The sequence below is a fragment of the Macaca nemestrina genome, chromosome 1 (assembly GCF_043159975.1).
Source record: "Macaca nemestrina isolate mMacNem1 chromosome 1, mMacNem.hap1, whole genome shotgun sequence".
NCBI lineage: Eukaryota > Metazoa > Chordata > Mammalia > Primates > Cercopithecidae > Macaca > Macaca nemestrina.
This window is the reverse complement of record NC_092125.1, coordinates 25284050-25416809: the sequence shown is the minus strand read 5'-3', so window position 1 is coordinate 25416809 and position 132760 is coordinate 25284050. Positions and strand designations below refer to the sequence as shown.

Below are 132760 nucleotides of genomic sequence, written 5' to 3'. Positions count from 1 at the left end.
TTTTTCTTAGATTCCCAGCAGTTGAATTCCCAAGCCAAAAGCTTTTGGAACATGTTATAAATTGCTTTTAAGAATGTATATTGATTATAATGTCTAGTATTTGCTTTAAAACATTCTAGCAAAGAAAAAAGTATAGAGGATTAGATGAGGAGAAATTGGCAAAATGGTAACAGTTGAAGCTAGGTGATGTGCCTGGAGATTCATTTTGCTATTATTGTCTTTTGTGTATGTCTGAAAAATATAAAGATTTCTAAATTGAGTTAAAAAAAAAAAAAAAAAAAAGAATTGGGGACCTGGAGAGGTTGACGTTCCCAAGCCCACCCAGTTCTGGTCTCCAGGCTCGAAGTCCTGGCCATTTCTTCTACTCGATACTAAATTGGCATGTGATTACACTGTTTGAGACACAGATTATGCCAGCACAAGGCTTCCTGACTCTTCTTTACCCCACAACACACCAAGGCAGGAATGCAGAGCTAATCTATGTTTGTGGGTGGGGAGGGAGTGTGAGTAGTGGGTGCTAGGGAGCTAGATAACAAGTTTGACTTGGTGATTCAGGAGTTCAGTAGAGATTTCTTGGAATGATGTTTTCAGTAAAATTTTGGAAAATATATAATAATGGGGGAAGGGAGAGAATTTACATCAATGAACAGCCCTGTAAGCAGTGTATGAAAGTGCTTACTCTGTGATGGGTTAAAATAGTGTGTTATTTTAATTGGCAGTTCTTAAGGATACTAATAACATTGAACATTAAAATTTCTTTTGGTTTATTTTTCCTCATTGGAAACTGTCAATTTATATTCTTTGTCCACTTATGTTTGGGGGATCATTTTAAAAAATTGATCTTGGTGAATTCTGTATATTAAGTCTATGAAATCATTTAGTAAATTTGTTGCTAATACTCAGTTTTCCTTTTAAGTTATTTTGTTTAAAACCTATAGATTTTCTATTTCTATAGAAAAAATTAACATATTTTCCCCTTGACTTCTTTAATTTCCTTTAAACTTGGTATGTTTGTTTCCTTTGAGAAATTTGATAAATGTCAATTCAGATTTTCTCATTCTTATGTTTAATTTTTATACTTTACTCTTTAATCCTTTAGAATGCATTTTGTGTATAATGTTCTTCACTTTTTTGGATGACAAACCCAAATTATACTTAGCTTTTTTAGTCTAGATGTGAACCCAAATCTAAGCATAGCTCTCTCAGCAGTGAGGATGAAAGTGAGTTAGGGCCATCGGCCTAGCCTGCTGGACAGTCTATCTGAGAGACACTCTGTATCCCTTAGCTTGAACTTGAGGGACTGGGATTGGCAAAGAAGCATGGTTCTGATAATATTCTCATAACCTTTGGAGGTTGTCTATCACATACACTCCTTAGCTAGATTCTCAAGTCCCACCACAATAAAACTTTAGCTGACTCTCCCAACATTATCTGCCATTCCTCAGTGTATCCTACGCCATGACCAGCCAATCTGATCTGGCATGCCCCAAACTTTTCCCTTTGGACTTTTCCACATGCTCCTCCCTTAGCCAGGCATCTCCTACCTCCTCACCTCCCTCACTTTTCAGGAGTAGGTAGTCCTTTGAAGGCCGAGTCTGCATCTGATTTATCACTGTAGCCCCAAAACACCAAGTGTCAATATTTCATTACATGGAGTAACTCCTCAATGAAATTTTAACAAATGTTTTGCTTGCAGACTTTCTGCTTTAGTGAATATAGTGGAAGATGGAGGTTGGGCCTCCAACTTGCTGTGTGACTTAGAATGAAGTGATTTATTTCAGTGAAGGCACATTTAATCCCAAGCGCTTGGCAAATCTCAAGGAGACTTTGCTTGGCACCTCAGACATCAGACTCCGTTAAGGAACAGCATTCCACATTACAGGCTTGGATGGAGACGTCTGTCTCAGGGGCACGCTTAGCAACTCTGCCACTAACATTCCATGAGGAAGCAAAGGATTTCGAAGTGAGTTCGTTATCGTGTCTTTGATTTTTCGGATTTGGGGGACTGTGCCTCATTGTTCTCTTCCCAAAACCTGATGTATAGACGCTGCTCAAATATGCTTGAGGAACGAGGGTAGAGCAGCTTAACCAAGAAACAGTCTCCCATCTCTCTACGACTGCTCTGAGAAGGAGAATTCAGCACGTTATATGCACGCCCAGAGTCGGTCAACACGAACTCTCCTATTTGGTTGCCAAGAGTCATCTGTGTCCCTGGGATTTATCTTTGTCTTAGTTTGCTCAGGCTGTCAGAACAAAATACCATAGACTGGGTGGCTTAAACTGCAGATATTTATTTCCCACAGTTCTAGAGGCTGGACATCTGCGATCAGGGTGTCGGCATGAGTGGGTTCTGGGGAGGGCTTTCTTCCAGGCTTGCAGACGGCCGCCTTCTTGCTGTTTCCTCATATGGCGGAGAGAGATCTCTTTCTCTCTTCCTCTTTCTCTTCCTCTTCTAAGACCACAGTCCTGTCAGATCAGGGCCCCAGTCTTCCAACCTCACCTAATCTTAATTAGCTCCTAAAGACTCTACCTCCTGATGCAGTCGTAGGGTGGGTTATGGCTTCAACATATGAATTTGGGGGAAAACAATTCAGCTTATAGTAATTGTGTTTGGAAGAGAATAAATGATAAGGCTTCTTTGTTCATCCCAAACCTTTCCTCCTTTGATAACTCCCAGGCCCACCCATGCAAGATTTATCCTCAGTGGTTTCTAGTCCATTCCTGCTTCGACTGTGGTTTTATGGGCATGTTTTGCAGGTTGTATCCTGCACAAAGGCCCCAGCTGAGGGGAAAGCAGGGGCTGAAACCCAGCCTGAGCTCATGCCCTTGTCGTGGTGTGAGCAGCATCACCCCAAAGGGCATCTTTCCTAAAATTTCAATGGCACTTTATGGGTTGGTGGTGCCTGGCTTTCGGGCCATTTCTTTCTTTAGGTGTGTTTGTTTCCTATGCATGGAATCTCAGAGAGGGCAAAAAAGAGTGTGAACAGAGCCCAAGGGAGTCCTGGGCTGTGGGGGGACCCTCTGGTGGATGGGTGGGGGGAGCAGCCAGGCAGGAGCAGCATAGCAGAGGTTAGGAGCGGTTCGGCTTTGAGAGCACTGGGTTCTGAGCCAGTCGTGCACTTGCTGCACGTGGCCCTGGGCAAATCATTCTACTTCTCGGAGCCTTAGACCCCATCTGTAAAGCAAGGGCAATACTTCACAGGTGGGAGTACAGGTTAGCAAAAATGTTCACAGATCACTTAACACAGTGCCTGACAAGGCAGTGATCCTTGTTAGGGGCAGTAAAAGAGGCATTCTCAAGCTCTGGTGGTCCTCATAGCATCCTCTCTGTGAGACCGGAATGGATCCTTGAAGAACAGCAGAGTGAGTGTCAAAATCAAGCACACTGGCTCTGCAGTGGGACTGCATAGGAGCAAATCCTCGTTCCATCACTATTTCATCACGGACAAGGTGCCTCCCCTGTGTGGGCTGCAGGGTTTTCATCAGTAAAATAGAAAATAAAAATAGAACTTGCCTCCCTGGTTTGTAGGAAAAAATTCGAGCTAATATGTAAGAAGTACACAGAACACTATCCTATGTAACAAACATTTTGATAAACACTGGTTGCATTTTTTTCTTTAACTTCAAATATCAGTTGGTAACTACAGGTTGTTTTCACAAAAATAAAAGTTATAATTGTCAACTTACTTAATTTTATAAAATATGCTCATACATGGCATTTCAGCAAACCCTTGCAACAAGCCCTAGAGATAAGCAGGACACTCTTTATTTTTCTTATTTCATGGAGGAGGTTGGATTCCCAAATGGTTACCTTGGGCAAATTTACACATGTCAGGCCCCTTCCTTCAACCTAGCTCTGTTTCCAAGAATCCAGTGACCCCCTCAACTGCTGGTGACACATGGGTCCTTTGAAGAAATGTCTTCTCACTTGTTTTAGAGGTGCATCATATAGAAATGGCCAGTGCCATGTGCTAGAAAACACCAGGTTTTCATGAGCACACTCACATCTTTGGGGGCAGGCAGTATGAACTCTGAAGTCAAGCGGCAGCGTTCCAATCCCTGCTCAACCACTTAGCCAGGTGGCCTTAGGCAAGTGCTCCTCGAGAGGTTCCCCTCTGTGAATCAGGAATGCTACCTAGGATAGATGGTGATTATTAGTATTACTTAGTATCCATCCAGGTGTGGAATGTCCTGAGGCTGGTAAGGCTGGAGACCGCAGTTTGACAAAACAGCCGCTAGAGGTCCCCATGGAGCCGCATTGAACATCCCACTGGAACGCTCTGCCCGGGACAGGAGAATTCTGTTTAATCCTGTCTTGGGCCAGACCAGCTGCCCTGCTGGAAATGGGGGCCCATCTTTGTCCTGATAAGCACTCTTCCTTCCCTTTAAGCTGGTGACCCTTCTACGGGGCTGTCAAGGGCTAATGCTGAGACTCACAGGTTCCTGACCTTCAGTCCCCAGAAGTGGGCCCTCAGGTTTAATCCTGAGGCGAGGGGATGCAGGCCTGTTCCAGTGGATTCCCAGGGGCCAGGCTGGGCTCTGTGAGGACTCCAGGTCAGGATGTCTCCACCCTGGGCAAACTCAGGCGACCTTTTCGTCTTTCCTTTTTAGAAAAGACAAAAATGTACTCTGCATGACGTCAGAGCATCTCCAGCACAGTTAGACTCCGCAGACCCTGCAGGCCAGGAGCCAGACCCTCATATGGAACCCTGGACATGGGCCATCACTGCCTGCCTGGGATGTGGCCCAGAGGCAGCACACAGCACAACCCTGTGGGGAGGTAACAGCTGGTGGAGCTGAGAGAGAAGCAGGAATCGTTATACGAAAATATAATTTCCAGCTGGAAGACATCTCGTGGAGACCATCTAGTTCAGCCCTTCATTGTATAGCTGAGGACACCCAGGCCCAGGGAGGGAAAGTGATTTGGTCACAGTCACACAGCAAGTAAAGGACAAAGGTGAGAGCAGATCCCAGGTTTCTGCATTCCCATAGCAGCTGCTTTCCACACACCCCACTGAGGGAAGACCATTTGGTCAAGTCAGAGCAGGGGGGTGGGGGTGTTTAAAAAGCAGAGCTGAGGAACATAGGAATACACACTGCTTAGCACATGCTTATTAGCTGGTCCTTCAGATGCCCCAGGGTCTCAGCGTTTGAAGCTTGCTCATTCCACAGGATAATTTTGTGTTTGCTCAGGTGCCTAGCAAATGCCTTTTTAAGATTTCTGAGAATCAACTCATCACCTTCAACAGTCCCAGGAATTGCAACAGTCTGTTCATAACGAATGAGAGGCAGGTGCATTAAATTCTGATCTAGTGCTCAAGAACTTTGGAGGAATAAAAAGAGGAAGCACATGGGTGCCTATTCTAGGGGTGTGGGGCCTCCTCCCCTCCCCGTAGGAGGGCTTGTCCACACCACCTCCTCTTTCCTTCTCTTCATCTCCCACCCTTTCCACCAAGACAGTGACCCCATCCCCCACGCTGGGTTCCAATCATTCCTGGAAGGATTTTTCCCGGAGCACTTGCCGGCAAACATTTTACAGTCCTCTCCTCTCCGTGATGTACCATTTCCCAACACCTTCTATATACTAGGCATATAACCTACACATCTTACTCATTCCTCCAACAGGACAGTACAGTGGGCATTGTTAGCCAATGTGGGACACAAGATTTCAGATATGTATTAACTTGTTCAAAACATACAGCCAGCTAGTAGATGGAATTTGGAATTTGAATCGAGGTCTAACCTGTTCTAAAGCTCATGTTCTTTCACTACTGTGAACCAGCACCCAGAAAACTTGAGCTTTAGTTTTGATTCTACTAGCTTTGTGACCTTAGAAAAATTACTTAATTTTAAGTTTCCTAAACTACAAAATGGAAACTGGCTGGGCGCGGTGGCTAACTCTGGTAATCCTAGCACTTTGGGAGGCTGAGGCAGGCAGACCACTTGAGGCCAGGAGTTCGAGACCAGCCTGGCCAACATGGTGAAACTCTGTCTCTACTAAAAATACAAAAAAATTAGCTGGGTGTGCTGTTGGGGGGGCCTGTAATCCCAGCTACTGGGGAGGCTGAGGTAGGAGAATCGCTTGGACCTGGGAAGCAGAGGTTGCAGTGAGCTGAGATTGCAGCATTGCACTCCAGCCTGGGCAACAAGAGCAAAACTCCATCTCGAAAAAAAATTTTTTTAAATTTAAATAAATAAATAAATAACATGGAAACTGCACACCAATATTGACAACCTTACTGAGTCATCAAGATTAAAAAGACAATATGGCTGGGCATGGTGGCTCATACCTGTAATCTCGGCACTTTGGAAGGCCGAGGTGGGAGGATCCGTTAAGGCCAGGAGTTCAAGACCAGCCTGGGCAACACAGTGAGACCCCATCTCTACTAAAAAATAATTAAAACGTTGGCCGGGCATTGTGGTGTGTGTACCCATAGTCCCAGCTACTCAAGTGGCTGAGAGAAGAGGGTAGTTTGACCCCAGGAATTTAAGGCTGCAGTGAGCTCTGACTGCACCACTGCACTCTAGCCTGAGTGACAGTAAAACCCTGTCTCAAAAATAAATTTTAAAAAATGCAATATATTAATATGTGAAAATGACACACAAATGTAAGACACCCCTATTAAAGCAAAAGAGGTTCTTTTTTCCAATGGAAGGGTCTTGGCTATCAATAGCAATATTTAGTAGGTTATATATAACTATAGTTGACCCTTGAACAACACGGGTCCACTTATGCATGGATTTTATTCTACCTGTGCTACCTCTGAGATGGCAAGAGCAACCCTCCTCATCCTTCTCCTCAGCCTACTCAATGTGAAGACAACCAGGATGAAGACTTTGTGATGGCCGAGCACAGTGGCTCATGCCTGTAATCTCAGCACTTTGGAAGGCTAAGGCGGGCGGATGACCTGAAGTCAGGAGTTTGAGACCAGCCTGGCCAACATGGTGAAACCCCGTCTCTACTGCAAATGCAAAAAATTAGCCAGACATGGTGGCGGGCACCTGTAATCCCAGCTACTCAGGAGGCTGCGGCAGGAGAATTGCTTGAACGTGGGAGGAGGAGGCTGCAGTGAACTGAGATCGCTCCACTGCACTGCACCACTGCACCCTGGGCAGAGTGCAGAGTGAGACTATGTCTCAAAAAAAAAAAAAAAAAAGAAAAAGAAAAAGAAAGAAAGACCTTTATGATGATCCACTTCCACTTAATAAATAGTAAATGCATTTTCTAATCCTTATGATATTCTCAATAACATTCTCCTTGCTTTAGCTTACTCTCCTGTTAGAACACAGTATACAATACACACAGTGTACAAAATAGGTGTTAATTTACTCTTTATGTTGTTGGTAAGGCTTCTGGTCAACAGTAGGCTATTAGTAGTTAAGTTTTCGGAGAATCAAAAGTTATACGCAGATTTTTTTTTTTTTTTTTGAGACAGTCTTGCTCTGTCTCCCGGGGCTGGAGTGCAGTGGCGCAATCTTGGCTCGCCGCAACCTCCGCCTCCCAGGTTCAAGCAATTCTTCTGCCTCAGCCTCCCAAGTAGCTGGGATTTCAGGTGCTTGCCTGGCTAATTTTTTGTTTTCAGTAGAGATGGGGTTTCACCATGTTGGCCAAGCTGGTCTTTGAACTTCTGACCTCATGATCCACCCACCTCGGCCTCCCAAAGTGCTGGGATTACAGGCTTGAGTCACTGAGCCCGGCTATACGCAGATTTTTTTTTACTGCGTGGGGTTCAGCAGCCCTAACCCTTGAGTCATTCAAGGGTCAACTGCAATTCATCTTATCCATTCATAGTATCTCTCTAATCTTGCCCATGTCCCCAGCTTATTTTTTGCCATCTTTCACAGTGGTTTTTGATATAAAATCTTTGTGCAGTCTTTTACTTTCCTTTTTTTTTTTTTTTTTTTTCTGGGGTGTTTGGACATTAGGTGTGTTTTTCCTCCTTAGTGTCTCATTGAAAAAAGGCCCCAAAATTGTGTGGTTAATTTTTTAAAGGGCAATTAGTTTTTTGAGGGGTATGGTACACTAGGTAAACCTCCCACCAAAGTGAACTTGTGCCAGCTGTGAAGTTTGCAAACATGTCTTTAATAGCCATGCAATTTCAGCATCTGCAGTACTCAAGACCATTTCAATTCCAAGTTGCAGAATCAAAGTCAAATAAGAAAAAAGTTATTGGCTCGTGAGATGGAAAAGTCCCTGGGGCAGGCAGCTAGGCATGGCACGATCCAGGTTCTCAACAATGCAGCAAATGCTCTGTCTTTCTTTATGTCTCTTGCTCAGCTCTTCTCTGTGTTGGCTTCATTCTCAGGCAAGCTTCTTCTGTCTGGTGAGAAAGATGGATACCAGGCGTGCCTGATCCTCCCAGAGGAAGAAGGGAGCATGTTTTCCAACAGCATTTCTGTGAGAGATGGGATACTAAGGTGGCCTCCAAGATTTACACACCGTGGTACAATCTCCGTGATCATAGGAAGAACCTGTGAATACGATGAGTTATCACTCCTGTGCTTATGTGGTTTTATATGGCAAAGGGAGAGTGTTCTGGGTGGACCTGACCTGATCAGGCAAATCCTCTAGAATCGGAGTTTTCTCCAGCTGGTTCTAGAAGACTAAGTCAGAGAGATACTCTCTGGTTGGCCCAGAAGAAAGCAAACATCCACATTGTGAACTGCCTATGGGGGCCACCTGGCAAGGAACTGCAGGTGTTTTCTAGGACCTGAGAGCATTCCCTGGCCAATCATTAGCAGGAAAACAGGAAGTCACTCCTATAATTGTGAGGAAATAAAATTTGCCAACAACCAATGAGCTTAGAAGAAGACCCTGAGCCTCAGATGAGAACTGTAGCCCCAGCCAGCACTGATTTCAGCCTTGTAAGTACCTGAGCAGAGAACTCAGCCATGCTGTATCAGGACTTTTGACCTAGGTTACTGTGAGATCATAAATGTGTTGTTTTAAGCCACTACATATTGATAGTTTGTTATGCAGCAATAGAAAGCTAAAACAATTTCCAAAAATTCTACTGTGTAAGTTAGTATCCTTTGGTTGCAAGCAACAGAAATCAGCTCTGGATAGCTTAAGCAAAAAGGAAATTTGCTGGAACAGTGTTTGTGTAGTCACAGAATATGAGCAACCCCTGGGATTGGACCCAAGAAGGAGAAACAAACAAGGGTTATGTCAAGGTCTTCTTTCATTCCATTAAGATTTAAATTCCAGGGGAGAAAGCAGCTGACTGACATTACCTGAGATTATAATCGGCAGGCACGGTGGCTCACACCTGTAATCCCAGCACTTTGGGAGGTCGAGGCAGGCTGATCACCTGATGTCAGGAGTTTGAGACCAGCCTGCCCAATATGATGAAACCCCGTCTCTACTAAAAATACAAAAATTAGCCAGGCGTGGTGGCAGGCACCTGTAATCCCAGCTACTCAGGTGGCTGAGGCAGAGAATTGCTTGAACCTGGGAGGTGGAGGTTGCAGTGAGCCGAGATTGCGCCAGTGTACTCCAGCCTGGACAACAGAGCGAGACTCCATTTAAAAAAAAAAATGAGATTATAGTCATGGAGGATAACTGACTCTTCAAAGCAAAATTGATACTATTGCTAGAAGATAGGGGTCTTAATGCCAGGCCTGCAAAAACATCCCTGCATTAATATGTTCTTCCCCTAATCGGTTACAATGGCCAGGGAGACAGAATACTCTAATGGAGCAGGTCTAGTCATGTGACCATCCCTGAGTGCAGAGAGGCTATGGGTTAGCTCCACTTGTGCTGCATGGGTTAATATGGGGGATCGGGGGAGGAAGGGATGCTGGGCGTAAATATATGTATATAATGTCTATTATGGCATCCCGTTTACTGAGAATCAGAGCACTTCAGTTGCAGTCTGGACTCTGAAACTAGCAATTCTGTATCTTCAGTAAGTCATGTTACCTTTCTGGGTCTTAATTCTCTCATTTACTAAATAAAGGTTAGACTAAATGATTTCCAGGCCCCATCTAACTGGGACAATGGTCTATGACTCAGTATTTAACACAAAGGTAGAAATAACTGATAAGGTTTTATATATCTCTCAAGGGCATGTGCTTCTGAGTGGAAGAAAAGCGTTCAATCAGTGGTGTGCTGGGGCATACAGAATGAACTTTTATATATAATGTCTGCCCCCACCGCAGCCAATTTCAAGTTACCAATGATTTAACAACCAACTGGAAAAACTGAAAATTTAACAGCTGGTTCTCACGTGCTGATATCAGCCAGCTCCCGCACACTAGCATTAGAATTTTAGCCAAAAGAGTGACTCTCTAAGCGTGTATTTTTGGGTGGATATCAGTGGGTGAGTGGAGAGGGTGTGTTTTAGGGATCAGAAATCCACTGAAATTACATTCTATATGCAATCATATCCTGGGCCACACTCAAAGTCAGCCAAATTCAGCTCAGATAAAGACTGGTGCTGGGTGTGGTGGCTCACGCCTGTAATCCCAGCACTTTGGGAGGCCGAGGCAGGCAGATCACTGGAGCTCAAGAGTTCAAGACCAGCCTGGGCAACACGGTAAAACCATGTTTTTACAAAAAATACAGAAAAACGTTAGCTGGGTGTGATGGTACACGCCTGTGATCCTCACTACTCGGGAAGCTGAGGTGGAAGGATCATTTGAGCCCAGGAGGTCGAGGCTGCAGTGAGCTGTGATCATGCCACTGCACTCCAGCCTGGGGTGACAGAGTAAGACCCTGTCTCAAAAAAAAAAAAAAAGGACCAGCAGTTACTGATATGTCAGTTTCCTCAGCCTCTACTCCCAGCCAGTGGGGGCTCCTTTAGGCTCTGCCCCCACCTCCAGCTTCGGTCAGACATGAAAGAGTCCTGGAACCCAAGGAGTCAATCAGAGCCATAAGATGTGGATCTGTGTGCAGGAGGTGACAGGAGAGGGCCTTGCTTGGCCCAAATTTAGTGTCTTAGAAGGCAGGTTCTACCTGGGATACCTTCACTAAAGGGATGCTTGACCCTTTCTGCAAACCCATTCCCCTCTCTCCCCTCTTGATAACAGTAGTTGGGGTCCCGCACCCTCATTCCTTCAGTAAATTTTGATGGAGCACTTTCTATGTGCCAAGCACTGCATTCAGTTCTGGCCATTCAAGTTGCCTAAGACATGGTCTCTGACCGTGGGGACTGAATTTCCCAGACAGCATTTAAATTTTGTTTCCTGCTGCTCTCTGTCCCATCTAGTTTTCGGGTCAGGAATGGTCCGGTCTCTCTCTCTCCCTTCCTTCCCTTCCTTCCTCCCTCCCTCCTTCCCTTCCTTCCTTCCTTCCTTCCTTCCTTCCTTCCTTCCTTTCTTCCTTCCTTCCTTCCTTCCTTCCTTCCTTCCTCGCTCTCTCATATTATCAATTATGTACTGGACACTATAGATTGCAAAATGAATAAGACCCTATCCATAAGACCCTCTTGAAGAGCTTGGATTATCATCCTGAGAACATCTATGTAAACAAATAACCAAGGCAAAAAAGTGACAAGTGTTTTTTAAGGGAGCACTAAACAGTATGCGATGGACATAGCTAATAGGCTTGGTAGGTGTGGGCCAGGCTTCACAGGGAAGGGATATTTACGCCCTGTCTAAGAGCAAGCTCCTCGGGTGGGGAAAGGAGAGAAGGGCCTTCACACAAAGGGATTCTTGTGAGCCAAGGCTTGTGGTCACAAAATGAAGGGCTGACACACAGGCTGTGACGGGAAACTTCAGGTTGAGGCTGAAGAGACGAGGCTCCACCAAGGTGTTTGGCTGGGATCCTGCCAGTGGAAACGCGCTTTGTGAGGGAATAGCCTGTGTGGGCCTCCAGGTGCTGGCCAGCCCTGGACCAGTCAGCTGAAGGGGGCACAGGGCCTGGGTCAACATGCGGGGGTCTCAAGGGCTCGGAAGTGCTTCCCCTCACGGGGGTCTTGGGAGAGGCTGCCTCTGGACACCCCAAGGGACAGAGACCAATCCTCTTTTTTGTGCTGCTTTCTCTGATGATCAGGAGCCAGGAAATTGGGAGGCTCAGTGCCGAGTCCCTGTTGCCTAGAAGGGGCTGTTGTAGAGAAAGAACCCCAGGGAAATCTGAAGCCTGGGAGGGCCCCTTGGGAGCAAGTGTTGTGAGAAGAGACCCAGCTCACCTGAAGCACGATGGTGCCTCAGAACAGCTTCTCCTCTAGGTGCAGGCAAAGCTTTCCCACTAAATTCTGATGAATCGACCCGAAGAGCAAAAAGGGGTCTTTATTGGCTCTTGTAATTGACAAGAGGACAATGGGCACCATCCTTCTCTTCCTGTCTCTGGGCTCTGCTTCGCTCTTGTTGGCCTCATCCCGTCAGGCTCTCTCCCGGTGGGAAATAGACGGCCTCCACTGCTGCAGGCCGCACTACCCCATGATCACCATTCTCCACGGGAAGATGGTGCCCCTTTCCCCGGAGTTCCAGCCAAAATCTTGAAAAGGGCTCTCCTGGGCCCTCCCCGAGCCAGTCTTTGTAGACAGCAGGATATGATGCCTGACTGGCTGTCACGGGGTCCCATGCCCATACCTGGAGCCAGCCAGCGGCGTACATCCCACTCCGTTGAGGGAATATGCGCTCCCCTCCAAGGGAAATGAGGTCGCTTCCAAAAAAGGGAGAGGAAGAGATGCTGGACAAGTTAAAATAATTACTTCACCAGAATTACTTATTTGAAAAATCATGATAATGTATTTAGCGCCAGCATCTCCTTCTTACCACACGGCTGCTTATGTTCTGCTTGGCCCTACACTTTGGATTGTTCCTGCCTGTAGCTGTAGCCATTTGGCTTCCATCAGTTCAGTCCCAGTCCTGAGCTCCAATCCCTTCCCCCATACCTTGTCTCTACATTTTCTTTATGCTACCCAATTTTCCAGTCAGTCGGTCACAGGGGCCTTTTTCTCTAATGACAATGACAACTTTTCCAGCTAAAAGCTCCATTCACCAGCTTCTGGGTTTCCCTTGCTATGCTCTTCCTGCGAGGAAGCTGGAGCATCCTCCTACTTATTATTGGACTTCCTGCCATCCTGAATGTTGCCATCCACCCTCCTACACATTCATCCGTCCAGCCACTCACTCACTGGGTCGCCCAACCATCCATCTATCCATGCATGCATGCATGCATGCATCCATCCATCTGTCCATCCACCCACCCATCAAAATATATCAGGAAGCAGGGATTCAGTCATGAGGAAGAGCCAGAACATCCCTCAAGAGACACTCACAGCTCCCAGTCATCACGTTCTATCCAGCTTCCTCTCAGCTCCAGCTCCTGGCCTTGCCTGTGTGCCCCTCTGCAAAGCTTGAGCCTCGTTCTAGTTGCCAACCCATCCTACTGCACACACCAGGGCAAGGCTGGCTGTTGCGGACAGTCATTGTTGTACGTATGCCCAGAATTCTTTCCCCTCATTTCTTCTATTACAAATGATTCTGTAAAGCTGTTAACTAGAGTTTACCAGCTCCAATTTCGTCTTGACCCCCTGGAAGCAATGGTCAGCCCAAAAAGTGGGCATATGGCCCAAGGTGGGCCCATTAGAGCAATTCCTGAGATTGATATGGGGATATTGAGTATTTTGGTTATCATTTGGTATGTCACAATCCTCCCAAACTCAGCGGCTTAGAACAAAAACCGTTTTAGTTTATTATTCTGTAGGCCAGCAATTTAGGCTGGACTCAGGCAGTGCTTTGTCTAGTCTCATCTGATGTCACTCACATGGCTGCAGTCCTCTGTTGGTTCAGTTGGGTCTGGATGATGTCAGAGAGCCTTCCTTGTCTGGAAGTCAGTGCTGGCTGTCAGCTGTGCCATGAGTTTCCAGCGGGTTAACACAGGCTTCTTAGTGTGGAGACTGGATTCCCAAAGCAATAAGAAATATGGCAAGTTCCAATGTGCAAATGCTATATAAGTCTTTGAGTTTTTTAAGGTGAGAGAAGTAACATGCTTGTATACTGATAGGAATGATCCAGTTTAGAGGAAAATACTGACATATAGGAGAGAAAAAAGAGAATTTCTGGGGCAATGTCCTTGGGAAGCAAAGGAAGACGGAACCCAGTGGAGAAGTTGATAGCAATCTGATATGTAAATAAGTGTATTCATTGTAGTTTTAATTTTGATTTTTACCTACTATGAGTGATTTTGGTAATTTTTCTTTCATTTGAAAGCTATGTGTTACTTTTTTTTTTTCCCACGAACTCTCTGTTCAAGTCCTTTTCTCATTTTTCTAACATTGTTTTAGACTCCTGTCAGCTTGAACATTTCACGAGGGCAAGGATTCTGTCTATTTAACTCTCAGTTATATCTTCAGTGTATAGTACCATGCTTGGCGCCTGGTGGACACTCAAAAATTATTTGCTAAAACTGAACGTTTGGGTGCTCTTTATGTATTAAGGAACTAAACCCTTCGTCACAGTGCTGCGAGTGCCTTTTCTTAGTTTATAGTTTGAAATCTGTTACAACAGATTAATTTAGATTTTGTAGAATTTCCTATAAGTAGACTCTTTCAACATGTACTCTTTTAGCCTGGTCTCTTTCACTCAGTATATTGATTTTGAGATTCAGCCATGTTGTGTGCACTAGTAGTTTATTTTTCTTTTATTGTTCAGTATTATTTCATTGAATGGATATACCATAATTAGTTTTTCCATTCATTTGTTGATAAATATTTGGGTAGTTTTCCAGTAGTTTATTGCAAATAAAGCTGCCATGAGTGTTGAGGTACAAATCTTTATATGGACATATATATATATTTTTTTCTCTTGGTTAGATACATGAGTGCAATGGCTGGATCATATGGTGAGTGTATGTTTAACTTTCTAAAGAAACTGCCAGATCTTTCAGAAATTGTTGTACCATTTTACATTCCCCCCATCAGCGTATGAGAGTTTCAGTTCTTTCATATCCTGGGCAACACTTGATAACAATCAGTTATTTAATTTTAGCCATACTAACAGGTATGTAGCAGTGTCTCATTGTGGTTTTAACTTGTTTTTCTTTAATTATTAATGATATTTAGCATCTTTTCACATGCTTATTGGCTGTTCATTTATCTTCTTTTGGGAATTGTCTATTCAAACTTTGTGCCCATTTTCTTATTGAGTTGATTACCTTACTATTGAGTTAAAATAGTTCTTTACATATTCTGGGTATAAGTATCTGATGTATGTGTTTGGAAATAATTTCTCCTAGTCTATGGCTTCTTTTTCATTTTCCTACTGGTGTCTTTCAATGAGCAAAAGCAAAACCTTTTAATTTTGTTGAAGTCCAGTTCACAAGTTTTTTCTTTGATGGTTGTTACTTTTTGTGTTCTATCACAAATATTTTTCTCCTATATTTAATTCCAGAAATTTTATAGTTTTGGGTTTTACATTTAGGTCTATGAACCATTTTAGATAATTTTTGTGTATGGTATGAACTGAGGGTCAATTTTTTTTCAGTGTAGATATCCAGTTGTTCTACCACCATTTGTTGAAAAGACTACCATTTCCTGCCGAATTTTTCTTGTACCTTTATTGAAAACCAATTGACCATATATGTTTAAGTCTACAGTACCCTAAGTACTGCATGATAATTACGCCCCTTTTAATATTTGATATCTGGCAGGGTTATTTCACTCTCTTTACTCTTCTTTGCAAGAATTTTCCTGACTATTCTTGTGTTTGTTTTAGCATTATTTTTGTATCAAGATATAATTAAAATAACATAAAATGTATCCTTTTAAAGTATATACTTAAATGGTTTTTAGTATATTCACTACGTTGCACGCCATCACCACTGTCCAATTCTAGAACATGTTCATCATCTCAAAGGAACCCTCATAGCTATTGGCAGTTAGAACCAATTCCCCACTCTCACCATCCCCTGGCAACTACTAACCTGCTTTCTATCTGTATGAATTTGCTTATTCTGGACATTTCATATAAATGGAATCATACAATATGTAACCTTTTGTGCCTGGCTTCTTCCACTTAGCATAATGTTTTCAAGGGTCATCCAAGTTGCAGCATGTAACAGTGCTTCATTCTTTTTGATGGCCGAGTCATATTTCATTGTTTGGATACAGCACATTTGCTTATCCATTCCTAGTTGTGGTCATTCGAATTGTTTCCAGTTTAGGGCCACTATGAATAATGCTGCTATGAACATTCTTTTACTAGTTTTTGTGTGAGCCTAGGTTTCTGATTCTCTTGGGTATGTACCTAGGAGTAGAATTGCTGGGTCACATGATACTATGTTTAACTTTTTGAGGAACTGCTAAATAGTTTTTCACAAGGGCTTCACCATTTATATAACCTACAAAAACTATATGAGAATTCCAGTTTCTCCACATCCTTATCAACACTTGTATTGTCTGTTTTCTTATTTTAGCTTTCCTAGTGGGTGAGAATTGCTATGTCACTATGGTTTTGATTCGTATTTCCCTAATGACTAATGATGTTGTACATCTTTTCATGTACAAACTGGCCATTTGTATGTCTTCTTTGGAAAAATGTCTATTTAAATCTTTGGCCAATTTTTCATTGGGTTATGTTTTTTATTGTTGAGTCATAGGGGTTATTTATATATTCTGAATCCTAGACCCTCATCAGTATATTTATAAGTGTTTTCTTTCATTCTGTGGGTTGGGTTGTCTTTTCACTTTCTTTGTTCTTTCTTTTGTCTTTCTTTGTCATTATACTTTATGATTTCTTGTGAACTAAATATTTTCTAGAGGACAAGCATTGTAAGTATTAACATCGGAATCAGTGAAAACGATCAGTATAGATCAAGTTTTTAAGTGATATTTTCTCAGAAATGTATGTGTACAGGCTATTGAAGATTATCTATAAGCAATTGGTCTTGGAAAAGCATAATTTTTGAAGAACTCTCTTGCCCTGTGAGAGTGATCTAATATGAATGAATAAAATATATTTCTGTAGTTGAACTGAAAATAGGTACATCTCTGTTGTTGAATTCTAATAATTTTATTGTCTTTAAAAATGTACATACAGTACAATTCCAGTGTTCTTTTGAACTTGCTATTTTCTCAAAATTCACATAGCTATCCCAATAACACTCTTAAAGCCTTAAGCATGGTAATGTTATAAAGCCTCTTCTTTTAATGTGTCTCCTAAAGTCCCCTTATAAAATGTCTTCTTTTAAAATAGCCATCTTTGGAATACTTTATGATGCAGAGTTTTATTTATGTATGTTAGTTGTTTCAAGCCACTTCACATCATGGTTGTTGTATGATCAATGTGGCAAGAGTGAATATAAGACAATGCAAGTATGGACCACTAGTTATGTTGAAACTCAGACCCTTTGAGGATGCAAAAGAGAACCAGCAAGTATGCATCCTTCAAGTTGAGTAAAAGCTAAACAAACATACATCGGATAGAAACAAACAACAACAAAATCCTTATGGCTTTGTTGATCACCGTGGTGTTTAACTGACTCTATTTTAAGACGTTTCTACACTTAGCCCTCTCTCCCTACTCAAGGTGCAGCAAATCACTTTCTTGTTAATAATGCATGTCTGTATCTTATCTTGGCTGTGTCTGTATTGCAGTCCACGGTTCAAGTCCTCAAGGCCACTGCCAGCACCCTGGCACACAGGGGCCTTCTGCTGTCTTTGTTGTCCTGTTGACTGCTAAAGAACTCAGACTAACAATGGTACTGCCCACATCCATGAGTTACTTTTTGCTTGTTGTCATCTGTTGCCTTTCAAGTCTTTTCTGGAATCTAATGGGGTTTTTTTGTTTGTTTTATTTTGTTCTGTTTGGTCTGGAACCCAGAAGACATTTATCTAGTAAAATATTAGGTGATAATTTCCTAAGAATTATTTCAACAGATTTAAACATTTTTTCTTTAACATAGGTGAGTCAAAGTCATTTACACTACACAAAAGTTAAGCATGTTTCCATCACCACTTTGCAGATAATAAAACGTTTTCATTTCCATGTCCATGGGGAACTATGCCCCCCAAGGACCTCCACACATGGGAGGGAAGAATCTGTTCAGGAACTCTCTGAAGTCAGTATTCATCAAGAAATGGGTATTTTGGATGATCACACCACATGAGCATTTCCACGAAGCGGACATTTTCACTCCAGGCTTCAATGTCCTTCATTCAGTGAGAGAAAAGCCAAAGGCCTGAAGGTTTTCCTTGATCTTTTCAGGATTAAAGCTTTTAGGAATGACAGCCACCCCTTACTGGATGTTGAAACGCAAAACAACTTGAGCTGTCATTTTATTGCACCTTTTTAGAAGTGCGCCCTTTAACGAAGGCGGAGAAGACATATTTGTCCAGGTGGGATTCCTAGTGGTCCCCAAAGGGCTATATGCAATCATGACAATGTCATGTTGTTGGCAAAATTTCAAAAGTTTTGGCTGGGTGTAATATGGGTGGCACACAATCTCGTTGCTGACTGGCTTGGGTTTGAATCCTGGGTTGTTCTGGATGAGCTCCAGCTGGCCTGCTGTTAAAACTGGATACTCCGAGGGATTTCACCAAGCCAGCATCTTTGCAAGCTTCCGAAGTCTCCCAAGTGGCACACAGATTTGACTTGTGATATAACCATTTGCCATTCTCACGTATAGGGTAGACTTCATCTCCTGGCTTACGGACCATGGGTATTTCAATGATGTAAAGATCCACACAATCTAGCTGGAGAACCTTGAGCATCCTCTGTAGGCTTGGGCAGACCAACTCTGGGTCATGATTTGTAGCCCACAGCTTTCCACAGTAGAAGATATCCTTCCTCTGTACCTTTCCTTCTGCTATTTCCCCCTGATAGCCTCCCCAACTTCATTTTGGTAGATGTAGGCTTCATCAGTGCGTCAGCACCCCAGGTCAATGACAACCTTCACTGATGAAGACTCAGACTAAATGTAGAGACAGACTACTTGGGCTTTAGTGACATCTCTACCTACCACCTATTTGCTGTGTGGCCTTGAGTAAGTCATTGGCTCCCTTAGGGGTCAATTTAGGCTCTGAGTAGGTACCAAGTCTGACGACAGGAATGCTGTTTCCATCACTTAGAGGTATGCAGTGATCTGTAGGACTCATTTTCTTCATAGTGTCCTTTGATGCACAAAAGCTTTTAATTTTGATGAAGTCCAATGTATTAATTTTATATTGAATTGCTGTGACTTTGGAGTCTTGGCTATTCTTGTACATTAATTTTTCATATCAATTTTGGAATCAGCTTATCTTGTCCTAAAATTTTTTGTTGGTATTTTCAATGAAATAGATTGATTAATTAAGGGAGAAGTGTGGTCTCCTTAAAAGAGAGCTTCCTATCAAAGAAGGGTATGCCTTTCCATTTACCCAAGTCCTCTTGGTGTTCTTCAGCCATGTTTTAACATTTGTTTTATATAGATATATTACAACTTTTAGACGAAGTTCATGTCTAGGTTATAATGTTTTATTATTGTAAATTACTCTGACGTTTAAATGTTGGCAACTAACACAAGTGTTTAAAATACTATGTGAGCTATAGTATTTCAAACTATTCTATGATCCAAATTCAGGCTAAGTTCAGATCTGCAACCTCAGATCTACTCCAGCTCTTTGCTTTATAGATAAGGAAGCTGAAGTCTAGAGATGTTGAGTGACTGACTCCAGGCCACACAGCAAGTAGGTGGTAGGTAGAGATGTCACTAAAGCCCCAGGAATCTATCTCTACATTTGTCCTGACTCTGAATCCAGGGCTGTCATTTTACCAGCCACCATAAAATATTTGAGAGTCTAGGAAAACGGCAAATGTTCTTATATCCATCAAGAACTTGTATTTGCCTGGAGGTGGACTTTACCAATCAAGATAGGAATTAGATAAGAATTATTTTTTAATTTTTTTTTTAATCTTTTTTTCTGAGACGGAGTTTTGCTCTGTCGCCCAGGCTGGAGTGCAGTGGCACGATCTTGGCTCACTGCAAACTCCACTTACCAGGTTCACGCCATTCTCCTGCCTCAGCCTCCCCAGTGGCTGGGACTACAGGTGCCCACCACCACGCCTGGCTAATTTTTTGTATTTTTAGTAGAGATGAGGTTTCACCGTGTTAGCCAGGATGGTCTCAATCTTATGACCTCGTGATCCACCCACCTCGGCCTCCCAAAGTGCTAGGATTACAGGCGTGAGCCACCGCGCTTGGCCAAGAATTATTTTTTTTAAAAAAAGAACATTAAAACAACGGTCAAATGAGAGAAAAAGCAAAATTCAGACAGACAGATACATACACACACCCCAAACCCTCAGACCTCCGGGGCTTCCTGCCTGTGAACCGAAAGGGGGAGTGTGAGTTTCTTGGCCTGTCGGCAGGTGCTTCTCAAAGGCCCTGCAGTCCTCCACTTCCTGGGGAGGTAGCAGCAGAATAAAACTAGCAGAGACTCCTTTTCTCCTCATCCTCCCGGCCACCGCTGCCTCAGCCTCTGCCTCCCAACCTCTTTCTGAGGGAAAGGACAAGATGAAGTGGAAGGAGCTTGTCACCGCAGCCATCCTGCAGGCACAGTTCCCAATTACAGGTAGGGCCGATGTGTCCACTGCAGGGAACTTCTAGAAACTCTTTGTGTATGTGGAGGGGGGCGGGGTGGGCATGGGTAGTGGAGGGTGGTGAGGGGCTGGGGTCCCCTTCGAATCCTGACCTCCTCAAATCAATGGGCAAGTGAGCAGTGAGGGGTTTGGCCCGGTGCTGGCATCAGCTCCGTCACAGCCGAGCTGGGCATCAGTTCAGAGCCAGCTGCTAGAAAACACAGCTCCTCCGGGTACAGATTTTTCCAGTGATAAGAGAGGAAGGAAGAAGGAAACAAGAGAGCAAACGAGGCAGGCCCAGGGTGGAGAAATGGAGAGCGAGTGTTTCACAGAACCTGGACAGGATCAGAAAATGTCAGCCAGGCCGTGTTTCGTGCTGCGACGTTCTAGTCTCTTCGGCTTCTTTCACCCTTTGGCTGGCTCCGTCACTCAGCCCCTTTTTTTCTTCCTTTGCCAACAAAGAAGATTTCATTGGTCAGTCAAGGCCATGGCCTCAAACACCCCAACGGGCCCGGGAGTAAGTGGGGGTAACTAAGGAGGAAAGGGGCACGGGCAGGAAGCACCGGGTGGCAGCCTCCACGGTGCCTTCGCCACCTCATGGCCAAGGGTCCGTGTCTAGGCTCAACCCTGTCATGGCTGTCCCCACACCCCACCGCCTGGGGCTGCCAGATGACTCACCATCCTGGGCTCCGTGACTCACCCCAACCCGCCCCTTAGGCGGCCATCTAGCCCAGCCAGAGGGCCAGGCATTGACAGAACATGGGGCAGATGAGAGGATGTGCCTGGTTAAGTCACCACCACGAGCAGGGCCCAGCCAACAAGAGCGCTCGCTCCTCACCTCATTCCCGTTCATGGGAGCTTTGCTGCAAGCCTTTAGCTTCCACCATGTTTTCTAGCCCAGGTAATGAGGAAGAAAACCAGTGAAAAGAGGACAAGACAAACTGCTCAGGGGGATTGGCCTTGTGGCATCTTCCTGAGAAGCGGGGCAGGCTGAATTTCAATCTAAAGAAACAGGGAAGGTGGAGCAAGCAAGTGTCCTCGGCCCACCTGACGGCTCCTGGCAGCTCACCTTGGTGTGGGAGTTTGTGTAGGGGCCCTGTTGGGAGGGCGGGAGAGGCCATGGGCACTTCTGCTCCCATCAGGGAGCAGGTCACAGCCCGGACCAGCGCCTGGGGGATTCTGAGGCCTGTGCAGCTGCAGGGGTTTCTGTCAGATCACAGCTGTTTTCTCAGAAGAGGCTTGTGGGGTCTGAGTCACACACACAGTGTGGCAGAGTGAACGTGCCTGAGCTTGCTCAGAGCAGCCCATCCTTATGTGCTGGGGACAAGGGGACGCAGAACAGCTGGAATTTAGTGACTGCAGAGGAGACAGCCAGAGGCAATAGCTCCAGCCTCTGAGCTTCAGGCTTGGGACACCCCACCAGGGAGATCATGTAACCTTTCAGGGTCTTTACCTGCAGTTTCCTTACTGGTCCATTTGTGTTCAGCTTGGAGAGACCAAGGTACAGGCAAAGTGAAGTTAGAAAAATGAAAGGCTGCTGGGTGGATGTGGCTGCCAAGCGTCGTAAACAGAACCCCACCCAGCAGACAAGATGGGGGCCGTGCCCCATTTCCACAAATAGGGGGCAGGAGGAGAAAACTGCACATTGGCTGGATTTTTTGCTTCTCAGTGCCACTTACTTTGCCTCTGTGGAGACTGACATTTTAGCTATTTTAGATGAGGCTAATAGACAAAAGTTTTTCAAAGTATAATAGCCCAGACAACAGGTACAGTAAGACAAGGCGTGACTCAGAGAGGCCTCAACACCGAGGGCTGCGGTGGTGCTTGTGCTGCCTGAGGGGACACCTCCACAGTCTTCTATAAGCGGAAAGGCTGCTTATAGCATTTCAGTCAGGTCTTCTCTCTCTTCTTGCTCAGTTATGTGACCCATTGCATACGTCCCTTTTAAAATGTCTACTAAGCTGTTGCATTTGCATTTCTTTGGAAATGACCAGATCATTAGGATCAAAGCAAATGATGACCTGGTCTGTCCACATGAGGAGGCCTCCCTAAGAGAGATTCTACCAAGATGGTCACCAGGGCTTGAGGCCAGAAGAACCTATGATGGCGTGCCTGCTGGCACGGGCACACTTGTGCCTGCAGAGCCCCTAGTGCCTCTAACTCCCTACTCTGCAGTAGCCAAGAATGCACCCGGCGGTCAGTGTGGTCTTTGTCTTTTATCAGTGAGGAGATGCAGCTCTGACATGCAGCCTTGGGAAACGCAAGGCTTCCAGGCTTGTGAGCAGCTCTGCTTTTAGGAAGGTGGCTGGACGTGGTGGAAAGAGCCAGGCTAATCTCAGGTGCTGTCCCAGCGCTGCCGCTTCCTAGCTGTGCAACCTTAGGCAAGTGACTTAACCTCTCTGGGCCTCAGTTTTCTCACCTCTAAAGAAAGAATTATAATACCTTCTTTGCAGAGATGTGACAATGAGAAGTAATGTAATTACTTAGTAGATACATGTAAATACATAGTAGACAGCCAATAAGTAAAAATTGTGTTTACTATTACTATTATTACATCTTGGACTGTCTTCTTGTTCTCAAAACCCAGAAACAGGCGATGGAAACCCACGGCTGGAATTCTTAATTTGCTTTCAATGTGTTGTAAAGCAACAGTGGGCATTTTCTCCATCTGTTGCAATCCAACTCATCCCTCTTCTGATTTCTGGGCACACCCATACCAGCACAGAAACATAACAATGATCCCAGGGGTAGGCCCGATGGTGAACAAGGAGCAAAGCTCTGGCTGGTCATTGGATGACTGTTACATCCACCATTTTCATTTTTTAAAGATACTTACTCTGTAGGGGAATATTCTCCCGAAGTAAAAACATGTCTGAAAAAATATATACAAGATGGGGGCCGTGCCTCATTTCCACAAATAAGGGGCAGGGGAATTGGCTGGATTTTTTTACTTCTCAGTGCCACTTACTTTGCCTCTGTGGAGACTGACATTTTAGCTATCTTAGATAAGGCTAATAGACAAAAGTTTTTCAAAGTATCACTTTGAAAGGAATTAGAAACAAAATCCACCCAGTCATCACTGGTCGGGGTAGCCACCTAGATTCTGAAGCCAAAGGGCTATTGCGGGTGCACAGCAAAACGAGTATCTAAATGCAAACTTCTTGAACACTAAATCTTTGCTGACATTGCTGGGAGGTCAATGTCAGGCAAGTTGTTAAGTGATACCAGTACACATTTTTCATCAATGGCATTTTCACCATCAGATTGTTTCACCCTCCAATTGCCTAGCTCTGCTCATCCAAATGAGCTATTTCATTTTTTGATTTTAGCGTTTCTCAGGCTTACTAGCCTAGAGATCACATCTGCTGCTGCTAAGCATCCCCCAGAAACAGTCCTGGGGAGCTCTGGCTTAGGTGAATAACCACTGCTCTACTTAATTTTAAATTCTTCGTATTTTTGCTTTTGTTCTTTAAAAAAATGCATTTAATTGTTATTGGATATACACTTTTCCAGTCAAAAGTGACCCAGCATTGTGTGTTTGCTTTGTTTGGAAGGGTCCAGATGCCCTGAGGGAAGTCTCTTAGATTAGAGTTGTCCAAACACGCACTTTGGGAATCCTTTCTCCCAAGCCTTATTTAACTAAGGCTTAGGACCTTACATGGGTCAGATAATTGATTTAATAAATACCGGAAATAGTTCAAAATAAATTTCTTAGCTCTGCTTTGGCCAAGGCTAATTTTAACACTGAAGCGATGGTGTTAGTCACTTTGAACAAACATTCAATTTGGTTAAAAAAAAAAAAAAAATTAAACCGGTCATTTGACCTGTTAAGCGAAACAAAATGATCACTTTAGTCAGTGCATGTACATAGTATGTCTTCCGGTCTAAAAAACAACTTTAAGTTCCCTGAAAACAAAGACGTCCCTGTGACACTCACAGCTCTACCCAGCACTTAGCATGGTACCTGGAGCGGAGTCAATGCGCGATAAGTGTCAATAAGAATTGTTGAATGCACATTGGGAGGCCGAGGCAGGTGGACCACCTGAGGTCAGGAATTTGAGACCAGCCTGGCCAACGTGGTGAAACCCTATCTCCACTAAAAAATGCAAAAAATTAACTGGGCTTGGTGGTGCATGCCTGTAGTCCCAACTACTTGGAAGGCTAAAGCAGCAGAATCGCTTGAACCTGGGAGGCGGAGGTTGCAGTGAGCCGAGATCGCACCACTGCACTCCAGCCCGGGCGACAAAGCAAGATTCCATCTCAAAAAAATAAATAAAATAAAATAAGAATTGTCAAACGAATTAAAAGGTGAGTGAATGAAGGAGATCTACATGCTTTCATATGATTAAATTAACTTTAATAGTTTATTTGGCAGGTATATTGAATTGGCATTATTTGGACCTTTCCTCTAGAGAATGTAGTATTAAACAATGTATTTTAAAAACAAAACAAAAACCAGAAATTAAACAGGTGGAGGGGACAGGGCAGTTTGAGTGATTAGAATTATTTGAGATGAGTTGCAAGGATGGTTTAAGATAAAACCCTGCCGTTATTAAAATTTTCTGGTTGGACCATATGAAATTTCCACTATTTGTTTATTTCAGATCTACAAAAAGGATAATTTCATATGATTCAACTAACATTATAACTAAAAATAAAGAAATATGCTCATTTTTTTCTGATTAGGTTTTAACACCAGAGAAAAGCAGAAAATAAACAAGGCTAACACTGTTGGAGATTGTTAACTAATGAACTAAGAATAAACTAATGAAAGGCATCAAGTAGAAAAAGACTGGATTAGAGTATAAATCGCAGTATCCAATCCAATCACCCAGTTTCCTCAAAATATAGAAAGAAAAAGCAAGATACTTACTATTAGTCTGGTTTGATCCAGGTTACTACATAAATATTTCAAGTAGCCAACATTTTTCTCTTCTCTTAGTTTGAGATATTTTAATAAAGATATAAAAATCACTGAAAGAAGTTAAATTTTTTTCAAAATTCCTAACAAGCCAGCCCAATAATATTGCATTCTCACTTCTTTATATTCAATCCAACATTTTTTACAAGTGCGTACATATCTTTTTATAGTTATCATAAAAAAGTTTCAAGTGCTTTTTTTCTTAATATTTTATTGTAAGCATTGTTTTCATATTTAGCCTTTGTGATTGTTTTTAATTGCTATGTAAGCTTCCATAACACCCATGCATCATATTTTCTTCACTATTTCCTTATTGTTGTACATTTGGACTATTTCTAATTTTTGTTATTTTAGCTAATCCTACAAGAAAATCTTTATATATGTAGCTTTTGTTACTTTCTTGGGCAAATCCAGGAATGACAATTGAAAGAATAGGTTAAAGTAAAACAGCATTTTGCGGGATACGCTAGACTTCTCTTGAAAACAATCCCATCAAGGAAAGAAAATGTGTCTCTAACTCTCTGTGACCATCTCCAAGCCTTTGTGTCTTCTCTGGAGCAGGCACTATGGTGGAGGGAGAGGAGGCTCTGGAGCCAGAAGTCCTGTGCAGCCTTCCCCTCCCCACCTCAGAACCCCGTTCTTCCTCTGTGAGATGGCGGCAATGGTGCCTCCTCACGCAGGGGACTGTGGAGCGGAGATCTGATTCGGAAGTGCCTAAACACTAAAGGCACTTGGAAAGCCAGAACCATTAGCATATGTGTCTCAGTTTCCCAATCTGCAAAATAGAATATCATTTTCCCAGTGCAGTAATGGGGAAACACTGGACTGACATGCTTTTTTTCTTCCTCTGTCATTACATTGCAGTGTGTAGCTGGGCAGAAATTTCTCTCTAGGCTTTAGTTTTAGCATCTGTGAGATAAGAAATGATGAGAGGGTTGAACATCCCTTTTAGCTACAAAATAAGTTGGGTGTGCGCTTGAAATTACAAAGTTTTAAAGAACGTTTAATGACTCAGCCCCCGATCCTTACCCCACCCCACAGATACTGGCTCTCAGAATTCAGAGCCTGAACTTCCTTCTTCCTTGCCTCTCCAAATACTTTTTAAATCTGGGCTCTCACCTTATCACAGTATTTTTAACGTTCTAAGTGGGAGCCTCTGCTGTGAAAAATCCAAGGACAAAGTCCATCCCTTCTGCTTGTGCATCGGCTGCAGATTTACTGGGGGCCATGCAAGGACTTCGGTTGGTGAGAAAGGACTTGAAGAGAAAGCAAATTACTGCCCGAAGCAGCCAAATTGCAGTGGTGAAAAAGTTAGGCGTTTGCACTGTCCACTTTGCTTGCCTGTTATGATTTGTGCTACTCAGCAACTAATTTTCAGGCTCAAGGAGAAAAAAATAAATAGAAAGCTTTAGAACAAAGACAAGCAGGACCCTTGCCAGTCCAGACCGCCGTTCTCTGAGTGCAGCCATCCCTTTATAGTTACAAAATGCGTTTCCATGCCTTTGTTTACTGGATCCTCATAGCCATCCTATGGCAAGTAGCAGAAAAAGTAGCAGGATTTATCTCTGCTCATAAATGAAGAAAGTGAGGCTCATAGGTCTGGGGCCTTGCCTATGAGTAGAACCAGGCCACAAGCATGGTTTCTCTGGGCCCTTGTACAGCGCCCACACCTTGAACAGTGTGCAGCTGCTCGCCCAGGTCCGTGCACCATCATATACCCAAAGACTGAATTCTGAAGCCTACTTTTAAAGGTATTCCCCTTACTAAGCACTTACTCTTTTCCTCTCAATTTTTATGGTAAAAAATAATTATTTTGGTGCTGAACATTCTCATTTGATACACATTTTCTGCTGAGTATGAATATTAGGTTGTTAATATAGAACTATGTTTTTCTAGAATATATTATTATGGTTCTAAATGGAGAACTTACATTTTCTCCAAATCTGATAACTCCATGGTTTCCATTTTACTCTCAGAAAATGTGTCTCTTTTGGAACTTCTTGAGAGGGATGGGCCTCAATTTGCAGTTCAACCCACTCCTGTGTGTGCAGGTGTGCACAGCTCACCACGCCACCTTATGCAGAGGTTATAAGTAAAATGTAAGTTAAATCATATTTGAGAGGTTTTGCCCTAAATGAATTGCCCATAATTAATCTGCTTGGTAAGAGTGGATCTCCATGTGGTGTGAAGGTTTTACATGTATGAGATTCTCTAAAAGAACAGCACACCGTCATGCACAGACTCTGAATTGAGATTTGCTTTTTTGCGAACTCCTCCAGGACTGGGAGAGTTATCTTTGAATGGCAAATGTCTATAATCTATTCACAATTATTTATGTCACATTTTAGCCTGGGGTTCACCTGCAGGCTCGGCGCAGGTAGTGCAAATCCTTGTGCTGTTGACTAGAGCAAAGCAAAAGATGGTTTTCTGGTGCTCAGAACAAACGCATAAAGCATTAAACAGCTGGAGATGTGAATATCTGAGACTCTTAGTGGGCTACCCCCAAAGCTGGCTGAGAGGAGGGCTGGGAAGAGGGGAAGTATTCAAGTGCTGCAGCAGGACGTCTGCGATGGGCTGTAGGTGCTGTTGCCTTTGCCAAGCCATGGCAGGTGGGGAGGAGGGCTCAGAATGGAAACCAACATCACCATTTAAGATGAACAAACCTCTACTCTCCTCTTTTGCTGTAGACACTAGAGTCTACTGTGTCTTCTTGTATTTTGCTAATTCCCCACCGTGCAAAATTGTACTGGCTCCAAGACAGAATGTGAATGACAGCCCTCAGTTAGACCTGCCCTTTCGTCATCTGGGTTGGGCATGATGGTGGAGAATGGGAGAGAAGTATGATAGGGGAAGAGAAGAAAAGACAGACTGGGGGAGGGGTGGAGGTTGCAACCTGTTCCCCTGGGTTGATTGGCCTGAGCAGCCTGCTGCAAGGAGAAGGCAGCTGAACCAGGTGACCCACTATGGGAAGAGCCTGAGCCCAAGCCCCAGGGTTGCAGGTCAGTGTGGGTGCTGGCAATGTGCACACCAGCATGTGTTTACCCATATGCTGTGGTGGTTGCAGGTGTCTGTGCCCCTGTGGGCATGTGCTGGCGCATGTGGTGCTGTGTGTTTGTAGATGTGTCCTGACATGCATGTGCAGGTGTGCATGCGTTGGTGTGTGTGGCGCATTGTATGCTCCCCTGTATGCTGATGGATGTGTGCCTGTGTCTGCAGGGAAGTGTTTTTATGTGCAGCAGTGAGTGATTTTGTATGTATGGTGTGTGTGTTTAGGAGGAGTTTAGTGGCAGCAGGACAGCTCCATAGAAGGAAGGGCAAACATTACTTGAGCTCAGGGCTGGCAGTCTGGGTTCTGGGTAGGTGAGCAGAGAGGTGGAGATGTCACAGATCATGTTCCAGGGATTCTGCAGAGAAGGGAGACAAGAAAATCTCTGTCGGATCATGAAGAGGTGTGAGTGGCTTCTTCACAGCTGCATAGACTTTTCAGGTTGGTCTGGCCTGACTCCCGTCAGAGCTCTCTCATCTTCCAAGTAAGCCTGGGGTCTTTCCTTTTTTGTAGCTTTCTTCCTCTCAATTCTCTGGACTTAGAATGCAGACCCCACCCCATCCCCCACCTGCAGAAACCCTATTCACCCCTTAATTCTAAGCCCAGATGTATGGGGATCCCCCAGACCCACTGTTGACATTGTTACCAGCGTTAAAGTGACACAAGCAGGTGGAAAATTGTTGTTCTCAGAATTCAGGGTTAAAAACCCAACAGAAATAGTTCCCTCGAGTGAGGCGTTCCCAGAGCAGAGACTCGGCACCCAGATAGTTTCAGGAACACTTATCTGTCAGCAGAAAATGTCACCAGCTCCCCAAATTCTCACCAGTTCTTCCCACAGCGACCATCCTACGTATTTTGGCTAAAATAGGCAAAAATGCATTTAATGTTTTTATTTTTTCACCCTCGGAATAGGTTGGCAAACAATCCAATAAGGTGGTTCCCAATGGCCTAATTTGCCCAGCAAGATAACCAGATGGATAATGAATTTTTTTTTTTTTTTTTTTTTTGAGACAGAGTTTCGCTCTTGTTGCCCAGGCTGGAGTGCAATGCTGCGATCTCGGCTCCCGCAACCCCATCCTGGGTTCAAGTGATTCTCCTGCCTCAGCCTCCCGAGTAGCTGGGATTACAGGCATGTGCCACCACGCCTGGCTAATTTTGTATTTTTAGTGGAGATGGGGTTTCTCCATGTTGGTCATGCTGATCTCGAACTCCCGACCTCATGTGATCCACCTGCCTCAGCCTCCCAAAGTGCTGGGATTATAGGCTTGAGCTGCCGTGCCCAGCCATGATTTTTAATATTTGATTATTTAAACCATCTGACAGGCCACTTGACTTACCAATTGAGTAAATATTTACCAAGCACCTCTCATGTGCCCCGAATCAAACAAACAGTCCTGCAGATGGTTGGCTCAACCAGCCCACTGACCAGGCCAGTGTCTTGAAGATGAAGGTTAAATGATTGAGAGCCCATAAGCAAAAGAAAGTATCCCTGGTCCCGGAAATCACGTTCTCGATTTTTACAAAAAAGTCTAAATTTGTCTTCAGGCTCACTTCTTTATGGTCTCATCTAATTTTCTTCATTGTGTGGGCCTGTGCTAATTTCCATGCTGAGTTTAGTAGCAAAGGAAGCGTATGTGGGGGATACCACCCAGGATTTTTGAGTCAGCTGAGAGAGCTTCAGAAATTCCTCCTTTGATTTCCTCAGAGTCTAGAGAAATCTTTGTCTTTTCTCCCACTTAACTATCAACGTTCAAAGCCCAGACCTACATAAAATACACAAATGCTTTCTGGACAAAATGAATCTTGTCCGTTTTCTTTGGGTTTCATTGGGAACAATAAAGATTGAGCTACAAAAGGTTGGCAAAGAGGATTATCCTTTTTCTTTCTATTAAACATAGAGGCTTCAAAAGAACAGCTCAGAAAGTCAAATAATTGTACCCACTATCGCTCACCTATCCATCTCCCTGCTGACCTGGCCTGTGAAATCCCCTTTAAAAACTTGGCCAGCTCTCACCTGCCCATTGCAAATGCCGTATTGTTAAATGTTCCCATCTATAATTCCATGAGGGAGGCTGCTATAAAGCAAACTCCTTCCATTTCAATGGAGCATCTCGTCAGGGAATAGCTCTTTGGGGTGGGAGTGGTGGGGTGCCTCTAATTTTCAAAGTGTTGTGATATCTTGTTGGAAAGGGAGCTACTTGGAAACCAGAAATGGGTTGTGAATAGAGTTATAGCCACAAGCTCTTGCGGTCCAGAGGGGCTGGTGGGAAGGACATGGAGGGTAAGATTTTGGAAGCCGTTTTTGATCTTCATGACAATTTCTTGATTTTGTCAGTTTGGAAGACACATCTGTTAGTTTTTAGGTATGGCTGTAAACACAAAGTCTCAGACTTGAAGCTGACCTAATTCTTCATTTGGTTTCAGACGACAGCTTCCTCAGAAAATTCCTGTCAGCCATTTTGAAGAGCACAAAATGGCTCCTATATGCCAAGGGATAGAGAGAATTTGCTATTTAGGGATTTTTTGTTTTGTTTTGTTTTTTGTTTTTTTAGATAGGGTCTCTCTTCTTCACTCAGACTGGAATGCAGTGGTGTGATTACAGTTCACTGCAGCCTCGAAATCCTGGGCTCAATCCTACCACTTCAGCCTCCTGAGCAGCTGGAACCATAGGGGCACACCATCGTGCCTGACTAATTTTTTCTTTTTTTGTAGATACAGGCTCTCACTATGTTGCCCTGGCTGGCTTTGGAAACTGCTGGGCTCAAATAATCCTCCAATCTTGGCCTCCCAAAGTACTGGAATTGCAGGCATAAGCCACCATGCTGGCCTATTTAGAGATTTTTAAATTTGGAGTTGAACATTTAATAGCAGCATTCAAGCCTGGAATAATATCAATTAAGAAAGAAAAGAATAGAAATCTAACCTTCCAATTGGCCAACCATCTAAAATTCAGTGTAGAATGATCAACACTGGGTCCTCTGTATGGAGTCAGAAAAGAGGCCTGGTTCACCTGGCTCTCCATGTTTTCCCTGTAGAGTCCTTCAAACCGATGGTCTTTCTCCACCAACTTTGACCCTGGGCCATCATCTCTCTCTCTAATCACCATTCCTTCTCTTTGAAGGTTAAAAAGAAAAAATTTCAGGCCAGGCATGGTGGCTTACACCTGTAATCCCAGAACTTTGGGAGGCCAAGGCAGGTGGATCACCTGGGGTCCAGAGTTTGAGATCAGCCTGGCCAACATGGCAAAACCACATCTCTACTAAAAATAAAAAATAAAATAAAATAAAATAAAAAATAAAAAAAGCCGGGTGTGGTGGCATGCTCCTGTAGTCCCAGCTACTCAGGAGACTGAGGCAGGAGAATCGCTTGAACCTGGGAGGCTGGGGTTGCCATGAGCCAAGATCGCGCCATTACACTCCAGCCTGGGCGACAGAGCGAGACTCCGTCTCAAAAAAAAAAAAAAAAAAAAATTCACAGGGAACATACAATAAGCCTTATTTAATGGAGTTCTGAATTATGTACATTTGAAAACATGCAATCTAAAAAATTCATAAAGTCTCACTATTTGTAATATTCAAGATAATGTAAGATTTTACATTTATTCCTATGAGAAACTAATCAGAATTTTGCAAAGTCTTTAGGAATGCATCTCTCATGTAAAGTGTAACTACTTTGTAGTCAGAAGTGGCTTGTGGCAATATCATGATTAGGCTGGGGTAGGGTTAGGGGCGGTACCGCTTAGTTCTACCTTTAGTGATAAGAAGAGTAGACAGCCAGCCTCAGCAACATAGCAAAAACCTGTCTCTTCTAAAATACAAAAAAAAAAAAAAAGAAGAGAGAGACAGAGAGAGAGAAAATATTCACTGGGCACGGTGGCACCTGCCTGTAGCTACTTGGAGGTTGAGGTGGGAGAATCGCTTGAACCCAGGAGGCAGAGGTTGCAGTGAGCCGTGATCACACTATTGCACTTCAGCCTGGGCAACAGAGTGAGAGAAGGAAGGAAGGAAGGGAAGGAAGGGAAGGAAGGGGAAGGGGAAGGGGAAGGGGAAGAAAGAAATGAAAGAAAGGAAAGAAAGAAAAGAAAGACGGCATCTCTCTGGGAAGATTTTCTGTGACCAGAGTGGGACTGGGCTGGTATGTCAGAATCTTGGAATATTTGAGCTGGAAAGTATTATAGTTACCTTCAAGTTCCACTTCTGGATTTTATCAGGGGAGAAATGATGGCCCTACAGAGAAAAATAATCCAGATCAAGAAACTGCCATGTCATAAGCAAATGGCAAATTCAGCCCTTAAACCCAGGACTTTTGATTCTTGCTCTAGCTGCCTGTCTTCTGGGCTGCCAAGCTGCCCTGTTATAAGTAAATGGTGCTTCTGGAGCCAGTCACTGGGTCTCAGGTGTGTGTGACGAGACCCCACACTAGAATGACAGCCACAAAGAGCTGCAGGTGGCTGGGCCACCTTAGCTCATCCTGTCCATGAAGGGGATGGCCTTCAACTGTATCCGGGGGTACAAAAAGGCATTGGGTCATCCCTACAGTGAGGAAACCCCTACCCCGTCCCCCTACCAGGTAGCTGTCAATGCTGCTGAGAAGCCTACCGTGGTCTCCCTCCACTCCAGCTTCTGCAGGCCAAGTGGCCATTGTTGCTAGATTTTTTTCGCCCTATAGTGCCATAGGCCCTGACCTGCCTACCTCCTGGGCAACAGGCTGCTGGAGGGTGAGGGGCAGCCCTTGTGCCTTGCCTCACATGAGCTGCACTCATGCCACCTTCCAGAGAAGATGAATTTAGCCTTCCACCTGAATCCTTTCAGGAATGAAGCAGGCAGGCAGGCAGGCAGCAAGAAAGCTATAGACACACACAAGTAAATGTAGCCAGAGTGCTTTTAGTCTATAAAGATGTTCAGTAAAAGTTTAAGGAGTGAAGAAATGACAAAAATACCACGTATTATTCGTATATTCTAGGCTCAGACAATGTCTTATGGTATGTAAACCATATCTTAACAACAACAAAAAAGCTACTCAGGAGGCCGAGGCAGGAGGATTGCTTGAGCCCAGGAGTTCCAGGCTACAGTGAGCTATGATCATACAGTCTAGACTGGGAGACAGAGCAAGACTCTGTCTCTAAAAAAGAAAAAGAAAAGAAAATGTCAGCTATGTGTAAGGGAAGCTTCACTCACCAGAGGAAGCCCTTGGAAAGTTTTGTGTAAGAGAATATTATAACAATACGTAAATATAGGTAGGATATTTAAAGAAAAGCTGTAGTGAATTATTTGCTACTATGAGGACTCTTCTAATCTACTTGTTTTCCTGAGTGTGAATTTTCATTTATTGAATTTTTGTAGAATCAACAGATATATTAACTTTTCAAAAATAGAGATGTGCCCAGATTTTCCTGTCAGTTGTTCACCAGTGGATGAGATCTCAAAAGGTAGGCAAGATTGATCGCTAGGTTTTAGAAGGGTTTCCTTTTAAGGGCTTTTTAATGAAGCCCATTCGAACTGAGATTCCCACTGCCCCACTGCCCTAGCATCCCATTAATGACAAGGAGGGGCAGATAAATGCCTCTTTGTGCCAATAAATCAATGGCATCTCTGATTCTCTGCTGAGACTGTCCAGGACCATGGTGATCATAAGGACAGTGACCCACTGATCTTAGGCCTTGGCAGGCAAACTAGCCTTTACTAGTGATGGTGTGTCCTGTTAGGCGATGCTAGCTGGGGAGAGGAGACTAGAAACAATGAGAGAAAAACAAGTAATTTTCCTATTAGTGAAGAGGGCATGTTTTAATCATGTATTTCATCATCAGAAATATTGTCAGAGGTAGAAATGAAATGCAGAGCATAGCTGCACATTAATTCATTTTAAATGTATTTTCTGAGCAAGCACGATTGTATGTCAGGGGCTGCATTACAGTTGCTGCTCTCAAAGAACTCACGTATTTCTAGAGGAGAGGGATATGCCTGGCTGGTAAAGTGATAGAGGGTGGTAACTGTGAACACTTATGGAGCCAGGGCTTGTTTTATATGCTGTTTGCATGCATTAGGTCACGAATCCTGTGGCACTTTTATTGATGTCCCCACTTGATAGGTGGGGAATTCAGCCTTGGGGGTCCATGGCTAGCAGGAGCACAGCCAGCCTTTGGCCCCAGGCAGCCTGCCCTCCCTACCCCCACCATGAACCGCATTGCCTATACACAACACCCCAGGAGCCCAGAGGTAGGAGTCTCCCTCATATTTGCTTGCCATGGACTTGGAGGCAGGAGTTGAGGTTTGTCTGCCACAGGGAGAAGGGAATTAGCAAAGGGAAGATCTGGTGGTAGGAATAGGATTTTCTGCCCCAGAAAACCAGGGAACACCAGCTGTGACTCTAGGTAACCCCTATTCCATCCCGGAACCTCGCTTCCCATCCTCAGGCTAGATGAAGAGGGGGTTGGGGGCATGGCCCTTGGCACTCTAACTGGTAGCCCACCCCTCCTCCAGGCCAAGTCCTCACCTGGCCCCATGGTTCCTGGTCCCAGGCAGACCCTGTTGCTACCTGCTTAGATGTGTCACCCTTCCTCGTCCCAAGGACCTAGCTCCTAAAGAATGTGTTCAGTGACGTTTATAACAAAGGCACTCTTCCCCAATCTGTGTTCAGCAAGATGTTAATACTATACTACAAAAAGAAGGAATGTACATTTTGGAAACATTAGTTTAAGTGCCCTGAAGAAGAGTTTTGTTTGCTGTTGTTTAAGTGCAGGACTTTTCCAAACCTTCTGTCGGCAAATGTGCATTACATGTTCCCAGGGGGAAGGGAGGAAGATATGGTTATGCAATATAATACAAATTAATTTCACCCCTCTTGGCATCTGGTTTTTCAGGGAACACCTATTAAATGACCTGCAGAATACAGAGTGAGGGCTCTAAGAGGAAGTTATAAGAAGGCTGGGCTAGAGGAGTAAAAGAAAGCATCCTGGGAGGTAGGATTTAAATGGGTAGGATTTAATGCAAAAAGGAGGAGGAGGAAACTTTGCAATTAAGGGCATGGCCTCAGCCTGATGACAAATGCCCCAGGGGGACCTCCTAAACTCTGTTCATTTTGAATACCTGTAGGAGCAGACACAAGCTGCCACCCCTCCTGTGTAAGGCTGAGGTGGTTCTTCCACAGTTTCCTGGGACTTGCCAGCAGGATGAAGTTCCAGTTGTTAACCGCAGTAGCTAGCCTCATAATGATTCCTTTCTTCACCTGCCTCACTTCCCATGTTCTTACTGTGTTCATTTCCTAGGGTTGCCTTAACAAAGTGCCACAAACTGAGTGGCTTAAGGAGCAAAATTTTATTGGCTCACAGTTCGGAAGGCTAGAAGTCCAAAGTCAAGGTGTCCGCGGGGTTGGTTCCTTCCGAGGGCTGTGTGGGAGAATCTGTCCCATGCCTCTCCCCAGCTTCTGGTGGTTGCTGGCAATCTTTGGTGTTCCTTTGCTTGTAGATGCATCACCCCAATCTCTGCCTTCATCTTCATGCTGCATTCTCCCTGTGTGTGCATAGCTGTCTCTGTGTCCAATTTTTCCCTTTTTATAAGGACACCAGTCATATTGGATTAGAGCCCACCCTAATGACCTCATCTTAACTTGATTATCTGAAAGCACTCTATTTCCAAATAAGGTGACATTCACAGGGGGTTAGGACTTCATTATCTTTTGAGGGGACACAGTTCAACCCATAACACCTACCAATGGTTTCTGGAATCATCTCTCAAAATAAACTATCTGTACTCTAATCTTTGTTTCAAGGTCAGCTTCTAGCAGAACTCATGTAAGACACCCTTTTAAAGATGGTACCTCGGAGGTACAGAGAGATTGTGAACCTTCCCTAGCACAATGTAACAAGTTCCTTGCAAAAATCCTGATTTGAGTCAACATTGTAATTTCTTACTTAAATCTAAGAATATGCCTCCCAGCTTCTTCCAAGACTATCTGGGGGAGTTGTTTCTAGGATGGCTCAATTTATTTGTTTTGAACGCTGATGGCGGTTCACCACATTGTGGCTCAATGAGTGTTGAGGATACGTTCACATGTAATAAATGCACAGGGCTTTGCCATTAGGCATCATTAGGGGAAGGACACTTCCAGCGTACTGCAGAGGCATTCTCTTCCAGCCTGGTTGCCTATCAAGCACCTGCTGAGATGACTGGCCCAGATGGAGATTGTGGGGTTGCTGAGCCAGCCCTGTCCCCTCCTTATCTCCGGAAGATGGAATAAATGCGTGTCAGAAGGGAGGGTGCCTCCCATCTCGGGAGCACCGGGGTTGCCCTTCAGAAAAACATTGCCTGCACATTTTGTAGTCTTGAAATGAATCTGAGTGGCAATTCAAGAGGCAGAGCTTGTTTTAGATTTTAGACAGTTCTACCTGCATCTTCCTCTTCTCTGCTCCAGCTCGGACATCTTGGCTCCACATACAGTGGTCTGAACTGGCAGACAGACCCTGAGAAGAGGAGAGGCCAAGGTGGCAGCTGTGGCTGGCCCCTCCTGCCTTCTGGTCTCCTAGGCTGGTGAAGGAAGTACAAACACCGTTGTGTTTCCAGGTCACAGCTGCCAGGGCTCCACCTGTGGGGTGGGTGGCTCCAGTTCTGTTCTGAGTTAAGAAATGTTGCAAATATGTTTCCTTGAGAGAGACACTAGGAATTGACCATTCCTTTCTGCTACTTTCTGTAGCCAATAAGCATTTGAGAAACTGGAGAAGGGTTTAGCCCTGACTTGCAAGGGAAGACTGTGTGAGTGTGTTTTAATTAAGAAAAAAGTTAGTTATAGTGAGACCTGCTTGTTTACAAAACAGATGTATAGTCCAGACAGATGTACAGGGATGACCTTGACTTTCTTTGTCATTGCAGGAAGGTGGGATATGTATGACCCCTGGTTAAGAACAATAGGAGGCTGGGCATGGTGGCTCATGCCTGTAATCCCACACTTTCAGAGGCCGAGGTGGGCGGATCACCTGAGGTTGGGTGTTCGAGACCAGCCTGACCAACATGGAGAAACCCCATCTCTACTAAAAAAAAAAATACAAAATTAGGCAGGCGTGGTGGCACATGCCTGTAATCCCAGCTACTCGGGAGGCTGAGGCAGGAGAATAGCTTGAACCTGGAAGGCGGAAGTTGCAGTGAGCCAAGATTGCGCCATTGCACATTGCACTCCAGCCTGGGCAACAAGAGCAAAACTCCATCTCAAAAAAAAAAAAGAACAATAGGATCAGAAGTCAGATGGCTGGGTCCATGTATACCTCCACCTCTCAGTTTTCCATCTCTGTGCTTGAAAAGAAGTCTGTCTATAAGCCTCTGCCTACCTCTGCCTGTTCCCATCCCATAGCACCAGGCTGACTTAGGCAGCCACAGAGCTGGGGTGGGAAGTTGGCCTCAGTGAGCAGATGGTACAGGGGCTGAGCTTAAAACAAAAATCACACACATTTCTTGGGGGGTATTCTCAAGGCCGATAACCCTCTTACTAGAGTGAAATGGAAAACCAAATGTGATTGAGCTGCCTGAGCGATAAAAGCATTTGTTGTTATTCTCTGATTCGCTCTGTTCATGGAGAGTTTAGTCATAGGAGTTTCTATTCTCAGAAACTCACAGCACATCGCAATACATAGCTCATTTGTCCTCAAAATAATTCTGTCCTGCATAAACGGCTGTGTATGTGTGGGGGGTGGCAATTATAAGAAACCATGTGTGTTGGAATTGCTGTCAGTTCTTTGAGATCATCAGATAAAAGCTAATAAATAACACGTACGTGTACAGGCCACCCCTCTAATTCATACCAGAAGTGCTGGTTGTAATCAAAGCATGGCATATTTTATTTTAAGCTATTTTGTAAATAACCTTTGAAACTGTGTTGATTGTGAAAGCAAAGATCCGACGTCCTGTTAAGGAAAGATGAAAACAGGCTAGAATTAAAGAGCAACATGAGTCTGGATAAAAGCAACAGGAATTACTGTAGTACAGTAAAGCATTGGGTCATGTCAAGTTTTCATCACATGGAGAATGGAAAGCTGCATCATAAATGCTCTCCACCTAATCATCCTGGGCATTCTCATTTTAGTGCGATGTATTGTCCTCTTGGAAGCAATAACCTCCTTTGGGTCGTGAGTAAAATAAGTTGGGTTCAGTGTTTTCGTTTCATGATCTAGAGAATATTTCTCCAGTGCAGCATAAGAAATAGAATATCACCCAGGAGAAGCTTTACATAGGCAGTGATAATGTGGAAAACTCTAATAAAGAGAACCCACATACCCCAGAGAGGAGAAGCCCTCTGTGTGTGTGATTGTTGTCAGGTGAGCAGTTATGGCACACTTTGTAGTTTTGCCAATGCTTTTATGTAAATGACTTTATGAAAAATCCACAGCCCTCTGCGATGTGTGGGTATAGCCTCTGTTACTGATGGAGGAACTAAAGCTTCAGGAAGGCAAGTGATTTGCTCAAGATTGGTTATCAGTAGAGTTGGGGTTTGAATTCCATTCTTCTGGGTTCAAATCCAAGCTCGCCCTCTGCACAGTTACATGTGGGCAGGCTGTGCATGCATATCTGTGGCCTGGAGGAGTGGGTGAGTAACCTTACAGGAAGGAATACCCTGCAATAAATTTGCACCTAAGCTTCCATTATTACACATACTTTTCATTTTCTGTTTGTTTTCCTCTTAGAGGTTAAATTTTCCATTCTTGATTTTAACCCAAAGAAAGGCTAAGTAAATTCCAGGGGCCACTCTCGAATAAGGGCAGCTGGAAAAAAATACACAGTGCCCACCATCTAGCTTCACAGGGGGTGGACACCTTCAGTCATGGCTAAATCTGTACAGTTTAACCCTAGGAACAATTTCCCAGAAATAAAACCGCTGCTCTTTCTGATATTTGGTTAGTCTCCGGTTGGGTCAAGTCCCTCTTGATCGAATGTTTGCAGCAGGGTTTCTCGAGCTCTGTACTAAAACATTTGGGGCCAGATAATTCTCTGTGGCCGTGGGTACCGGGGAGGCTGTTCTGTGCATTGTAGAATGTTTAGCAGAATTCCTGACCTCTACCCACTAGATGACAGTAGCACTTCCCAAGTTGTGACAACTCAAAATATCTTAAGACTTTGCCAAATGTTTCCTGGGGGCAAAATCTGCTCCTGGTTGAGAACCAGTGGATTGGAGTCATCATTTGAGTTGATCAGTCACTTCATGATGATTAGGCTATGATGGACAATTCAGGCTGACTTTATTTTGCTCATTAAGTTGACCAGAAGGCTGGCAATTGATCCATTGCTAAGCACTTTCCTGACACAGCTGAAATGATGTCCTTAGGGACCCCATGTGAGCATGGGTTTTGGGATGGTTCTTCCCAAGGAGGACAGCCATAAACCATGGAAAGCAACCACTTGACTCTGGGTGTCCCTGGTTTGCAAGTGCCTCTTGTGTCTGCCATCTGCATTTTTGTCTAGATGGTAAGGTTGAGGGAGGTCAGTTTCAGCAGAAAGTAAAAAGAGCATAGATTCATGAGGCAATCAGACCTAAATTAAAGTTTTGGCTTTATCACTACCCAGCAGTGTGATCTTGGGCAAGTTTCTTGTCCTCTCTGAAACTGTCTTCTTCTTTATAAAAAGATTACCTACCTTGCAGGGTCATTGGGAGATTTAGAGACAATGTGTGTTACGGGCCCAGATGGAGCTAGGCCCATAGCAGCACTGTAATAAATGTTTTCGATTACTATAAATTTTAAAAGAATGAATGCCTGAATGGAAAGGTAGAAAGGCCCAATAGAGTGCCTGAGGCATCTCCATGGAGGAGGGTGCCGGTGGCCATGTCTGTCAGTGGTTGACTGCAAGACTCTTTTGATGGTCCCTGAAGCCTATGCTCATCCTCAGCTCTCTTGAGGCCCTCTTCACCTGGCCTCACCCAGTGTCCCTGCTCCTCTGACTCCTGAGGGACCTGAGCATTCCAAAATAGATGTTAGGAAGATGTGGATTCATGTAGAAGTATGCCAAGGCATTGTTGGTTTAGCAGTTGATCTTACCTGGGATGTGAAAGACAACCGAAGTCTGTGAGCAGCAGTGATAGAAATGTGAGCACATGGGCAGGATAGGAAGGCAGTTCTAGACCTGAGCAGCAGCGGAAGCCACTGCTTTTGGCCAGGAGTGGAGGAGACACAACAGAACAGGACTGGCAGAAGACACCACAGTCCAGTGTCCCCAAGACCAAGTTATGGCACCATCACCCATCTACAGCAAGATCTGTAGCAGGCACCAGGGAGAAAGGTCTAGACCCTCAGTAAACTATATGGCCAGGACAGTCCGAGGTCAAGCCATAAAAGAGGCTTTTTTGGCATCTTTTTTCTTCTCCCTTGGGCATCATGGAATCCGTGCTTGGTAAAGAACCTTGGAGATCCCCTTTGCCTTGATTTCTTTGTTTCACTGGCCCTGAAAAAGGAGGTGGCAGAATCACAAAGCTGGTGGCTGAGCCAGAAAGTTTGTAGGTGGAATTCAGGTTATGGATTGGGTTGGGTTTCGCTTGAAGAGGGAGTACTGAGTTTGTTCCGTTGAGAATTTGTGGTTCTAGCTCTGTAACCCAGGACTGAGTCTCAGCCCAGTGCTCTTTCTGTTATGCCAGGATGCCTCCTCATCCTATATCTTATTTTAACTCATACTGTTTCCAAATCAAATACCAACAACATTTACAACCTTTACTTTCTTATTTATTTAATGCTGCCCCTGAAAGTAGTAATTTGCCACTAAGAAAGCCCGCCCTGCCTTAGAATACTAAAGAAAACGAGAATTTGGCTGGGCGCCATGGCTCATGCCTGTAATCCCAGCATTTTGGGAGGCCGAGGCGGGCGGATCACGAGGTCAGGAGATCGAGACCATCCTGGCTAACACGGTGAAACCCCGTCTCTACTAAAAATATAAAACAAAATTAGCCGAGCATGGTGGCAGGCGCTTGTAGTCCCAGCTACTCAGGAGGCTGAGGCAGGAGAATGGTGAGAACCCAGGAGGTGGAGCTTGCAGTGAGCAGAGATTGCACCACTGCACTCCAGCCTGGGTGACGGAGTGAGACTCGGTCTCAACAACAACAACAACAACAAAAAAAAAAAAAAAAAAAAAGAAAGAAAGAAAACGAGAACCAGGCAAAACAATTGCTGATTGTAGTCAGCAATTTCACTGTATCCTATTTAAACTGAAATGGACTTTATTTTCTGCTCTGAGAACCTAAAACACCACACTTTAAAAGATGATATTTATCATATCTTACAAGGTCAAAGCATACTTATTGTGTAAAACTTGGAAAAGGTAGAAAAGAACAAAGAGAAAATAAAAATCATTTTAAAAATTGTTACCCCCAAGTCTCATTAGCATGTTGGTGACTGTCCTTCTAGGCTTGGATATGTACATTTAATTTTGTAACTGTTCTTTTTACTTTAACAATAAATCATGGTCATCTCTCCCTGTCATGAAATATGTCTCTACATCAACTTTAGTGCCTGTAAAATGCCATAATTTATTTTACCACTGTCATTTGTCGGACATTTAGATGGCTTCACGTTTTGACGCGTTATGAATTGTGTCACTGTGGACATTCCTGTGCATACATCTGTGCTCATCTTTGCGGCTATTTCTTTGGAATGCACTCCTGGCAGTGGGGTTGCTAGGTCTCCCCTCACTGTCAGTGTCCCTGCTCTCCAGGGCCTGCCTTTTGCATCACCTGCCCCCCCACCGTAAAGATTCCTAAGTTCTAGGACTATCTCCTTCTGATGGAGATCTCCCCGGTGATGTGGTGCACATCACCCACACCCCTGCCACCAGCCTGCTGTCCAACAGATGGAGCTGATAACCGGTGAGGAACAATCCTCAAACTTCTAACCAACTCAGTCCCTGATTAGACTTCTTGTCTTGCCTTATTCCTGGTTATGTCCCTTCTCCCTCCCAACCCTTGCCCACTTCTCAGCCCCATGCAGGAGACCCAGTTTGTCAGCTGGCCTTGCTAATTTCTCTCTTGACCCGGCCAGTCAGAGATCGTCTAGGTTCTTTCTTCCTACTCTCTGCCTGCTCTGTAGAGTCAGACCCTCCACAGGATGGAGAGCTTCGAGGCCAGAGAGATGTAAAACCTTCTCACTTCAGGATCTGGGGACAAGCTGCGGCTTTTGAGCAGATCCCCTCTCACGCTGGTTCAAGTGCTGACCCAAAGAGCAGGGGGGTTGCAGGGCTCTAGTGGTTCTTGTGTGGCCCCAGCAGACGGGAGCTGGTGCAGCAGTCAGACATTTGGTGATATCTACAAAATCATCTAGTCCAACCTCTCTTCCAACAGAACTCACACTCAATAGCTTCTTTGATGAATGGAAATCCAGACTTCTGGGAACACTACTGTGATGAGCTACTCACTACCTTCCTTCCTTCCTTCCTTCCTTCCTTCCTTCCTTCCTTCCTTCCTTCCTTCCTTCCTTCCTTCCTTCCTTCTGCTTTATTTCACAATTCTTGCCATACAAAATAAACAAACACACAAAAACCACTACTGATGCTATTCATTCATTTATTTATTCAACCAATACTTACTATTTACTATGCAGCAGGAACAGTCTAGTTGCTTTGGAAACAATCATGAACAAACTGAACAACAACAACAACAAAATCCCAGATCCCATAGAACTAACAATTAAAGACGGAGACAGGGAATAAATGAGGTAAATTGAAAAATATATAGTTGTGATACATGCTGAGAAGAAAAATAACACAGAGAAGGTGCATAGGAAGTGTCAGGCTGGTGGCATGGGGATACAGTTTTGGGTAGGGTATGCAGGGATGTCCTTGCTAAGATGGTGGCATTCGAGTCAAGCCCAGAAGGAAGTGAGTGAGCAAGGCAGGTGGGAACCTGGAGAGGGTGGAGGTGGCAGTGCAGACCGGTGTGTTCCTGGAACTGCAAAGAAGTGGTATGAGCAAGGGAAAGGCCAGCAGGAGGTGAGGTCAGACCTACAGAGTTCTCGGGGGAGGGGGAGAGAATGACAGTTGCAAACAGCCTTGAAGGATATTTTGCTGTAAGGGAGGTGGAGGTCAAGGACTGGGAGCAGAAAAGATACATGATTGTATGTTTTGGCAGGATCATTCTAGCAGCTGGGCAAGGAACATGCTGAGGGGGAATAAGGGCAGAAGTAGGAATTACTTAGTGATGTTTGTTCAAGAAATATTTGTTGCGTTCCTATGTGCCAAACACTGCATACATGATAAGGATAAAACAGGAGCTCACTCTTCTTCCCTCCAGTAGGTCACTGCAACAACTACTCCCACTCTGTCATTAATGAGTACTTACCCGGTCCCAAGCTCTGGGCTGAGCACACCCATCCATTATTGCATTTATTCCTCTCAGCAAACTGTAAGGTAACAACCCCAGGATGTCCTCATTTTACAGATGAAGAAACTGAGGCTTAGAGAGATTATGTAACATATTGTAAACCACACAGATACTAAGCAGACAGCCAAGATTTAAACCCAGGACAGTCTCACTCCAAAGCCTGCAATACTAATGACAATGCTGTTGCTGGAAACTTTTTCTTACGCTGGCCGTTGAAAGTTTGCCTAAGACAGCATGAGAAGTGATCATATCTTCCAGGAAGCCACCTGGGCCGCCAGCCCTCCCCTTCTTGGGATCTGCCTTCCCACTGTATCTGAATTGAGGGTCCAACACTGCTCCTCAGACACAAGGTCCAGGCGGGGAGAGAACAGAGTCCAGCCCGACCAAGGCAAGTCACCTGGGCTCTCTGGAACCTAGACTGCTTTGCTGTAAAGCCCTGGAATAGGTCTCTACCCCTCTTTCCAGCTCTGAAATCCAAGGCGTATGTGATTTGAGGTAATCATTGTCTTGCCTCTCATGCTTGGTTTTCGATGAGACCTTCACATTCTTTAATAAACATTTATCTGTATCCAGGAGTTATAGGAGATACAAAATGCAAAGCAAAGCCCCTACCCTCTGAGGAACGCATGACTCATGATCTTTTTTGATCCTTTTAACAATCCAGAGACATGGGCTGTGTAAAGCCACAGTGCAAAATAAAACTAGGAAAACACAGCAACAAGACCGCTATAGCTTTGAACGGCGCTGTTCACTAATTATTACCTCCCCACCCATTTTCTAATCTGACCCTCACAGCAGCCCTGTGAGGTCGACAGGGTGAGGACATTATCCCCATATCACAGACGGGAAAACTGCAGCCCAGGGAGCTATGCAATTTCTCCCGTGGTCCTCCTCACAGTGGTGTAGTGGAGCCGCTATGTTTATTGACCCCAAATCCAAGTCAACCCAACAGTCTCTAGAACATTCCAATTACCTGGCCAGTCCTCATTTAGGAGAACATCTGACTCTTTCAGAAAAGATGAAACAAATCCCCAATTTATTGGCAGAGGTTTTCCTGAACTGGCCCTGGGGATCCAAATTGATCGTGGCCATCAACACAGGCAGCAAAGACCCTTCAGAAGTGTTTTATTGACGAGCCACCTCCATCCCCCAGCCCTCCATCATCTAAAGTCTCTCCTGACTCAGTTCTCTCCCCCTGCTTGTCCTCTTCTCCTGTTAGCTCTGGGGACCCAGTCCAGATCATAGCCCCAAGCTCTGTCATCCTTTTGCAGCCTCCAGCCTCCCCCACCCCACCCAGCAGAGGCCTGGGAAGAAAGTCCTGGGTCCCTGAGGCTGCACCTGCAGACACAACAGATTCTGCAGCAGTGAGAACATATAGGATATTGTTGGTCTCTGGGGGGTGTGGGGAGGGGGGGTTACTGATTCTGTGCCTGGCCAGGGCACATGCTTACTGGAATTAATATTCTAGATGGAGAAGCCTAGCAGATGCCCACCTATGGAAAACACTTCAAATAAGAAGAATCTCGGAATTAGGAGGCCAGCTTCTGGTTCTCAGCACTGCCCCTAACTAGCTGTGGGGCCTCGAACACGTCACTTGATGCCTCTGGTCCTGTTTTCTTCTGTACATTATGGAGGATTTGGACAGAGATGATCAGTAAGGTCCCTTCTAGCCAGACTGTCAAGGTTCAAATCCTAGCTCTGCCACATTCCAGCCATGTGATCTTGGACAAGTTACTTTATCTTTCCTAAGCCTCAGTATCCCCATCTATAAAATGGGCACAATAGCACCTATCTCATATGGCTGTTGTGAGGACCCAAAGATACAATGCATGTCAGCCCTCAGCACAGGGCCTGGCACAGAGACAGTGCTCAGCTAAGTAGCTGTTCCTAAGTTGTTTATGATTTGAAGCTGAGGATAGAGATGCTTATTCTGAGAAGCAGAAAGGAACAGATGGAGAAGGAAAAAGAAAGATGGGACAAAAGGAGAAAAACTGACTGGGTGCGGTGGCTCGCACCTGTAATCCCAGCACTTTGGGAGGCCGAGGCTGGCGGATTGCCTGAAGTCAGGAGTTCGAGACTAGCCTGGGTAACATGGTGAAACCCTGTCTCTACTAAAAATGCAAAAATTAGCTGGGCATAGTGGTAGGCACCTGTAATCCCAGCTACTCAGGAGGCTGAGGCAGGAGAATCGCTTGAACCCAGGCAGTGGATGTTGCAGTGAGCCGAGATTACACCACTGCACTCCAGCTTGGGCGACAGAGCAACATTCCGTCTCAAAAAAAAAAAAAAAAGGAAAAATATTAAGGAAAATAGGACAAAATTGGGGGTGGAAAAAGGCAGGAAAAATTTGAGGGTAGAAACAGCAATAACTTCAACAGAAAAGTAGAACGATAAGCATACACCCCCAAAATACTCAGCCCCTTTCCTGCCACCCCTTCCTCTCTGCCCCTGGCAGACTCCATGGTAGCTCCTGGAATGATGCCTTTTATAACTGTGGGACATGTTCTTCCAGGCTGACACCTTCTGGGGGGGTCCCTGAACACAGCACGATCTCAGCCTCCCTCCCACACACCCACCCCAGGAGGCATCCCTTTGAGATGGATCTGAGTGGTTTCCCACCTCCTTCTAGGGGTGAACTGTCAGTTCAAGAAGGAGGTTTAGGGGGATGGGATGTCCCCTACCTGGGGCTAATGGGGAGACTGGGAAGGTGGTTTATGAATTGAAGCCGAAGACAACAGCCTACGTGACCAGAAAGGAAAATTCCCCTCCCTGCTAGGTAAGAAGCTTCACAGAAGCTCACCAGACTGTTGTTTTCTTTCTTTCTTCTTTTTTTCCTTTGTGCACACATAAGCTTCTAAATTTTGCAAACTGTTGCCTACCTTTGTCTCTGAGAGCAGTGGAAAATGTTGGACTAACAAAAATAAGTAACAGCCAGTGGGAGAATAATAGAAAGGCCAGGTCTCCTGGTCTACTTGGCACCGCAGGGGTTAAGCCTTTCTGTTGGTGAGGCAGCCTAACAGCAACCCCTGAGCCTGCTGACCTCTTCCGGCTCTCCTGGCCCCTCACACATGCGAACCGTGAGCATGCTCCAACACTGCCAAGACAGTCTTCGCCTGAGATCATTTTCATAGCATAGGCTGCCGATTTTTCCTCCAGGTTGTTTGTTTTTTTGCCTGGTAAAATACACATAACGTAAAATTTACCCTCTTAGCCATGTTTAAGTGCACAGTTGAGTGGTATTAAGTACATTAATATTGTTGTGCAACCATCGCCACCATCCGTCTCTAGAATTCTTTTCATCTTGCGAAACTGAAACTCTGTACCCATTAAACCATAACTCCCATTTCCCCCTCCTCCTAGCCCCTGGCAACCACCATTCTACTTTTTGTCTCTATGATTTTAACTACTTTAAGTAACTCATATACGTGAAATCGTACCATATTTTTCTTTCTGTGTCTGGCTTATTTCACTTAGCCTAATGCCCTCAAGTTTCATCCATGTTGTAGCATGTGTCTGAATTTCCTTCCTTTTCAAGGCTAAATAGTATTCCACTGTATGTGTCTGCTGCATTTTGCTCATCCTTCCATCTGTCGATGAGTGCTTGGTGCTTCTACCTTTTAGTGATTGTGAACAGTGCTGCTATAAACATGGGTGCACAAATATCTCTTAAAGACCCTGCTTTCAATTCCTTTGGGTATATAACCAGAAGTAGAATTGCTAGATCATATGGTAGTTCTAGTTTTTTTTTTTTTTTGAGACGGAGTTTCACTCTTGTTGCCCAGGCTGGAGTGCAATGGCACGATCTTGGCTCACTGCAACCTCCCCCTCCCGGGTTCAAGCGATTCTCCTGCCTCAACCTCCCAAGTAGCTGGGATTACAGGCATGCGCCACCACACCCAGCTAATTTAGTATTTTTAGTAGAGACGGGGTTTCTCCATGTTGGTCAGGCTGGTCTCGAACTCTGGACCTCAGGTGACCCGCTTGCCTCGGCCTCCCAAAATGCCGGGATTACAGGTGTGAGCCACTGCGCTCAGCCAGTAGTTCTATTTTTAACTTTCTAAGGAACCACCAGACTGTTTTCCACAATGGCTATACCATTTTACCTTTCCACCCACAGTGCACGGATCCTTCTCCACATCCTCACCAACACCTGTGATTTTCTGTTTTTTTAACTAGTAGCCATTTCAATGAGTATGGGGTGATCTAAATTTTTTAAGAAGCAAAACATGCCAAAACTAGGATTTCAAAAATTGTAAATACAGAATAAAATAGACTATTTTAAATGTGACAAATTAACAAATTAATTTTAGACTGCTTATATAAGTTCTTTCAAAGATAATTTCTATTTATTTATTTATTTTGAGACGGAGCCTTGCTCTGTCAACCCAGGCTGGAGTGTAGTGGCACGATCTCAGCTCACTGCAACCTCGGCCTCCCACGTTCAAACGATTCTTCTGCCTCAGCCTCCCGAGTAGCTGGAATTATAGGCACCTGCCACCACAGCAGGCTAATTTTTATATTTTCAGTAGAGACAAAAGTTCACCATTTTGGCCATGCTGGTCTCGAACTCCTGACCTCAAGTGATCCACCCGCCTCAGCCTCCCAAAGGGCTGGGATTACAGGCGTGAGTCACCGTGCCTGGCCTTCAAGAATAATTTATTTTATTTTATTTTATTTTTATTTTTTGAGACGGAGTCTCACTCTTGTTGCCCAGGCTGAAGTGCAGTGGCGTGATCTTGCCTCACTGCAACCTCCACCTCCCAGGTTCAAGGAATTCTCCTGCCTCAGCTTCCTGAATAGCTGGGACTATAGGCATGCACCACCATGCCCAGCTATTTTTTGTATTTTTAGTACAGACCGGGTTTCACCATGTTGGCCAGGATGGTCTCGAACTCCTGACCTCATGATCCACCCGCCTCGGCCTCCCAAAGTGTTGGACATACAGGCGTGAGTCACCGCGCCTGACCTCAAAGATAAGGAAGAAAGGGAGATAGAGAGGGGAAGATAGAATGAGAGAAGAAAAATTAAGAAAGATGAGGTCAGATGGCAGGGAAGGTGGAGAAGCTTTGCAGGCAGCGTCTGGAATACTGTTTTTGGAAATGTGAGGCCAGGCCCCGCGCCTTCCTAATGCACCTGATCTTTCTGCTGCCGTAGGTCCGGATATATGGATTTGCTTGGGGACATTGCTTGCCTTCACAGGGAGCCTCTGTGCTAGGCAAGGACACAAAGATGAGTGCTCCACAGTTCCCTATTTGGGCCAGAAGGTCAAAAAAGGGGGTGGGGTGGGGGGCACAGGCAGCTAAACTGGGTCTGCCTCCTGGGGCCAAAAGGCCAGCTTCCTCCCTGGGCCTGGCTGCCCAGAAACCTTGGCGCGGGCACAGGTCAGAGGCCGAACTGGGTGGTATTCAATCTTGGGTTTAATGCATTTTAAAAATGGCTTTTGAAGGTGCAAATGCATCACAGTTCTTTCATTTCAGGGAAACCGCCTGTGAGAAAGGGGGAGGTGGGGAAAACGCTGAGCCCAGGAGGGGGCTGCCCTGGGCTTTTGTCTGACAAAGCCGCAGCTCCTCAGCAGCGGGGCTCTTGCCCTTTGAAAACCAATCGGGCAGGAACCCTTCAGCCTCCTTTCTGAGAGCCAGTCACATCACATTTTACAGGTCTCAGAAAAGAGAGCCAAGTCCCTGCGCTATGTCACTCTGGGTTTGCGTCCCACGTCTCTGACACCCTGTTTTTCTGAGCAAACAGCCTCTAGGTGAACAACAGTATTTTACTTCTCTCATCGCTGAATAGGGTCAAACTTCCCATGGAATTCCACTACCAAACCAGATGAATAGAAAGAAAACTAAGAGACTACTAAATAGACAGGGCATTGCTGCTGTCTCAATGAGAGTGTCACCTACCCACAGAGCAGGCAGGAAATCTTTAATTAACCCTGTTTCTAGACACAAAAGCCCTTAATAACATTTCATCCTATTTAAATAAATATTTTCAAAGAAGGTGATGTAGGAACACTTATTTTTGCTATTGGAGTGCTAATTTAATATCATATATAGTTTAAATTATCATATAAGAACCTATAAGCAGAGTTTGGGGTGGGAAAGGGGGGTTGGATCCTTCTAGGAACTCTCCTTTATCTCTTTCATTTTTATTCCACTGTGACACTTCCCCCTCGGGAAAATCCTGCCCCGGATTTTTATTAGTCTTTTGTCTGCTGTCGGGTATTAAAACCTCACAAATCCATTATGTGCTTCTCGGAGCTGCCTTTCAAGTTGCCTCGCCACGAGGTGTGGACTAATGAATCAAACGGCAAGGGAAGCAGCTGCCCTCAGCCCTCTCCGAAGAGGCTGGGCCCACAGCCATCCTTCAGAAAATCCTCTTGGCAGGCCCCCCCTGTGCTCAGCTCACCCTTGCTTCCTTGGGTTATTTATTCAGAGCTGTCTGAGCTACAAGAACATATTCACATACGTGGCATAAAAACACGCATGCACGTGCAGAAAGGGAAATACTTGTTTGGCTCCATCAGGGAGAATATTTTTTTCAAAAATATCTCAATATTGTCATTATATCAACTGCTAAAGATTCTCTGATTGACTAAGGCTTCCAAACTTTCTCCTAGGCCCATCCGTGTACTTTCTTGCGAAATCCAGGTTTAGCAAAGAACTCTGCCAAGTTAGTTGAGCACAACTCGCTCACGACCCTCAACCCTCAATATCTGGTCCCCCTCAGTGTCAGATCAGGGTCCTCATCCTCCTCCATCCCCCCAGTGAGGTCTGATCCCCCGGGCCTGTGTTCATCTAGAGTCTTGTTAAGTTGGTTTAGCCAGAATCCCTCTCACTCCTGATATTTCCTTTTGGTAATTTTCTATCCATTGACCCCCTACCCTGCTCCTTGGCATAAATGCCCACTTGCTGTACTTGGAGTTGAGCCCAATCTCTCCGTCCTGCTGCAAGACCCCATTGCAATCGTCCTTATACCTGTCATGACAGTTTTGAATGAAGTCTGCCTTACTGTGCTTTAACAGGTATCATTGAATTATTTTTCTTTAACACATCTTAGCAGTAAAATTATCTGTAAAATTTTCTTAGAATGTATGATCATCATCTCTTATCGCTGTACCCTGATTTCCACTTTACAAAGAGTACTCATATTATCATCTCATTTGTGCCTCTTAACAAACCTTTTGGGGTAGCAATTGTTATTTCCATTTGACAGCTGGAGAAACTGAGGTTGAATGAGTTCCTCAGGGGAACACAGCTAGAAAGTTGTATTGTGGGGCTGGCGCACAGTGGCTCATGCTTGCAGTCCCAGCCCTTTGGGGGCTGAGTGGGGAAGATTGCTTGAGGCCATGAGTTCGATACTGACCTGGGCAACAGAGTGAGACCCCCCCCATCTCTACACAAAAAAAATTTTTTTAAATAAATTAGTCAGATGTGGTGGTACATACTTGTAATCGCAGCTACTCAGGAGGCTGAGGCAGAGGGATTGATTGAGCCCAGGAATTTGAGGCCACAGTGCACAGTGGTCGTGTGCCACTGCACTCCAGCCTGGACAACACAGTGAGACCCTGTCTCAAAAAAAGCAAAGTTGGATGGTGGGACTAGGACCCACACTTCTCACTGCTAGCCTGGTGCTTATTCTTTTTGATCATGCTGGTGTGTCATGAAGTGGCACTCAAACAGTGTTGTTGGAATGGTGGGTTGTGCCTGCCTCATAGACTGAGATCGGAGCCCACTTTGGTCAGTGCCTCCAGTAAGGTTCTGCAGTTTAAGCATTGGATGGAGGTGCCAGGCTGAGGCTGCCAGTGGGTCCTGGGACCCACCTGTACTTGCTCCCTGGCAGTGTGGGTTCAGGGACGCCCACCTGGAGGAACGGGCATCAGCTGGCCTGAACCTGCCAGCCATGGAGCTGCCTCTTCTTCCTTTCTTTTTTTTTGAGATGGAGTCTTGCTCTGTCGCCCAGGCTGGAGTGCAGTGGCGTGATCTCAGCTCACTGCAAGCTCCACCTCCTGGGTTAAAGCAATTATTTGCCTCAGCCTCCCAAGTAGCTGGGATTACAGGCGCCTGCCACCAAGCCCTGCTAATTTTTGTATTTTTAGTAGAGACGGGGTTGCACCATCTTGGCCAGGCTGGTCTTGAACTCCTGACCCCGTGATCCACCCGCCTCAGCCTCCCAAAAGTGCTGGGATTATAGGTGTGAGCCACCGCACCCGGGCATTTTCTCATTTTCTTTCTTTCCCTTTCTTTCTTTCTTTCTTCTTTCTTTCTTTCTTTCTTTCTTTCTTTCTTTCTTTCTTTCTTTCTTCTTTCCTTCTTTCCTTCTTTCCTTCTTTCCTTCTTTCTTTCTTTCTTCTTTCTTTCTTTCCTTCTTTCTTTCCTTCTTTCTTTCTTTCTTTCTTTCTTCTTTCTCTTTCTCTCTCTCTCTCTCTCTCTCTCTCTCTCTCTCTCTCTCTCTTCTTCTTCTTTCTTTCTTTCTTTCTTTCTTTCTTTCTTTCTTTCTTTCTTTCTTTCTTTCTTTCTTTCTTTCTTTCTTTCTTTCTTTCTTTCTTTCTTTTCTTTCTTAGATGGAGTCTTGCTCTGTCACCCAGGCTGGAGTACAGTGGCATGATCTCGGCTGACTGCAACCTCCATCTCCGGGGTTCAAGTGATTCTCCTGCCTCAGCCTCCCAAGTAGCTGGGATTACAGGCGCCCACCACCACGCCTGGCTAATTTTTGTATTTTTAGCAGAGACAGGGTTGCACCATCTTGGCCAGGCTGGTCTTGAACTCCTGATCTAAGGTGATCCACCCGCCTTGGTCTCCCAAAGTGCTGGGATTACACAGGCATGAGCCACCATGCCTACCCAGAGCTGCCTTTTCCAACTCACACAGAGGTATCAGAGCAGCTTGCAGTGGCCTGCGTAAGTGGCCAGAGCTCTTTCCTGGGGGTTGCAAGGGGTTTCTGTGCTGACCCCTAAGCAGGCAGCAAGCCCCACAAGCCAGAGAGAAAGGATGTGGTAGCAGAAACTGGCCTCTGAAGCGTGGGAAACAGATCTGCTTGCCGTCGGTGGCATGCCTGCCAAATCATGCTATCCACAAACTCAAGGCGGGCGCTGGACCGGGGGCTGGGCCTGAGGTCATCTGGGCTCTAGTCCTAGTTCTGCTGCTGACACTCTTTGGTTTTATTTTTTTCAGTTTACAAAGTGTTTTCATATAAACAGTCTCAGCTGATTTTCACAACAACACTCCGAAGTTGTCCCATCCCTCGATTTTGCTCCAGTGCTCTGAGAGGTTAAGCGACCTGCTCACGTCCCGTAGCACTTCCTCGCCCTCCAAGGCCAGGGCACTTTCCCCACAGTTGCCTCTCTCTGGCTGTGGTGATTCAGGCAGGTCCTGTGTCCCTTCTGAATTTGACTTCTCATTTAACAACTGAGGGGGCTGGTGCAAGAACAAAACCAGTGTCTTGATCTTGCTGTGATGAAAACATGTTTTCTTTCCACTCACTTTTCCATGTTGCTAATTTCTTTGGCCTGACAATGCCTCTTCTCTTGCTGTCTTGAGAGCAGCAGAGCTGAGGCCACCTGCCCCTCAGAGCATGGTGGTGTGTCCTTGCAGGGGTCAGAGTGGTATGTGGATGGCAGTGGGGACTGTGGAAGGAGGCTTCTGGAAGGCGGCCCACAATGACTCTTAACCCTCCCCTCCCCAGCCTCCAGTCGTTTTCTTTCAGCTAATTACCTGGTTGTTCAACCTTCTGGGCAGCTCCATAGCTTCTTTCCCCACCCCCAACATCCACAGCCCTCCTGGTATCTTCAGAGCTCAGCCAGAAGGAGGCAGAGAGTAAAACTCATATTGTTTTGGTGGGAAATAGTTAAGATGAATTTTACCCACCATTCGTGGTGGGTTGGATGTGGGGCTGGTGACAGGACTGAAAGGAGGGATTCCTGAGCTTGTACCCCTTAATTTACCTCCCCTCTGCCCTGGCGTTAACCACCCAGTAAGCCATGCCGGGGTACCCTCCCCACGGGAGCCTAGCACAGCAGCCAGCATGCTGACAAAAGGAGGAGTAAGGCAGCTCCCTAATCTCAGGCAGCTCTCAGCCTTTCAGGAAAGGCAGGTATGTGAATGGGTTGTTTTCCTGGGTCTCCCTCAATCCACACCCTAGACTGGGGTTTTGCTGCTGCTTCCACCCCACTACAATCCAAGGTGGGAGCTTCCCCACCCAAAAACAAACCTCAGCCTCTTCACTTTGTCCTTCTCCTTCTGCAATGCCAAGTGGTCAGGCCATCCCATTCATTCATTCACTCAACAAATATTTACTGAGCTCCCCAGACGCAGTGCCAGGCCACAGTGGCACAGGGACAGAGCTGTGAGCAGGGCGTGCAGGGGTCTGTCTGCTCTTGGATGGGCTGAGTTGGCTGCTCTCCCTGCAAGCTCCCTTTTCACTTTCAAATGTCCCCTTTAGATCTTCTGATAGGTCCACAGAAGGCAGAAAAGATCCCAGGTGAGCGCGGGTTGTAACCAAGTGAAGGAGTCCGTGCCATCTGCATCCATAAGGGTGTGATGTGTCTGGTTGTCCCTCACAGGGGGGTGCTAAAGGATGGGGACTAAAGGATTCAGGAGAGGGCCGGCATTTGGCCTGACTGTTATTTCCTGGGTTCTCTAGATACCAAATACCTGGGTTCTGCCAATGTGAGGCCTTCACTTTTGAACAGTCTGACAGCAGAGCAGCAGGGAATGAGACCCTCCCTGGACAGCCAAGGACCAGGCAGTCCCTCCGCCTCAGTCCCAGCTGGAGAGTCATTCCGCCTCGGTTTTCTTCTGAGGTTGTGAGAGACAAGTGAACCTCCACAAGCCCTTCTTTTTGTTTTGTTTTGTTTTGTTTTGTTTTTGAGACAGAATCTCGCTCTGTTGCCAGGCTGGAGTGCAGTGGTGCAATCTCAGTTCACTGCCACCTCCGCCTCCCGGGTTCAAGTGATTCTCCTACCTCAGCCTCCTGAGTAGCTGGGACTACAGGCGCCCGCCACCACACTCGGCTAATTTTTGTATTTTTAGTAGAGATGGAGTTTCACCATGTTGGTCAGGATGGTCTCCGTCTCTTGACCTCGTGATTTGCCCACTTCGGCCTCCCAAAGTGCTGGGATTACAGGCATGAGCCACCATGCCTGGCCTTTAAGCTTTTCTTAAATTCTAAATCATCCGACAAGTGGTAGGGCTTCCATCCTGTCATGCAAGGTGGGGGATGGCAGGTAGGAAGGGGCAGGTGTCCCCAGCACCACCCTTGGGCCACTGACCACCACCTTGGGGTCATCTGCAGGTGGCCCAGAAGCTCAGGCAGAGACGTCTTCCCTTCAAGACCCAGACCTTTACTTATTTTCCTAGGGTGGTAAAGGTAGCAGGTCGGGGGATTAATAAAGAACGTGGCTTTTTTTTTTTTTTTTAAGACAAAGTCTCACTCTCATCCCCCAGGCTGGAGTGCAATGGCACAATCTCTGCTCACTGCAACCTCTGCCTCCTGGTTTCAAGCGATTCTCCTGCCTCAGCCTCCCGAGTAACTGGGATTACGGGCACACACCACCATGCCAGGCTAATTTTTGTATTTTTAGTAGAGACAGGGTTTCACCATGTTGGCCAGGCTGGTCTTGAACTCCTGACCTCAGGTGATCTGCCCTCCTTGGCCTCCCAAAGTGCTGGGATTATAGGCGTGAGCCACCGTGCCCAGTCGAACGTGGCTCTTAAAATGCTCCTGCCAGAGCACTCCAGACAGTGCCTCCTCCTCCAGGAACTTGACCTCGGCCTCTGGGTTCCCCGAGGGGAAGGGTGTACAGAGGGGACTTCAGGGAGCTGGAGAAGCTCCTGCTGTCCTTGTGACTGAGATGGAGGTTTAAGGAGCCCCCACAACACAGTCAGCTTGTGGGGAAGAGGAGGAAACAGAGGGAAGGAAGATGGGCAGGGAGCAGGTGGTGTCTGCTGATTGGGGGTAAAGGAAGTGGTCTCTAAAAGGCCAAATTACCCCCAGAGAAACAAGAAGGGAACAAAGGGAGGACTCAAGGCTCTGCCTGTGTGGGGCACAGGGAATGAGGCTTAGGAGAGCTGTGATCTCACCTGCGATTTTGTATTCTCCACTCTGCCTCTGAACCCCACAGGCCCCGGCCTGGCCCACCATTCAGGTTCCCCAGCCCTGACTCCCACAGGGCACCAGCGGTGGCAGAGCAGTGGGACACTTGCTGTGGGCAGTCTGGGCAGCCTCTGTTCAGGAAGCCTCCTGCTACCACTGCAGCCAGCCAAGTGGGCAAGCCATTTCTCCTGTTCCTCCGGAAGTGGCTAAGGTGATGTGTGCTGGGGAGGGAGTGGGGAGGGGCACCCCTTCTTGGACTCAGTGAGTGCCCTGGATTCAGAGCTGAGGGGCACTGCTGCAAAGTGCTGTGCAAATATAAAATCCTTTCATAGTCATTGTCATCACCATCACTGGGCATATTGTGCCACCTCCCAGAGCAGGTGCCGCCCTGCAGGTGATGTGGTCTTCCTGTCTTATGGAAGAGCTCCTCTACCAACTAACTGTGTGACCTCAGGCAAGTAAGTTAGTCTCTCTGAGCCTCTGACTCTTCTATGAGATAGGGAGAGTGTGGCCTATTTTCTGAGCCAGTTCTGAGGATTAAATGAAATAAACATTTATAACCAGTGTTAGGAACATAGGAGATGATAATAAATTCCAACTCCCTTGTGGGAAGAACTAGCATGAATCCAAAAAAAAAAATCAGAATCTTCAAGGTTGGTGGGAAAGCAGGGTAGGGAGGGGGAGGGAGTCTATTTTTAGGGTCTAGACACCACAACCCTGAGAAGAGCCCTGATTTTCTTCGCTGGACACTGTGATTGATCAAATGAAGTCATTAGAATATTGGTTAGCTTGCTGGGTGCGGTGGTTCACGCCTGTAATCCTAGCACTTTGGGAGGCCGAGGTGGGTGGATCACCTGAGGTCAGGAGTTCAAGACCAGCCTGACCAACATGGAGAAACCCCATCTCTACTAAAAATACAAAATTAGCCGGCTGTGGTGACACATGCCTGTAATTCCAGCTACTCGAGAGGCTGAGGCAGCAGAATCGCTTGAACCCAGGAGGTGGAGGTTGCTGTGAGCCGAGATCACACCATTGCACTCCAGCCTGGGCAACAAGAGCTAAACTCCATCTCAAAAAAAAAAAAAAAAAAAAAGAATATTGGTTAGCTCCTTTGCAGCCCAGTCTGTGTGGTTACTGGATCAGATTAGGTACCTCAGAGAGGGCCAAAACCATGAGCCAAACAAGGGCTTACCCAGGCCTTTTCCCTCCCCACATTTTAGTTTTTCACCCATCCTTGAATAGGCCTGGGCTCTGTCCTAATGGGCTGTGGTAGCTTGGGCCGGATAAACTACCCCCACCTCATCTTCCCTTCTCAGGGTACGGGCAGCCCAAAGCCTCTCCGTCAAGTGAAGAGGCACGCAGCCCTTTGGATACGTGTCCAGAAGGATTCCTTAAGATCACTCCATGGTCCTCCATGGTGCTGGAGGCCCGAGGTCCCAGCCTCCCTAGAAGTTGTTGCTTTCATAGCAGCTAGGTTTCCCCTGCTGTGGAGTCACAGTTCTCTACTCTTAGAAGTCAGCCCATGCCCGAGCCAGCAGGAGCTTTGCTTCTGGAGAGGCTGAGGAGAGAAAGGAAGGGAGTGGCAGCCCCGAGTGCAGAGCTGTGTTTGGAAGACACGCAGAGAGAAAAGACGTTTACTCCACCCACCCCCACACAGGCCAGGGCAGGTTCAAAACAAACCCAGGCGGAGCCCTGAACAAGCTGCCTTGACTGTCAAGCAGCCTCTTGGCTGTTGGTGGGGAAGACCCGCCTTCTTTCTTGATCATCAGAATCTTGTGAGCACCAGGGGGGAATTTATGGGCCTGGTAGCTTTAGGCTCAGAAAGGTCACTGAGAAAGGAGATGCCAGATTGATCCCTTCATTCCAGAGCACCCAGGGATGGCGTTGTCTGCAGTTGGGTGGTGTTGGGGGCTGAACCTGCTGTGGTTCATGGTCATCCTTAGGCCAGAGAACTGTTCACAGGACCTGGAAGACCTCTCATTCATGCTTAGACAGTTCAGAGGCTGAGCCTCCTTCTAAGAGTTGTCCAGAGGGTAAAAAGGAAGGTCCCCAGGAAGTCTTGGTTGAGAGGCAGAGGAGGGAGTGGGCAGGTTCTTAGGCAGGGATAACACACTGTAAAAGATACAGGCAGGTCCTACTGCAGAAGACCCCAGATCAACTTGGACAGAGGCCTAGAGTCCTACTCAGCACCCAACCTTGGGTTCCATCGCTGCCTGCCCTGGGCCTTAGTGTGTCCCCTTTGAAATGGGGCAAACAGGAGTCCCTGGCCACCCTCACAGAACTGAATGCAGTGACAGGTATGGTCCTGTGACCCCCCTACCACTGCTTTTCCCGGAGGAAATTGAGACAGTGGTGCCATTTTCAGTGTGGCTCCATCTGGAGTATCATGTGCACCAATCAATTCAATGAGCCCCTTGTGCTCACTGCTGGATCGTGTGATGAACTTACTGCATCTGTCCTCAAGACATGTATGGTTTAGAAAAGAAATAAGACATTTCACACAAAATGATCAGAGCAGTCATTCTGAGTTTTTCTTTCCGCCCCCACCCACATTATAGATGGCACCAAAATATATGTTTCTCATGAGCTTCTATGAACCCATCCTCCCCCTGCTCCCAACTCTCTCCCCTGCGTCATGAAATCTTTTGGAAAGCAAATGAGTGAAAATGATTTTAACATAGGTATAGGTTTGACTCTACCTGTTCTAATGAAAGTAAGTTATTTCCAGGTTTTAGTATTCTAACTACTATAAATGACAGTTTTCTTTCAGTGCCTCTTTTTGTTTGTTTTTGAGAGGGAGTCTCTCTCTGTTGCCCAGGCTGGAGTGCAGTGGTGTGATCTCAGCTCACTGCAACTTCTGCCTCTCAGGCTCAAGTGATCCTCCCACCTCAGCCTCGTGAGTAGCTGAGATCACATGAACATGCCACCACACCCAGGTAATTTCTGTATTTTTTGTAGAGATGGGGTTTCACCATGTTGCCCAGGCTAACCTCAAATTCCAAGACTCCAGCAATCTACCTACCTCAGCCTCCCAAAGTCCTGGGATCACAGGCATGAGCCACCACACCCACCTCAACACCTCTTAATGGATAATGGTTGAGAATCAATATATGTACTAGAAACCAAGTCTAAGACAATGTTATAATTGTGCTATACGTCAGTCTTGTTGTTTCACATGTAAATCTTACATGTGAAAACAAGCTGTAGGTTAGTTTTATCTCGTCACAAATGTTCCCAAGAATACACAATAAAAGCCAAGAAATTGTAGCTTGTCATGAATTAAACAAATTACTTGTAACCAAATAATTTCAAAAGCAAAATTATAAAAATGCTTTCAACTGTTTTTATAGGAAAATAAATATATATTTAATGTTTAATGAACATTTTTTGTCACATTTGATTTAATGCAAGGTGAGCTGAAGAGTTAAAAGGGTTTAAAAGGTCTTGCTTAAACCATCCTTCGAAATATGTCCCTATTTTCTTTAAAATCATCTGAGCAGGATATCCCACAGTCACTCTTGTTTACATGCTCCACAGCCTGAAGTTTCAGGTTTAAGAAGTTACAAAACAACCTTTCGGAGCTGGAAGAGATCTTGTTAGCTGGAAGGCTCCTGGGCTGGTTGAGCAGGAGGAGAGCTCTGGGGGTGTCAGGGGCAGGCCGGGGACAGGAGATGATCTTAAGAGCGGAAGTAGTACCAGTAGCATGCATGCTGCCTCAGTTTTTCTTGGCGTATTTAAGACTGGTGTGGCCTCATCTCCACTCCTTCTCCAACTAAATTAACCCTATTCTCTTTATTTTTATTCTACTTTCTAAATGGTTTCCCATTTTCGTGGCCCTGCCGAGACCTCTGCAGCTCTCTAAACCAAACGAAATGCTCAAAGTAAGAAAACTGTTTCTTTCTCTGCAGGGCAGGATTGTGTCTTAACTGTGGGGCTGCCATGACAAATCACCTTTGACTCACAGGTCTACTATCCTTCCAGATCTAAAGAATGTCGGCCCAATCGGTTCTTGGCCGATTTTGGAATGGGGCATCAGATCATATGCAGTGGTCATTGAGTAACAGTGATCCAGCCGGTGCTGCTTTGGGTTCTGAGTCTGCTCTCAGCAGCAAGCTAGATGTTTTGGTTTGGGGCATAAGAGGCAAAAGAGAAGTAGAAAATGTGGCTCTGCAGTCATGAAGCTCATGCCAAAGAGGAGACGCACGAAGCAGTAAAGAATGCAGTCGTGCTAAATTATTTGGTGCAGGCGAAGAGCTGGCATTTGCAGAAGCCCAGTGCCCCTGGAGCATCTTCAACCAATGGGTAGAATGTGGATTGGCAGGAGGAAGGGGCATCCCCAGTTAGGCGTCAGCGGCAGTCCAGACAGGGAGAGGGTAGGTGTTAGTGAGTTCCCAGAGGGGTGGACCTGGCTGGATGGAAGAGATGTGGACTGGGGACGCAGGTGGAAAGTGAGCTGACCAGAATATGAGGCCCTACAGCCACATGATGCTGGGGGGAGGTCTGTGATGTGATGCCAAAAACAAACCTGAACTCCTGGGGTGGTTTTTGAACAGGGGGAGGCATGACCACCACTGGGCCGTAGTGTGCAGCAGATGGAGGCGGATATGTCACATCATGCAATTGCCAACGCTGTGTGGTCACAGAATCATGGTCGTGCAACCTAGATTAGCAGGTCTATGGGGGCCTTCAAGCTCATCTGGACTGAACTCCTTTTTTAAAAATTTCTTTTTAGTTTAGTTTCCATTTCCAATTAATACCACTCCCCTCCATTTTCAAAGTAATACACATGTAATTTAGAAAATTCTGAAAGTCGAGAAAAGAATACAGAAACAAACAATTTCTCATCCACATCCCCAGAGTAACCATAACCAGTGTCACCTGTTGCCCTGCATTCTGCATTTTTACGTGCTACTTTCTTTATATGGTTGGGATTAAACAGTAAGAATAATCCAACTGTCCATTAGCTGTGTGAGTTTGAATACTTTTAGTAACAGGATGGTTTATCTTTTTTGGTAACTAGGATCTCACTACACTTTTAGGTATGCCATGCCTTTTTAAATAGATAGCAAAATAAAAATGTTTTTCCATTATGAAGTAATATATGCTTATCTAGAAAATATGCAATATTAAAAACTGTAACGCTTTATATCACCCATAATCCAACTGTTCAGAAATTACCACTGTGAATATTTTGGGGTATTTTCTTCGAGTATTCTTCTAAAATAATGTGCATTTTAAAAACAAAATTGGAATTACACCATATACAATTTGAATCTTGCTGACTTTATTTATGAAATCATGGACGTTTCCATTTCCACCTCACATTTATTGGGTACTTAGCATGAACCAAGCTATCCAAAGCATTTTACCCGTATTAACTTACTTAATCCTTACAACAACTTTTTGAGATAAGTGCAAATTTTTAATCTCGCTTTCACAGACAAGGTAAGAGGCACAGAAAGTAGGATTTGGAGACAAATAGTCTGACTCCAGACTCTGCATTCCTGTCCACAATACTGCCTCTCCAATTGGTTTTTAGTGAAGCTTCCTTCTACCAATCTGACCGGTGTTCCACTAGTCCTTGTTCAACCCCTCGAAGCCCCCCACCAAAAACACACACATACATAAGTCCAATCTCTTTTCCATGAGACAGCCTTTCAAATAGGAAAGCAGCTTTAAAGTCCTCAAGTCTTTTCTAGGCTTAACATTCTTATCTCTGCTGTTTTTCATGTCCCGAAGGCCCTTTGCCATGTTAGGTACTCAGGCAGGTCTGGTTCTTCTATGTCCCATTAACTGAGTAGCTAGAAACAAATGCACGGCTGTGGTGTAACCTGCCCAAGGAAGTCTGGGGCCAGCCTCTCCATCTGTGTGTGAGAGACATCAGACAGCCGTCAGTGTAGCCGGAGGTGCATTGGCTTTTCCATATAGCAGCTGTGCTGCAATGAACAGAGTGCTTCTCCACATTCTTCAGCCCCTCACAGCTCTATGGTCTGGCTCGTCTGGCCTGTTGATTCTTTGCCTGGTCTGCAGAGCGCAGCCCAGAAGAAAAGAAGAGTTGCCAAGGGCTTTAGCACAGTTGGACTAAGAACTTTCATGACATCCTGGTGGGGACCAAAATGGTCATCACGACAGAGGGGGAGACCAAGGCCCTGGCAGCAGGGCCAGCAGTTGCCCCCTCAGCACCAGCGTTTCTCCAGATGGCTTCCAAGTTTTGCACTAAGATATACCAAGAAATTATCAAGACTTCAGACCCAGGCCAGGTCCAGTGGCTCACGCCTGTCATCTCAGCACCTTGGGAGGCCAAGGTGGGGGAATTGCTTGAAGTCAGGAGTTTGAGACCAGCCTGGCCGACATAGCAAAACCCCATATATACAAAAAATAAAACATTAGCCAGAAGTGGTGGTGCACACCTGTAGTTCTAGCTACTTGGGAGGCTGAGGCGGGAGGATCACTTGAGCCCAGGAGGTTGAGGCTACAGTGAGCTATGATCTGCTGTGCTGGACCACCACTGTACTCCAGCTTCCTGGGTGACAGAGCAAGACCCTGTCTCAAGAAAAAAACCAAAAAAACACTTCACAGCCAGTGTGCCAGAGTCCAAGCCCACAGGAGGGATCAGTGAGGCAGGAAGCTCTGGACACTGGAACTGCACAGATGGCACGTTCAAGTCAGGGCCATCTTCCATCTCTGGGTCTGTTTGGAAAAAAGAAAAGCAGCTTTGCTTGTCTTTCTTCTGGCACTGACCACTGGAGGTTGGGCTCAAGGCAGGCTCCAGGTAAAATTGTCAAGGTCATGGACTTTGTTCTTAATGTCTTCTTCCCTTTTGCTTTCTCCTGGCCCAGCCACTCCTATTTTCTCTAAGGGTCCTGATAGAGGAGGGAGAGTAACCTGATAATTTCATATTAAGGCATTCCAGGAGGGCAGAGGTTTAATGTGTCACCCCTCTCAGAGTAATTTCCCTTTTAACAGTAATCTCTTGGATTCCAAAATGCTTCTAGCTAAAAATATTTTCAGCAGGAGGACAGCTTTCAGCTGTCCCTCAAATTACAACAGTGGGGCCAATAGCCTCTTCCATCTATGTATGATAAGGACAAATACTACATATTTGGCACTGTAACCTTTACATCTTTGCCCCCTAATTTCCACACTTGTGAGATGAGGCTAATCATCAAACATACTGCATAGGGTTTTATGAGAATCAAATGAGATAATGCATAGAAAGCCCTTAGAATGAACGTGAAACATAATAAACCTTCTATATGTGTTAGATATTATTATTATTATTATTATTATTATTTTGAGACAGGGTCTCACTCTTGCCCAGGCTGGAGTGCAGTGCACAATCATGACTCACTGCAGCTTTGACCTCTTGGCTCAACTGATCCTCCCACCTCAGCCTCCCGAGTAGCTGGGACTACAGGCACGTACCACCACGCCTGGCTAATTTTTCTATTTTTTGTAGAGATAGGGTTTCACTATGTTGCACAGGCTGGTCTCAAACTTCTCAGCTCAAGTGATCTGCCCGCCTAGGCCTCCCAAAGTGCTGGGATTAGAGGCGTGAGCCACCATGCCCGGCTGCTAGCTATTATTGTTACTCTGAATTGTTATTTTAATCACAGAGAAGATTCTCATATATTATACTATTTTATCTTTACAAAAATCCTGTGAATTAAGAATCATTGGTCCTATTTTATAGATAAAGAAAGAAAATGAAGAGATTAAGTATGCAGCTAAGTAAGACGCGACACAGTCAGGAGCTCTCTGAAAGGCTCATTCCATTTGCTCGGCAGGGCTTGGGGAGAGTGCACAGTGGGCCATCCCTGGGCCTGGTGTTCCAGAGGGTATAAGAGAAGCCAAGATTCAGAATCCACCCTCGAGAAGCTCAGCAGAATCTGAGAACGTGTCAGCAGCCCGAGAAAAGTGCCATTTCAACCCATAATGTTATAGTTGCCAGTGGCGCTTCACTTCTCACCAACTACTTTTCTTCTGAAGGGAGACCCCAGGATTACTTTCCAGGGCAACTCTTCCCTTTTCAAACATGTAGAAAAGTAGAGAAAATAATATAATAAACTACATATACATACTTTAGTATGTATTTCCAAAAGATAAGCACTCTTTAAAAAAAATACTATACTACCATTATCCCTCCTACAGAAAATTCAGTAATTCCTTAGTATCATCAAATATCAAGTTGGTGTTGAAATAATTCATCTTATTGCCTCATGTATTTCGTTTCTACTTCACAGTTCATTTTATCCAACAGAGACAGTTTCTCTGTCTCTTGCATATCTAGAATTCCTTCCCTCACAGCCCGACCCTTCTCTTTCTTTCTTTGAACTGTATTTGTTGAGGAAACTAGGTTATTTGTTCCCTAGAATCTCCCACAGTGTGAATTTTTGCTGATTGCATCCCTGTGGTGTCATTTAATGTATTTCTCTGCCTCCTGTGTTTTTTATAAACTGGCTGTTGAATCTGGAGGTTGATGTGATTCAGGTTTAATGTAGCAAGAACATTTTAAGGTGGTTATTGTACTTTCCTCAGGAGGCTTTGTGTCCTGCTCTTTCTTTTGGTGACACAAAAAGCCACTGATAATCATTGCCTAGAGCCTCTATTTCATTAGGGATTATCTTTTCTTTTTCATTTATTTGCTGGAATATTTCTATAGAGAGAAACTTACCCTTGTCAACTCTTTGGTTATCCTGATAAATGCCCAGGATAAGTGTTCCCTTTATTTTCTTCCCTTTATTTATAATGATTTATTATTTACAGATCAAATGACATGATGCCTGTGATGTGATAAATCCAGGGGAGAGGGGACCGGGTGGGGATATAGAAAAACAAGAAGAGCCATGAGCTGATAGTCGATGTTGTGCAGCAGGTGCACAGAGGCTCATTCTACGATTCCACTCTTACGTGTGTTCGATCATTTTATAATAAAAATGGTGGGTTTTTTTTTCCAGGAAAAAATTAAGTAATAATTTGGTTCCTTAGCATCCTCCAAGGGTGAGCAATAAATATGTTGGTTGATTGGTTTTAGGGTTGTGATGAATGTATGAACATAAAAATATTTGACAGTTTTGGCGGGCGTGGTGGCTCACATCTGTAATCCAGCACTTTGGGAGGCTGAGGCGGGTGGATCACCTGAGGTCAGGTGTTTGAAACCAGCCTGGCCAACTTGGTGAAATCCATCTCTACTATAAATACAAAACTTACCTGGGCATGGTGGTGGGCGCCTGTAACCCCAGCTACTCGGGAGGCCGAGGCAGGAGAATCGCTTGAACCCGGGAGACAGAGGTTGCAGTGAGTGGAGATCACACCACTGCACTCCAGCCTTGGTGACAGAGCAAGACTCCATCAAAAGAAAAAAAAAATTGACAGTTTTAACCCATGGTAGTCGTTTCTCTTATACGCTCAAGTTGTTCCATCTTTGGCCAGTGGGAGCCTCTTCAAGCTGGCTCCCAAATACTTTTTGAACTGAACCCAGTAGTCTTCGCTGGTGTCCGTGCTTTCAGTGGGCCAAGGTGTCCCATTTGTTGTGCATTTCCTCCCCAGACCCCGGGGCTCAGCCAGTTTTCTGAAGTAGAGCTCTTGTCTTTCACTAAAAGTCTTTTCTGTGGCATAACTCTCATCATTCCTGCCTGGCCACTGTTATCTAAAAAGATCTCTTTGAGCCTCCAGTTAGGTTCTGTGGCCAGAAGCAAAATTTTTCTCCCCACACCCCAAACAAGTGTGCCTCTGCCACCCCCTAACCCCACTACCGCCACCCTCCCACCCCTACCCAAGCAGGTGTCTCAGTGATGCGTTGACTGTGCTGGTGGGTGGGTGGAGGGGAAAGGAGATTAAGGAGATTAAAATCTCACTTTAAAGTCTCAGGCAGTAACTTTGCCTGAGGCTGGCTCCCCCTTCCCAGCCCCACCCCCAGACTCAGAGCCAGGGAGAAGAAAAGGAGGGCAGTGAGACTATACAGTATCTCTATCCATCTATAATTTGGCAGATTTCTCTTGCAAATGAAATCAGAGAGAAATATTTAGGGAGAAGGAAGTGGGGTACCTCTGGTTCACATGGCTTTATCTAGTCTTCCGGGGGTGGCAAAGGGAGAGGGTGAGCAGAGCAGGCAGAACCCTCCAGAGACAAGTGCAAGATGAAAACGGCATAGAAGACCAAAGGGGCACAGGCCAGGAGCAGCCATCAGATACGCAAGGTGCAACCAAGTAGAAGACAAGAGTGTAGTGGTTAATTTCCAGGGCCAGAGCTAGTAGATCCATGTGTCAGTGTGACAAGGAGGCTGGTGACCAGTAAAACTCCCCAGCAAAGAAGTGAGGGGCTGCAGTGTGCGGGAAGGAGTTCCCCTTCACAGTGAGAGCTCCTCAAAGTCTGGAAGGTCTCCAGTCAGGAATGCTTAGGAGAGGGGTTTTTATACCCTGACCGGACACACATCATCATCTTGCAGAACAGAGTGACCATTGGCTCAAAGAGAGAACGTGGGCTTGCCTGTGGCGGAGCAGAAAAGACTTAGGACTCCCAGTTCTGCATGAATTCACCAGCTGTGTGAACTTGGTCTGGGCTGTTCCTTCCCATCTTTCTTCTAATGGGAATAATAACAGCGCCTCATTCTCAAGCTGCAGTTGGGGTTGAAGGAGTTGGCGAGAAGCTCCGTGAATCACTGGCTGTAAGCGCGGCTAAATGACATTTCTCCTAGTATCCTGTGGGCGTGGGTGGTCTGCAGGTAGGCAGGAAGCAACCTTATTTTCGAAACAACATGCAGGTTGCAGCTGCCCTCAGATGGGCCTCGGAGGGGAGAAAGGCCCAGAGTGAAGGAGATGGCAAGCAGGGGGCAGGAGAAGCCACACTTGCCCCCTGGGCGGTGGAGGGCGGCTCGGGACAGCTGGCTATCTCAGGTCATAGAACCACCCAGAGGGTGTAAGAGGGAGTCTGAATATAGAACCACAGCTCTTCAGGAAAGGCCTCAGAATAGATCTCCCTGTAAGACTACAGAGGGGGGTGTGTGTGTGTGTCTGTGTCTGTGTAAAACTTGAAGAAGACACCTAAGGAGTAGACCTCTGATATCCTTCAAGGCCCCAGCAGTAGAATACTTGTGCGAACTGGAGGGCAAAGGTGGTCAGGCCAGAGGAGCAGGTGGGCAGGGCTGCCGGGAAGGCCAAGGAATTCCACATACTAGCAAATGTTCACTGATCCTTCATGCAGGCTGCACAGGGGTGGACACACAAAAAATCCTCTCTAGGCCATGGAGGTCACTAAGCCATGAGGACACCAAACCGAACAGGCCCTCACAGTGTGTGAGAGTGGCAGCATCAGACACAAGAGGGTCAGACACAAGATGAGTCATGTTGTGTTTCCCTCAAGAATATCTGCATATTTAGAGCACTTCTGACAGATGCCTTTGCCCACTTTGATTTTACTTCTTTAAAGAAAACTGCGATAAATACACAATCTGCAGGAGGACCTGATTTCAACAGCCAGCAGAATCCTACTAGATGTGCAGCAATACCCTCCCTAACACAGCTATGAAACAGAATTCCTGGCTTCGTTGTTACTGTCCCCTTGAAAAAAAAAATCTACATTTCGCTTTCTTAATTGTAACGCATTTAAATAGATAAAACAAATTTTGCTAGACTTGCCTTCCCCCACGTGCACACACTGTGTGTGAGTGCATACAAACACATTTGGCCATAGGCATAATTCTGCCAACCTGAACTGCAGTCTAAAACACTTCCTAATTTTTTATTGTGAGCATTTTATCAAGACATTGAAAATAGTACCCCCAAGAAAATATAAGTGAATGATCTTTGATCTCAAAATGAGGAAAGATTTTCTAAGCATATGAGTAAAAGCAAAAATTTGATGACTTAAATTTCAATTTCTATGTGTCAAAGACACCAAATAAAAGGTAGATGGTAAAGAGGGAAAATATTCACAATATATACCATAGGAAAAGGGTGAATCCTTAATATATAACATACTGTTAGAAATCATTTACGGCTGGGCACACTGGCTCATGCCTATAATCCCAGCACTTTCAGAGGCTGAGGCAGGCAGATCACCTGAGGTCAGGAGTTTGAGACCAGCCTGGCCAACTTGATGAAACCCCATCTGTACTAAACATACAAAAAATTAGTTGGGTGTGTTGGTGGTCACACTACTCGGGAGGCTGAGGCAGGAGAATCTCTTGAACCCAGGAGGCAGAGGTTGCAGTGAGCTGAGATCGCACCACTGTACTCCAGCCTGGGCGACAGCAAGACTCCGTCTCAAAAAAGAAAAACAGAAAAAAAAAAAGAAATCACTTTGTAAGAGGGTATATCAAAAGAAAAATAAAGCTGAGTGTGGTGACTCATTCCTGTAGTTCCAGCTACCCTGGAGGCTGAGGCTGGAGGATCGTTTGAGACCAGGAGTTCAAGGCTGTAGTAAGTTAGGATCATACCATTGGACTCCAGCCTGGGAGACAGAATGAGACCCTGTCTCTAAAACAGATAAACAAAAAATAAGCAAAAGTCATCACCACACAATTCATAAAATAGAAAATACACAGGGTGAAGAAAACACATGAAAAAAATGTTCAACATTACTACTATTCAAAAAAATGCAAATTTTAAAATTAGACTATTTTTGCTTACTGGGTAGGTTGAGTTGTTTCGTTTGCTGTGTATCTGTTTAATGATAATACCCAGTGTGGTGAGAACACAATGAATTAGAGTCTCTCGAAAACTGCTGAATGTAAATTGGTTTTGTCTTTCTGGAAAGTAAGTCAGCCCTAAGTTTAAATAGCCCAGAAAATTTAGAGCTGAATTACTTTCCAGAAAGATAGAGCCAATTTTCTTTAAATTTAGGGGTCAGTTACTTTCCAGAAAAATATATTTTTCTTTTTGGCTACATGTTTCCATGTGTCTTAATTTATTCTGAAGAAATAATCAGGCTGGGCACGGTGGCTCACGCCTATAATCCCAGCACTTTGGGAAGCCGAGGCAGGCAGATCAAGAGGTCAGAACATCAAGACCATCCTAGCTAGCACGGTGAAAACCCACCTCTACTAAAAATACTACAAAAAATTAGCCGGGCGTGGTGGCGGGTGCCTGTAGTTCCAGCTACTCGGGAGGCTGAGGCAGGAGAATGGCGTGAACCCGGGAGGTAGAGGTTGTAGTGAGCAGAGATTGTGCCACTGCACTCCAGCCTGGGTGACAGAGCGAGACTCCATCTCAAAAAAAAAAAAAAAGAAGGAATCAGTGGAATAAAATATTTATGTTCAAGGATGTTGACTGTAGCACTATAATACTAAAAATCAACAATAACCTGTATTTCTAACAATAAGGGCATGGCTGAGTAAATTATTATACATAACAATACCTCAAAATAGTAAAAAAATAGGTAATACTAAGAAAAATCAAATAAGCACAAACCTTAACATATGATCCTAATTTTGAAAAAAAGAAAGCATTAGAAAAAAACAGAAGAAAATATAGCAAAATGTTAAAGATTATGTTTGAGTGGTTGGTTTTTGGCTAATTTTTATTTTCTTTTCAACACTTTTCTGTGTTTTCCTTGTTTTTTTGTTTGTTTGTTTTGTTTTGTTTTGTTTTTACAATTAACATTTTTACTTCTGTAAGCCCAAAAGCCATATAGGAAATGAAAAAAATATCGTCCCCAGTTTTGGATTGAGAAATCAAATTCTTCCTCATGTTACCCAATGACCCCAGAAAGAGCAGGTTTGTTGGGGAAGAAATAAGGAGTTCCACTTAGGACAAGTAGAGCTGAGTTGTCCATTAGATATTGAATGAATGTTCAAGTCTGGATTTCAGGAGCGAACTGGGGCTGTAGATCTAAGTGGTGGGGTCAACAGTATATGGATGATATTTTAAAGTACCGAGAAAAGGCCAGGCATGGTGGCTCAGGCCTGTAATCCCACCACTTTGGGAAGCTGAGATGGGCGGTCACCTGAGGTCAGGAGTTCGAGACCAACCTGGCCAACATGGTGAAACCCCATCTCTACTAAAAATACAAAAATTAGCTGGGCATGATGGCATGCGCCTGTAATCCCAGCTACTCAGGAGAATGAGGGAGGAGAATCACTTGAGCCCAGGAGGCAGAGGTTGCAGTGAGCTGAGATCATACCATTGCACTCCAGCCTCGGTGACAAGAGTGAGACTCCATCTCAAAAAATAAATAAATAAATAAATAAAAATAAATAAAGTACTGAGAATGAATAGATGAAATCACAAAAGAAGTGTGTAAGAAGATTAGAGAAGAGGTCCAAGGCCTGACTCTTGATTCTCTCCAAGACATCTAGGAGAGGCAGAAATGTCATCCAAGGAGGCTATGCCCCAGTGACTGTAGGAGGCCGATCACAGGCTTTCAAACAGCTCTGTAATGGCTAGGACATATTTATTCTAGAACCTCAGATCACTTGTTTGAACACTTTCCTTTATCTCTCACTCTGCTTTCAGGCCTAATTATTGGAAGAAAAAAAAAGGGTGAGGAGGGGAGACATGCATTGTTCTTGAAAATAAAATTGCTTGAAAACAGAAAATGTCAGATTAAAAAATGCAGAGTCAATGTCTGTGACTGTCTTAATGAGTGTAGTAAGTGTCCCAACATCCACAAGAACCACTTAAGCATATTGGGAAGTAATCCAATGCCAGAGGACAGGGAAAGACTCGATTTCCTTCTCCAGTGAATTCCCTTGTTTAACTGGATCTTACAACTGAAAATCAAATACGTCTCCATCTTCCAACCCAACTCCTTAGCCCTGTGGGCTCTTGGTGTGGATCTGGACATTTGGACGATTTAAATGGACTCAGCGCCACAGATGTATAAATCCTGCTTGCCAAACTTCGGGAGGCTGCATTTTGGGAGCACTTTGGAAGGCCGAGGGGGGGCAGATCACTTGAGGTCAGGAGTTCGAGACCAGCCTGGCCAACATGGTAAAACCCTGTCTCTACTAAAAATACAAAAATTAGCCAGGCATTGTGGCACACACCTGTAGTGCCAGCTACTCAGGTGGCTGAGGCACGAGAATCACTTGAACCCAGGAGGTGGAGGTTGCAGAGAGCTGAGATTGTGCCACTGCACTCCAGGAAAAAGACAAAACAAAACAAAGCAAAACAGATCGTGTATTTTTTAGTGGTAGGAACTCCTGTTTTTTTTGTTGCAGTTTGCTCTTCTCTGTGTTTGGGAATGTAGCTTCCTTTCACTGCTTGGAAGGCAAGAGAGCACTTTACTTTTTGGTTCCCTTCATTCACAACAGGTCAGCCAGGAGAAGATCTCTATCTAGGAGCGACTGCCTAACTGGGAATTTTAGCCACTGTGGATTTGTTGGTTACAATGTAGCAGAAGGCAGGGCTAAGAACAAAGGTGGGAAAAGAAAAGTGAGGGTTCTTAGCCTTGGTTTCCCTTTACTGGGAGCAAAGTATCCAGGGTGGAAATACCAGCCCTTCCCAGGGGTCTGGTGAGTTCCTGAGATGAGCCTGGTGATCTGAGCTCTCTGTGTAAGTCACTGAGTGTAACTGAAGGAAGAAGCCTCTAAACCAGGTCCTGCTGGGCTACCAGGAGGCTGACTTTGAGGTGTCTTCGAATTAGACTGATTGATGGTCTCTCCGTGTCTGGAAGAGGTGTTTTGGCTTCATGTCAGAGCTCCCATCAGAGAGGCCTGAGCTATGACAGGTTTGAAAAATGATTCAGAAGAAAAAATTGACTCTGTTCAATAATAAATTATAACGATGCTTTGTATTTATAGAGCATCCTTCAACTGAGGGAGCTCTAAGTTCTTTATGGGCATTAACTTGCCTTTCTCACAATAGAGAAAAGATAATTTTGTCAATTCAATATTTGTGTATCTTTTTTCTTTCCTTTACTGGGGGAGGAGGATAGCTATTACAGGGACGTTTTCTTATATTAATTTGGAGGCAATAAATCTTCCCCTCATTTTTTTTTTTTTTACTGGAAATGTTTTCTCATTGGATATCACATAAGGAATTAAAAATAAATAGCTATGCCTAAAATGTATGTGTATGTGCATTTATATGTCAGTGTGAGTGTAGTATCTTCATAAATATTTAATTTTTATGGTCTAAGCCTTCTCCCTCAGTTTTCATGAGCTAGAATTTATTAGCCACTGAACACTGAAGCTATTATTATTTGCTTTTTCGCCTAAATGATTTAAAAGTCAATTATGAATTGGCTAAGGGGATTGGAGAACTCTGGCATGTAATATGCCTCTTATGCTTCTATTTGTTACCAAATGTCTAGAATGAGAGAGTGTCCATGATGGGAAATAGCCCACAGAAGTACCATACCGTTATTAAAGCGACCAGACGGAGGCCCTAGGTCACTGGCATATGAGCAACTGTGCTGGGGTTCGTGTGGGTGGGTTAGGAGGCTGGGGAGAGCATGACGGGGGATGTGCAGACAGACAAATAAATCCGATAATAAAGCAGAAGCTCAGAACTGTCCAAAATGATGAGTGAAAGCCAGCAGCCCAAGGAGAGGCTGCTCTTAACAGCCAGCTCCCAGCACTTAGGGCTGTGCTCTGCACCAACCTGCCCTAGTGTCCTGGGGAGGGAACATAAACATTTCAGCGCTTTCTATTTAACTGCAAAGTGCTCATCTTCTGAGTCACCGAAGCAAAGAAGCAGGCTGGAAGGTAGTAATAATCCAATCCAACAGAATTATCTGTTGAACAGAAAATCCCCTTTGGAATTTGTGTCCTTGGAACATTCCAAATGGTTTTCAGGTGGGAAAGCGAGGCACAGTGTCATGCGTCAGGGTGACTCTGCGTTTGCATGAGGGCGGCAGAAAAGCAGATTAACCTTGAAATTAGCCAGGAGCGAATGGCAAATCTTTGTTAACAAGCTTGGAGAACACGATAAATTTTAAAAGGGCACCGAAATGAGCATCTGTAATAAATCTTCTGTTGCCTCCTGGTTCAGGTCTGGGACTGAAAAGGATAAAGTACTTCTAGAACAGGAGCAGGGCCTCCTGAAGCCTTTGCACATTAACTAACTAATCAAGGGGCTCCAGCCTGTTGGGCTCACATTGCCTGGTATTTACTCACTTCACTCCTTACAGGCCCCACTCTTGAAAACTGAAATTGCTGCATGGTACTCATGACACACACGTATATATATATATATGTGCATATGAAAATACATTTGCATAGGTACTATCCATATGTATATACACACATACACACGTTTTTCCTCATAAGGGTTAAATTTTATTTTCAATATTCGGTTGACTCTTAAAACTGAGGGGAGCCGGGCGCGGTGGCTCAAGCCTGTAATCCCAGCACTTTGGGAGGCCGAAACGGGAGGATCACGAGGTCAGGAGATCGAGACCATCCTGGCTAACACGGTGAAACCCCGTTTCTACAAATAAATACAAAAAACTAGTCAGGCGAGGTGGCAGGCGCCTGTAGTCCCAGCTACTCAGGAGGCTGAGGCAGGAGAATGGCATAAACCCGGCAGGCAGAGCTTACAGTGAGCTGAGATCCGGCCACTGCACTCCAGCCTGGGCGACAGAGCCAGACTCGGTCTCCAAAAAAAAAAAAAAAAAAAAAAAAACTGAGGGGAAAAATTGGGGATAAAAAGCAGGACAAGGCAATAATTATTCTGTAGCTTATCTCAAAATGGAAATTTCCCCGATAACATTAGTTCTAAATTCTAATATTAAAAAAAAGGCTGGCCGGGCGCAGTGGCTCAAGCCTGTAATCCCAGCACTTTGGGAGGCCGAGACGGGCGGATCACGAGGTCAGGAGATCGAGACCAGCCTGGCTAACACGGTGAAACCCCGTCTCTACCAAAAAAATACAAAAAACTAGCCGGGCGAGGTGGCGGGCGCCTGTAGTCTCAGCTACTCGGGAGGCTGAGGCAGGAGAATGGCGTAGACCCCGGAGACGGAGTTTGCAGTGAGCTGAGATCCGGCCACTGCACTCCAGCCTGGGCGACAGAGCAAGACTCCGTCTCAAAAAAAAAAAAAAAAAAAAAAAAAAAAAAAAGGCTACCGTGGTATAATATTAAAATGGACTTAAATTTAATACACAAAACATCTAGCAGCTTGGATCAGTACAAACTGATTTTTTTCTAAAGGCTGTCAGAGTTAACTGGCAAATAGAAAACTGTGCAAGGGGGAGGAATTCTTCTGTTTGTGCATTTGTTTGATTTTAGGTACTTCTAAGTGCTGTGATTGGTAGGAATACTGAGATCTGTGCTGAGCCTCGAACTCCAAAGCTGCAACTCAAGTCCCTGATGAAGTTAATTAAGTCTGAGTCTTGGGCTCTGCAGCTAGTTGATGCCAGAATAAATCTAACGTATTGTCAGCAGACTGAACCAGAAGAGCAAAGCTCCAAAGAGGAATTTCTATGCAGTAAATATCACTTAAATTCCTCTCAAAGTTGGAGCTGGTGTCAAAGTCCAGAAAAGCAATATTCCCTGGCAACTGCTGTCAGGAGTATGTGCATGCGCCTGGCCATGCATCATCTGAACACTCAAATTAGCAGAGGAGAAAGATAGTGAGTTAATATCACCCAGTTGACTGCTCAAAGAACTGCTTTAACTGTAGCCAGAGAAATATGGAGAGGGCATGGCCAGTCATCAATGACCTCCAAATGACTAGATGCTCAGAAGTTTCTGGCAACCTAGGCTAGATAAATAATTCCTGCTGCTGTGAAATAAATACATTCCCCCAAATAATTCAGGGAAACAAATTTTTTCACTTCCCAGTCGCTGAGCTACAAGAAACTAGAGAAACACTACAGGTGAAGAAGAAAGGGGCTGGGTGCAGTGGTTCATGCCTGTAATCCCAGCACTTTGGGAGGCCTAGGCAGATGGATCACCTGAGGTCAGGAGTTCGAGACCAGCCTGGCCAACATGGTGAAACCCCGTCTCTACTAAAAATACAAAAAAAAATATTAGCCAGGCCTGATGGCGGGAGCCTGCAATCCAGCTACTTGGGAGCCTGAGGCAGGAGAATCACTTGAACCTGGGAGGCGGAGGTTGCAGTGAGCCGAGATCGCCACTGCACTCCAGCAGCCTGGGCAACAGAATGGGACTCCATCTCAAAAATAAAAAGGAAGGTGGAAGGCATCTATGAGCGACTTTGTATCTCACTGATCTCCGGTTTACAAGGGACTGGCCACTGGTGGCAGGTTGGCCTAGCAGGGTGGGGGGCGGGGGGCACCTTCTCCAACAACTCTGTGTGTGAGGCTTGTAAACACATGATTCTGTGTCTGGATAGGTCTTTGAAAGAGAAGAAAGGAGGTAGGGAAGGAAGGAAAGAAATAAACATATGGACAGGAAGATTGAGTATTGGAGGGAGAAGAGAAAAAGCAAGAGATAGTGAAACCAATAAAAAGGAAATAAATGTAAAATGGAGAGAGAGGGGAAGAAAGAGCTGGAATAACACTACATGGCTCTCTAAAGGGTGCTGTGGTTTTTGTTGTTGTTTTTGTTTTTTTACAGAGCACACACTGCAGATAAATAGTGCAATCTTGGGGCCTTTTCGGTAACTGTACTTCTATTCTTCTTTCCCTTTGCTTTTGTCTAATTAAAAGTGTTTGCCTTGAAAACAGAGACAATTGAAATTTCAAGTCAGTGTTGTCATCTTCCGTCCCCAGGCATTTCAAGTTAGAACAACTACAGGCAAAATTATCCTTTTTGTACCCCTCTTCTTCTACTCACTGCTGTTTCCCTAGCTTTCTAGCACAGTTCAGTTCAAGTTCCCAGTAAATTGGAGGCTGAAATGCAGGATCAAGAGAAAGGAGACGCAAGTTACAAACTAGCTTTCTAGTTTCAGAATAAGAGTGGGGGCTGAGAATGATAAAAATAGCTTTTGAGAGTTCAAAAGATACTGGCCCCTGTTTTAGGAGCCAGTATCCTCGTCCAAAGCAGGAAGCAGCCAGTCCTGAGTTTGAGGGAAGCTTCTCCCCACAGAGTTTCCTTAGGGGACGATTTCTGAGCCATTCTTGGAGGAAGCCACCCCCAGAGATGTTCCGAACTGGAACTAAATCCATCTTCCCCTGGAGAAAAACAGAGGTTTTTAGGAACCTGTCACTCAGCAGGGAGGCCTCTGTATTTGGAGCCAAGTGTTTGGGGAAACAAATAAGCCACCTTCAGTCAGCCCGAGTTGGAAACGCAGGAAAAGCGCATCCTCATGCTGGACTCCGTTGCAATCCCAAGCTGATTTTAGTTCAAGGAGAGTGGCATCTGCTTGGGGGAAATTGGAAATTTCTTATTTCCATTTATAAATTAGGCTTCACAAAGGAAGAGAACTTGAAAACAGTTTTATTGTTGTCCACTGAAAAGACAATTACTTCCAGCCACAACTGGCACATTCTGTGGTAAAACTAGCACGATCAAACACACAACACATCCACCACAGGGCCATCTTTCTGAGGCTGTTATTAAAGGCATGTGTCTTATTAGCCAGTGTCAGGATTTCTGGGATGTTTTATTGTCTCAAGAAATGAGAAGGCCATTTCCAGGGCTGTGTGCTTCTTAAGACAGCAAACAAAACATGAAAAACAAACAAACCTCCTTTTCTTTGTCACCGTTTCTCTGACCATCCCCTGTAAATGTGTAGGACATAGTACTCATAGAAAAAGGAAAATTCATTAGCCGAATGAATCGCTGATTTAAATTCAGGCAATAGGTTGACATTCTCCTTAATTTAATAGTTTTAGAGAATGAATCTATGTAGATCCAGCTCAAATTCTAACCAATCGTTGCAATGGGGTCTTTTTTCTTCAACGTTCAAAGTTAATTTTGCTCCACAAAACGATGACTCTTTGGTGCCCAACTAATAAATTAGCACGGTTCAGTTCAAGTTCCCAGTAAATTGGAGGCTGAAATGCAGGATCAAGAGAAAGGAGACGCAAGTTACAAATCTGGATTCTAAATATCCCAGCAGACTAACTCCATGAAACCATCTTTTATTTTTTGTGAATAAGTGTATGTGTGTTAGCCTCCCTCTCCCTTTCTCCTTTTAAAAAAAGAAATGATGACTTTTTCAGGTCTCCGCTTCCAGATATGAGGGGCTTTAGGTATTTGAAGTCAGAAGGGAGGCAGGAATGGGCACTACTAATTGGGTGCATCCTGGTGTGCTAATATAAAAGACAGCCAATGTAATCATGGGTTTGCTGTCTGTACCTGGCCTGCCTGGAGATTAAGAAAGGCTTGCTAGCCCCAGGCCATAGGTCACGTTGCAGACTTGACTGCAATTCCCTGGATGATTCCTGCACCAGAACAGATAGTGTGACTTGCTATGGTAAACAGCTGAGAGCAACCCATGCTAAGTGGCAATGCAGAAAAGCCACACACGGAACCCAGGAAGGGTTCCTGGGATGGCCCAGCGACTGTCCATCCTCCAGAGAGAGCTGGATCAAGCAAAAGAAGTAGTCCCCAAATTCTTAGGGCCAGGGCTGCCAGGTAACCTGGCACCCAAGGCTATCTGAGGAGACAGGCAGTAAGGCTATCAAGAGTAAAGATGGAAGAGCAAGCACAGATGAAGGAGACGAAAATAAGGCTAGTGGGAGGGATTTAGGGAGGGAAATGCAAGGAAGAGACAACTGAGAGAAAAACCAGAGGGAAGGAGTGTATCAGCCTGGAGACGGGATGACGCAGGAGAAGGGGGGGAGGAGGGCTGGAAGGGCTTCAGGCCTGCAGGGGGGGAGGGCAGGCTTCTCCAGGGGGTGGGAGAATCGCCCTGGCCCCCTTTTACTGCTCCCATTCTTTGGACATTGTAGAGAGAACTCAGGTGGGGGAAATGGCCCAGCGGGGGGAACCCTGGCACACCTCTCCGAGCAGGGAGCAGGGATAGGCCCCTAAAAGGAACAGTTCTCCTCCTTTTCTGGTTTAGACCAGGGCAGGCCGCCTATGCAGTTCTCTCCCTTGGGTTCTCGTGTATGTAGATACACTCGTTTACACACACAGGCTCCTACACAAGCACATGCAGAGACGCCTAGGTTCCCAACCTGGGTTGTGACTTCTGTGTCGAGGAGAGCCATAGGAGGCACAGCTTTGCCAGCATTCCTGCCCATTGCTGCGGCCTGTTCCGTAAACCACACTGGTCCGGCTTCATCGCTGGACTCACTGCATGGCCCACAAAGGCCTCTTCTATAGTCACAGGGCCCCGACGGCATTTTGGGAGGGGCTTCAGGGATGCTGGCTGGTAACCCAAGAGCAATCCTAAATCCCAACTTGGTCCACGTCCTAGAACATCAAAGGAGATTGTGAAACCCTGAGTGGGAAGAGGAGCCTCCTAAGCTTGAAGAGAGCCAGGTGGGGACAGGGCCTGGGCTCCATGCAGGTTGGGCACTAGCTAGCCTGTGATGGTGGCCAAGTCCCATGAGACTTACACCACACTAAATATTCAGCTTGCCTCCTGCAGGCATCCTATACTCTGTGAATTGGTCAGAACCAATCTTTAATCCAGCATCATATCAGGCATACCTCTCTCCTGCCGGTGTGTGCCCAAAGAATGCAAAGTGATTTAGATATTCATTGACCTAAAGTGCAACTAAGGTTTGGGGGTGGGGGTCACAGAAGGGAGGTTAATACAAGGCATCAAAAATGTACTTTGACTATTTTGTCTTTTTTCTTTTTATTATTATTATTTTTTGAGCCTGTCACCCAGGCTGGAGTGCAATGTCGTGATCTCGGCTCACTGCAACCTCTGCCTCCCGGGTTCAAGCGATTCTCCTGCCTCAGCCTCCTGAGTAGCTGGGACTACAGGCACCCACCACCACACCTGGCTAACTTTTGTATTTCTGGGATAGAGACAGGGTCTCACCATATTGGCCAGGGTGGTCTCGAACTCCTGACTTTGTGATCCACCCACCTGGGTCTCCTAAAGTGCTGGGATTACAGGCGTGAGCCACCACACCTGGTTGACTATTTTCTCTTATTTCAAAATTATATATTCTTATATACTATAAAACTTGGAAAACAAGAGAAAGCATAAAGAAAATTTAAATCACCCATAATTTCACAAACCAGATATGAAACCACTGCTAACAGTTGCTGTAATTTTTTTTTTTTTTTTTTTTTTTTTTGAGACGGAGTCTCGCTCTGCCGCCCAGGCTGGAGTGCAGTGGCCGGATCTCAGCTCACTGCAAGCTCCGCCTCCCGGGTTCACGCCATTCTTCTGCCTCAGCCTCCCGAGTAGCTGGGACTACAGGTGCCTGCCACCTCGCCCGGCTAAGTTTTTGTATTTTTAGTAGAGACGGGGTTTCACTGTGTTACCCAGGATGGTCTCGATCTCCTGACCTCGTGATCCGCCCGTCTCGGCCTCCCAAAGTGCTGTAATTTTTTTCAGTCTCTTTTCTACAGTGAAACCTGTATTTCTAGCTGTCTACACATAGTATAAATCTAGATTTAGAACAAGTAGAAATAGCTCCAGCGTGCTGCTGATGCTGCCCTTGGCTCTGATAGTGAATCTCATTTATCCCTGGGTCCAGGTGAGAGGTCCTGAGGACCCAAATTATGGGACAACAGAGAGAGAAAGAGAAGAGGTGGCATGCCTGGGGGCGGCCCAGGCTGAGTTTGGAAGCCGCAAGGTGAACTCCTTCCCATGGGAGAAAGCTGCCATGGGAGGCGGCAGCCCAGCAGTCTGGCTCTCAGCCCACGATCGCCCACGTCCCCAGCATGTCCCCAGCGTGGCAGCTGCAGGCGCGGCAGACTTTGTGGGGCCTTTGATCCACGCAAAGTACGTCATAGGCGAATGCTCACAGCGCGTGGGCTGGGCACACCGAGGGTTGCCAAACTGACAAACACACCTCCAGGAAAGCCTTTTGGCTCTGGCTGGGCTTCATTCTGGCTACCTGGACAGCATGGCCTGAATAGGAGACTTGCAAAGGTGTGTGCCCTGTCCCCCTGGTGTCTCCCAGCCCCGACTCAGGAGCTCAGAAATAACTCCCTGAGAGTTGAAAAATGAGAATACATGGACATAAGGCGGGGAACATCACACACCAGGGGCCTGTTGTGGGGTGGGGGTGCTGGAGGAGGGATAGCATTAGGAGAAATATCGAATGTAAATGACGAGCTGATGGGTGCAGCAAACCAACATGGCCCACGTATACCTATGTATCAAACCTGTACGTTGTGCACATGTACCCTAGAACTTAAAGTATAATTTAAAAAAAAAGAAGAAATAACTCCCTGAGTTCATGGGAGTAGTTAGTAGAGGGGCATGGGGCCAGCTGAGAAGCTGGCTCTCCTTTTTGCACCTTTCAGCACACGGGGCAGATTTTTCTGAAGCACAGGTATATTGCCCTTCAACATCTGAGACATACGGCTCTTGGTCATAATCTTATTTCTTTTTTTTATTTTTATTTTTTAAGACAGGGTCTCGCTCTGTCACTCAGGCTGGAGTGCAGTGATGTGATCTTGGCTCACTGCAGCCTGGACCTCTTCGGGCTCAGGTGATCCTCCCACCTCAGCTTCCCAAGTGGCTGGGACTACAGGTGTGCACCACCACACCCAGATAATTTTTCTATTTTTTGTAGAGATGGGATTTTGCCATGTTGCCCAGGCTAGTCTCAAACCCCTGGGTTCAAGCCATCCTCCCACCTCAGCCTTCCAAAGTGCTGGGATTACAGGTGTGAGTCACCACACCTGGCCCATAATCTTATTTTTGTCAAACTTTCAGAGGATTAGGGAGGCAGAGTAGAAAACACAGGAATGATGCCAGGAAGCCCACCATGGGTTCAGCCCCCAAAACAAGAATTCAGGGAGAACCGACCTGACTTGATCATTATTCATTCATTAAACCCTTATGATTGCTACTGCATGGTGATTAGCTGGGGAGTGAAGAGTCAAAGAAGGATAAAAGATATCCCAGACTTTGTGGAATTCTCAATTTTTAATGGAGACAGACCTGTCACCAAATAATTAGTGAAAAATGTGCCAAGAACTACAGAGGATCTAAAAAGTTAGAAATATTACCATAAACTTACTTTTAAATCGAACTTTAGCCACATTTTCCAATAATATGCTCATGTTTTTCTTCAACCTTCACACACCTTTTCAGGAAGTATCTCTAAATTTAAAGCGAGTCCAGTTGTTAATGTAAAAAAGGTACAAGAGGCCAGGGCACAGTGGCTCAAGCCTATAATCCCAGCACTTTGAGAGGCTAAGGCGGGCGGATGACCTGAAGTCAGGAGTTTGAGACCAACCTGGCCACCACGGCAAAATCCTGTCTCTACTAAAAATACAAAAATTAGCCGGGTGTGGTGACGTGCGCATGCAATCCCAGCTACTCAGGAGGCTGAGGCAGGAGAATAGCTTGAAACCGGGAGATGGAGGTTGCAGTGGGCTGTGATTGCGCCACTGCACTCCAGCCTGGGTGATAGAGCAAGACTTCGTCTCAAAAAAAAAAAAAAAAAAAAAAAAAAAGTACAAGAAAAAAGCCAGAGAAAGTAGTGTATTTCTTGAACTTTTAAAGAAAAATTAACAATTGGACCCATTTCTTTACATTTAGAGGTACTTCACCTGAAAAGGTATCTAAAGGTTATAGAAAAACATATTGACTATATTATTTGAAAATATAACTAATATACTGTTTAACAATAAATTCTCCCCATGATTTTTTTTTTTTTTTTTTTTTTTTGAGACACAGTTTCATCTTGTCACCAAGGCTGGAGTGCAGCAGCACGATCTCCGCTCACTGCAACCTCCCCCTCCCAGCTTCCAGCAATTCTTGTGCTTCAACCTCCTGAGTAGCTGGGATAACAGGCGCACACCACAACGCTCAGCTAACTAATTGTTTTTGTATTTTCAGTAGAGACAGGGTTTCACCATGTTGGCCAGGCTGGTCTCAAACTCCTGGCCTCAAGTGATCCGCCTGCTCAGCCTCCCAAAGTGCTGGGATTTACAGGCGTGAGCCACAGCTCCCAGCCAGTTTCTCCATGATTTTTGACTTTTAGGTCACTTTGTAGAACAGAAACAGATGCCCATCGTGAAGGTTCAGTGAGCCAAAACTGCACCACTGCACTGCAGCCTGGACAAGGGAGTGAGACTCTGTCTCAAAAAAAAAAAAAAAAAAAAAAAAAAGAAAGAAAAGAAAGAAACAGATGCCCATCCAAGGGAAATGAATTTTGCTGAAAGTAGTGCAGTTTTCCCAGAGAAAGTAACATTTGAGCCGAGCCTTGACAGATGAGTAAAAGTTTGTCAAGCTGAAAAATTTCATCGTAATATGAGTTGAACACAGGGTCATTATGAGCAGTTGGCTGGCCCCCAGAAGGCTGGCAGCCCCTTTCAGGTGAACCTTCAGTCTGTTCTTTATTCAGGCACCAGTAGGACGCTGTGCTGGGTGGCGTTCCTGCCCCAGCAGGGGCTAGGGCTGTGTCACATGCAGGGCAGGGGCCTGCTCACAGCCTGGGGCCTCACCTGAGAAAGACCTGTGAGAAAACATCCCAATCCCACTCATTCCTGCCCACACCAGGGCCAGCCACATCGGGACAGCAGGGACGGTGAAGAGCATGTTTGGGAATGTGACACTCTGTGGTGGCTGCTTGTTAGGAAATCCTAAGTAGCTTTCTCCTGATGACTAGCCTGAGCACTGGATCGCTGAGCGGGGCACAGCTGGAAGGAATCAGAAATTACTGTATTAACACCAGTATTTTGGAGGCACAGAAACGAGGGGTGAAGGAACTTCCCTAAGGTCACACACTTTAGGTGATAGCACTGGTGTAGGCTCCCATAAAAATGTTCTCTCAGGTCTCTTCCAACTCATAGGTTCTTGGAAATGTAAGGGGCAAAATTCATTCATTTTATGGCATTAATGACCACTAATCAATCAATCATTCTCTCAACTATCCGAGCAATTGTATAATTACTGAGTCCTAGTGATGCCTACAACCGGGCTTCTTACAGTCCTGCAGTGGTAGAAACAAAGGAACTAGAAATCATAGTGTTTACCTTGGAGCAACCTGCAATCTAGTTGCACAGGAAATAACCCATTTGACACAATGAGAGTAACAAAAACAACGAATGCAATTGACATTGGAATGGGCTGGAGCTCTGGGAGAAGGAATCCTTAGGGGAAGATGAAAGCTGAGAAAGGCTTGGAGACCATCAATGGAGAAGAAGGGAAAGGGCAGTATCTGGATGGAGGGCTCTGGGCAATATTTAGGAAAACTCAAGAGCGCCTGCCCATGAACAGACGGACAGACAAGCGTGTGCTCCCTCCTGAACTCACGGGCTTACTGGCTCAGCTCACGGCAGGGCTCCCCTTCCAGGCTTTGCCGGTGATATGGTTCCTTCTTCATCCAAGATAGCTCCAGTGAAGGATGGACACAGGCAAGATTCTAGCTCCATTCTGGCTTCAATGTGTCCTTGTTCTTTTCTCGTTTGCTAGTCATTCTGGTCTGTTTGGGAACTGGACTCATTGTCTTTGGCCAGCTAACCTCTAACCCTGCCAGGGGGACTAAGCATGCTACAGAGTGCCCAGGTTCCCCACCTCCCACTTCCATAGAGCCCTGAGCAAACCACTCAGTCTCTAAATGGCCCAGAGCAGCTTGTGGCTCCATTTCAGAAGCAAAAGCACCTCTGAGAACGCGCGCATGCAGCCTGAGACCCGCACAGTGCCAGCTCCTGGCCCTAAAGCAGGCTGGTACCTCACACTGCTTTCGGAATCTTCCAAGACACTGTGGGTGTGAGGTCTTCCAGGCAGACGCCAGCACCCACCAAGCTGGTCCTCAGAAAACGACTGGAGGTAGAGAAAGCAGCGCTGGAAAGAGACAAAGAAATTTCAGGACTGTCCTCATTAGCATATTCTAAACGAAGCAGATCTTCAGGCAGCCGTGTTAGGTAAGATGTCGCTGTAAGAGTACACATTAACACGGCAAAATTTGAGGAATGAACATTAGATGGCCATGCAGTGTCAGAGTCAGGGCTCGCTCGGGTGCTTCTCTGACAGAAGAGACAGAGTGTGGCACCAGTCGTCCCTGTTGGATTCTGTGTCTACAGCAGAGAGCTTTGGGGCTGCCCTCCCTCACAGAGCAGGCTTTCTGCAAATGCTCAGGTAGGGCTGGATATATTCGTAGAATCTTCCAGACCCATCCAGCCTAGAAGGTGGTAGTCCCCGAAGAGTGGTGGTGTACATGAGAAGCTGGGGGAACGTGTGACAAGGCAGACCCCTGGGCCGGCCTTCAGAGAGTCTCATTCACCTGCTCTGGAAACACCGCTAAGGACTTGGCCTCTGCTGTGAGTTAAGAGAAAAGAAACCCCTCTCACTCCAGAACTGCCTTTTTCTGTCTCAGCCACCTTTTTTCCCGTCTTTTAAAAATGTCCAAAAGTCTCTGCATCTGTAGTTTTCATAAGTACTTTGTCATGCAACCTGGTTAGCTCAAGCCAGAGACAGCCAGAAACAGCTCTATCAGTGGCTGACCACTAATCAATCAATCATTCTCTCACCACCCTATCTATCAGTGGCTGTCAACTCGGCCACTTCCCTCGGAGCCGTGGCCCCTCATTCCTGCGGTTGGGTGGGAGCCAACACAGCCCCAGGCACAGGCAGTGTGGGCATGGACTCCCGGAGCGCCACACAGGAATGTCCCACTCTAGAGGGGAAGGTAAACTTCGGTGCTCTCCATGCACTGGGTATGTGTGCCAGGAAAGCCCTGAAACTTTTGCTCACAGGGCTCAAAATGAAAGCAGCTGTTGATTCCGAGAGTGGCAGGTTTGACGACATTTGGAGTCCCCCTGTGTGAGAACAGAGAGACCCCTGGCGCTTCCTCCCTGCTCTCTGAGGAAGGGGGAGGCGGCTGGGGGTGGGGAGGCCCAGCCTCGCAGCGTTGCGTCTCTCCGGGGCTTCCAGAGGAGGCAGCGCCGGCCCTCCCAGCCTTGCCACCGTCGTCGTGCGCGTGTGTCGGGCCAACCGGAGCCAGGCCGGATCCTGGCCACTGTGCCTACCACCGAAGGCAGGCTTCAGGCCAGGTCCTCTCCTTGCCTCTCGGGGAGACGCTGGTGTCGGGCTCCTTTGATATCTAAAAACCAGACCCTCAGCCCCCAGCGCCCGAGCCCGGCGCAGATCCACGCCCCTGCCTCTCAGCGTGGGGGCCTGGGGGCGGGCGCGGTTCGGGGGCAAGGGACCGCAAGTGGGGGCGGGCGGCAGCGTGTGAGCAGCTCAGATGGGAGATCACGCGCGATAACCCGGGCCCTGGATGGCAGCGCTCAACAGGAAACCTCGAGCGAGGAGCCAGCTGGGGGCCGGCGGGGCGGGGCTGCTGCTCCCGTAACCGCACGAGAGCCGCGCCTGGCGGCGACATGGGGCTGGGAGCCCACCCTGGCTGCACGGGAGGAAGGGCCGGAGGTTCCTTCCCAGGCCCAGCCTCCTCTCTGTCTTGCGGAGGGCGTCCTTCACGGGTGTGGTTTGTGACTTTGGGACGGCGGTCCCGGCCGCCTGGGCTTTGGGCGTGGTGGGAGAGCTGCCCAGCCCGCAGCACCCCCGGCGTGGCTTTGACCCGGGAGGGACCCGACCCCGAGCCGGACGCGGGGAGGCCAGGGCGGAGGGGCGGCGTGAGCGTGGCTCGGCAGGCTCAGGCTCGTCTCTTTAAAATCCTAGTGAAATGTTCATCTATAGCGTATCGGTGACGGTTTTAAAATCCAAGTGGCATTTCCTCTCCCAGCCTCCGAAAAACTTGGTGCAGTGGGCAGCGGCTTGGCGGGGCGTCTTCCTGTGCCTTGTGCCCAGGCGGGCGACCCGCAGCGGGAGGGGCCCAGGCGCGGGCACCGAGGGGCAGAGGCCTGGCCCCGGCTCGGGGAGCTCCGGGCGGAGGCGGCTCGGGCTAGCGGATGGGTGCACGGGTTTCTGCTGGGGAAGCTGCGGGGGCCCCAGGGCCTCTGAGGAGGCGCCCTCAACAGCCTGGGGCCGGCGGGACGGCTTCCAGAGCCAGGGCGACCAGCGAGGGCGGCAGGTGCGGCCCTCCTGGCTCCCCCTCCGCCGCTGTCCTCCCTTGCGTTGCCCAGGCAGCCTGAGCTCCCGAGGCCCAGAGGGTCTGCAGCTTCCAGTTGCAGTGGGACTGATAGGATGGATCGGAAAACCGCTTTCATCTCACTGGTCTGCTGGTGAAAGCATCTCGTCCCTACAGCATTGGATAATAACAATAGTGATCATGCTATTTACCAGCAGTAGTTGGTTTTTTGTGTTCATATAGAAATGTAACCATATTCACCAAATACCATTATCGTGAAAGTTTCTGTATAGCTGAGGTCCTTCCAAACCCCGGCAGGTCATCACCAGAAATGTACTGAGCCAGGGCTGGGGGCAAAGCGCTTCGCTAAATGGGCCAGCCCCTGTGCCTCCACTTTCTGCCCTGCCGGAATCTTGCCGCACACACCTCCTTTGATTTAAGGGTTCATGTTATTTGTTTTTGTTTTGGTTGTTTAGTATTATAAATATTGTATACTGTCATAGTCAGAGTTTCAAACACCACAAAAGGGTGTAAGGTGGAAAATAAGTGAAATTCACCCAGCCTCCCCCTCCCCTGGCTCTTCTGCAGAGTCACCGCGGATGACACTTTTGTGTGTGTGGCCCTCCAGATATACATATATTTTTAACCTGTTTTTACTTGTTGTAAAATAATATAACATAAAATTTACCATTTTCATTTTTAAGTGTAATTCAGTGACATGAAGTACATTCACAATATTATACAATCATCACCACTATCCATTTCCAGAACATTTTCACCATCCCAAACAGAAACTCCATCTAGATGTATTTTTGTGTATATACGCAGCTTACATAGTGTTTTTTCATACACAAATATCTAGAGCTTGCTTTTTTTTTTTTTTTTTTTTTGAGACGGGGTCTCACTCTGTTGCCCAGGTTGGAGGGCAGTGACACCATCACAGCTCACAGCAGCCTCCACCTCTCGGGACAGGCAATCCTCCCACCTAAGCCTCCGGAGGAGCTGGGGCTGCAGGTGTGTGCCACCGCACCCAGCTAATTTTGTATTGTTATTATTTGCAGAGATGGGTATTGCTATGTCTCAAACTCCTGAGCTCAAGCGATCCTCCAGCTTCAGCCTAAAGTGCTAGGATTACAGGCGTGAGCCACTGCATCTGGCCACCTTTTTAAAAACTTGATTATCTTGAAGATCTTTCATGGTGGCACACATAGAATTATCTGTTGTGTGTGTGTTTTTTTAACGGTTATATATGAATACGCCAAAATTTATCAGGTTCCCCGTTGATGGACGTTTACATTATTTTCTCTGTATACTGTGAGAGTTTATCCTCAGAAAAAATTAAATTCTCAGAGAAATGGCAAAATCCTGCCTGGAATTTTGACATAAGGGGTTTGCTTGAAATGGTGCTAATTTTCAAGAGCAAAACTTGAGGGCAGTGTGCTGTGTGAGAAAGAACAAAGGCCCGGCAAGACCTGGCCTCTTGTCCAGGCTCTGACACATGAGCTGTGTGACTGCGGGAGAGTCACTTCACCTCCCTGACCTTCAGTCTCTTTATCTGCAAAGTGGAGCAAATAAGATCTGCCCAGCTTACCTCACTCAATTGTTGTTAGGATCAAATGAAATAAAAAATATAAAAGGATTTTGTAAACTGAAAGTGTGGAGCAAATGTTTCGTAAGACCATGATGTTACAGCATCAGTCCCTGGAGTCAGCCAGAGAAAGCTACATGTCCAAGCTGGCATCAAGAGGTAAGAGTAAGTGTCTTTCTCTCTGTATATCTATAATGCATATATATACACACACACACACATTACTCTCTATGTATATATATACACACACACACACATTACTCTCTATGTATATATACACACACACACATTACTCTCTATGTATATATATACACACACACATTACTCTCTATGTATATACACACACACACACACATTGCTCTCTATGTATATATACACACACACACACATTACTCTCTATGTATATATATACACATGCATACGTATATGTTTGTATTGTTCTATTTATGTGTGTGTATATACACATATGTACGCAAGTGTGTGTTTGTGTGTCTCTTATACTCTATGTGCCTGGCATATAGCAAGTGCTGTCTGCTAACCTGAGAGACTTGTCTGCTGGCCTTAGGGGGCTGTGGGTGGAATGAGCGGAGGGAACTGAAACATATAACCTGCTCACCAAAGGAGGTCACTTGCCTGTCATTGTTTACTCACAGAGTGTGACTGCAGGCATCGTCCCTCCCTCGTGTTTCCTTAGTGCCCTGTGCCCCTCTCTAGTGGGATGATCCGTTTCCTTGCCCACCTGTCTGCTTGACTGGGAGGTTACATCTGTGTCTGTCACCTCCACCCTCACTACCAGCACAGTGTGTGACATTTTCTCCTAGTAAGGATGGCCACCACATGACCTCTCGTGAGGCGTCTCTCCTTGGCTTGTAGGTGGCTGTCTCTCCATGTCTTTACATCATCTTCACGGTGTCTTCCCTCTTTACATGCCTGTGTCCTAATCTCATCTTTTTATTTATTTGTTCTTTTTAATAGAGTCTTGCTCTCTCGCCCAGGCTGGAGTGCAGTGGCACAATCTCGGCTCACTGCAGCCTCCGCCTCCTGGGTTCAAGGGATTCTCCCACCTCAGCCTCCTCAATAGCTGGGACTATAGGTGTGTACCACCATGCCTGGCTAATTTTTTATATTTTTAGTAGAGATGTCTGGTTTTTGTTTTGGTTTGGTTTGGTTTATTCTGAGATGGAGTTTCGCTCTTATTGCCCAGGCTGGAGTGCAATGGCGTGATCTCGGCTCGCTGCAACCTCTGCCTCCCAGGTTCAAGCAGTTCTCCTGCCTCAGCCTTCTAAGTAGCTGGGTTTACAAGTGCCTACCACCACACCTGGCTCATTCTTTTGTATTTTCAGTAGAGACGGGGCTTCACCATGTTGGCCAGGCTGGTCTCAAACTCCTGGCCTCAGGTGATCCGCCCACCTCAGCCTCCCAGAGTGCTGGGATTACAGGCATGAGCCACCGCTCCCAGCCGAGATGGGGTTTACCATGTTGGTCAGGCTGGTCTCGAACTCCTGACCTCAGGTGATCTACCCACCTCTGCTCCCAAAGTGCTGGGATTACAGGCATGAGCCGCCTCGCCCAACCTAATCTTGTCTTCTTATAAGGACACGAGTCATATTGGATCAGGGCCCACACTAATCACCTCATTTTAACTTAGTGACCTCTTTTTTTTTTTTTTTTTTTTTTTTTTTTTGAGACGGAGTCTGGCTCTGTCACCCAGGCTGGAGTGCAGTGGCTGGATCTCAGCTCACTGCAAGCTCCGCCTCCCGGGTTTACGCCATTCTCCTGCCTTAGCCTCCCGAGTAGCTGGGACTATAGGCGCCCGCCACCTCGCCCGGCTAGTTTTTTGTATTTTTTTTAATAGAGACGGGGTTTCACTGTGTTAGCCAGGATGGTCTCGATCTCCTGACCTAGTGATTCGCCTGTCTCGGCCTCCCAAAGTGCTGGGATTACAGGCTTGAGCCACCGCGCCCGGCCTTAGTGACCTCTTTCAAGACCTTTTCTCCAAATACAGTTACATTCTGAGGTATTGGGAGTTAGGATTTCAACATAAGAATTTCAGGGGACAAAATTCAGCCCGTAACAGAAACTGAGGTTTAGCGATTATTATGTGTTAATGGATGAGGAAGGAACAAAAGAGTGAATGGGTTTCACACCTTCAGGACAAACAACCACTTTCTGGGTGGTTTGTGGGGCAAGAGTAGGAAGAGCTTGGTTTTGGGGGCTAGGGGAAGAAGAGATGAAGATGACTACGTTTGGCTGAATGCAGACAGATAATGGAGGCTGGCAGTATAGCCTGGATTTTAGGGCTGATTTGAAGCCTGTCCTGGGGCTCGCCAGGGCATCTCCAGCTAGAGTAGGGGCCCAAGGCAGCTGTGAACCTTGCCTTGTTCCAACTGGCTTTAATTTTTTTCTTTGAAATGTTATTACCATATTTTAAATAAAAAGATAATATGTTCTTGTCAAAAGAGAAAACCCTGCAACTGTTGCCTATCTCATTCAGAGGAAAAGCCACTGGTCAAGGAAGTTCTACCTAACACCCCCACCCGCTTGTCGCCCTCTTTCCTGGTCTCCTAGAACTTCCCCTCATTCATGCTACCCTGGCCACACCCCTCCTTGCCTCTGACCACCTGTGAAAACCAGGAGCCATCTCTTTGTCACTTCATACTTTCATTTCTGGGCTAGCATTAAGACTGAATGTCTTTTTTTTTTTTTTTTTTTTTTTGAGACACATGCTCGCTGTGTCACCCAGGCAGGATTGCAGTGGCTCGATCTCAGCTCACTGCAACCTCTGCCTCCTGGGTTTAAGCGATTCTCCTGCCTCAACCTCATGAGCAGCTGGGACTATGGGCGCATGCTACCATGCCTTACTAATTTTTGTATTTTTAGTAGAGATGGGGTTTCACCATATTGGCTAGACTGGTCTCGAACTCCTGACCTAGTGATCTGCTCACCTCGGCCTCCCAAAGTGCTGCGATATCTGACATGAGCCACTGTGCCTAGTGTGTCTTTTTATATGTTTGTAAGTAATCTGTTTTTCTGTCTTTGAGAATTGCCTATTTATGTCTTTCGCTGATGTATCTCTTGGACTATTAGTCTTAGCTTTCATTTTCAAAGTATTATTATTTATTCACTTATTTTTTTTTTGGAGACAGGGTCTCACTCTGTAACCCAGGCTGGAGTGCAGTGACGCGGTCCGGACTCACTGAGTTTTGACCTCCTTGGGCTCAAGTGATCCTCGCACCTCAGCCTCTGAGTAGCTGGGACTAAGGCATGCACCATCATGCCCAGCTAATTTTTTATTTTTTGTAGAGGTTGGGTCTTGCCATGTTGCCCAGGCTGGTCTCTAACTTCTTGGCTCAAGCAGTCCTGCTAGCTCGGCCTCCTCACATGTTGGGATTACAGGCCTGAGCCACTGCATCTGGCCCATTTTTCAAGCTATTATTGACTGAATTCCAAACCTGTAAAAAGCTTTAGGAATGAAGCTATTCATCTCAGAATTATTTACAATGGCGAAAAATTGGAAACAAATGACCACCAATGGGGAATGATTATGTAGACAGTGGAAAGCTTATTAGGCAACCATTAAAAAGGATATTTATTAATAGTAAAATGACAAAGTAACATGAAATACAAATATATGAAATAACATGAAGTCTTAGATTATAACATAATACTAAATGAAAAAAATGATTCTTCAGGAAATTTTTTTTTTTTGAGACGGAATCTCGCTTTGTCACCCAGGCTGGCATGTAATGATGCGATCTTGGCTCACTGCAGCCTCCGCCTCCCAAGTTGAAGTGGTTCTCCTGCCTCAGCCTCCCAAGTAGCTGGGATAACAGGCATGTGCCACCATGCCTGGCTAATTTTCATACTTTTAGTAGAGATAGGGTTTCACCATGTTGGCCAGGCTGGTCTCAAACTCCTGACCTCAGGCGATCCGCCCACCTCGGCCTCCCAAAGTACTGGGATTACAGGCGTGAGCCACTGCACCTGGCCGGGAAAAAATTTTATGTAAAATGATTACAGTTTATAAATAAAGACTTTGGACGGCCATCTGCCATCATATTAATAATGGCTGTGTTTGAAAGTGGTATTATGGGCAACTTTGATTTTTTCCAACTTTTCTGCACTTTTATATTAAGTTGATTTACTTGAAAATAGAAAGCAAAATGATCACAAGGGCTTGGCTCAGTGGCTCACGCCTGTAATCCCAGCATTTTGGGAGGCCAAGGCGGGTGGATTACCTGAGGTCAGGAGTTTGAGAACAGCCTGGCCAACATGATGAAACCCCATCTCTACTAAAAATACAAAAAATTAGCCAGGCATGGTGTCGGGTCCCTGTAATCATAGCTGCCTGGGAGGCTGAGGCAGGAGAATCGCTTGAACCTGGGAGGTGGAGGTTGTAGTGAGCCAAGATCATGCCATTGCACTCCAGCCTGGGGAACAAAGTGAGACTCTGTTTCAATTAAAAAACAAAACAAAAAGAAAAGAAAAGAAAAATAATCACAAAGTATCACTCAAAACATAACAACTTTAATGGAAATAAAAATACAAGAAGGGAAACATTTGCTCATAATGTGCTACCCCTAAGAAACCACACAGCCCTGTTCTTCCCTCTTCCCTGGGAACCCTTGTCTATAGGAATACATAATTTGTAGGTAGTTTTGAACAAACGATCCAATTTTACAATGAAACATGAATATTTGAAATCTAACACTGAGGAGAGAATTTAGGAGGCTGTGGCGATTTTTAAAAATTTATTTATTTATTTATTTATTTAGACAGAGTCTCACTCTATCACCCAGGCTGGAGTGCAGTGGCGCAATCTCAGCTCACTGCAACTTCCGCCTCCTGGGTTCAAGTGATTCTCTTGCCTCAGCATCACCAGTAGCTGCTGTTATAGGCGCCCACCACCACACCTGGCTAATTTTTTTGTATTTTTAGTAGAGACATGGTTTCACCATGTTGGCCAGGCTGGTAGCAAATTAAACAGAGTAGTAAAACATTATATGGTGCCACTAAATTATCTGGAGTTGTTCCACAGGTCAGGGTGATTGAGGTATCTCTAGTGGGTCATTGCTACGAGCACTGGGCAGTGTGAGTCCTGGCCTCACATTTGGTAGCAGGCCATCTGTATCTATCAGCCCCCCAGGCCCCTCAGCCCTCAATGAAAGAAAGCTAATTGTAGAGTCAAGAATATGACCTGCTATAATGGTTCGATCCTCGGAGAAGGAAGGACTCCACAGCCTGGTGAGGACCCCTCTCCCCAGCTCTGAGGATCAGCAAGTCATTCAAGGGCAGTACCAGGTGGTGGTTAAGACCTGGACTATGGATCCAGAGGTACCTGGGTTCAACCCTGGCTCTAGACATTAGGCATGTTACTAACCTCTCTGAGCCTCAGTTTCCCTAGCTGTGAAATCAGAGTCACTGTGAAGACTGAATGAGGAAACTCATACATGTGGTTCCTGGACCAGAACAAATCTTCAACCAGTGGTTATAATTATTACTCTGTGTGTCTATCCTGTATCTTTTCTGCTGCAGTGAAAGTTAGTTATTCAATGAAAGGGAGTAACCTGCTGATGGGGGTGGTCTGGGTGCCTCAATGCTGTGGTCAGTGGGTTGGCATCACACTCAGCACCCTGCCCAACACAGGCACCACCCCCGCGCCCCCATAGCTGCTGCCACTGCCTTCCTAAGAACAGTGACTTCCTGTTTTCTAAGTTCTTACCCTGCAATGTCATCACCAGTTGTGCCTGAGCCTGGGGGTGGAGCTGGGCAGCAGCAGGACTCAGGACTCAAAGTTGAGGGGGTCAAAGGAAGGAAGGTGGGGGAGTAGAAAGCTGGCCACTCCTACCTGGATCGTGAGATACTGTGATTCATATTGATTCCATTAGTACCTACCAACTGAGCGCTTAGCAGGTACCAAGCCCTTCCCATTTGAGTGTCACACACCCTGGGAGGTCGCTGTGATTACTCAGGGATCGCACAGTAGCAACGCCAGGACTTGGATTGCAGTTGTCTCCTTCGTAGGATTTATTCTTACCTGTCGGGCTTCCTACCAAAGTGGAAACAAGCTGGATGGGGGTGAGGTTTGAAAGACTGCCCAATAGAAATGGGAGGATCTGTGTGATTTGTGCTTCTGAAGGCAGAACTAGGTTCAAAGTTTTTTTTAACTCTGAAAATTAGAGCTCTCCACCAGTGATTGCTGGGTGCTGAGCTTCCTGTCACCAGAGATATTCAAGCGGAGGCCAGAAGTGCTACCAAAGAAGCTCCTGGAAGACGTGGGAGGTCCTCTGTATGAGAGGAACCCCCAGAGGCACTGGGATAAGAGAAGGGACTTTGCATCAGATGCGCTCAGAAAATCTCTAGCTGTGTGACCTATTTGAGCCGCAATGTCATTGTCTGCACAATAGAATTGGTAATAATTCTGCCCGTATTGTGCAAGGTTGGTCTGAGGATTAAGCCGGATCATGCAAGTGCGAAGAGCTCTCTAACCTGTATGCTTGGTGCATGCGTTACATCATTATCTTTTTGTGAAGTGAGGAGTTCTCAGAAAGTCTACACACTACTGAGCTCCTACTGTGTGCCAGGCACTTTGTACATACCCATTATCTGTTTTGTTTTGTTTTTTTGTTTTTTTTGAGACGGAGTCTCACTCTGTTGCCCAGGCTGGAGTGTAGAGGTGGGATCTCCGCTCACTGCAAGCTCCACCTCCTGGGTTCACGCCATTCTCCTGCCTCAGCCTCCCAAGTCGCTGGGACTACAGGCACCCGCCATCACGCCCGGCTAATTTTTTTTTTTTTTTGTATTTTTAGTAGAGACGGGGTTTCACCGTGTTAGCCAGGATGGTCTCCTGACCTCATGATCCGCCTGCCTTGGCCTTCCAAAGTGCTGGGATTACAGGCATGAGCCACTACGCCTGGTCCCCATTATCTGTTTTTATCTTCACACACTCCTGAAGAGTGGGTATCCCCATCCTGAGCTGGGAAACCTGGCCAGGTTCTGTCCCTAACTCTGGCATTATGGGATGGGAGGTCGGAGGGCCGTCCCCTGCTGCCACTGCTTGTATCTGCAGAGCCTCTCAGCATGCGCCACTGTGCAGGGCACCCCAAAAACTGTACCTCATTGCTCCGCGCCCATGAAGTCGGTCTTATCAAAGCCCTTTTGCAGATAGGAGAACTGAAGCTCAGAGAGGTTAAGAAAGCTGTTCCAAAACAAGCCAATAATGGGGCAGATTCCACATTTGAGTCTTAGAGTCTTTCTGACTCGAAGGCTTATGTTCTTTGCCCTTCTCTAAGCCTGTGCTGGTGAGGAGGGGAAACGAGCAAATGAAACTATATGGCACCATCTGCGCTTGCCAGAGCCAGTGGTGGGGGGAGGACTTGAAGTGAAACGTTTACAAGCCGTTGTGACTAAGTGTCAAAAATGGGCAAAATGGCAAGGGCTGTGAATTCAGAGGTAGGTGGAATCTCTGGGTCCTGTGCCACAGGTCAGGTGCATCGAAGGCATAAGGCTAAGACAAGTACCTGGAGTCCGGAGACCCAGGAATTCCCTTCCAGCTTTGCCACTAACCTGCAGGTGTCCTTGGTGAAGTTGCTTCATTTCTCTGATCTCAGTTTATCCACCTGTGAATTGGGCCCAATAATAGCCCCCTGTTTGTCTCCTGGCACTCATAAGAATCAAACTCCATCAGACACAGGAAGTCAGTTTAAAAGTAGAAATTAGGGTTCGAATGAGAAGAATCCTTATTAGTTGGATGTGAGGGAGTCCTGCAGATGCCCAGCTCCGAAACAGGATTTGCTGGAGAAGGAGGATGACTGGAGGGGAAGAGGGCACCAGTGTGTATTTGCAGCCTCAGGGTATGGCAGGACCAGGTTGATTAAGGCCTGATCCCTGTTAGCAGAAGTTCACAGTCTGGCTCAGAGACAACACAGTTCAAGTAAATCTCACCTAGAGAAACCAGATTCTGTAAGGATAGGTGTGTCTCCCCCAGGGTGCACTCTGGGGCCCCAGAATCTTCCTGTTAATGGTCAGTGCCATGAGACTTCCTGAACTCAGGGCTTTTATGAAGATGACAAAAGGCTATAAAGGGATGGTGAGGCTCACTGTCACTAATTAGACTCACAACACTTAGATACAATGACCCATATGCCTAGATACTCTGTGATCCTCTTTGGCTGCCCCCAGCCTCCTCTGAGCATCTCACATGGCCTATTCCTGGTATCTTGCTACAGGGCAAGAAGGTTCCAGCTTCTTGTGCATGGGCTTAAAGTAGAAATCATGGCAATAACAATAGGTGGCATAATGGAATACATACTCTTATGGGGTCCTTCGCCCCATAAGAATTATTTTATTTGATCTTCACTCCATAAGAAGTATCGTATTTGGCCAGGCACGGTGGCTCATGCCTGTAATCCCAGCACTTTGGGAGGCCGAGGGGGGTGGATCACTTGAGTTCAGGAGTTTGAGACCAGCCTGGCCAACATGGCGAAACCCTGTCTCTGCTAAAATTATAAAAATTAGCAGGGTGTGGTGGTGCATGCCTGTAATCCCAGCCACTTGGGAGGCTGAGGCAGGAGAATCACTTGAAACCGGGAGGCAGTGGTTGCAGTGAGCTGAGGTCATGCCATTGCACTCCAGCCTGGGCAACAGAGTGAGACTACATCTCAAAAAAAAAAAAAGTATCATAATTAACCCTCACCACCATCTAACGAGACAGGTTGTATTGTTATCCCCATTTTACAGATGAGAAAACCAAGGCTTAGAGAAGTTCCATAATACACAGTTCGGAAGTACAGTGTATAAGAAAGACCAAAGCTTTAATTTTGTTCCTTCTATCTGTTTAACAGAAATTTACGTTTGTTGTAGGGTGTAGCTGCATTTCTATGGAAGGCCGGGCTTCCCTCTCACATGCTCTGGCCGCTGTAATGATGCAGGTCTGAATCTCAATCCATTCATGGCCATGCAATGAAGTCCCCATGCTCAGGTTCCACTCCAGGCCACTTAAGTCAGAGCCTCAGGGGAGAGGGCAGTGGATTGAGAGTCTGTGTGAGAACTCTCTGTCAGTCTCTGGGGCTCCTTGCAAATGCTGAGGTTCTCCTGGGTGCTGTAAATCTTGGGTAGGGATCAGGAACATGAAATAAAACAGCTTCTCCACTTGTACAGAAAAGTAGCTACCATGTAAAACCCAAAACCTCCTAGGAAGCAGCTGCTGGTCCCTTTGGGATGGAATTGGTAGAAAGATGAGGAAGCCGCAGGAGGGCGTGCAGGGAAGAAGCCAGGACCAAGAATAGAGTGGCGATGCGGTACCTTTGAGCTGGCATCCTGCAAAACTGTCTGCTGTCCAGGGAAGCCCCTGCACCTCGTATGTGGCCTCAAGAGCTAAGCCTTAAGCCCCATGAAGGTAGGGACTCAGAAGACTCGACCCAAATATCAGACATCATTGTCTTTTGATTCTCATCACAACCCTTAAGGTAGATATGATTACCCTCCATTTAACAGATGAGGTAACTGAGGCCCAGAGAGGGGAGTTACTTGTCCAAGACCACACAGTTAGTAAGTGGCAGAGGAAGTACTCGAACCCACCTGCACGCAATCCAGAGTTCATTCCATTTCAATAGTTCCCCACACGAGCAGATGCCCAATGAATATTTAATTAATCGCATTACTGAATCAGGTCCTGCATCCCTGCATGGAGCTTTCTGGGCCATGACTGTCTTCCTCAGGCCCATCTCTCCCAGCACAGGCATAGTGGGACTGACGAGAGGAGGATCCAACACAGGGAATTATATTGGGGTTGATATCCCCTCCTCCACCCAACCACACACAGCACACTTGTCATCAGTCATAAAACTATGCAGAAAAGAAGGAAGGAAGGAAGGAAGGAAGGAAGGAAGGAAGGAAGGAAGGAAGGAACGAAGGAAGGAACGAGGGAAGGAACGAAGGAATGAACGAAGGAAGGAACGAAGGAAGGAAGGAAGAAAACTTGTTCATATTACTTATCTCAGGGAGGTGCCCAATCCTCCTGCCCCTCTACAGTGCTGAGTCTGCACAACACAAAGAAATATTTCTTATTTGTGCTAAATTTACTGTCCAGTAATTTTTCTGTTCTCATTTTCTGTGACAAGCAGCTGAGTGATTTTCTCCTGGCTTTTCTTCTGAGTCTCAACCAGTCCCATAAATCGCCACAGTTATCTCCTCTGCAGTCCTAACAGCAAAAAGTCACCCCAGCTTTGGTGGCCTTCATGGGGGCTGGCTTGTCCCCCAGAGGCCTTTAGATCCTCCCTAGGTCAGTGAGGACTTCCAGCAATACCTTGGGGGTCAGAGGGCAGGCACACCTGGGGCTGGGCCCGGCATCTTCCTCATCACTGAAGCTCAGCCCTGAAACATTCCATGATATCGAGTGATTGTCTACCCTGTGCCCTGCACTCTGATGCCGGGGCTGGAGGAAGAGGCAACAATGAAGATGCAGCCATTGGTCTCTGGTGCTGGCAGCCTAGATGGAGGGGCATCTGAGTCCTGAGGAGTTGGGTCTGTAGAGCACTTTGGGAGATATCGGCTCTTGAACTGACATCCTCTCACTTTTTCCTCAGGGGTTCAGGTGGTAGGATAGTCTGATTTTAACAGGTGTTGAGTGGAGGGGTATAACACAGGCCTGGAAGAGGATCTAGCTCAACAGGCAAGGGGGTAGAAAAATATGGGTGTGTTCAAGGAAGAATGGGGTATAAAAGACAGGAGCAGAGGGACAGGGTGGCATAAAGCTGTAATCTTTTCAGGCCTGGACTTGTTATGGCAGAGCCCTAACATGGCTGGACAAAGAGCCTGGACTCTCATCCGAGTGGCTGGGTCTCTGGGCAGGGTCTGTGGGAAGTTTGCAGAGATCAGCTGCCTGGGGGCAAGAGGGGTCCTGAATTAGGAGTCAAAAGCTTGGGGACAGAGGGATTCAGGGTGGTGGGGGTGGGAACACTGGCGGTTGCCTTTGAATCATCTGCTTCCATAGTTCGTCGGGAGGCCAAAATGTTGCTGGTATGGAGGGGCAGGCAGGACTGGCCCAGGGGCAGGAAGGGGGAGAGAGCTGCTAGGGGTCAGTCCTGGGCTGCCTGTCACTGTGTGCTCTGAACCGGAATCCTCGGTGCATCTGTCAGAGGGTGGGTGGCAGGAGGATCTGACGATGATTACATTTAAGGCAGTGTCTGCAGAAATGTTAGTTTCCACCTGTTCAACTAAGAGGCAGCTGACAGAGCATACATAACCTGCCCCAAATCACACAGCCAGAAAGAATGACAGTACTCCCACATATGGCCTCCACTCCCTCCGCCCGCATCTGGGTCCAAAGGCCACCAGAGGGCGCCCAGGCCTTGGGAGACAGACACTGGCTGGGCTGGCCTGGGACCTCTGCTCTAGTTAGGAGGCACCGGTGGAGTGAGATGGATACCATGCCCTGTTTTACAGATTGAGTTGCTGCACATTTACCTAGTAGGAAGTATGGTCAGACTAAAATCCAAGTTTCCTCATTCACAGGGCTGTGATGTTTCTAATAAAACCGCTAACTTTTTTTTTCTTTCTTTTTCTTTTTTCTTTTTTTTTTTTTTTTTTGAGACGGAGCCTCACTCTGTGTGCTAGGCTGAAGTGCAGTGGCATGATCTCGGCTCACTGCAACCTCCGCCTCCCAGGTTCCAGTAATTCTCCTGCCTCAGCCTCCAGAGTGGCTGTGATTACAGGTGCCTGCCACCACACCCAGCTAATTTTTGTATTTTTAGTAGAGACAGGGTTTCACCACGTTGACCATGCTGGACTTGAACTCCTGACCTCAAGTGATCCACCCGTGTTGGCTTCCCAAAGTGCTTGGATTACAGGCGTGAGCCACCGCACCTGGCCCAAAAATGCAAACTTTTAGTTAACCAAGAGTGTATACTGTATCTGCATTCTTCAGCCCATTGTACTCCAGTGGCAGTGCCAACTAAAAGTGCATTAACTATAGCTTGACAAAGGTTAATATGGCACTAGGAGTTAGGGGCCCCTGGGAAATTTGCAGTGGGAGAGGCTAACACAGAAGAGACCTTTGAGCGGCATTTTGTAGGATGCATCAAATGTTACCGAATAGTAGGGTTTCAGGGAGAGAAATGGAGGGCACATCAAGAGGGAACAGTGCATGCAAGGCACAGGGCAAATAGTTCGGAAGAGCAAGGCATGTCCTGGGAATGTGGTGTGTGTAGTGGGAGGAGGGGAGACAGGGAAGGCTGAGGCCATGGAGCTGGGACTGGGGGGCAGGGAGATGCTGGGCCTAGGTGGGGAGGGGCACCAAAGGTACCTCTGTCTGTTGCCCGTGAAACCCTTCAGGGCACAGGGAAGGGAAGCTGAGCACCAGATCCCACTGTCCTGGGTGGGAGAGTGCCTGGTACTGAGGAGGTAGGGAGTGTGGGGAGAGTTAACCCAGATTCTTGCTGTCCTAGTTAACTGTTAGATATTGAAATGATCTCATTTGACCATCATTTGACCTGTTGTCTCCCATGGGTAGGCCTCAGAGCCACACACCTCAGGCCAGGAGTACCATTCATCCAGATGTGAACACCTTCCAGAGGCTTCCAGAGGCTTCCAGAGTTCTTGGTTCACACAGGCGCTAACATGGCTGGGCTTCTGCCGCTGAGGCAGGAGCTCTGTGCACAGAGAACAGCCTCATCTGCCTGCCTTGTTTCCACCTCCCCTCCCCCATATTGCTCCAGGCTATTTGGCCCCACAGGGGCCACATCTACCATTGGTGACAATAGGTTTTCCAGGAACTGATTGAGGTGGGAGGGAGGGAGGGGGTTGTGATCAGGCTGAAGCATGGGGATTGGATATAGTCTCCGTGTCATGATTTCGTTGGTCACAGTCAGTCCTAGTGCCACCCTGGGATGATGGGGATGTGTTCTGGTCACCTTGGGCCTGGCTGACCAGCTTTCTCTCTTGGCACAGAGGCACAGAGCTTCGGCCTGCTGGATCCCAAACTCTGCTACCTGCTGGATGGAATCCTCTTCCTCTATGGCGTCATTCTCACTGCCCTGTTCCTGAGAGTGAAGGTGGGCACCACTGGGCTTTGGGAGGAGGGCACAGGGTCCTCCGCTTGACGGATGTTCAGAAGGGCCTTGGTCTTGCAAAGTCTCAAGCTTGGGTGGTGCCTGGGGCTTGGTATCCAGGAGCAAAGCAGGGACCAGCCAAGTGTGTGCCTTGAGTGGGCTGAGGAAGAGGTGGCAGTGGCTGGCTGAGATGGACAGGGTGGGAGGGAGAGCCTGGTGCTAGGCGCCTCCATGACAAGCTGTACAAATGTGCGCACATCAGAGTATCCCAGGGAAGGCGATGCTGCTGGCGACAAAGGGGCTTACACTTAGGCAGAGGTCCTGCTGTCCAAGTGTGAATGAAGGCCATGTTAGCCTTTCTCTTGAAAAGGCTCTTTCCTCACCTGTAGTGGGAGAGCGGACAGAGCCTGGGTTTTCACTTGGTGCCTTGCAGACCCTGGATTTCTTTGTGGGGCTGGTCATGGTGTGGGCAGAGGGCGGAAGAATTTAGGAGTAAAGGGGTGGATCCAGTCCCAGTCATCACTTCGGTGCTCCCCAACCCATTTCTTGTTTGAATTTTGGACTTTGGCATAGTATTTTATTTGAAAAACCAAATCTTACTGAGTTTCTTGTTTTAAGTTTGAAAATGCTGCCCTAGATGATTTCTAAGGTTGTTTCCAATGCTCTAGATCTGTAAGACATTGCAGTTTCTCCCGCCTGAAGCGGCATGAAGTGAAGCAAGAGTGAGCCTATGTCAGCTTCCAACAGATGCTCAGGACACTAAGCGAACGCTAGGCTTCCTGGACACCAGTGCAGCCGGGCGATGGCTGAGGGCTGGGCGAGTGATGCACGTACAGCACCCTGCCCCCGGGGTCAAGATAGGAGGCGGGACCTTGACCAGCCACCATCCACCCTGGATTGTCCTCAGAGTCCCCGGAGGAAGGGACCCTAGAGAATACTCATGTGCCTGGGGATGCAGACCAAGACCCTTACACCTCTGCGCGCGCACGCGCGAGGGCGCTAGCCCAGGAAGAATAAACGCCAGCGGGTCCTGGGCCAGCGTGATGGATGCACGTGTCACAGGCGGGAGGAAAGACAGTTGGGCTCAGAAAAAGGGGCTGCCACGCCCCAGCCCCTGCAAGGGCTCAGCCCCAGGAGGCAGGGCACGCATTGTTAGTTGCCAAGGAGCGGAGTAGGGCTGTCCCTCAGGTCACCGCGCGCCCTGGCACCCCGGCAGTCCTGCGCGCCCTCGCGGAGCAGTAACGCGCTTTGCTCTGTGTGTTGCAGTTCAGCAGGAGCGCAGACGCCCCCGCGTACCAGCAGGGCCAGAACCAGCTCTATAACGTAAGTCAGTCTCGCCGCAGACCCTCTGGAAAGGAAGGGCAGTCCCCTCCTCGGACCTAGGGAACATGCCCGCTAGAGTCTCGGGTTTAAGTCTGGTCCCCAGCTATCACCTCTGCGACCCCGGCTGCAACTTGTTTAACCTCAGTTGTCTAACCCGTAAATCAGGTGTAGTAATTGTACCTGTCTCAAAGGGCGCCATAAAGATTACATGCTTTAATGGCTTGATGCGTGGAAAGAGCTTAGTATAGTGCCTGCCATTAGTGAGCCCCCAAGCCATCAGCAATTTGCAAAGGCTAGAGACGGGGAAGAGAAGGCGTGTATTAGAATCTTCCCAGAGGAGGGGAAAGCGATTTCACACTCCCTGTGCAATGGGACTGTGGTGGAATTGATTACCACCTCTGAGCCCCAGCTTCTCTATTTGCTCATGAGAATGTTGTTCCTTATCCCGTTGGACTGATCGGCATATAGTTCTTGGTGACCTTTGGGGATCCCATCCACCGTCATCTTAATGCGTGTTCTCTGAGAGGTCCTCTGGGATGATGGTCTCCAGATAGACCAGTTACCATCCCCTCCCCAGCCCCTGCCCCTCTTTTTGTGAGCCACCCCAGAGAGGGAAACCATACTCTCCAGACCAGCTGGCCCCATCCTTCTGAGGTTCCTCTGTCCTGTGTCTGACACTTTCTTGTCTGTTGTAGGAGCTCAATCTAGGACGAAGAGAGGAGTACGATGTTTTGGACAAGAGACGCGGCCGGGACCCTGAGATGGGGGGAAAGCCGGTAGGGGTTCCTCTATCTTCCTGTGTGTTCCTGCATGTGTGGTGGGGTTCAGCCCAGGCTACAGGGGAGGGTTCCTCAGCTCACTCTGCAACCAGACTCGACCCTCACGTGTGGGCCCGGGACAAGAGAAGAGATGGAGACCCATTCGCTGCCGCAACCTGTTCCTTCCTCCTTGGCTCCATTCTGCATCTCAAGGGGCCGCATCCCCGGAAGTGGTACCCACTGCTCATGTCTAAGCTCTACCCACTTCCCCTCAAACTGTTCCTTGGCCATCTTGAGATGCACACATGGTGGCACCATCTGCCCCAAGAGGACAGACCTGGTGAAGAGGTCCATACAGGAAGGGCCCAAGACCACTGGATAACCCACGTATAGTTGGGGTATGGTCCCTGGGGGGCTCTGATCTTTTGGCTTTGTAGACACTATACCCTGTGGGTAGGGGAGCAGCTGGATGAGACCACAGTAAGGTAGGGTCCTCTTTGTTTTTTCTCCTTCATTCTGATTTCCTTCCTTCCTTATTTCCTTCCTTCCTTCCTTCGTTTCTTCCTTCCTTCCTTCCTTCCTTCCTTCCTTCCTTCCTTCCTTCCTTCCTTCCTCTTTCTCTATTTGTTTTATATTGACAAATTATAGTTCTACATATTTATGGGGTACGAAGTATTGTTATGATTTTTGAATATCATGTGAAATGATTAAATTAAGCTAATTAACATATTTATCACTTCAAATATTTAACTTTTTTGTGATGAGAACATTAGCAATTTACTCTTAGAGATATTAAAATGTATAATACTCACGTATTAGCTATATTCAGCATGTTGTGCTGCTGATCTAAAAATAAATTACTCTTCCTATCTAATTGAGGCTTTGTACGCTGTGACTATCATCTCCCCATTCCCCATCCCCCCATTCCCCAGCTTCTGGTAAACATCATGCTACTTATCCATGCTTCTGTGAGTTAAACTGTTTTAGATTGCACATATAGGTGAGAACATGCAGTGTTTGTCTTTCTGTGCCTGGCTGATTTCACTTAGCATAATGGTCTCTAGATCCATCCATGTTAGAGTGAATGACAGAATTTCTTCCTTTTTAAAAGCTGAATAGTATTCTATTGTGTGTATGTTCCACAGTCTCTTTATCTGTTCATTCTTTGATGGACACTTAGGTTGATTCTGTAACTTGGTTGTTTTGTTTGTTTGGTTTTTGTTTTTTTTGACGGCGTTTCACTTTTGTTGCCCAGGCTGTAGTGCAATGGCGCAATCTTAGTTCACCACAACCTCCACCTCCTGGGTTCAAGCAATTCTGCCTCAGCCTCCCGAGTAGCTGGGATTACAGGCATGCACCACCACGCTTGACTAATTTTGTAGTTTTTTAGTAGAGATGGGTTTCTCCATGTTGGTCAGGCTGGTATTGAACTTTCGACCTCAAGTGATCCACCCGCCTCAGCCAACCAAAGTGCTGGGATTCCAGGCGTGAGCCACCACACCTGGCCTTGTTTATTGTTAATAGTGCTACAATCAACATGGGAGTATAGACATTTCTTCAACAAACAGACTTCAAATCTTTTGGGTCAATACTCAGAAGTGTGATTGTTGGGTCATATGGTAGTTCTATTTTTAGATTTTGAGGAGCCTCAATGCTGTTTTCCATAATGGTTGTATTAATTTACATTTCCATCAAGAGTGTTCAAGGGTTTCCTTTTCTCTCTATCATCATCAACTATTGTTGTCTTTTGTCTTTTTGGTAATACCCATCATAACAGGTATGAGGTGATCTCATTGTGGTTTTACCTTTTATCTCCCTAATGGTTAGTGATGTTAAGCATTTTTTCATGGATCTCTTACCCATTTTTATGTCTTCTTTTGAGAAATGTCTATTCACCTATGATTTATTATTAATACGAAGTTTTACAGTTTCAGGTCTTGTGTTTAAGTCTTTAATCCATTTTGAGTTGATTTTTGTATATGGTGTGAGGTAAGGTCCAATTTCATTCTTTTGCATGTGGATATCCAGTTTTTCCCATACCATTTATTGAAGAGACCATTCATTTCCCATTGTATATTCTTGGCATCTTTTGCTAATTGCTCGGCTGGGACCTATGTTACTATATTGAATAGAAGTAGTGAGTGTGAGCATCTTTGTCTTGTTTCAGATCTTAGAAGAAAGAGAGGAAAGGCTTCAGCTTTTCCCTGCTGAGTGTGGTGTTAGCTGTGGATTTATGTATGTGGCCTTTATTGTGTGGAGGCGCATTCCTTCTATATCTAATTTGTTGAGAGTTTTTAGCATGAAAGGAAGTTAAATTTTGTCAAATGCTTTTCCTGCATCTAGTGAGATGATCATGATTTTTGTTCTTCATTCTGTTAATGTGGTGTATCGTGTTTATTGATTTCATTTGTTGAACCATCCTTGCATCCCAGGGATAAATCCCACTTGACTACAGTGAATGATCCTTTTAATGTGTTGTTAAATTTGGATTGTTAGGGTCCTCTTAAGAGCAGGGCTCAGGACAAAGGCCAGGACTGTCTTGGTGGAAGGGCAGTGCTGCCAGATGCTGACAGTGATCACACCTGTCCATCTAGCCCCTGTCCAGGCTGAGCCCTGTGCTGGTTGTGTTGTTGCTAGAGTGAATGGGCAGTAGAGAGGCTGTTGATTTCATTGACCACTCCTCACCCCAACTATCCAAGCTTATCTTGCTTCCTCTCCTCTTATCTGGACTAGGAGGGTGTAGGGAGGGCACCTCTCAGTAGGACCTCACTACCAGTGGCTGGCCCTGCTCCAAATGATGGTATGTGACACCTTTTGTCTTCAGTCAAAAGTCCCACTTGTCAGCTTGTGATGTGTGTGGTGTTCTGTCTGCAAAAGGACAATCTGCAGGCGTCCCCATGGCCTGCCCTGGGCAATGCTAGGGTTGGGTGGGCCCCTCTGGGAGAGCAAAGTGTATATCCAACTGCGGGTAACCAAGTATGAGCCATGAGGCCCCCAGCAGTGGCCTAGGCAAGGCTTGGGTAGCATAGGGAGGAGAGAGGCAGAGGGCAGAGCCCCAGGGAGCTGCGGTCAGGGGGCAGGATGGAGTTTGCTGTAATTTCATGGCTTGGGTTTGTGTTTCTCTCCCTCTAACGTCTTCCCTTTGTCTTTCCTAGCAGAGAAGGAAGAACCCTCAGGAAGGCCTGTACAATGTGAGTAGAGGAGACCTCACATTTGACTTTGGAAAGTTGGAGGAAGGACTGGAGGAGGGCTCCAGAGGAAGGGCTGGAGGAAGGGCTGGAGGAGGGCTCCAGAGGAAGGGCTGGAGGAAGGGCTGGAGGAGGGCTCTGGAGGAAGGCAGTTGCTCCACACTCTGTGGTCTTTGTCCAGACCTTCCCTTCTTGGGTCGAGTAATGTCTCACCTGCTTGTGGCCTGCAGGAGCACCTGCTTCTAGGAAGCCTCCTTAGCTAAAAAGTGCCGAGTAATCTCCCTTCCCTCCCTCCCTGACCGCTTCTGCTGGATTTCCCAGGTCGATCAGCCTGGGGTGTAGGGAGACACAGCAAGGTCAAGCTAGGCAAGGACAAGGTGGCTGGCCCCTTCGAGGGGCTCCTGTTCTGAGTGCTGAAGTCTTCTGAGTGTCTGCCCTTATAGGAAAGTCAACCTCACACTCCTGGGTGTGACCCTGAACCCTGATTGTCGATCTGGTTTGCCATGCAGGACACCCTTGCTGGTGGCAGCCTCCTGTTAGGGAGATGCCTGCCCACTCCTCCCGCGGGGAGGGAGGGTTGATCCACAGCCCGTTTGTCTGTGTAAAGAGACAACTTGCTCAGATAAATGATTCTGGGGCTCCAGGTGAGCCTTTGTTTTGCCCAGTCTCCATGTCTTTGTCTAGAGCTCCACATCCTATCTTTTTGAGCCTAACTTAGCTCCTCAGCTCAGTGCAGAGAGCTGACAGCTCAGAGGAGACTCCAAAGGGCTGAGGACAAGGTGGGTAGGCTGGAGCTGGTTGTGGGCAGAGAAGTTTGTGTGCATAAAGTTTGGAGCCTTGATTGTGGGAGCCCTCCCTCCCTGCTACTGCTGCCAACTTGGGGATCAAGAATCTTCCTCTTGTAGGGGAGCCTGCTGCTTTCTGCATTAGTTGGTAAAAATCAGTGTTCCATGCCCTGTTCTACAGGCACTGCAGAAAGATAAGATGGCGGAGGCCTACAGTGAGATTGGGATGAAAGGCGAGGTGAGTGTTGCTGTTTCTTAATTCCCAAGGGAGTTCCTCGTGGCCCTCCAGACATGCCTGCTGCAGGCCCCCTTTCCCATCCACTTCTCATCCCAGCGGCAAACGCCCATGTGGTGGCCATCAGAGGTGAAGGCGAACCTGGCAGTCACCCAGTCGGGCACAACATAAGAACTAAGGAAGGGCTGATGCTCTTTCAGGACTGAAAACCAAATCTAGATTCTATGACAGCCTAAGCTTTGCAAGAGCAGGTCCATTTTAATAATAGAAAGCATCGAGTGCTTAATATGTGCTGCCATATTCAGTGCGCAGGACCACAGGTCCCAGGGCAACATGAAAATGTGGGACCCTCTTGTTCATCAACAATTAAGGATTTCAAAATGGTGAGAGTGAAGCATTGACCCCTTCCAAGCAGGGGTTCTCTGTAGTTTTATTTAATTCCCACAACAACCCAATGAGAAACATGTGCCCTGCGAGGCACAAGGAGGCAGAAGACCTTACCCAAGGTCTTCTCGCTGTTAAAGGGGGGCGTGTGAGTGAACTGACTATGCCAGAGCTCATAACTGCTCAAAACAGCTGGTTGTCAGTGAGCAAAAACGACTAGCCAAGAACTTTAAGAGCTGAAGGGAAGCCCATTTATCCAAGCAGTGGGCAGCACAGGTCCTGTGGGCCCCGGACCTCAGGAATCTGATGTCTGTGAGGACCCGACTGGGGTGGAGCAAACCCAAGCCCCATCGTGGCCAGGCCTCACCTTACTCTGCAGAGATGAAGGTCTGAGGATCCTTCTGTCTCAGGGACAGGGGTGCTGCTGGGAGACAGTTACCTCTGACTTCCTGGGTACCTTGGAAGGGGCCCTTGAGCAGAAATGCCACTACTGACTGCCTGACTTTCTAATCCTTTTCTCATTTCACTCCCAAAGAACCAGCGCCGGAGGGGCAAGGGGCACGATGGCCTTTACCAGGTAGGAGCTGCTGGCGTCCCTTCTGCGGAAGGGGCACCACCTGACAAGGGGCAAGATCAAGGCCCCCACATTTTGTCTGCTGGTGGGCAACAGCTGGGCAGGGCAAGCCCAGGGCACCCATTTAGGCCAGCGGCAATGCCACTGCCAATAAGTCCCTAGAGCACAGCTGGGACTCAGCCATTCAAGCGAATTACTTGGCTCCAACCATGCCTTGCTTGGCCATGGCAGATAGAGCAGCAGCTGTTCAGAGGGTATGCGGCCTCCCCGCAGGTGCAGATGGAGGCAAAGGACCACACGAGTGATTATCCTGCCTCTTTGGGTTCTTGCAGAACCCTCACTCTGTGTCATTTCCTTAGGCCTTGTAAGATGAGAGGTTGGATGGGAAGACTGAAGGAAAAAAAAGCTAAGAAAAATGGCAGCTTCAAAAAGAAAATGTTATGTAGTTAGGTGCCTGGTTTTTGCAAATCAGTGCAGGCAATTATGTAAACTAAGCACGGTCTACTTCTCTCAAATACGATCCCCAGCAGGTTGTCATTTCTCTCCTTCTGGCTCCCATGGGCTGTTCACAGCTCACTCTTCTGACTCCAGTGTCAGCCCAGCTTGCCTGAGTTGAGTGATATCAAAATGGCCCCAGAAACTTACCTGTGTGTGGCTGCTGTTGATCCGTCTCCTTCCTGGCCCCCGGACCAGGGGGACACGCATTCCAGCAGGTTTGGGGCCAGCCTTGTGGGCCTGTTCCTGACCAAGAAAATACTAGAATCACTGGGCCTGGGAGGGAGGCTCGCAGAGGGCTGAGGCCAAGGAGTCCCTCTTCTCCCTGTGACAAGTCCAGGGAGACAAGTCCTTTGGGCCCAGGTATTAGGGACAGCAGATTCTCTGGAGCAGGCCTGGGCCCTTCCCCCTGATTCCTGTCCAGTATGGGAGGTGGGAGACTCCTTTCTCTTAGGTCCAACAGGAAGTTGGCGGCGCCCAAGCACTGTAAGGGACAGCATTTGAGGAGCTGAGAAGAGGGGTGAGAATTTAGCTGGAAAGGAGTTGCTGCAGGGACGTTCCCAGCAGGGCACAGAACCCATCTACCAACGAAGCTGTTGCAGCCAAGGCTCCCGCCCGTGGGGTCAGGGGGATTTTTCCTGGGCCTCTGGAGGCTGCGTGGGTGGTCACGGGGCTGTGCTGCAGAGGCACCTGTTGGCCTCCGGATTGGCTCCTGCCCACACAGGTTACTGACCCACTTTTGTTTTCTGATTTGCTTTCACCAGGGGCTCAGTACAGCCACCAAGGACACCTACGACGCCCTTCACATGCAGACCCTGCCCCCTCGCTAACAGCCAGGGGATTTCACCACTCAAAGGCCAGACCTGCAGACGCCCAGATTATGAGACACAGGATAAAGCATTTACAACCCGGTTCACTCATCTTCTCAGCCACTGAAGTATTCCCTTTTATGTACAGGATGCTTTGGTTATATTTAGCTCCAAACCGTCACACACAGACTGTTGTCCCTGCACTTTTTAAGGGAGTGCGCCCCCAGGGCTTACGGCCCTGGCCTTGGGCCCTCTGGTTTGCCAGTGGTGTAGGTAGACCTGTCTCCTGGCAGTTCCTCATTCTCCCTGGGAGGCTGGCACGCTGCCTCTCACAGCTGAGTTGTTGAGTCTGTTTTGTAAAGTCCCCAGAGAAAGCGCAGATGCTAGCACATGCCCTAATGTCTGTATCATTCTGTCAGTGTCTGAGTGGCTTCACTCCTGCTGTAAATTTGGCTTCTGTTGTCACCTTCACCTCCTTTCAAGGTAACTGTACTGGGCCATGTTGCGCCTCCCTGGTGAGAGGGCCGGGCAGAGGGGCAGATAGAAAGGAGCCTAGGCCAGGTGCACCCAGGGAGCTGCATGGGCATGGGAAGGTGGGCGGGCAGGGCAGGGTCCGCCAGGGCCTGCGAGGGTAGCGGGAGCCTCCCTGCCTTGGGCCTCTGTGCCGCATCATTGAACTGTACCACGTGCTACGGGGGTCAGAAGATGAACAGACTGACCTTGATGAGCTGTGCACAAAGTGGCATAAAAAACAGTGTGGTTACACGTGTGAATAAAGTGCCAGGGAGCAAGAGGAGGCCCTTGATTCACCTCACACTTCCAGTGAATGACAAAATCATCATTGTGAAGGCCTCGCAGGAAGACCCAACACATGGGACCTGTAACTGCCCAGCGGACAGTGGCAGGACAGGAAAAACCCCAGTCAATGTACGAGGACACTGCTGTGTCATTACAGGCCACAGGCCATGGATGGAAAGCGCTCTCTGCTCTGCTTTTTTTCTACTGTTTTAATTTATACTGGCATGCTAAAGCCTTCCTATTTTGCATAATAAATGCTTCAGTGAAAATGCAGCTTTATTCTAAGCTTTATTTCAGCAGTCAGGCTTCTAATGGCAATTCAGCCATCAGTAAATCAGCAGGTTGCCTTTGTGGGAGGAGGGGAGCAGAACTGCTGACTCTCAGGAGAGAACAGGACAGTTCCTGGGAACCAGCACATGAGCGCAGGTGCATCCTGTGGCCCGGAATGCCGCCATGTGGGTGGTGTCACACAGGGCAAGTGGGCCGGGCGTCCAGGCTGGGTGGCTGTGCCTTAGAGAGAGTGGGTCTCGGTGCAATAAGATGTGCCAGGATGGCCCCAGAACCAGAGAGGGCTATGGGAAAGGAGCCCTGCAGCACGGCACCAGCTTGTCGGGTGCAGGAAAACAAGCGCGAGAGACCGGCCTGGCACTCAGGCATTGGAATAGGCAGTGTGTGAGCAGAAGGTGACCGGAAGTTATGCACAGCAGCTGACACCACAGTGCAGAATGTCTCAGTGCAAAGGGTTTGAGGGAGGGATGGAGGACAAGTCTTTTAGGTGTTTCCGTCAACAAAAGGTGGCCCCGTTCCTAGCAGTATTTCCTCTAACTGCAGTGGCTGTATCTAAGGCCCCAATTCAACAAGCCCACCAACTAATATTGTGTGAAGACTGAAATCTGTACCTTGACTTTTTCAAAAAAGAAATCCAAGACCATGACTGTTAAACGTCCCTGAAAATTTGGGATTCCAACAGGAGCCAAGCGTATCATCGCTAGGCATATTTAACAATTCACAGGCAACTCATAAAGAGAAGCCATTGGATTTGTAACAGCCTCAGGGGAATTCTGCTACTCATTGGGCTTTTAAAACTGAAGTCTGGTTCATCTATTAGTGAAAGAGAGTGCCACTCATACCGAGGGCTTGTGCTACACCAAGTTTCAAGGTCAGCTGACTTATACATACAGGCTGTGTGACCTGGATGGCTAGTTTGAAAAAAGTGAGTTGACCCAATTCTGTCAAGAATATGTCTCAGTCTAGGCATGGTGGCTCATGCCTGTAATCCCAGCACTTTGTGAGGCTGAGGAAGGAGGAACCTTTGAGCCCGGGAGTTTGAGACCAGCCTCAGCAACACAGGAGAACCCTGTCTCTAGAAAAAAATACAGTCGGGCGTGGTGGCATGTGCATGTGTTCCTCACTACTCAGGATGCTGAAGCTACAGGATCGCTTGAGCCCAGGAGGTCAAGGCTGCAGTGAGCCGAAATCCAGCCTGGGTAACAGAGGGAGACCCTATCTCAAAAAAAAAAATATATATATATATATATATTTTTATATATATATATACACACACACACATATATATATACACACACACATATACACACACACACATATATACACACACATATATATACACACACACATATATACACACACACATATATACACACACACATATACACACACATATATACACATATATATACACACACATATATATACACACACATATATATATATACACACACACACATATATATACACGCACACATATATATACACACACACACATAGATATATACACACACACACACACACATATAAATATTTTTAATAACATATGTCTAAAGAGGCAAGGAGAAAAGCTTGCACTGGGCAGTGAGCTATGGTGCTACAACGAACCTGGGGTGGGGGCCATGAGGCTACATGCAAGGTAACCACACAGACAGCAAGCTGGGGGAGAACTGAGATGTGCTCACAGAAGCAGGGCTGAGAAACCAGTTTCTGAGAGAGGAAAGCCCTGAATCCGAAGGGAGAGTGGCTAGCCCTGGAACTGCCAGGCTTCCTGCCTTTCCTGAGGTCTGGCAATGCCTTCTCCACAGCACAACTGCACTCCCTCCATCCAAAAACACTGTTGGTTATTGATGTATCAACTTATTTCAAGAGGAAAATCCCTAAATATCCATCGTAAGATGTAGATCTGTTTCATGGGTTAAAATGTGAAGATGTGCTTAGAATCAACGAAATACGGAATTTTCCTTATATTGAGGAAACACATATATATATAAAGATGGAAGCTTTCAATATTTTTCAGACTTTTATTCAAATGTCACTAAACTCAGAGATAAGATATGAATATTTCTGATTGCTTTTCTTCCTAGGGTTTAATTCGAGGTCATTCTTGGAATAAGATCCAAGGTTACTAGTTTACAAGGTTCCTATAAACAGAGAAATACTCAAAGCTGCAAAGCCTGGCTTGGCAGAGAAAAAAGGGCAGATGACCAATTTAGGCTAAGAGGACAACTTCCGGGGTGATTTAAAGCCTTGCCATCTGGCCAGCTGTTAAGCCACAGGCCTCAATCTGTCCAGGAATAACCTGTGATGTGTTTTGGTTGCTTGGTGCTGGACATTTCAGTTGTTGATCAACAACTACTTTTGTGAACTCATGACTAAGTCCTAACACTGGATTTCCTGTTAACTTCAACCTGGGTCTTGGGGAGAGATATAAGTCCCTCCAAAAAGAAAAGAGTAAGGGCAGATATTATTCACATCCTGCCATAGATAATTCAGCTTTGTATACAAACCTGGAAATGGGTTAGAATTTAACCACTTCTTCAAAAAGAACGACAGGGTAACAGAATCTCATCAGTGGTTTATCCTCATGCCTTAGGAGATGACAAATGAGTTGTGCTTGCTAAGTCTTTGTTAGTGAGCACGACACTATCTCAAAAACAAGATTTCTGTTAAAAACTGGACATTATTTTAAGAAAATAACTCTACAAGCTGAAATGTAAGCCATATATCTAAGGAATGGAATGGAAAAATATAAATTCTATGATAAAGGAGCAGGGAGAAAAGGACCCATCATTTGTCTTCCCATTTTGATCATTTTCCAGGAGAGTGAGCACATCTTGCGACAACAGCTCTCCACATCATCTAATTCAAGAACGCCCGTCAGATGGCCAGCACGTGATAGACAACTTTCCCAGGTTCTTCAGTAAGCTGAAGAACTGTGGGGAATTCATTTTAAAATTCAAACTTTCCTTTTCATGAAATGAACTGTAGTAAGACACTAAATGTTAAGTAGTATTTGTAAGTCTGAAGAAGCTAAGTTGTGCAACCTCCAACAGGAGGAGGACCAGATGCCAAGTTCAGGGTTACCTTCCTTCGGAGGACCCCCCTCCCGCCGCCGCCACCCACCCAATGAATGTTCAGGACTTGGCAAGAAATGCTAGAGGGGCAGTGCAGTTTCAACAATAAATTTGGAAAAAGTTGAGTTTGGTCCCAGTTCTGCAGTCAAATACACAGTGAGATGGAGCTTCAAAGAGCTCCCTTGCAAGATCAATCACGGGCCTGCATGTTTGATCACACAAAGTACTTGGGCCTGAAGGAGACTACTGCTACTCAGGGTCCCACGAAACCACACTGAGGTTCTGGCAGGGAGAAATGCAGTGGCCACAGCTCCCCCTGGAGTGCAGGAGGAAGGGTGGAGCGGGGCAGGAACCACGGTGCTTGTGGTGATTCTGGGGTTCCTGAGAGCACTTGGAAAAAATAATTTGGAAGCTGAATTACGCAGAGTCTGAGAATGTGTATGTGAAGCATCCAGAATACCAACACAGCAATTTCAAAGAAACTCCAACAATGTGAAAACACTTGGAAAATGGTTTAATGATGTTTTACAACAGAAATGAACTGTACAGTTACAGTAAGTTTAATATATATATAAAAAATTACAGCAGACAAATGCATCTACACAAAATCTACCATTTCATTCTGATTCACTGTCACCTACACAATCTCTCCCGAGCCTACAGCCCCTGCAGGCAGCCCTAGGAGGGGGAATCATCTAAAGGGCACTTTGAGAGAGACAGCACCGCTCATATTCCCCACCACCTCCTCAGGCCTCAGGAGGCATCAGCTAATTCCCCAAAATGTAAAGTTGCCTGTGTTTCAGGTTTTCAAAACCAAGAAAACGTGTGTCTCCCAGGGGCACAGATAACAAGGTCCAGCACGCAAGTTATCAGCTGATTCTTAGAAAATATTCCTATCAGAGGGGAAATATTTGGCTAACAGGCGCTCTGGGGCAGTAAGGCTACACAATAGCCACCCAGAGTGCAGAGTTATCTAAGAGAAATGTAGAAGGACTCTAATAAACCACCTCAGAATTGTCACTGCCTCATTAAAGCTGCTGGACAATTTTGGAAAGAATCATTTACACCACATCTTAAGTTTCCACAAAGAAGAACTCAAACTCACATTTTAAAGTACATAAAACAAAAAGTTCTAGGAGGCCAAGGGGCCAATTCCCCTTGTGCCCCTCCCTTGACAACAGTGGACAAACACCCCTGAATTAATAATTAAGACAAAAAAGGAAGAAAAGGAAAAGTGAGTTAAGATATTGAAAGAGAGAAAGAAAACATCTTTAGAAAAACACGATCACTGTCTCTTTAAAAGAAAACAAAATCCCAGTCGGGAACAGCAATGAGGAATATGCAATCTAAATTGACACCAGGTGGGAGATTATTATTGAATATTATGTACACTCAGAACTTTTTTCATTTTCTTTTTTATTATGAACACCTAGGCAGTGAAAACTGTTATGTTAATACATACATAGACACACCCAAAACATACAAAAATACTATTATTTCAAACTACTAAGAATAGGACAGTTCAATTATTTTCATGCTATGACTTTAAGAGCATTACACTGAAACAAACAAGAAGTTAAACGACATTTTTTTTTTTTTAATATCCCAGAAATATACCAAAATATACATCTAAGCTTTGGAATTACTGAGGTTAGACTAATGCAAGTGCTGGGTAATCGTACTTAATACACGAGTCTAAGGTTCTGCAGGAAAGAAATTATCTTTGGTATCTGCATCAGGCTAATATTATTAACATTTGGATTTTGCTTTGGGATAGAGCTTGTATGACCCAAGAACCAAGTACCCCCCTCCCCCAATCAACTGAGATTAAAAAGATCCATGTAAAAAGTTCCTTCATTTGCAATCCCCCCACCCCCCAAGTTAAAAAGTCACAGGCATCTACCTAGCACAAAAGGTTGTGAAGTACAATGCATAGTTGCACAGTGGTGCTGCAAAAAGGAAACAAAACTACAATAAAGAGAAATGAAAAGCTTGATAATCTTTCTGCATGTTTTCTCACAAACAGGACAGCCACTTCCAAGCAGTTCCAGTACAGGAAAAGAGAAAAAAGGCTCAGAAGGGCACCTTGGCGTGCATTCGCCCAGCCCCAGAGGTTAAAGCACCCAGCAGAGCAGCCAATCGTGCGCCAGTGTCTTCAACGTCCCCCACTCTGTGGAGTCCTCGGGCCAGTCCAGCAGCAGCTCCCACCCTCCCTAGGCCCTGTGCTAAGTCCCCATAGTGACCCTGGTTGGTGTAGGGTGGCTGATGGTGGTGATGGGGTTTTTTGACTTTTGTTTTGGAAAATCTGAAATGCCAATTTGTTTCAGGGCATGCTCACAAGTTTGTGAGGGCCAAAGCCACGGGCACGTACCTGTGCTGGACCCTGGAAGGTGGAAAACAGCTTGCCTGCCCTTTCTGATCTGGTCAGAGGGTCCTCCCGCCCCGCCTTCCCTGGCCTCACTCTTCTAAGTGCCAGGACACCACAGACTGGACTGATGCTGAAGACTTCCCTTTTCTTTGGTTCTTTTGTTTGTTTTGAGTTTATACAATCATTAAGAAATCTTTGGTTTTGGCTGGAAATTTAAAAAACAAAACAAAACAAAACAAAACAAAGAAACCACCCTCCCCTGGCTTATAGCAGCAGTATCATGACCTGGCTAAGCTTTTTGTCAGCATTAGGGGTGGGAATTGAAGGTTGGGAACTACATTCAAAGAAAAGGTGAAAGGGCTGGGGATGCAGCTTCTAGAGAGCCCATTGGATATAAGATTGTCAAATAATAATAATATTAATAATAATAATAAACTTAAATATTTGGATATTTTTGGTCATGTCAAAGGAAAAAAAGTGAAATGTGTATGCAGCAGTCAGCTTAAAGGAGCCTTTGGTGTCTTCCCTTCTACCCAAAGTCCTGAAGAGAAACAGAACCCTGAGGCCTCGGAGGAGAAGGGGTTGGCCTCTACCCCACCAAGGAAAAGGCAAGTACAGAAGTTGATGTGTGGCCAGCTGTCAGAAACACAGGGTGGGTTAGGGGTGTGGATAGCTGGCCAGCCCCTAAAGGCAGGGTGGCAGGGAAAGTAGATGTTAAGAGACCTGTGAAGACCCCTTGCAACAAAAAGGAATAGAAGATTGCAATTTGCCCTCAGTTTGCAGTAGCTTTTAAGCAGCAACATTCAGAGGCTTTAGGGGGTCCCACCCTAGGCTACAGGTCCCATGATGCTATAGGCCAGAGTTTAACATGACTGAGAGGAGGGAGGGCAGACTTGGCAACTCTGTAGGGTTTCGAGAAAGTTAAAGCAAGTCACTCGGTCACGAGTTAGAAATGAGGTATACAACAGCTCCTGGACTTCTGGTGGGTAGAACAGCCCACGCTTACTCACCTAGCCTTCACTACTACCACAGATGAGGGGATGGAAGTACAGACTAATGTGGGAGGAGAGCGTTTCCTGCGGAGTGAGAGCTCCCGCGGACTGAGCAATGCACACGTGGCCACGCGTGCAGAGGTAAGCAGCTGGAAGTCTTTCTTTCCCGACCTGACTTTAGGGAAGATACACTATTTGTGTTGTCAAAAGCCAATGTTATAATATGATTGCAAAATCTTAGGCTCCCTGCACCAGCCTGTTCCATGTTCTCCAACTGTTTGCAGTTTTAAACTTATTCAGGCTGGCACTAGTCCATTCTGCTCTTACAAAGTGTGTGCCTTCTGCAGACTCACGCAGAAATGGAACCAAGGACATGGCATCCCCGACTGCCTACAACTACAGTCTTTTGTAGCAGACACTGTCATTTTAGCTTCTGAAAGTGCATTTCATTTCTTCCTATGCTTTTAGACCATGAGACTCATTAAGGCTGGGTGGGAGCACCAAGTATTTTCTCTACTTGGCTCTGTCCTTTTTCATTTGAAAGAGATCCCAATCTTAAGAAACTCAAGTGTGTGGACGTCTCATTTTATACACAGCGCTGTATCCAGCTTCTGCCTGCAGATTTTGGGATATAATGTTTGAGAACTCAATGCCACAGTCAATTTATGAAAGAAGCCTTAAGCCGCTCTTGTGAGGAGGCTGTGGCTAACTTATACAAAGATGAACAAGTACACAAAGAAAATGGGAAAACTTTGCAGCAGTCCTCAATGTTTGTTTTTTACAGTAAATTAGTTTCGGGGTCTTAACTTTTTGACAGTGTCCTGGGTTTAAACCAGGTGGCCCTGGGTGGTGGAGCCCTGTGCAGGGTGGGCAGATACAGGGACACAGAAACAATCATAAATCACATCTTCTCTCCCAGGCCCAACAGACCTTTGTTTCTGTGCTCAAAGCGGTATTCCATTACACACACCTTATTTTCCCAGAACTTCTGTTTCAAGTGCTCTAATCTTCAACATCCCTATTACCTACTTATAAACCTATCTAGCACTTTGAAAAGTCATACAATATTAATACCACCTTTACATAATGTCAGAACAATAAGATTATTAGCAAAGCTTTCATGAAGTTCTGCAACCTGATCATTTTTGATGCAATATTCAGACAGCGATATATTTCTTTACCCTCTCTCCCTTTCTGTGTCCTACCAATAGTACACCGAAACAATGAACTACTTGGCTCCCTAGAGCCCGTATATAAAAACATTTTGGAACAAAACATTTACAGGAGAGTAAGGGAAGATCTTTTGGTTTTCTACATAATCCTGTTTTGAAAATTCTTATCTTTTACAGGAGACAGATGGAGATACCACATTTAAATATTGTCTGAACTCATATAGGCTATACTGGTTCTATTTAAAAGTATTAGATAAAGGGAAATAATGAAAAAATTCTACCCCTATCTTTTGCCCTCCCCAAATTTCTCAGCAATTCCAAGAACATCACTGCTACACTGAGCAATGATCCATCTTTACAGAGCCAGCAGAGCAAAACAAAATAAATCTCTTTTCCAAAGCCAGGACAACCAAGAAGACTTCCTTCAAAAAGCAGGGGACTGGGAAAAGGGGAAAAGGGAAGGAAAGAGATAAAGTAAAGCTTTTCCAAATTTTGGCTTTTTGCTCCTATTCCCTCTGCCTGTTTTGAAAACCTAAGGATAAGCAATGACATTAGCAGTGTCTTTGGTATCTAAACCAAATCCCACTTAAGTTCTGTGAGATCATTTATTTAAAAAAATAGCCTTTCTGGAGATACAGTCTATATTGAAACTCAGGGAGCCAAGAAAGTTTGTCCCAGAGTATGGGCAGAAAGGCCTTGTAATTTTTTCTAAGCCAGCATCATTTCTCATTCACGTTCCCACCAAGAATAATTCTCTCCTCAATCCCACCAACCAATCCTTAAGGGTCACACTTTATATCACAGGGGTGAGGTGGGCAGGTTAGCTTTCAACTTCTTGGTTTGCTTTTTATCCTGTTTGTGTTTTTAGTCTAGACAGAGCTAGCCTTGGTATGAGAAAAGTAAGGTTTTAAAATGTTGTGTTATTAGCACAACATTCAGTAACATGACAGAGGGCAACACAAATAACCTGTTTCACTTTAACCTTCCTAGATTTAAGACACATCAATCACTCACCTCTTGTCTCCAAATTAATTGGTGCATGTCTATTTCTGCCTCTATTTCTCAACTGCACATCCAGGCATTCACACATTCATCCTTTGCCTATGCTTTTGCTATGTACAGAGGTAATGAATCATTAAGAGAGGATGGCAGGGTCTGGGGGGCATGGGCAACCATAGGAAGGGATGTAAATGCACCCTCAGGGTCCCTGAACCTACTGGACACCCCATATGTTATCTGCATGCCACCACACACCGCTGCAGATCAGACCACAGAGAGGCCAAAGCCAATCACAGGGAAAATCAAGTTTCCTTTGGCAAGACAGATATAAGAAAACACACACACACACACGAGCAACGTTTTCCTTCTAACATAATCAACTTCTCCTCTTCCCCCACCCAACCCTCCCTAACCCTATAAATTGTAACCTATAAACAGGATCCCAAATACATACAGCATCAATCATGTTTATCGATCATAATAAACATTAGTTTGACTAAATGCTACAGCTAGAATTATTTCCACTATTTATAAAGTTTTTTCTTTTATTTGTTTGGTTTTTAGTTTAAAACCAGTTTTGCAACAATGCTAAGCTATTCTGAGGTATTTTATGAAGGTGCCAGAAGCTAGCTGTTACCCAAATTAAGGTACCACCATTCAACGAGAAAAAGAAGGGAAGGAAAGGAGATCCAGATGACATAATCAACATAAAATTCACTCACATTTACTGCTTTTAGCTAAGGCCAAGAGTAGAAGGGCCAAAACAAGGAACGACTTAATGAATAAGGTTAGAAGAAAACTACAAAAAAAAATTATTATTTTTTTAAAGCTACAGTTCACAAACCATATAGAAAACCGGGTACAAACTAGACGACTCTGAGAAAAAATATATTCCCTGCCCTCCCAGTGGAATCCTTTCAAATACCTTACTGGAAATCTCAGGGGTGTCCTATTTATATTTAATCTCTTTGGAATAAGAAATGGATGATTGGCCTTTATGATGAAAGCAATTTATTTATCCTATTCCTATCCAAGTTTACATTTGTATTGTGTACACCATCCATGCAAACCTATATAATAGCTGATCTTAGTTATTCTTCTTACAGAAATAGCAAAGAAGGATTTTTCCCTTCACTTCTTGAAAGTGAAGTTTGTAAACGCTCAGAAAGATTTACCATTTTGTCATCCTCAAAATGTTGTAAAACTGAAAATGATATCAAATAGCCAGGACTATGAACAGCATCACACATTAAATGCTTTCCACACACACATAAAAGCAAACTCATATCAGTTATGAGCAAATTAACCCATCAATTCTTGTCTACTTTGGAAAATTTTAAATTTTGCGTCCTTAGTATTTTTCTACCATTAGTATTAATCATCTTTTAATGTTTTAAACTCTAATAAACAAACTTTAAGCTCATCAAGTTTAGATGCTGATTAATGAGAAAATATTTGGCCAAGCTCTCTAAATGAATTGCTGGGACCCTTCCTCAAACTGCAGACTGGTCTTCGGAAGAGCCCCCAAGAGCCAGGCCAGAGTCACCTGTCAGCGTGAATTCTCTGCCTCCTCCTTGCTACCACACCCTACACTCAGTGATAGGGGGAGTCAGTGATACTAGTGACTTCTCCCTGGCAGGGCTTCTCCTTTCTTGGGAAGAAACAAAAACAAGAGGCTTTTCCTCTGTCTTCCTGTCTCAATGACCTTATCTTTTTTCTTGGTCAAGAATGTTCCGTGAGGATGACCTGGTTTGGGAACAGCTTTAGACTAAGAACAGAGAGTTCTATAAGCCAAGCGTTTCTTCTACACTAATTGCAATGTATAATATCAGGATTTATCACTTTAAAAATTGACATGAGGATGGGCGCGGTGGCTCACGCCTGTTATCCCAGCACTTTGGGAGGCCGAGGCGGGCGGATCACCTGAGGTCAGGAGTTCAAAACCAGCCTGGCCAACATGGTGAAACCCTGTCTCTACTAAAAATACAAAAATTAGCCAGGTGCGGTGGTGGGTGCCTGTAATCCCAGCTACTTGGGAGGCTGAGGCAGCAGAATCGCTTGAACCCAGGAGGCAGAGGCTGCAGTGAGCCAAGATTGTGCCATTGCATTCCAGCCTAGGCAACAAAGACCTCCCCCCGCAAAAAAAAAATTGACATGAATTCCCTATATTTGCCAATGTATCGGATTTTTCCAGCAAGTTAAAAAGAAAATTTTTTAATGTTAAAGATTCGGCTGAATTTAAATATTGTGTCAAGCAAATATCTGTGCTTCTGAATAATACAGACAAGGTTTCCCTTATCTTCCCAAATAAATGAGGGATAATGGAAGAAAATAACATTAAAGAGGTATAGTTGTGCTTTTTTTCCCCCAACAATGAATGAGAGATGTACAACAAATTGGCAAGATGATCTCACTAAGAATCTTTAATCTTATCTTCCCTTTTTTAAACAAAAAAGATTTATTTCTTACAGTGCTAGCATTAAGTATAAATAGGTATGATTCTGCACAAAATGAAAGTTGGATTCCTTTGGTTCCATTTCTTGGGTAACAAGTTGAATAAATTGGGATAGTATTGATCTTTCTGATAACAAAGAAAAGGACATGTGAATTATATCAGTTAATGGATATACACAATGTTTTTCTTAATTCTAAAATGCTGCCTATAGAACTTCAGAAACACTTAAATACAGCACTCATTTTTTCTTAGAACAACATAGTAATATTGTTCCTGTGAGAAGCCCTTTTTTAGGTCTTTCTGCTCTGTTATTCAGATGTATACAGGGTATAAATAAAATTTATGACCAAATTGCACCACTTGTGATAAGCAGGATTCACACAATTACATTCACTACTCCTTAGGGAGGACCCATTACCATGGGCATATATAGTATTCACTATAAATGCATTTAGAATAGTCTTTGGCTTAGTATGTGCTAACCAAATTCAGAAATATAAAGTAAAATTTGCATAACCATTAAGGGGAAAAAAAGAATAATACAATGAATTGTGATGACCTATCTGGCCTTTCTTCTTTGAAATGCAGAAACTCCACCAAACACCTCTTTTTGGTCAAATGGTCCCTGGCCCCCTTTAGTTTCCAGGCTCTCCCATATAAGGTGGCTAAAAGTTAAGTTTGAGTACCTTAGCTCAGAAGATAGTTCATTCAATTCAAAATGCATTTCTTGAGATGATAAAAAGATATATATATAAAGTAAAAAATGACTAAGGTGTTCATGAAGCAATATAAGTAAAGTATCTAGGGATGATGGATAGGGAGTTGATTTCAAACTAAACAACCACCAAAAAGCTATATTAGTGTTTCGTGAGTACATATGTAAATGTACCTTTCATTTCACAACTTATTTTTAAATAAGTAAAAAAAGAGAAAAAATTATATTTTTATCTAAAGATTTATCTTTGCCTGAAGATTATTTCTTCTTTTCAACAGATTTTCTATGCTGGTCTACCCTCATCAAGTGCTTCACATAAAAAAGGCAGAATCCCCTTATCCCAAATTGAGTAGAAAATATAGACAGGGCAGGGAATAAAAGACCATTGTATTGACATTTAAAGCTTAGTATCTTTTCTAATATTAAAGTCTGTTGGTGAGTTTTATTTGGGAAAGGGATCATTTTCTAAACCATACGTGGGGGAAAAGAAAAAACACCCAAACAGTCTTTCCTTGCCCTTTGTCTTACCTCACTGAGCTTGAGTCCCTTGGGACTCCACACTTCCTTTGGTAGCAATTTTGAGAAATTAATGCTGTAACTTCTAATCCAGTATAGTGGGTATCAGCATTTCCTTCCCTGAATCCTTCCGTCTAAGTTTCACCACTCCCAAGGGAGGGACTCATTACTGTGGGCAGCTAGAGCATTACTGATAGCCCTAAAATCATTTGCACAGACTAAAGGTAGAGATGTCAAGTCAGGATAGAAGATTACATTTAACTACAACAGAGAAAAAGTGAATGGAGAGGAGAGAAATTAGTAATTGACATTGTCATTCTATTTACACACCAACCTAATAAACTAGTTAAACATCAAGTTAATGTCTGCCCAGAGGATATTACAATTTACCAACATAAAAGATTAAAAACAAGCAGCAACTTTTATATAAAATTAATAAAGACAAATGAAAAAGAAATTGTCAGTAGCATCTATCTCCTCGATGTGTCTGAACTGCACGTTATCAACTAGTCCATTAGTACAGCAGCTTGCTAAAAATTGACTTTGGTTCAAGCTTAGTTAAAAAACAAAACAAAACATAAAAAAACACACCACACAAAAAGGGTGAATGGACATTTGTTAGTTTCCCTGCTTGCAGTTCACTGATTTTGGAAGGATTTTAGGGAAGGTGAAGGGTAAGAGGAGGAAATTTAGGGGTGGTAATTAAATATTTGTGAAACAAAACAAGATAGAAAAAAACTAAAACAAAAATTTAAAAGGGGACTAAAATGTTTCTGACCTTTTAACAGACTGTCTCCCACTTGAATCACACAAAAGTACACAATGTGTCTGTATTTACCGCCTTTCTGGACAATGGTAAAGAGAGACAAGTACACAGAATCCAAGCTCCCTTGTGGACACAAAAGCAATCAGAATAAAAATCACCTGTAAGTTCTCTCTACATCCCCAGCTCGAAAGGGAGAAAAAGTGCAGTCTTGGGACCACCAGAGATTTAAGCAAGCACCCACAGCCACCAAATGGGAACCTTTAACTCCAATAAGAAGGGGAACTTAGATGAGCTGCACTGCAGTGATCCAGTCTTTTGGAAAATTTTTTGGTAAAGATGGCATAATAACAGTACATTGACAAAAAGGGGAATTTAATCTCCAAGTTATCCTTATTCCTCTTCATCCACTTTCACAAGCTCTTCCTTTTCAATGGGCTCATTTATATAGTCTAGAAACACCCTGAAAATAATTACAGGAGCTAATTACTTTCTACATTGAATAAAGAGATGTGTATTGCCATTTAGACCTACCTAGCAGGAGCATCACGAACAAACCAAGGAGACACTTAAGGTGTGTGCAAAGTTCCTGCTCAAAGTCCTTCTTCAAAGGTTCTACAGATCCCAGCCTGGCTAATAAGTGCCTCCTTTAGTCAGAGAACCAAGAAGAATCTCAGGGTTAGAGGAATTTATAAGCCATCCAGTGGAAAGGAAGTCTGTGGCTCTCTAGAGGAAAAGGTGGTAACCTTACACTCTTCTCATCACACCTCTTTTGTATATATTATCAATGGAAAATAGTCTAGTAGAATTCCTTTAGAAAATAAAAGACGGGAAAAGTTTCCCAATTTCAATAAGTCAGTTTTTTTTCTTTGCCAAGTTAAAGTTTGGATGAAAAACTTCCACAAAATGAACAAACAAACAAACACACCAACAGTAGGAGCATTTTTCAGGAGATAAGAAATCAGGAGAACCACCAAGTCAGGTGTCTGCAGTAGTCTTTGCTCTTCGGAACCAAATCCTGCCCTGCAACATGTACAGCTGTTCCCATTGAAAGTAGCAGAAAGCAGCACTGTTGCACCACAGGATCTGGGCCTCAGGGTCATTCAATGATTTGGGGGTGAGTGAGAGCTACAGTTCAGCAGGAATTCCTTCCTACACAAAAGTGCTCCAAAGGCACCACCTGATGTGGGGAGGGGAAGGGGCGTGTGTGGAATGGGAGTGTTTGCACACACTGCCTTCAGCTTCTGCACCAAGCCTCTTGCATAAGTGGCAAAAGAAAATAATTTTCTAGCACCTCTGTAAGAGTCATCAAGGATAAGGAAACCAGCAAGAACATTCCCCGCAGTTAAGAACAGAAGTCTCCCCTTACCCCAAAACCCTCCCTCCCCACAGTGTGGGAGCTCACTGAAATAGGATCCAGGAGCAAGAGATAATAAACATGTCCAAACTATATATATATATATATATATATATGTATATATATATAAAACAATAACAACAACAATAATAATAGAGATACAGTAATACAGGCCTGCCTAAATTGTACCAGTTAAGAAAGGAACCCCCAACACAATTGATACGATTATAAACACCTTGTTATGACTTAATGGCCTGTACAACAGACCCATAAAAATGATTTTTTTAAGAAAAAAAGAAATTTAGACAAACGAGAAATCCCCTTCCTATATTGGAATTGGTAACCCACCTTAACTTGTCATCATGACTGCTGGAAATGATAAGTAGTCCTTTCACTTATTTTTGTTTGTTTTTGATTTTTTGTTTCTTTTTTTTTTAAATTTTTGGTTAGAAAGTTCTCCAATCCATGAAGCAATCCTGAAAAGACAGTGTTTTATTACAAAATTAGGCAAATGTCCCGTCTCCATCCTTTCTTTCTTTTTCTGATGTGTGTGTGTGTGTGTGTGTGTGGTTTTTTTTTCTCCCTTCTCTCCTTTGCCCTCACAACACGGCGAGAGGAAGCCAATCACATTTTTCAGTTTATTAACCTGGCTGGCAGTCCAATCACACTGCAGAGTGAAAAAGGCTTCTGGCAGCCCAGCTCCGCCCAGCTCACTGTGCCTTGGAGGCGGTGGTGGTGGTGGATGCAGCCCCGCTGGCAGAGGCCACTGTGAAGAGAGAGTTCTGGATGGATTCAGCGGAGGTGGAGGTGGCATGAAGGCTGGCTACAGGTGCAGAGTTCCCTGCAGAGGCTGCGGCGGCAGAGACCAAGCTAACAGGGTTGCTGGTGAGCAGAGAGAGGTTCTGAGGGTTCAGGAACAGAGGGGCAGTCACGATGTTGGGGGCTCCTCCCGCATTGGCAAATACCAGGTTCCCAGTTGCATCAAGTGATGTTATTGGAAGAGAGCCACCAGAAGCAAGAGCTACAGACAAAAACCCCCAAAACAGGCAGGAATGAGAACATTAACATCATCCTGGAGAAGCCAAATAACACACCAAAAGTCTATCATTTTGCTACAACTCACTAGGAAAAAGTGTAGCCCTTTTTCCTCAAACGCAGTGCTACACTGATACCAATTGTAGTTTATTTATAATTTTGAAGAGCCTGAAAGACTGAAATGTCTAATTTAATGGGCACGAGCAGGGGCAGAAGACAGTTAATAACTGTCTAATGAATTAGTCACGTTTCTGTGTTGAAATCACCAGTTTATTTCATTTACCTAGACATATTTGATAAATCCAATAATTTTGTCTTTAATGAAGACTGCTGATTTTAAACTACCTCTGTTCAAAAGACAAACTAGCTAAAGTGATTAAAACATTAACAATAGGAGGTGAGTGGTGGGCCTGCCTCCTGTTAGATCAGTGGCGGCATTAGATTCTCACAGAGCAAAATCGGAAGTGGAAACGGTGCCATCCAGAAACCACCCCACCGCACTGTGGCTGTGGAAAAATTGTCTTCCACAAAACCCGTCCCTGGTGCCAAAACGGTTGGGGACCACTGCTTTATATTACGATACACAAGATGAAAACCATCTTGCAAAAAGGCTTTAGTTCTAAAATAAATTATGTATCACCAAATAAAGGAAAAGGTATAATTAATTTCTCACTTCCTGAGGCTAAACATTTGATTTCTATGACTTGTGCAAAGGAGAATGATGAATCTATTATAGCAGGAAATCAGACATAATGATGTAGGTGGCCACATGTGGGTGATCTAAGGCTAGGATGTGCTTAAATGGGTGAGAAATTTTCTATGATGCTGTTGCCTCCCCCAAAGAAGACATCATCAACATTTTATTTAAAATAATTGAGACTCTAATTTAATATCTCAACCTGTTGTCTGGCAACATTCCTAAATCTCCCTACCCATATAACCTCACTCCTACATGTAGATTTGAGGGATTTTCTAACGGCATTACACATTTGGTTGATTTCTTACATAAAATATAGCTGAAGGGAATGCCTCTGACTTTGGCCTTGTTCATACAAATAGTACAAAACAGTGAGAATTAGTGCAGCTGGAAGTTTTTCTGAGATTCCAAACTTAGGGTCATAGACTAGTTCCAGATCTTTTCAGAGTGTCAATCATGCCCTGGGGAAGACATTTTGCCTTTGTAGGATCCCCACAGCACAGAAACATTCAATAAAGCAGAGGAAAAAGTGATTTATCACAAATTCTACTGCAAAAAAAAAATATATATATATTACTCTATAACCAAAGCTTTAGAGCTAACCAATTCAGGTATGATTTAGTCAATCAGAAAGTCAATATAATGTAAGGTAATCTAGGCCGGGGCGTGGTTTTGTCTGTAATTAACATTGTCTAGTACACTGTCAGAGACATCACCTGTGAAATCTTCATCTTAATTTAGGTTGGCTAATAGCTATTTTTGGCCCTGAGAACTCTCATTTACGCACAAACCACGTTGGTTTTTTTTTTTTTTTTTTTTTAAAGAAACAGGGTCTCACTGTGTTGCCCAAGCTGGGGTGCAATGGTTATTCACAGGCATGATCATGGCACACTGCAGTCTTGAACTCATGGCCTCAAGTGACCCCCTGCCTCAGCCTCTCATCAAAACTATTTTAAGAAAAAAAATTCTAATTCATTAGTGATGTCTCTCAGATTGTCTCGCTGCATCACATAACAGTAAACATTTTTAGACAGAAAGCTTAGGTACTAAACAAGTGGAACCCTTCACTATATGGAATGAATATTGCCCTGGGTAACATGCTAAAAGGTAAAAGGAACCCAGCTGAACTTGGAAAAGAGACATTATAATCCAAGAGAATATATGTTCTACACTAATGGTGATATAAAAAGAGCAGAACCTAATGAGAATTAAAAGCACTCCTGAGGTCCACCTGATGTGTTCCAATGTTCATTCATCATAGGACTTTCCCATGCACAGCTTTCTCAGGAGTGGGGATGGGGACTGGAGAGTCTTACTTGGTCAAGTTTGCCTTGAGATGGGTTTTGAATTAATACTTCGGATAAACTTATCAGGGGAAAAAAAATCTGGCTTCAAGTCTATTCACATAAGATCAATATTGGCATAAAAGTTCTGGTTTCTTACCATATACCAAACTAAGTATATTTCCTGCTTTTACTCACATACTAACACCTGTACTTTTCTTACAAAGCTTTTTAATGAGGACATTTTCTTAGTTCTCAACAACACGTTAGTCAGCATTTGACTATCTTTCCCATCACTTTTACCTCTAGCAAAGCAGACTTCCTCCATCTCTCTGTGTGTCTCTCTCTCTCAAGCGCGCACACACACACACACACACGTGTACATGTGTGCATGCCACCAAAGAAAGAAAAAGGCTTCTACTGACCTTGAATAGTTGCCAGTGTACTGTTGCTCATTAGAGCTGGGCTGAGAGCACCGCTCAGGGTCCCTGGATTCAGACTGAGTAAGGCACCTCTGCAAGTCCAAAAGAGGAGTCACTTTATTACCATGGAGATGCAGGTCTCATTTTGACAACACACCAAAGGGAACTTACAAAAGGAAAATCCAGCTGGGGAAACAGGTGGAAATATTTACTTTTCTTTACTCTTCTATGGTTTGTGTTTCTCAGTTACTGCTTTCCTGGAGGCTTACTTGTACAAACGAGGTTATGATCAGCACAAAATGTAAAACTTTTACAGTCATTTTGACCCTTCTTTGAATGACTTATTTCTCTTTTTTTCCAAAATGAAAGAAACATTCTAGAGAAAAAGATATATTTACAAGATAATTCTTATGTGTGACAATAACAGTATAAAATTGAGACTCCCATTACATCTCTCATCTATGCTTGAGAATTAGGAAGTAGGCAGTTGAGAGAGTTTAATGGGGAAAATAAGAGTTAAGAATTCTGGGCTTTCTTCTTGGCCCTGTCACTAAGGTAATTAGTGACCTGATATTTTGGGTCTTCATCTGTAAACAAAGGTATGACTACTGCCCTTCCCAGGGTGTTAAGAAACTTAAACCATAATCAAGGTCCTTGTATGATCACAAAACAGCCCACTTCAAAGAGAGTACTGCTTTAAAGACATTTTTTCCCCATTTAAGTCAGTGATGCAAAGTCTACCCTATGAGTAATTCCAGGGATGACCTCCACCTCAGATGTCAATGAGATGAGAAAGCGCCTTACCCAGCCGCAAACTGTGAGGGTGCCATCAGGCTTGGGTTTAGTCCTGCAGCAGCTGCCATGGCAGCAAGACTGGCATTTGCTGGCAACTGTGCAGCTCCTTGAAGGGCAGCAGCTGCTGCTGTTTGCAAACCTGACGCTGTCACCATCACCTGGCTGGTCCCAAGAGGGGAGGACAAAGGAGTGGAGGTGGTCTGTGTTGTGCTGGTCTCACTGGCACTGGATGCCTCGGAGGTGGAGGCTGAGGCAGAAGGGGAGGGACTCAGAGAGGGGGATGTGACTGCTGAGGAAGCTGGAGGTGCTGTGGAAATCACGGTTGCTGTGTTGTTGGAGGTGGTGTCTGAAGTGCCTGAAAAGAGAAACAGATTAGAAGATGACCTTTTGTAAATGGTTTTGGAAGAATGGTGGCTTTACTCAGCTAAACTCTATAATCAATGGAATAATTAACCTACCACCTTGTAAATTTGTTCTTTAATGACCTAGTTTAGTGCTTCTATGGAAATTAACTACAAAACCAAACATTTTAGAATCACAGCTAGGAACCCTACTTTAAGAGATATGAGCAATGGAAGAAACAGAGAAGTTTTCCATTGCCTATTTCCTATTCAAGAAACAAAAGAATCATACAAGCTCTAATTATGGAATACAACTGCTCTGGGGAAGAAAAAGAAAGCAAAAGAAGAAAAACTTCTGTAAAGCTCTTTTCATTCAGAAATCTCCTTAGTGGTCTCCTCAGAAAAATCAAAACAAGGAGAAGAAAAACAGAAAGTTATATACTTTTCTAAGAATTCAGTATCAACAACAACATAGTATAAAAATGACTACATGCCTTCTCTACATTCAAACAACTATTCTGTAATAAAAATTAGCTCTCAAAAAGTCCACTGTGGTAAAAACAACAACAACACACAATGATACTATGAATCTCATAAAAGCTAGCATAAAAATTAAGATCTAAGAAATTATTATTTGTAGGCCGGGCATGGTGGCTCACACCTGTAATCCCAGCACTTTAGGAGGCTTAGGTGGGCGGATCACGAGGTCAAGAGATCGAGACCATCCTGGCGAACATGGTGAAACCCCCATCTCTACTAAAAATACAAAAATTAGCTGGGTGTGGTGGCGGGCGCCTGTAGTCCCAGCTACTCAGGAGGCTGAGGCAGGAGAATTGCTTGAACCTGGGAGGCAGAGGTTGCAGTGAGCTGAGATCACGTCACTGCACTCCAGCCTGGTGACAGAGCAAGACTCTGTCTCAAGGAAGAAATTGTTAGGCACTTTTTAGAAAAAAGTGCCTATGCTCTTGGTTTAAGGAGAATGAACATTTGGATATAAATGACTAACTGACATTAAATACATCATTACTAAACACTAAAACACATTCGCTAGGATTATTTAATGTTTGAGATCAGCGTTGTCTAACAGAAATACAAGACATACGTAATTTAAACATTTCTAGTAGCCCCACTGAAAATGGTAAGACAAGGCCGGGTGTGGTGGCTCACACCTGTGATCCCACCACTTTGGGAGGCCGAGGTGAGTGGATCATTTGAGGTCAGGAGTTTGAAACCAGCCTGGCGAATGTGGTGAAACACTGTCTCTATTAAAAATACAAAAATTAGCCAGGCGTGGTGGTGGGAGCCTATAATTTCAGCTACTTGGGAGGCTGAGGCAGGAGAACTGCTTGAACCCAGGAGGTGGAGGTAGCATTGAGCTGAGATCACGCCGTTGCATTCCAGCCTGGGTGACGAAGCAAGACTCCATTAAAAAATATATATATATATATAAAATAACAACATTTTTTGGTGATGAAATCTTTTACCAAGCTTCAGAACATGCTCTTCTTTCATAACAACCTTATTACAAATTCAGGCAATTTTGTCCTTCCCAAATCTGTTTTAAAACCTTCCTCTGGTCTGTACTAAGAACACCGAGAATTGAACTCTCTTCTCATTTCCACTCTTCAGTTTTTATCACATGTCACAGGGTTGGGAGAGACTCAGACATCATCTATTTCAGCACTGACTACTTTCTCCACCTCCTATAAAGCTGTGCAAAAACGGTTGCCAAATGAATGAGGACATAATGTTCTTATTGGTAAATAAAAAGGAAGGTTTTCTTCCTCTGTCTACCTTTCTGAAAAATATAAATGATTTATTTTTATTGCCACTGCCCCTAAGTATCATTACACCTTTGTAGATACTATGAATTCTATTTTCGTTCATTACTTCTTTGGTTCTAAATCTCTCAGAACAATCTACCACTGAACATTGGATGCTGTGTAGGGTCCTGTGTTAGGCAGATTCATATACCCTTTTTCACTTTAATCTTCTCTTAAGACATGCCCCCTGTTGTATAGTAAGGTGAACATCTTTTCTTATTTCTCTTCCACGCTAAGCAATTTCAATGTACTTTCAATCTTTTTTTGACCAATTTATCACCTTATCTAACCTGATTTTACCTATGGGTACTACTTGCCTTTCAAAGTTCTGAAATTGAAATTGCCTATTTTTATAAGTCCTAATATCTTGAGCTCAAAAGGCTTAAAATAGTTATTTTTTTACTCTCTGGCCACCTTCAAATCATTCACCAACTGTTTTCTTAAATCCCTTAAGTTTACAAAGAAAATTCCAGTCAAATTTTATCAGTGAATTTAATCTAGGCCAGGAGATGATGACTCCAGAACCATTCAAAATTGTTCTAGGTGTCTCCAATATAAGTCATATAAGCATTATGGTATAACAACTTAAAATTATCTTTAAATTAATTATCCCAGCCAGTAAGTCGTTTTAATCAATGTATGTATTTACTGACTGTAAATTCTTGGCAACTTGGCAATTTAATTACTTGGGTAACTTTCACTGGTGAACTTAAGTGTTGCTGAGCCTCAATGTCCTCAACGGCAAAATAAGATGCCACCACCCACCTCAGAGGGGCAGTAGGAAGCTATAGCCAAGGTGTGTATATAGTACCTCGTACTTCCCTGTGCTTCCCATCCTGTCTTGTCTTTTCTCAAACAGCTTTTATTGAGGTACAATTTATAAATTGGATATCCATATGCAGAAAGAGGAATTTCAATCCTTACCTTATACCATGCATAAAAATTAACTAAAATGGATCAAAGGCCTAAATATAAGAACTGAAACTATAAAGCTTCTAGTAAATAAAGTAGGACAAAATCTTTGTGACCCTGGGTTAAGCAAAGAGTTCATAGACACAGCACCAAGAGAACGATCCATAGAAGAAAAAAATAAATCAGTAAATTCAACTTCATCAAAAGTAAAATCTTTTGTGCTTCAAAAGCCACAGACTGAGAGAAAACATTTGCAGATCACATATCCAATAAAGAAATTGTGTCTAGAATGTATAAACAACTCTTACAACTCAATAGTAAGAATATAGACAACTCAGATTTTTAAATGGACAAATGTTAGTATACATTTTACCAAGGAAGATATAGGAGTGACTAGTAAGCACATGAAAATTCATCCAGTTTTAAAATTTGATTACTTTTAATCAACTTACAGAGTTATACAACCATCATCCCAACCCAGATTATGACATTTCCACTCCCAAAAAAGATCCCTTGTGCCTGTTTGTAATCATGTCACACTCCTACCTAGTTATTTGCTTTTTGTCTCTGTAATAGATTTTTGTGGACATTTCACACAAATGTCCACACAAATGGAATCATACAATATGTAGTCTCTTGCATCTGGCTTCTTTTACTTAGTATTCTGTTTTCAAGGTTCATCCACATTGTAGCACAAATCAATACCTCATTAATTTTTATGGCTGAATAATATTCCACTATGTAGATACGACACATTTTGTTTATTCATTCACCAGTTGATGAGCACTGGTTTGTTTCCAGTTTTTGGGTATTATAAATAAGACTGCTATATGAACACTCACATTAAAGTTTTTGTGTGGAAATGTCTTCATTTCTCTTGGGGAAATTGCTGGGTAGGATGCTAAATTTATGTTTAAAAGAACTGCCAAGGTGTTTTCTGAAGTTGTATCAT

General features: G+C 45.3%; 2 protein-coding genes and 1 pseudogene across 7 annotated transcripts in view; 1 reads left to right on the top strand and 2 right to left on the bottom strand.

Annotated features, from left to right (window-relative positions):
* Positions 1 to 16948: 16948 nt before the first annotated feature.
* LOC105492991 (aldo-keto reductase family 1 member D1-like) lies at positions 16949 to 19896 on the bottom strand (annotated as a pseudogene).
* A 409-nt stretch (positions 19897 to 20305) lies between these two features.
* On the top strand, positions 20306 to 110071 carry LOC105492990 (CD247 molecule). Of its 3 annotated transcripts, none has more exons than XM_011760395.2 (8): positions 20306 to 20498; positions 100349 to 100452; positions 101716 to 101772; positions 102468 to 102548; positions 105686 to 105721; positions 106685 to 106741; positions 107658 to 107699; positions 108956 to 110071. In XM_011760395.2, exons 1-8 carry the CDS (start codon positions 20441 to 20443, stop codon positions 109019 to 109021), a joined length of 501 nt encoding a protein of 166 aa, XP_011758697.1. In that variant the 5' UTR covers positions 20306 to 20440; the 3' UTR covers positions 109022 to 110071. The 3 variants fall into 3 exon arrangements, with proteins under 3 accessions (XP_011758697.1, XP_011758695.1, XP_011758696.1); XM_011760393.3 differs by lacking the exon at positions 20306 to 20498 and adding an exon at positions 86723 to 87559; XM_011760394.3 differs by lacking the exon at positions 20306 to 20498 and adding an exon at positions 86730 to 87559 and having other exon boundaries at positions 105689 to 105721.
* A 14976-nt stretch (positions 110072 to 125047) lies between these two features.
* LOC105492987 (POU class 2 homeobox 1) overlaps positions 125048 to 132760 on the bottom strand; it is a 184715-nt gene continuing 177002 nt past the window's right edge. For all 4 annotated transcript variants that reach the window (XM_011760385.3, XM_011760389.3, XM_011760386.3 and 1 more), the window contains 3 exons: positions 128742 to 129087; positions 127941 to 128029; positions 125048 to 125521 (listed from right to left, as the gene is read on the bottom strand). In XM_011760385.3, coding sequence (XP_011758687.2) covers positions 125211 to 125521; positions 127941 to 128029; positions 128742 to 129087 — 746 coding nt within the window. In that variant the 3' untranslated portion in view covers positions 125048 to 125210. The remainder of the gene's footprint in view (positions 125522 to 127940; positions 128030 to 128741; positions 129088 to 132760) is intronic.

Bases quoted from the DNA above. Each gene is read 5' to 3' on its own strand.
- LOC105492990 (XM_011760393.3), top strand. From the start codon at position 87,478: ATGTTTCGTAAGACCATGATGTTACAGCATCAGTCCCTGGAGTCAGCC. The intron at 105,722-106,684 runs GTGAGTAGAGGA...CCTGTTCTACAG, and splicing joins CTCAGGAAGGCCTGTACAAT to GCACTGCAGAAAGATAAGAT. The intron at 107,700-108,955 runs GTAGGAGCTGCT...TGCTTTCACCAG, and splicing joins GGCACGATGGCCTTTACCAG to GGGCTCAGTACAGCCACCAA.